This window comes from Pocillopora damicornis, chromosome 3, assembly GCF_964200805.1.
Source record: "Pocillopora damicornis chromosome 3, jaPocDami1.2, whole genome shotgun sequence".
Classification (NCBI taxonomy): Eukaryota; Metazoa; Cnidaria; class Anthozoa; order Scleractinia; family Pocilloporidae; genus Pocillopora; species Pocillopora damicornis.
The window spans coordinates 29,182,969-29,304,864 of NC_142672.1; the positions used below are offsets into that span (position 1 = coordinate 29,182,969).

At 37.4% G+C, this 121,896-nt stretch overlaps 11 protein-coding genes, 5 long non-coding RNA genes and 1 pseudogene across 38 annotated transcripts; 7 read left to right on the forward strand and 10 right to left on the reverse strand.

The window, feature by feature from the left end:
- Window positions 1-696, reverse strand: part of LOC149049240 (uncharacterized) — an 893-nt pseudogene extending 197 nt beyond the window's left edge.
- A 3,289-nt stretch (window positions 697-3,985) lies between these two features.
- LOC113669901 (beta-1,3-galactosyltransferase 5) lies at window positions 3,986-6,608 on the reverse strand. The gene has a single exon (XM_027185989.2). The coding sequence runs from the start codon at window positions 5,923-5,925 to the stop codon at window positions 4,843-4,845; it is 1,083 nt and encodes a 360-aa protein (XP_027041790.2). The 5' UTR covers window positions 5,926-6,608; the 3' UTR covers window positions 3,986-4,842.
- Window positions 6,609-13,864: 7,256 nt separating this feature from the next.
- Window positions 13,865-20,220, forward strand: LOC113669903 (uncharacterized). Its single transcript, XM_027185991.2, has 6 exons — window positions 13,865-14,603; window positions 14,958-15,052; window positions 15,761-15,917; window positions 17,830-17,899; window positions 18,080-18,559; window positions 19,256-20,220. The coding sequence occupies exons 1-6, from the start codon at window positions 13,974-13,976 to the stop codon at window positions 19,348-19,350; spliced, it is 1,527 nt and encodes a 508-aa protein (XP_027041792.2). The 5' UTR covers window positions 13,865-13,973; the 3' UTR covers window positions 19,351-20,220.
- Window positions 20,221-20,338: 118 nt separating this feature from the next.
- On the forward strand, window positions 20,339-25,837 carry LOC113669905 (radial spoke head 14 homolog). Its single transcript, XM_089199197.1, has 10 exons — window positions 20,339-20,658; window positions 21,137-21,242; window positions 21,556-21,642; window positions 21,967-22,028; window positions 22,368-22,517; window positions 23,343-23,491; window positions 23,755-23,871; window positions 24,910-25,021; window positions 25,334-25,396; window positions 25,586-25,837. The coding sequence occupies exons 1-10, from the start codon at window positions 20,566-20,568 to the stop codon at window positions 25,670-25,672; spliced, it is 1,026 nt and encodes a 341-aa protein (XP_089055323.1). The 5' UTR covers window positions 20,339-20,565; the 3' UTR covers window positions 25,673-25,837.
- On the reverse strand, window positions 25,548-29,253 carry LOC113669906 (sodium channel modifier 1). The gene is made up of 4 exons (XM_027185993.2): window positions 29,084-29,253; window positions 28,855-28,925; window positions 28,513-28,601; window positions 25,548-27,925 (listed from the first exon to the last, which is right to left on the reverse strand). Exons 1-4 carry the CDS (start codon window positions 29,132-29,134, stop codon window positions 27,342-27,344), a joined length of 795 nt encoding a protein of 264 aa, XP_027041794.2. The 5' UTR covers window positions 29,135-29,253; the 3' UTR covers window positions 25,548-27,341.
- Window positions 29,254-36,881: 7,628 nt separating this feature from the next.
- LOC113669913 (secreted frizzled-related protein 3) lies at window positions 36,882-42,199 on the forward strand. The gene is made up of 4 exons (XM_027186000.2): window positions 36,882-37,525; window positions 39,508-39,585; window positions 39,985-40,306; window positions 40,829-42,199. The coding sequence occupies exons 1-4, from the start codon at window positions 37,069-37,071 to the stop codon at window positions 40,860-40,862; spliced, it is 891 nt and encodes a 296-aa protein (XP_027041801.2). The 5' UTR covers window positions 36,882-37,068; the 3' UTR covers window positions 40,863-42,199.
- Window positions 42,200-44,742: 2,543 nt separating this feature from the next.
- On the reverse strand, window positions 44,743-45,754 carry LOC113669911 (uncharacterized). Its single transcript, XM_027185999.2, has one exon. It carries the CDS (start codon window positions 45,611-45,613, stop codon window positions 44,963-44,965), a length of 651 nt encoding a protein of 216 aa, XP_027041800.2. The 5' UTR covers window positions 45,614-45,754; the 3' UTR covers window positions 44,743-44,962.
- Window positions 45,755-47,062: 1,308 nt separating this feature from the next.
- On the reverse strand, window positions 47,063-47,683 carry LOC149049241 (uncharacterized). Its single transcript, XR_016184668.1, has 2 exons — window positions 47,559-47,683; window positions 47,063-47,416 (listed from the first exon to the last, which is right to left on the reverse strand). It is a non-coding gene; the product is annotated as an uncharacterized LOC149049241 (long non-coding RNA).
- A 1,798-nt stretch (window positions 47,684-49,481) lies between these two features.
- On the forward strand, window positions 49,482-50,649 carry LOC113669895 (uncharacterized). Its single transcript, XR_003446122.2, has 2 exons — window positions 49,482-49,668; window positions 50,428-50,649. It is a non-coding gene; the product is annotated as an uncharacterized LOC113669895 (long non-coding RNA).
- A 2,030-nt stretch (window positions 50,650-52,679) lies between these two features.
- LOC113669889 (uncharacterized) lies at window positions 52,680-55,239 on the forward strand. 2 transcript variants are annotated; one of them, XM_089199209.1, is made up of 3 exons: window positions 52,680-52,820; window positions 52,902-53,075; window positions 54,964-55,239. In XM_089199209.1, exons 1-3 carry the CDS (start codon window positions 52,764-52,766, stop codon window positions 54,973-54,975), a joined length of 243 nt encoding a protein of 80 aa, XP_089055335.1. In that variant the 5' UTR covers window positions 52,680-52,763; the 3' UTR covers window positions 54,976-55,239. The 2 variants fall into 2 exon arrangements, with proteins under 2 accessions (XP_089055335.1, XP_089055334.1); XM_089199208.1 differs by lacking the exon at window positions 54,964-55,239 and having other exon boundaries at window positions 52,902-54,038.
- On the reverse strand, window positions 54,447-62,340 carry LOC113669890 (uncharacterized). 8 transcript variants are annotated; one of them, XM_089199211.1, is made up of 4 exons: window positions 62,107-62,253; window positions 59,628-59,757; window positions 59,401-59,462; window positions 56,616-58,763 (listed from the first exon to the last, which is right to left on the reverse strand). In XM_089199211.1, exon 4 carries the CDS (start codon window positions 58,708-58,710, stop codon window positions 57,847-57,849), a length of 864 nt encoding a protein of 287 aa, XP_089055337.1. In that variant the 5' UTR covers window positions 58,711-58,763; window positions 59,401-59,462; window positions 59,628-59,757; window positions 62,107-62,253; the 3' UTR covers window positions 56,616-57,846. The 8 variants fall into 8 exon arrangements, 7 of the variants coding, with proteins under 7 accessions (XP_089055337.1, XP_089055338.1, XP_089055339.1 ...); XM_089199212.1 differs by having other exon boundaries at window positions 59,286-59,462; window positions 62,107-62,241; XR_016184665.1 differs by lacking the exons at window positions 56,616-58,763; window positions 59,401-59,462; window positions 59,628-59,757 and adding exons at window positions 54,447-55,080; window positions 55,665-56,184 and having other exon boundaries at window positions 62,107-62,249.
- Window positions 62,341-68,151: 5,811 nt separating this feature from the next.
- Window positions 68,152-69,349, reverse strand: LOC113669893 (uncharacterized). Its single transcript, XM_027185983.2, has one exon. It carries the CDS (start codon window positions 69,204-69,206, stop codon window positions 68,565-68,567), a length of 642 nt encoding a protein of 213 aa, XP_027041784.2. The 5' UTR covers window positions 69,207-69,349; the 3' UTR covers window positions 68,152-68,564.
- A 397-nt stretch (window positions 69,350-69,746) lies between these two features.
- LOC113669894 (uncharacterized) lies at window positions 69,747-83,326 on the forward strand. The gene is made up of 3 exons (XR_016184666.1): window positions 69,747-70,025; window positions 74,623-74,761; window positions 82,277-83,326. It is a non-coding gene; the product is annotated as an uncharacterized LOC113669894 (long non-coding RNA).
- LOC113669886 (uncharacterized) lies at window positions 75,245-87,939 on the reverse strand. Of its 15 annotated transcripts, none has more exons than XM_027185975.2 (4): window positions 87,770-87,939; window positions 78,527-78,557; window positions 77,117-77,324; window positions 75,245-76,789 (listed from the first exon to the last, which is right to left on the reverse strand). In XM_027185975.2, the coding sequence occupies exons 3-4, from the start codon at window positions 77,300-77,302 to the stop codon at window positions 76,001-76,003; spliced, it is 975 nt and encodes a 324-aa protein (XP_027041776.2). In that variant the 5' UTR covers window positions 77,303-77,324; window positions 78,527-78,557; window positions 87,770-87,939; the 3' UTR covers window positions 75,245-76,000. The 15 variants fall into 15 exon arrangements, with proteins under 15 accessions (XP_027041776.2, XP_089055326.1, XP_089055329.1 ...); XM_089199200.1 differs by having other exon boundaries at window positions 78,527-78,595; window positions 87,770-87,899; XM_089199203.1 differs by lacking the exon at window positions 87,770-87,939 and adding an exon at window positions 86,851-86,935.
- Window positions 75,853-76,975, forward strand: LOC149049242 (uncharacterized). Its single transcript, XR_016184667.1, has 2 exons — window positions 75,853-75,976; window positions 76,428-76,975. It is a non-coding gene; the product is annotated as an uncharacterized LOC149049242 (long non-coding RNA).
- Window positions 87,940-89,052: 1,113 nt separating the features above from the next.
- LOC149049243 (uncharacterized) lies at window positions 89,053-91,428 on the reverse strand. The gene is made up of 2 exons (XR_016184669.1): window positions 91,303-91,428; window positions 89,053-90,634 (listed from the first exon to the last, which is right to left on the reverse strand). It is a non-coding gene; the product is annotated as an uncharacterized LOC149049243 (long non-coding RNA).
- Window positions 91,429-92,767: 1,339 nt separating this feature from the next.
- On the reverse strand, window positions 92,768-108,847 carry LOC113669888 (uncharacterized). The gene is made up of 3 exons (XM_027185976.2): window positions 108,728-108,847; window positions 100,989-101,063; window positions 92,768-93,859 (listed from the first exon to the last, which is right to left on the reverse strand). The coding sequence occupies exon 3, from the start codon at window positions 93,769-93,771 to the stop codon at window positions 92,959-92,961; it is 813 nt and encodes a 270-aa protein (XP_027041777.2). The 5' UTR covers window positions 93,772-93,859; window positions 100,989-101,063; window positions 108,728-108,847; the 3' UTR covers window positions 92,768-92,958.
- Between the last annotated feature and the right edge of the window lie 13,049 nt (window positions 108,848-121,896).

Genomic DNA, 121,896 nt, shown 5'->3' on the forward strand with positions numbered 1-121,896 from the left:
CATTTTTCTCTTCTTTCTTTGTTTGCAAACTCACACCTTGCCGCGCGCTACTCTTCATCTCGGCATCAAGAGAACGACGGAAAATAGCTAATCTGCAATAAGATATAGGAAGATTAAAAAAACATCGATCTATACAGTAATTGTGGTCTTCGATGAAAATAGTATCTTGCATTGAACATAATAAATACCATATCCTCCCACCCTTTATCTGAAGCATCTAAAGGATTTAATGCTTCGCTTCCCACAGTCTCCTCCAAATGCCTTCGGATACCACAGATAATTCCATTAATGGTCCTTGCTGAATACATCTTCCCCTCACTATTCGCAACCTCCCTGAACAAATTTACTCAGCCAGTAGTTTAAAGTGTTGGCATCCATATTTGCCAAATCTGTACTCAACGACTAAACTTTGTGCAAATCTCTATAATGTTTAAAAGCGCCTCCAGCATCAAGTACAGGAACTTTAACTTTTCTATTTATCTGTCATTCGTGAAAAATGTCAATCGCCCATTTGGTTTTGTAGGCAGTTGACTAAGGAATACTCCCTTGCAGCAAGTTTGGTTCTTCATCCCCAGTTTTTGGAGAACGAAAACGGCTTACGGTATTCGTTGCAAAAGACTCCGCCATCTTCACTCCCACATGACTTACAACGAACAACAACAACTTTGCCACATATTGATTATTTCTTTAATACATAATCTCATGGGAAATTAGAGCACTGAAACAATACCCCCTAATAATTAAAGAAGTGTGAACAGTTTTAAAAGCCATATCAAAAACTCGTGCGTCGTGTTTGACCGGGGTCTCGAAACACCTCGAAACAATAAAAGCACGAGGCCTACGGCCTGGTGCTTTCATCTGGACACCCCGGTAAAACACTCGCACTCGTTTTTGATAGATTACTTCCTTCACCCTTTGCAACAGCTCAATTTCGCCACTTCAATTAGTATTCCATAGATATCTCGCATTTTAGCTATGTCATCTGAACATTCTTTAATAAGATCCTTTGCAGATTTCAGAGAAGAGGCAACCATCTAAAATGATAGATGCACTTACTCGCAGTCAAAGGACTTTGTTTACACCTAATAACTGATATTAGCAATTTTGCGCCGCTGTTATCAGACTCAGAATCAAAAGTATTTTACAGAATCAATGACATTTGTAAGAATTAATTCTATATGACACAGTCAAACAACGTGAGTAGTTCCTTGTGAAGCTGATCTGCACTGAACTAGAAAGTAGTAGCACTAAGTCAATTGTTCAGTTATGAGACATGTGAAGTAAGTCAAACTCACAAAAATTTCTACAAAGGAGATAATTATGACACAGATAAACACTCCCTTGTCTTTTCTATATCTCCCTGACTTTTCTGTTGTTGTAGTACTTAATCCTTTATCTCCAAGTTTCCAGATTTTCAGAAACTCTCGTAGCTTTGACACTCCTTGCGAACAAATATTTTTTCTACTCCTTTCCGGTTACTTGTCGTTTTTACATACCATACAAGACAAAACAGATTAATTGTTTGGGTGGTATTTATTTCAGACATTCTATCTTTAAGACATTTTCACGTCACTTCAGCCCTTTTATTTTAGAATAAAATTTTTAGGTTCCGTAAAATTTCTACATTTACCGTTGTCGGTTTACTATATATGCCGGGACCAATTTCAAAAGTTTTTGCCATATCAACTTTACCTTTCAACTGCTTTCTCAAGCCGGAAACAACAAAAGTTATCAGGAGATGATAAGGGTAATAACGCATTCTGAAGGACGACATCTTTCCTCTGCAAGGATGCAGTGTCTCCAGCTGGGGACTTCCAGATGTGCAATTTCTTCATTAGTCCAACCATTTCTTCCGCAATGAAAAAGGAGCTCAACTATGTGAGGAATTCGTGTCCACACCACATATTCATCTGCTGTAAGAATTCCTTCCATTACAAACTCTCAGTGGTGCGGGAAAAGGTAGCTTTTGGTACTCCTAAGCTGTTGAACAAAGACAGGTGTGACTGTTAAAACAATTCTGCAGCCTTAAATCTACTAGTTTGAGAAGCAAAGAGTGTAGTTTTGTGCTTAAAGCCAGTTTTAGAAAGTTGTATTCTTTTAAAATTTGAAATTGTTTGCTTAAATGATAAGCAATGTCGTTAAAATTAAACCTGCAGATTTTACACAGCTTTATCTGAGGTTAAATGTACAATTCATACTTTGATACACATAAGAAAATTTGCAATAAAGATTTACTATTTTGTCAATACTGTCCTTTGCATAAGGTTACATGTGCAATACTGACAACAAAATAATTAAAACTATCTATGGACTGGAGAGTGCCCGTTACTGGACAATGATTGCTGATCGATACATGCACTACACACACTGTTGTTTATGTTCCTACATGTTAAAGATTAACTGATGCCCCTCTTTAGTTTTAGTGGTTAACGAGCTTAAACACTAAACAGCATACACATATACATTTGGACCATGGCAACTGCTTTCCCCAAGCTCGTCTTCGTCAATAACACCATTTGAAAGCCAGTACGGACTGCACTCTTCTCTTTACAGTGTTAAAAGAAATTATAGGCGCATAGCATCAAATGCAAGATCCTGCAGTGTTAACTTAGAAACTCTTACTTATTACACACTTTATTATCGTTTTTCTCTGGTTTATTTTCATCAATCAGTCTTTCGTTAGTTAATGATTATTACGTAATAAGTTTTTTATCTCCAATCAGTTCCCGTTTAAGGACATGTATGAGAGATTCGATTTCGATCATCGCTACTAGATCATCGTTATTAGTTTGTTGTTATATGCTATCGCTGTCAGTAATTTGCTATCGTTAGAAGCTAGAAAAAAGTAAGTCTTTATCTCCTTCACATTTACGATGTTTACCTTTTTCTGTATTATTGGTGTAGTTCTCGTATTTAGTTTTCTGTACAATCGCTTCATTTTTAGTTAGGTTAATGATATATTTTGCAACGCATTTTTCTTAGTGTAGTTTCCGTTGTATTTTCTTTTAGTTCGAACCACGCAATCTCAATCGCTACTTCGATCAAGCATTCGCAAATACGTCTCAGCGCTATCTTCTACAATAATTAAAGATCATTTCACACTCAATGTGCGTTTGAATTGTCTATCCAGCCGCTCAGTTAACCTTCTGAAGTTACATGTAGAACATCAAAACCAAACAAAGCATGATATCTGTGAAGAGGAGAGACTCTAAGAAAGCCAATCTCCCTCGAAAGGGTTTTGGAACACTGGTCGCGTTTTTCCTGCTCCACCCCCGCCATTTGTGGGATTTCATCCTTCAAATCGCTTTTCTCCCAAGGGAGTCTATAAGGCATCCAAAATCCAATATTTAAACTGGCCGGATAAACTCCTGAAATTCAATGGGAAAAAAAATTATTCACAATAGCGAAGATGGGCTATCTTACCCGCTCGGATTGCCCGTATTGATCCCGTGCAAGAAAAAAAGTTCGTGCAGGGGACTTACAAAGTTCGTTACTTTTGGACAATGTCAACGACGAAGTCGCTAAAAGCGGCAGAGGACGGTCTATACAAAGAAGAAGTTAAACGACTTCCCGGGTTTATTGTGTTACAAACACAGTTGGCTTTCTTTCTCGGCTCTCGAAATAAAAAAGTCATTCTTGATTCTTATTATAGCGAAATCTTTTTGCCATATAATGAATCCGTTATTGACCAAGCCAAGAGAATATAAACTATCTTGACTAAGCTTATTCTGTCAAGATGGCTAGATGCTAACCTCGTTCTATTTCTGCGTTTTTATGGACCTCGACCTCGTCTCGGTCCATAAAAACGCAAAAAGAGAACGCAGCCAATATCCAGCCATCCTGACCTCAACTTGGTCAATAGCCCTTATGAATATATTTCATGTAGACCCATACAAATCTGGCAAGAGAAGACAATACAAAAAAATTCACTTCCGAGCCCGGATTTTGTCTAACGTATAGCTAGCTCAGTGGACATTAGGACTAATTTTTTTAAACTTTTAGGGCTTTATTACATTTAGGACAGTTATTACATTTAGGCCTTCAACAAAAGTAAAGTGAGGTATTTTTACTGAGAATTTGACTTTTTTTACTTCCCAAGAGCGGTGGTAGATATTCCCATGCAAACTCTTACACTTCGCCATGAAACTTATTTTCCAAGATCATCTCACAGCTGGACCTTGGGCTGCCTGTGATCAGTCCAGCTTATCAATCGATCTCAAAGGCGTCCGAATACGTTTTTGACTTATCTGGCTTTAAATAAAGTGATTTGGCGGATCAAAGTTGCGATTTTTGGCATGCTACCTATTATAAAAACCCTATGTCCTACATTATTTAGTTGACCTTGGGTCAGTTTTGAGTGGGCATTGCTTCCTATCGATGAACTCATCTAATTGATGCTCAACATCTAATCTATTCTAATCTAATCTTGGTTCGATGATATCGAACATGAATTTTGATGCTGATCATGTATGACGAGTTTTTATATTTTTGCATTTGTTGTGCAAAATAAATACCAAAATAAAGTCAAAGATCGGTATTATGGTGATATAAATATATGAAAACAAAAACCGTAGTTAAACGAACAAATCCCTCGTTCGAATGGAAGAGGTGAGTTTCTAAAGAAACTGTGCTGCTTCGAAGGTGATTTGTTTTTATCTCTTGAGTTCTTGATGTAAAATGACTTCCGTAGAGAGTTTCTGAAACGGGCATTTCTAGCGTTATCCCTTTGTCAGTCAAAACAAGAGGGCTGTGAGCAATTGCAGATCGACGAAGAACATATATTTAACTTAATAATTGTATTGAAATGAATACAAAACTGCTTGCATTTATTACGGTATTGAACTAGTCAGGGAACATGAGTGTCTTGAACATCTTCATCTGGCATTCTTCTCCTACATCATGCCTGACTAAAGTATAATTTGTTGGAACACAAATATGTCCTGGTGGATGCCGTAACTCAAATCCGTTATTGTTCGTGACACTTATTCCGTTCCTTTCTGCAAGCATGCCAACGTAGACATCGTCCAGTCGAAAGAATGGAAAAGAAGAGAACGTTTCGACAAATGTACTTACAACATCGTGAGATAAAATATAACCAAAACCGGGGCAGAAATCTGGATATCTTGTCTTGTCATATTCTTCGTAAGTTACCTTCCATTTTCCTCCCCTGAAAGGAACATTATTTGTGTAATGATTGCCAGCGTAAAGCTTTTTCTTCGGCGTGTTGGGCGCACTCAAAAAGGAAAGAACTCTTGGAATATGCACAAACACGTCGTCGTCCAGCTTCAAAAGAAATGAGAAATTACAATACGTTACTGCCCATTCGAAGCCCATTTGTATCTTTCGGGTTTGATTCCAGTAGTGTTCGTAATAGCTAGCTCGCACAAGGTCTTTATGAGCCTTATCTTCTTTTAATAATGTGACTGATACAGCTTCATCTCGTGTTTGGCCGACGAGGAAAACCGTTGTCCATCTTGGTCGAAATGCTCTTTCGAAAGCCCAAGTCTTGCGAATAAGATTCCTTCTTTGAAAATTACCTGAAGCGGATGAGACAATCATAAGAAGATCGTAATGTTGCATACAAGATCTCCTGGTTGTAAGAAATGTTCTGTGTTTAATTTGCGGCGAAATAGAAGTTGTTGTTAAGGACCCTGTTGAGGTTGTCGGGGCTGTTGTCAGTCGTCGCAAATCGATCTTCTCCATCTGTCGATCGACTTCCTCTCCTGAAGCTAAAGAGGTGAAGCGATACTTCCAAACATATACTAGCTGGAAAGTTACATATGTTGTCATCCCAAGGAATAAAGCTAACAAAATTTTCTCCGTCCGCTTCCTAACCATTGCTTTTGAAACCGAAAAAATATTTATGAGGGAATTAACGCGAACAAAGGATGTGCACAAATTCAGACATGCCAGACAGCACTGCATAGATATGCAAATCAAGATGACGATTTTCTACTAATGCAAATATATCTGCTTCAGTTATAACAACTGGGACAAATTAAATGCCATCATTTAAACAAGCGATCCTACCAAAACATCAGAACAGCTGTCATTCGAATGTCATGCTGCTGTGTACACTTGGATTGACACGAAGTGTATTTATTTATGCCATATTATTGGTATGATTCGCTTTGAATTCAATATCATTAGAATACAGTGTCGCTCGCATGGCGTTATATCAACAAGCGAGTCCTGGAGCTCTTAACTTTTTCCCTGATTACTTCTTCCATTGTTGATAGATGTGATTACTTGGCAGATTGTGGGAATGCGCTGGGATGCAGGATATCACATCTTTAATAGCATTTTTATGACTTCAGTTATGGAAAAGACGATTATTTTCACGATAGGGCAGGAAGCTTGCGATCGTTTATTAAACCGGGACCCTGTCATGAAAGAACAGCGAATCGATGCTATTTGTTGTATTCCGTGCAATGACTGTGATTCCAAGTATATTGGACAGACCAAACGTCAGTTTGTTATACGTTTGAAAGAGCACCAAAAAGCGGTCTTCTGTTGCAAAAAAGAAAGTTCAGCTCTGTTGTAATACACATGCCTAATCATACAATTGAATGGGATACTTCTAAAATTATCACCACTAAGCATGTTCATGTTATCACCAGCGCCTTTGTCTGGAAGCCGGCTACCTTTAAAATAAGGAAAGAGGAACGGGGAAAAGAAGGACGGGGAAAGGGGAATGGGGACTGGCGAATCTTTAAAATGAGGTATCTTTGAAAGTGGGAATCTTTAACACGGAGAATCTTTTAAAGCGTGGAATGAAATCGACCAAATGTATGAGCGGTCTGTGGAAAAGTTGCTCTTTCTCCAAATATGCCTTGTCCTACCACATCTTGACCGGATAAATCTTCCCAGTCAAGCTGCGGTAGGCCATCAAAACGATCTAGTTCTAGCCAAATGAAAGTTCCTTTGGCTTTTGCCGATAAACGTTTGACTTAAATTCAGTTATGTTGACCGTGCATTAACAAGACTGGGAAAGAGCAAAGTGTTGCCTTTCGCGTCAGGGAGAATTTGGCTTTTCATAGGTTGTTGTACTTTGCTCTGTATGTATGTATGTATGTAGTGGACATATTTATTTCTTATGATTTTTTGGGTAAATGGTAATGTATGAAAATTCCGGTTACACATTTGACAATAAAGTCAAACCAATTGAAATCAGGAACAAAAAGATCATAACACTAGCATTAGACACAAAGGATCTTTTAACAACATTTTCCCAGCTGTTGAATGTCATTGAACCTGTGCACGGGGTTCCTTTGTACTCACGTGAATTGTCTGTATGTTACTTCCCACAATGTTATAAATAGTATCATTTCCCTCTTAGCTCATCAGTAATTTGCTGCACTATCTGTCACCGTCTCTGAGTCGTAGGTCTAAAGTAATATTAACGATATCGACTTAACTTGCGACGAGGCGCTCTATTTTTGCCTTTGTTGTTTACCTGTCAACAACGATTTTATCTTGTGTCATGCTATAAATGTGTGTCAATCAGATTTTACCGGAAATTCATGCGGCTGTCGAAGGGGGAAAGTTAACAGAGCGCAATGTACATGTTTACTTTGAAGGGAAAAAAAGGTGAAATGTCTCTGCTTGATCCGTCGATCCGTCGACCAGTCAGGAAAAAAGGCCAGATTCTGGACTACGGGCAGACGACTCATGTAGTAATTGTATCAGGCGTTCTTTTTTTCTCTTCCACCGGTTGCCCGAGAAAGTAACACCGCAAGTTAATATGGACTAATATCGACTTCACAAAACGGAAAACGCTGTAGATCGGGCTATTCAATTATAATTTCTAATAGGGCCGATGACTGACTTATCATTCAGATCAATAAAAAAATAAATATCGAGTGCCTCTGCCATCTGCCAAAAACATAATTGTTACGTCGAGCAAATTTCAACCTTGAGGCGGGATTTCCACTGTCGCGTAGCTTTGCTTATGTCAACAGACCTGAATTTTAAAGGGTTTACTGGCGTAAAATAGAAAAAAAAAGCAACTTTTCCACAGACCGATCATTCATTTGGTCGATTTCATTCCACGTTTTACAAGATTCTCCGTTTTTAAGTTTCCCCCTTTTAAAGATTCCCGCTTTTAAAGCTTCCAGCTTCTAAAGATTCCTCATTTTAAAAGCTACCTATTCCCCATTCCTCATTCCCCATTCCTCATTCCCCATTCCTCATTCCCCATTACTCATTCCTCATTCCCCATTCCCCATTCTCCATTTCCCGTTTCCCATTTCCCATTCCCCATTCCCCGTTGCCCGTTGCCCGTTCTCCGTTGCCCGTTCTCCGTCGCCCGTTCTCCGTTCCTCGTTCTCCGTTGCCCGTTGCCCGTCGCCCGTTTCCCGTTCTATCGTTCTCCCATTCTCTGTTTAAAGGTAGCCTTTGGAAGCCTGAAATATCAACTCCGCCAACGCTCCTTTAAATCATTTCGATGGCGGCTGATTACCTGACGCCTATTTACGCTCACCTCAATGCAGAATCTCTGAAAACAGACACCATTCCAAGAGATTAAAGAAATGGTTATCCAAGAAAACTTCGGCATTCCTTTATCACTAATGTCAGTGTATACGTAGAGATCGAAAGACATCAATTATTCAGACTAGACTGCCTACGGAAGACCGGCGCCGGAGTATGTGCTTACAAATGATACGTCAAGCATGGTCTGACAGGCAGAGTCCCGAAGGATCTATCTGGAATCAGCGAATCTAGCCCCCACCGACTCTGGGTACAGGTGTAAAATAAAAAAATAAAAGCTTCACATAGACTGTGTAACATCATGGCGACCGGTCGAGCACTGCCGAGCTCGCTGAAATATTTTGCGTTCTCGCTCATAGCGGCTTTAATGATACGGGAGAAAGTCGAAAAACAACTCCTATACGGACCAGCTCATTTGGGAAAAAACGAGGAAGGACAAGAACGTCTGGCCGCTCTAATACCACTGAAGATGAGCTTGAGCTTGAGAAATCGAGCGGGTTGCGGCAAAATGTATTTATCGTTCAGAATTCCATATACAGCGAAGGATACGAGGACCCTACAACTTAGCTAAATTGTCTTAGGTGGCGATGTACAAACAAATCCAGGGCCTTCAAGTAAGAGAATGCCGAAAAACCCGTGTAAGGAGCGCGAGAAAACTGTTCGGTCAAACCAAGAGGCCTTGTTGTGTGTTCATTGTAACACTTGGTCGCATGTTAAATGTATAGGCTTAAGAAAGGCTGAATTCAAGTCGTACAAGGTTTGCCCTAAAATACAATGGACCTGCTCTCTATGCTTGCTTCCATTTAGCCAAGAAGAATGCTTGAAAAATTGTCTACAAGAAGAATTTATTTCGATAAATAACAGTGTGGAGGAAGATGATTATGCAAATAACAATGCTGGCGAAGCTGTTTGTGCATGTTTAAGAAGCGGGCCCTGCCAAAGACCTACAAGACCCTCGAGACAATTGCTGTCGAGGTGAAGATAGGAAGCAATGATTTGTTAGTTCTGTCAATCTACAGGCCCCCAAAACAGAAAAAGAAGGGAAACGAGTCCAGCCTCCAGGACCTTAAAAGTGTTGAGGAGGAGCTTAACCACATCTGTCAATGGGCGTGTTTCCAAAAGCAGTCTGTCATCATTTAGGTGACCTTAATCTGGACAGATTGAGATTGGATCGTGCTGAGGGGAAACTTCTGAAGGACCTGGAAGAAGTCAATAATCTACAGTGCATGATAACTTAACCCACTCGAGTTACAGCTCACTCGGAGTCACTTTTGGACGTTATTCTAACCAACAATCCTGAACTGTTCAAGAAATGTGGGGTTTATCATCCAGAAATGAGTGACCACCATATGGTGTTTGGAGAAATGATGGAGAAAGTCCACAAAGACAAGACTCGCACTACCACTTTCCGGCAGACAAAAAGTACTGATTTCGAACAGCTTAACCGGGACTTGGAGGCTGCCCCCTGGCATGTAGGAGAGATTTTTTTTTAATGTGGACGATCAATATGATTATTGGAAGGGACTGTTTGAGAGCGTTGTGGATCAACACGCACCCACCAAAAAGAAACGAGTCAGGGAGAAAGATATACCCTATATGACTCCAGAATGGAAGCAAGCCATTAGAGATAAGAGAAAATTTGCAGTTCAATTTGCAAAGGATCGCTCTCTTGAAAACTTTGAGCTCAAACGAAAATACAAGAGCATTATAACACGGGAACGTAGAAAGGCAATAAAGGCCTACTGGTATAGAAAATCGGAAGAGCTGAAATCTAAGCCCAGCGAGTTTTTTAACACATTCAGGCCATTCATCAGTACAAAGACAAAAGACACCAATGCTATATGTTTGAAATCTGAAGATGGCGAGGTCGAGAAAGACCAAACTGTGGTGGCTGAACTCCTAGCAGGCCATTTTAATACGGTGGCAGCGAATATAGGAGGCAACCATATCACCAGCCTAACCGAGAATGATCATAGGAACTACAGTAGTGTCAAGGCTATTGAAAGTGGTTACAAGGGGAATAAATTTGATTTCAAAGAATCTAACAAAGAGGAAGTGCAGTGTGCTCTTAAAAATCTCAATGTAAGAAAGTCGTATGGGTGGGATGTGACAGCACCACCAAAACTCTTTAAGGGAGTGGCTGAAGGAATTGCACCATACCTGACTAGACTTTACAATAACTGTATTGACTTAGGAGAGTGGCCATCTGAATGGAAGAAAGGCGAATGGACCCCTGTATTTAAAAAGGGAGACAGACAAGACAAATTGAACTATTGTCCAATCACTTCACTTATATGTGTGGACAAGATTTTTGAACACTTACTCAGCAAACAAGTGACCAGAGATTATGACCCTGCTCTGTCCCACAGGATGACAGCTTATAGAAAACAACACAGCTGTGAGACAACCCTGCTGATGTTGATTGAAGACTGGAGGTCTGCAGTGGACAGAAAAGAGCTGGTAACAATATTATCTGCTGACATGAGTAAAGCATTTGACTCGTTAAGCTATTCACTCACTCTAAAAAAGCAGGATGCTTACGGTTTTAACAGCAGTTCACTTGAACTGATTAGATCATTTTTTGATAGCAGGCTAAACAGAGTAAAAATAAATAGCCACACGAGTGAATGGAGAATTATGGAACGTGGTTGTCCTCAGGGATCGTCATTTGGCCCTCTCCTCTGGAACATGTTCCAAAATGATATGGCATTTCATATCCCTGACTCAAACCTTACGCTCTATGCTGATGACCACCAATTATATGTGACAGGAAAAACCTATGAAGAAGTTGAATCTACTCTAGTGACTCAGGGTCAACAAGCACTGTTATGGTATAGGGACAACTTCCTCTTGGCAAATCCAGATAAGTTCAGTCTCTTACGATTAACCCAAGAAACATTGATGCAGATAAGAAGGGCAGCGTTCTCACCATCGCCAATGACGAGATCATGAAAACTGAACAAATCAAGCGATTAGGAGTAAATATAGACAAGAACCTTAACTTTACACAACACATTAGCGAAATATGCATTAAAGCCAGCCAGAAAGTAGGAGTCCTCATGCGCTTGCGCAACCTAATACCATGCCATGCTAAGCTCATACTGTATAAAACAGCTATAATGTCACATTTAACATACTGTCATTTAGTCTGGAACTTTTGTAAATCTTCAGATGGGCGAAAAAACGAACGCATCCAAGAGCGAGCCCTGCGTGCGGTCTTCAAAACAACAACAGAGACATATGAGGAACTTCTTAAGCGTGCTAAGTTACCTACGCTTCATAATAGACGCTTACTGGACATAGCAATACTAATGTATAAAGTAAAGAAGGATCTAGTACCTAGCTACATATCTGAGATATTTACTCGAAAGGGTACTCGTTATAACCTTAGGAATAGTGACTTTGAAATACCACGATTTAATACTATACGCTATGGTAAACACACACTTAGGTATCAAGGACCACATATCTGGTCCAAATTAGAAAATGGTATGCGTGAACTACCAAGCCTTAGCATCTTTAAAACTAAAATCCGTAGAGTTGACCTGGCCAGCCTAGTGGAAGACAGTGGCAACTGCTGCAATCTTTGCAGCACGTGATTTTTTAATTATCTGCATTGTACAAGTATTTTTATGTTATCTGAACATTGTTAATATTTCTAAATATTTTTAAATTTTAATGCATAGTTTATCGGCTATATTGTTACTTATTATGATACTGTACATAGTTTTTTTTACTAGTTTTGTAATAGTAGGTGTCCCCAATTAGCTCTATGAGCTAAATACATTGACACGGTAATAAAGATTTTATTATTATTATTATTATAACTACGGTCGACTTTGGAAAGTTACGTCTACAGGTCCCTGGAAGTAGGTTTCTTTTGTCTGGAAAATGAACTTATGCTCACATACGTAAAACCTTTGTCTTCAAACAAAGACATAGTATTGACCGGTGTGACCTGCATAATACAATGTATTTTGTTACTGCATAATACTACAACAACATAATACTGTACCAACTGTGACCTGCTCACAAAGAACCCTAGAGGTAATGCTCTGAGATCCTTCTGTAACTCTGTAAACGATCAATCAATTGAAACCTAAGAATAATATTTCACAGTTGGTAGCCTCCTCACAAGTTGCATACTTTTTAAATCCGCAAATTATTTTAAACGTCGATGCTTCTTTGGTTATCTAAGCTAATGGGTTCGCTAAGTATGGGTTTCGTTAATTGTTCGTCTTGTTAATGTTTCAATTTTTTTCTGATCCATTGAACCACCGATGCACGAAAAGCTTTCATTACGGTTTTTATGAAATTCTTTTTCGCGAATTTTTAAGAAATTTTGCATGAGAAACTTTGGGTTGAATTATAACAATAAGCGAGAACCACCGAATACATCTTTGCCCTCGAAGATGTTATCGCGTTTAGTTCTGGAAAAGTACTGACTGAATTGCAGCTTGCTTCTTCTAAATTCGAAATTGGAGGAAATAAAAATTAGTTGATTAATTTTTTAAATTAAATAAGTTCTACTCCAGAAGTCTCCATACGGACATTAAATGATAAGAATTACTACTCAGGTTGACGCATCTCTCTCCATAGGCTTTTTATGTCTTTTATGAAATAAATTATAGCAATTTAGGGTTCCAAGGATACAATTTAAATTGTAAACCTATGAGCCACAGGGGTTTCTTTTTAAGTTCTCCCTATGAGTTTCATTATTGTTATTGTTATTTTCTTCTGGCACATGCCACCGACGCGTTTTGTCACGCGAAGTATGGATTCAACCGTAATGAAACGAGCGGGTTTCAAGTGATCTAAAAAATTTTCAGCATTAATTGGTATGAGCTGACGTGTCTGATATGAAATCCTATGTATGCAGCTTGTTTTTTTTAACTTTTCCCTCCAAAATGTGCTTTTTTCTGCTTCTCGCGAAAAGCGAACGAACGTCTTATAATGCACGCACTCATGTTTCACTTGGAATGCTCCATCGAAGACTTTAAGATTATACCATGTTAACTACGGTAGAATGTTACATAAGAACATCGAATTCAAAAATTTCTTGTCTTCTTCGTGTAGAACTTAGGGAAAAAAAAGGGAATAAACTTTTCGGCTCTAATTAAAATTACCTATATTGAAATTTTCTTGTGGTATGTTGTCACCTCACGAAAAGCAAAGCGATTGTAAAATATACTCGTTGAATGGTCACCATTGATTGCAAATAAAACAGAAAGATTGCAGCTTTAAGGAAAGAATCACAAACTCTTTTGGATTTTTTTTTTACGATATATAACCATGCATTTTGTTTGTACTATTCTAATTTTCCCCGGTAATCAATTATTTAGAGAAATATATGAATTACAAATACTGCTAGAATTAACTAATAAATTTCCTCTGACGCGGCGAGACCGACAGTCTGCTAATTCTAGCGAATTCTGCAAGACTGACCTTTTTGACAAGCCGGGTAAAATTTATGCAAAAGAATAATGGTTTGGAGGTATTTTTGCTTTTTATTTTTTTCTCTCCTCACTTCCACCAGGTGTTCACAGAACAGTTCTTATCCTAACAGTGGATCAACTAACGCTGAAAATGCAACCGAATCGATTGGATTGAATTTTTCCACCTCAAGGCCGACAGAAGCTACAACATCTGTTTCCAGCGAGAATGCTCCTAGTAATAACTCTGTCTTGAAGAAAGAAGGTGCTCAAAACTTTACAGTCGAGGAGGAGGAGTTGTGGTCATTTGAGCGAGATGAATCCGCATTCAAAAAAAATTTACCCTTCTTTCAGAAAGAGCTCATCGATCGGCTGAGAACTTGGAAAGAAGTTCTGATCAATGCAACTAATCGATGTGCGAAGCTAAATTACAGTAGCAGTGCTATTGCAGCCGAACTAGAGACTAAATTCGTGGTCTTTCGAGCCCACAAAGTTGCTGGCGAGGATGAATCTTATTATGGTAAATTTTTTGCTCTTGAAACTTTTCACCCAGTGCTCATGCGGCAGAAGAAAAACCATGACCTGGTTTCTGTTGCTTATATGTCCATCTTGGAACTGTGGCCTCTGTTGGTTTTGTGCTTTTCATGTGCGGCTTTATCAGGAATGATCATCTGGCTTTTGGTGAGTATTGTGATCAGTCACACTTTGAGCAATAGGGATATTTATTTATCAGGTAGAGTTCGAAAACGCGTGATGGGGCAGACATAAATATTTTGCATATATTGCAAAGACAAGTGTTTTCAAAAATATGTTATGAGTAGCTCTTAATGTCGAGTTTTTGACTAAACCAGCGATGAAGGATTCTATTCTAGTTAGATATCATCAGAGGCAAGCAGTCTTCGATAAGGACATATTCAAAAGCATAATTCGAGAAAGACGCTTTAGCGCAGACAAGATGCCGAAAAAATTATAATGCATGCTATTCAGTTTATTAATATCACTTACTAACTGCCCTCTTGACTTTGCATGTTCAAGGATCATCGCTCGAATCCGGAGACTTTCTCCAGCCGATTCTGGAAGGGCATTGCAGACGGAATGTGGTGGGCAATAGTTACCATGACAACAGTGGGGTAAGTTTGCTGACTGAGATAGAATGTTATGGAGAACGTTACTTTCCGAAATCGTTCGAACACTCGTGTTGGCCGCTAATCCTTGGTCCGATAGAGGAAGAGTTTTTTTTTTCTGGTAATAAATTTAGAAATTACATATTTTTATATACTTGTGACTGATTTTAATTTGATCATTTGTCATTCGGCTCCAAAATTATTCTTTGCCTAGAATGCCAATGAAGGGATGGGGAATTGTACAATTTAGTAATCGTTGCGTGCCTCGTTTTAGACGTACGAGGTACAGCAATCTGTCTGGCCATAGACTTTGCTGCAATAAATCTCAAAGAGACTCTAGCGAGGATTCTTGAGCCAAACTCTGTAAGGGAAGAAATGAAATAACAAATAAAACATTTTTACATTTTAAAATCAAGTGTAGACAAATTAACTTGTCGGTGATTTTAAGATAACTTGGTTTGAACGCCTGAGTTGATGATGGAAATCAGACACCGTAAATAGATTCTAGAGCTGACGTTTCGAGCGATATCCCTTCGTCGAAGGGAATTGAAAAGTTGTTGCTAAGTACAAATAATTGGACGATCTGTTTTCATTATAGTTAAGCCAAAACATTCCTTTCATTTAGAGATCCTACAGCATTCTTTCCTGTCCTGTACGTATCATTCACTCTTGTAAATTAGAAAGAGGAAGCTCTAAAACCAATTTCCAATACAGGTATGGTGACAAAGCTCCCAAGTCATGGTTTTCTCGTCTCTTTGCTGTTGTGTGGATGATAGCAGGAATAGTTTTATTGTCCATGTTCACGGCTCAGGTGTCGTCTCGTCTAACAACTCAGGAGCTAAAGGGCGAAGACCATTTGTTTGGCAAAAAGGTTAGAATATCGCGGGGTAAATATCCCACGACTAATATTAACACCCTTGTTGCTGTTACTGTTACTACTTTACTACTTTACTACTACAACTACCACTACTGCTGCTGCTACTACAACTACTACTACTACTACTACTACTACTACTACTACTACTACTACTACTACTACTACTACTACTACTACTACTACTATTACGACCACTTCTTATATGCTGCTGCTGCTGCTGCTGCTGCTGCTGCTGCTACTACTACATTTACTACTACTACACCTCTCACGCTCTCTCATTACCACGGCCAACGCCTCAAAAGCGTTTCAAAACCGTTACTGGGGTGTCCCAGTAAAACAATAGAACATAACCAGGAAATCTTTTGCCAGACTTCGCGTTTATTCATCCTATATCTTAGGAAAGGGGATATCTTAAGTGAGTGAATTTTCAAATTATTTTTGACATTTCGAATTGTGAGCGGCATTCAGTTCCTATATTAAAGGATCCGATGTGTAAGTGATACCTTTATCAGTCGGCTTTGTAATTTTAATTGTTACTCAAGCACAATATGACATGTCGGAAATATATCGAAGCGTAAAAGAGAAGGCGTTTTCACGAATTGCATAAAGTTTACACAACCGCTGTCAAGAACAAAAGAAAACGCATATATTCCGCCTAATGAAATTGAAGTAATTTCGAATTTTTTGTGGAGAGATGAATATTTTTAATACATTAGCTCTTAGAGCCTTGCGGCAAGGAGAGAACAGAAGATTTTATGCAGCTGAAAGACGTGAAATAATTTATCGCATGTTAGCGCTATTGCTCGGGCGTCTTGTTTGAGTAAACTGGCTATCCGTGGATTGATTGTTATTTCAGTTATTTTCAGTTATTTATTTGGTGACATTTGTATGCCACGGATCTCACGAGTCCAGCTGTTGCTGGAAAAAAAAAGTTTTAAAGACTTCAAGTCCCTGCGGTATATTGATTAATGCTTGCATTATTCAGTGGGGCTAAGATGATATACTAGAGTGATTAAAAAACCAAATAATGTGTTTATTCTTAAAAAAAGAAGTTAAAAAAAAGCTTTGAACATGTTGTTAGTATTGGGGTGAATACTATTTTGGCCGCCCAAATTTCCCGTTCGCTACGTGTTAATTTATCACTCACCTATTTATTTTATATTTTAGGAAATTTGTAGGTATTGATATTAATTCCGGGGACAAGCAGATGTTTTCTTTGCATAGTCTTTTTCTTGTACATGAATAAAATTACGCCCTTGGCTGAAAACGAGTGCATTTTTCATGTAACACGAGTGTAAAGTTGTAACATGAGTGTAAAGTTGTAACACGAGTGTAAAATTGTAACAATAGTGTAAAAATTGTAACACGAGTGTAAAGTTGTAACACGAGTGTAAAGTTGTAACACGAGTTGAAAGTTGTAACACGAGTGCAAATCATAATTAGCACGCGCGCTGTCAAAGTTTCCTTCGTTTTGCCTTTCTCTATGATGTTTTTTTCATGTAAATTTTTAATAAGTAATAACATAATTTTGATTGGTGTAAATAAGCACTTTTAAATATTTCAAAGACTACAATTTATTGTCTCGTGCTTACTCATGCTTATAAATACCAAAATGTACTTGAAATCATGTCGTTACCTATACTTAAATTTTCGTAGAACGCTCCGACATTATGACATATGTATGAGATAATATTTTTTTCTTATAAAAATATACATATATTCAAACAAATATTTAAAAATTCGATTTCAAACGTCGCGAAAAGCGTTTTTTATTAAGGTATTTCTGTTCAGATACCACAACCTACACTTAATAACACTCAGAAATTGCAATATATAATAGCCGTTATGTACAACTCATTCAGTATGGAGGTCTTTATCAATGACATTTCCTTCCTTATTTACGCAGATTGGGGTTCCTCCTGGTCTCCTTGATTCGAATTATGTTGAATACGAGATGTCATTTTCTCTCGTTGAAGGTAAGTTAGCTTTTGGAACTACTCAGTCAGTGTCAATGGCGTAGTTATAGGATGTCTTGGTTGGATCCAAGCCCTTTAAAAAGACAAAAAAAAAAAAAGAAAAAGAAAAGGAAAAATTTAAACTATTGTAACGCTAAAAAAAAAGGAAAGATTTGTAATATATCATTGTTTTGATGGTAGAAATTGACGACCCCATAAATTCTGCCTCGAGTCTAAAGGGCCTTGATTCCACTTTGGTGTTCCACTGCAATGACAAAGAAGACGATGGTTGGGAAGCTTTGAAGTTTCTTCCGCTCTGCGACATTGGTGCCGCTTTTCTCTTACATCCTGACAACGACGACGAGTTACCTATGGATATTGAGGTTGAGGAGCGTTTTTTTAGATGCCTGAAGTCCAAAGTACGATCAGCGAGAATAAATATTACTGAACTTAGGCGAAATAAAAACAGAGGAGCCATGAAATCACACTCTTGCAAAAAGTTTCTACAGGAGTCAGATACCCTCAAGTTTCAGTTTAAGTGGGTTTATTTCAGTAGCCTATCACAGTATCTTGTTCCTTTTGGTGCACTTATGGGGGCAATCGTACTGGCGTTTATTTTTGGCTCTATCTACGATTTCTGCTGCCGTGAAAATAAGAAGAGGAAGAGCCTGAGGAAAGGAGGTGCGTGTAACTTTTCTTGACTTATTCCTTTCTATTCAGGTGGGTCTGAGATTCTGTAAAAATCATGGGCGTACAGAGTCATTTCGGAAAATATAAAAGTGTTCCTTCAAAATTGTTTGTAGGATTTTTGTGCTGATAGGAAAGAGCCTAAGTTGCTGCGGTTTTGTTATTTTCAGTGCGACTTGCTTTACATCTCGCAGTCTCTGCGTATAAGCTCCCACTCTCCCCCACTCCACAAGCCCTCCTTCCACCTCCTCGCTGCTCCATCTCCTACTAAGCAGTGTGTCGAGTGCTATTTTCATCATTTTATGAAGCCGGCCATATTTGATCTTGAGGCCGAGAGCTTCTGTTCTTCAAATCGTAATCTCTTTAAAGTATAGACGACGTTCTGAACAAATGCGATTTAATCTGCTCTAAGGGATGGGTGACATGTTGAATTTAGCTCATGCATTTGCTCTCGCGCGTTGGGGAATCTGTCAGTTATACGCATATTCGCAATTCTCTCCACGTTACCAGTCAATTCCAAAAGATATGCTTGGTTTCAAGCCTCGCAACAGATAACAAGGACTCCGTAATAAAGATACGCATTAAAAACATAACAGATAGGATGAGCGTAGGTACCCTTGTGTCCTTTTTGGACGGAAAAGTTTTGATTACCTTCATTTCAATATTATATCTTGTTTCTTTATCCTTTAGCAAACTCTCTCCAAAGTCATTCGACTCAAGTAAGCCTCGCTCAAAAATCTGGTGATGACCACCAAGAGCTTGATATGGTGAAAAGCAAAGTCTAACATTAAGGAGCTGGTGCATTGAGAAGGAAATTGTAGAAATGTAAACGTAGTTATGACGCATTATTGCGTCCACATTGAGACTGCTAAAAGTTCTGTGTTCCTGCTATCTGTTCATTACTTTATGCCGACATTAAGGGACTTTGTGAAGTTTATAACTAATAAGTAAATGAAAATAAGTACGTAAATAGTTTCAACTAGTTTTGCTGTCTAGTGGAAATACGAATGCATAAATTTTGTAGATACCCGCCCGAAGTCAAAAGCGAAAAGAATTTCAAATTCAAGCGCTGTCATTATAGCTCATAGAAACTTGGACGAAAATGTAAAATAAACGTCTGAGTGAAATTTTCTTAAAAGATTTTGGTTTTAGCTTGATCTGGAGGCTAGAAAGTAAAAAATGGCAAGTTTAAACGGCAAATGTATTTAACCGAGAAGTGCTATTCCATCATGTTCGTGAAGTCTGATCTTCCGGGTGAGAGTTGACTTAACACCGAGGAAGAGATGCCGCTAATAGTAACTGACGTTTGGACAACCTTAACGGAAGTAATCTTTAGATCGAGTCTGATGATGACTTCTGGTGATCTCGCCCCTCCCCGCACCTTCCACTCTAAATAAAAAAAAAATACTGGTCGGATAAAAGATTGCGATCAAGTATCACCAACCTGTCATAATAAGACGCCTCTGCTGCCCAAACCGTACGAATAGGCTAATTGATGTTATTGATAACAATTTAGTAAGCAATTTTTATAGGTTTTTGGATTGTAAATTAAGCTAAGGATAGTATTAAAATGATTATAAGTAAATCCGCTTCGCTTATAATTGTATTGCAACGAATACTAGCTGTTTGCAAATAAAATGAGTGAATCCTCCAAAGAAGGGAATAATTAAACCTTTCGAACGTAATTGTAAGAGTGTAATAATGACAATAATGATAATTTCCTTTATTTAAACACGATAAGGATTTAAGCTTTGCAGCGTGTGGGGTCGTGTTAATGTACCAGCATGAATAAGGATCATTTCTACCCAATTTTTCACAATTTGCATGCAGTCGAAAACCCTCCTTTTTTGCTATGTCCGAGGAAAGGACCGGGAACGACAAAAAAACAGAAGACAAGACAAAGGACTGGGTCTCACAGTGGTTACTTAGCAACAGTTAGACCGCCATTTCTGTTTTGTGGAGACTGAACTATATCGTGAGCGAATTATCACTGATAAAATATGGCTCATACTGTCATATCCATGAAGTTACCCCCAAACATAGATCCTACGAAAGCACGTCTTGCCTATGGGGACCGTGCACTACCCAAACTAGTGAGTATACATCACATCGTTAATCATTTAATGCAGTGCATATAACAATTTTTAGACCTGTCGATCGTACTCGAATCGAACGTGCCCCTAGTTGGCTTAGAACCTCGCATCACTTCAGAATAACTTTCGTCTGTAGGCCTGCACGTTAAGTAGCTGGGTAAAATTTCCGCACAGCCCCATACTACATTATGCATTCAGTTCTTGGATAGAGAAAACAATGAATAAAACAATACATCGCCATTGGGAAAACAGATTTGTTTTACAATAGTATGGGGCTGTGCGGAAATTTTACCAGTAGCTGTTTTGTATATGTAATAATTTTAAAGGAAACGTTTTTGTGATTGACTGTTTTATTAATAATCCTCTTCGATCAAGTACTCTATCACTGTGCTCTATAATTAGGGTTAATTGGACTTGCTTATTTATTGATTCATTTCTCCAAAGGAGAAAGGCTTGATTAATATGTTGATTCTTTTAGAACCGTGAACTTAACAGTCCTGACCTGTTGACGAGACAAAGGGCATTGATGTCACTTTGTGATGTGATGCACAATCCTGAACATATATCTGAAGGGTTGAGAGTTGGTAAGTGGGACTGATAACTTGAACTGGATGTTTGAAGTATGCCTCTTCATGGAAAAAAGCTCTGTGTTCTTCACGGCTGTGTATTCTGGTACCACATTCTTGTCTACTACAGTGGTCTTGTGGCTCATATTGTTCGAATGGTATCTTGGTTTCCATAATGAAGTTGCTAGTCATGTACTTCTGTTCTTTCCACTTTCAGCTTTGTGTTATTCAAGAAACAGAGCAATGTTTCTGTGTTTAAGTAGATTTATCTAGAACTTCTGTGTGTGACCCATTATATAATGTCTCATCAGTGTTAATGTATCTACTGCAGGTGTTGGTGCAAGTTTAAAGGCTCTGCTCAAAGACTCTGATGGTACAGTGAGGCATAAAGCAACAGAAGTGCTAAGCATCATTGCAGGTACTGTCAGTGCAAAAGAGTTTAATATGTATGTTTATTCTTGGAAGTATCTGTGTGAGCTGAGGTTTACAATGATATGGGACATATTGGAACATTGTATGGTAGTCTATGGAATTTTAACACACAGTGGTACATGTTCTCTTCTTTCAGTAGTTACTTATCCATACTTACATGTATACTGTGACCTGTTAGGGTACGGGTACATGTAATTTACATACAGTGCCAGAAGCAGCTGTTTACCAAGTGAAGGGATGGAACAGGAAATTGAAAATTACCAGACTTACTGTAACTCTAAACTATTGTGATTCTTAATCAAATTGGAAGGTCATGCAGTTGGACGTGATGCATTTGTGGATCACAAAATGATTGTACCATTATCAGAACTGGTAAGTTATTATGTGAAAAAAATGAATTGAAATGCTATATTTTTAGATTTAAAATGAACCCTAAAGGCATAGCTTTCACTTATTTGTCCTTTTTCTCTCTTTTTATATGTACCTTCATTACAAAAAAAACTCTGAGTTGAGACTTACATGTTTAAATGAGTACAACCAGTAGATGGACTCATTGGTTCAGTGCAGATCTTGAGTCATTAACTTCATGTTATTATTTATAGGTCTAATTTTGTGTACTTCATGACTGTATACTGTACAAAGGTGCGTGCTTGTAAGGATGTATCATTATTTTACCAGTCTTTGAATGAATGAATCTATTGCAAATTATAGTTTGATGACAACGTCTATCAGGCCAGAAGGAATGCTCATAAGGCCATAGAGATGTGTGTACACATGAGTCCAGGTACTGAGGGAGTTGTTGATGCAAAGCTTGTTCCCGTTTTGGTGGGAAGACTTCTCAAAGAAGAGGATGAGATCAAGGTTAGGAAAAACATGAAATTATTTCAGCATGCCAATAAAGCCATATTAATACTAATAAAGAATTTAAAAAAATTTCCTTACTCATTCTGCTTCCAGACTGACATGAATGTACAATACTTTAGCTTCATTTCTATTCAGAAGTCAGTTGCATAGAACTAGATGTTGTAATTTGTTTCAGTCTAACTTAAGAAATTGCTCATGGTGACAATAATGACATTAATCGAGGCATAGGCTGTAATTTTAGCATGCTTAGACCCAGTCACATAGTGATTACCTACCTGTAAACTTGCATACAATGTACAGACAAGTGTATCTCCCTAGCATTCCTGTTGTTTAGAATATTAAGTTTGGTGCGAGGTGGGGAGGGGGGGTGATATCTTGTGAAGGAGACTATGGATTTGTAGGAAAGACAAGAAAATACTATCCATTTCCAATTAAATGAAGTTAAATGTCTCTGGAAGGAGGGGGTTTAGTTTGGGCCTGTGGTTTCAGGGAGGGTATTCGTTGGCATAGTTTACATTAAAATTACATTGTCACAACTATTTGATAAGTACATGACATTTTCACAAGTATGCCATACCTTGACAGCTATGCTACAGGCTGTACACATGTAGCTTACATGAACATGTAGTTACCTCACTGACCTCTACACTAAAGTCAGCTTCTTGCTGCTCAGAAGAGAACTCAGTCCTCCTCTGTGGCTACCTAGACTTGTGTATAGACTACAGACCTTGTACCGTCCAGTTCTGTTAACAATATATAAGTGTTTCAATGATGTCTACACATACCTGCATGTGTGTTACATCTGGCATGTTTCCCTTTTAGGAACTTATTTTAGACACCTTACACTACTGTATGACAATAGAAACCCAGTCTGCACTAGATAGTGGAGCAATGGAGAGTTTCACAAAATTACTGTCCCACAAGACAGCAGCAATCAGAGCAAAAGCTGCCAGGGATGTCATGGATTTAAGGTAAATTGACATGAGTGTATTTCTTTTTTTATCAACACATTTCTTGAGAGGTCTAGAACTGACCCTGGGCAGCGTATTACATGATATTTCAGTGCACCGACTCCAAATCAGCTGCATTCACAAGTCCTTGAATCTTGCTTGCTGTTTAAAAGCACAGTAACTGACTGTTTAGTCTGTATTACTAGGTGAAAACAAATCTTAAGTTTAACACAGTTATAAGCTGCAATGTCTTTGAAATGAGAAGTTTCCTTTAAATTTGACAGTTTTCCTCTTGATGGCAAGGACAAAGCAGTAGATGTTGGAGCAATTCCTGAACTGGTGTTGCTTCTTGAAGATGATAACACTGACGCAAGAGCACAAGCTGCTGGTGCTATCATGACGTAAGTTAAACTTTTTGTTTATTTATGAGGAGCTGAATGTATTGGAAAAGGTCTTATTCCTGACAGGTACAATCGACTGTTACACCTATCTACAATTAATGTGATGCAGTAGTGGTTGGACTGTCTACAACCTTCAACTCTAAGCAATTTACATGTATTTCTGTTAACTTAAAATCATTTGAAATTATTGTCAAAAAAGAAATAATTTTCCAACCATCCTGCTGACAGTGATGAGCATTCCATAGAAATTTTATGAATTCAGCTCATTATGCCAAAAGTAATTTGAAATAGAGTTTCTAGGGGTAACAGCATTTAAGTTACTGAACAATTATAATGTCATGTGGCCCTGATCTAGGTCATAAAGTTATTGTTTTTTTTGGAACCCATGAGTAAAAATATATGAGCTACATGTAGGTAAATCACTCAAAACTGAAGTCAACATCCTCCATGTCTAAATAATTGATTCGTAATTGCTCTTACAAATGGCTAACACTTGAAACATCAGCCTTTAAACTCTCTATAGTAGTCAATTTACGTTTCAACTCAGCTGTTAACCCTTTAACTCCCATGAGTGACCAAGACAGAATTTCTCCTTACAATATCAATACAATATCAACCAGATAAGTGATGAGAATAAAGAAAAATATCAATTTGGGGATGATTAGTCAATCCCATACTAAATTCTCTGAACTAACATTATAAGAATTTTATGGTTGACAGTAAGGAGAATTACAAATTCAATCTGGGAGTTAAAGGATTAACACTAAATTACCTGTGATACTCTCCCACCAATGCAGCACCACACAGTTTCTTTAGAAACTTACCCCCTTGATTCTTAAATTTAGTTTGGCATGGCATTCATTAATCCACTGATTAGCACAGGCTTAAGACTAGTGAAAAGTGAAAGAAAGGATAATACAGATTTACAGGTGGAAAATACATGATGCTGGTAATATTAGTGTATTGTAGATGGTTGTCTTTTTTTGAGTTACAGGCTGAAACTGTTGTTTTCTTCACAATCATCTTGATCCTTCTCAGAATTACAATAACAACTAAAGGGAAGTATGCAGCAATAGAGGAGAATGCGATTCCTAACCTTGTGAAATTGCTAGACGACCCTGAAAGGGAAGTTAGACTCAATGCTCTTAAGGTATCAGTATGTAAACTACTATGTAAAGTTGTAATGTGCAGTATCTCATCTTTGTTCAATGTCTACATAAGTATTCCAATGTCTCCAAAAATGTTATCTGATTTCCTATGTAACCATGAATTTCTTTACTAGTGTATCACAAATGGTGTCAATGTGTGTAACCAGAAAAAAATTTGTTCACAAATTGGTTGATCTTCTAGAAGTATAAGTAACTAATTGAGAACAGTGGTAGCAACTTTTTAAAACTTGTTTGATCTTCTTGTAACTTCTTTTTCATACTGTTACTCTGCTTCTTTTATGATGTACAAACAGGCTATCACAACTCTTGCAGAAGCCCCTATTGGCAGAACAACACTGCTGGCTTCAGTTAATGAGGTAAGAGTCTCCAAGCATATTTTTAAATAAACAAGTACTGTCTACTTGTACACTTCTGTTATAGTTATGAACCTTAACTTTGATAGCAGAGTCTACATCTTTCATTTTGAATCTTTAGGTTATCAATCTAGTCAATTTTGACTCAGTATTATTCAAGAAGTGACTTTAATAATTATTATTTCTTTACAGGTATCCAAGCTTATTCAGGATCATGACAGTCCAGCAGTCAGAAAGGCTGCACAGATAGCTGTTCAAGTCATCACTTGGAAGCCTTGATTGATTAATATCAATTAATTTTAATATTGATACAAAAAGAAACACTTGTACTTTATATAAATATTTTGTATATAGTCTCTTTGTAAAGTTACTTTCATGTTGTTTATACAATATGTCTGCAGTCTTTTAAAACAGAAAAATGCAAATAAAACTAGTTTGCAATCATTGTAATCTAAAATTGTTAATATAAACAATAATTGATTGAAATTTGGTGTCAATGATGTTTAAAAAATGGCATAGTTCATGAAAACTGAAAAGCTGCATGCATTATAAATTTAAAGAATTTCATGAAAAAAAAAGTGAAAAGTCATTTTGGAATAAAGCATGCAAGAATGTTACAACTGGAAGAACACAGTACTTAACTGATTAAGGCCTGCATATGGTGCCCAATTAAAACACTGCAGCAAATACCCTGGTAGACAGATATGGAAAACTCTGAGAAAGGCCTAATGCCTTAAATATTAAATTTTCTTTCTTCTTTCATGGTAAACTGATGCTGGTAGCTGGCAAACTCTGAGAAAGGGGGTAATGCACAAAATATAAGTACAAAGCTTCATTTCTCTTTATCGACTCCTGTATGAACCAGTAAACTATGTTGTAATACTACTTAAGTGTACAAAATGTATATGTGTAAAATTACAATGGTGCATCTGGTCTTTTAATAACAGCCTCAAACCTTTCAATTAGAGTTCTCACTAGCTTTATATGTTCTCTAGCATATTGTATCTACCAAGATCTTAATATTTCCCATTTTTTCAGGGGGAGGGGTATATCCAAGCTCAGGGTTCTCAGTTGAACCCGTAACCCGTAACACCTGTCACGGGTGTCACAGGTAAGTGTTACGGCTGTCAAAGTGCTTCAACCAGTAGATCAATTCGTCTATCAAATGCAAATAAAAGAACGGCTTTTTGAGTAAATTGTTGGGTAAACTATTGACTGTTAGTTGCTTTCGCAATGTACCTTTCTTCGGTTTTAGTTGTCAAAGTGAATAGCCTTTTTGCAGACCATAGAATAACCGAACAATCGCTTCACGTCTCAGCAACGTTGAATATGGCCGCCATATTGAATTTGTAAATTTGAACCCAGGCCTCTCGCAGATGTCGTCTTTCCACGTGCAAAAACATGGCCGATTCATTCATAAACAAATATTTGCGCTATCTTATACTCTTTCTCATTTAGATATATAGCAGTTACTGGGTCAGTGTGGCCTTGAGAATTAGTTTTTGTAAGTGGGTGCCCCCATTTGGAGAGGACTGGTTACCTAATAATTATTTTTGTGTAAAATGAATTCCATTAACTCAGAAAGCAAAGCATTGTTATTGCAGGTTAATATTTCATTGAATATTGCAGTGTAGTTTTCAGTTTGATAAGAGATAATTTCAACTTTCCGTAGTTCAAAGCCACTGAACAGATTACAAAATGTACTTAAACTTGTTTGGAGAAAATGAGAAAATATGCCCCCAAAATGAAGGAAAAAGCATTTCTGAGCATCTTAAATAAAAAATTTCCCGGGGGAGCATGCCCCCCGAACCCCCTAGCAGCTTGGGCCCTATGGGCCCAAGTTACACGCCCAAAGGGCATGTATGTTAGGGTTACGCCTGTAACTACCAAAGCAACGGCTGTACAAAATTCTACTGAGAACCCTGCAAGCTTGACAATTTCTTTACTACTATGTTGATGTTAAATCATATGATGATGGTGGGGGTGGGGGTGGCTCATCTTCATCAGAATCAAACTCTGCATTTTCATCTTTCTGCCACTTTCCATCCAAGCCCATGATCCACCCAGCCTGTCGGAGGCGAGAAAAGTGTTTCCTCTTAGCCAGCTCACCAGGACTTAACGGTGTCTTTTTCTGACTTTTTGGGCCAGGTGTATCAATTGATGGCTTCATGGATTGTTCAGTTTTCTCAAAATGATTGCTTTCCGAGTCCTTCACTGAATTTGACAAGTTTTTGCTTGATTCGGTCCTCTGCACATGTTTATAACCTGGTTTGTCATTACAGATGTCCAGGTCAATGGGCTTTCTGCGCTGAAAGAAAGGCAGCTGTTTTGATGTCCTTTCTTTGCTTTCTTCATGTTTTATTGAGCTTTTTGAGCCTTGAAGGGCCAACTCTTTTTTTTGTTGTGTAATCTTCAGCAATGGTGATTCATCTTCATTGGCATCATCCATAACCTTCTCCATGTATTTCATGTGTTCTCTCTTTTGCCGTATTTCAGCATCTTCCATCAGTTTCTCAAGTCTTATTTTGGCATCTGGAAGTTAAAGGGAAGTGAAGCAAAAGTAATTGTTGTGGAGTTGAATAAATCTTTTAGAAATACAAAATAGGATAATACAAGAAAGTAGCTCCATTTTCTGCATATAAACACACACACACAACCCACAATTCAACCATCTGCTCTGAAGATAGGCTAACACTCAAAACATCAGCTTTGAAGCTCTTTACAGTAGCCAATTTACATTACCAACTCAGTTGATAACACCAAACGTTCTAATTTATACTCGCCCACTGATGTAGCACTTAAGTTTCTTTAGAAATTTACAGGTTACTAATCTGTGATTGGTAGATAAAGTACAAAATGACAGCTTTAGGAAAGAGAAAAAAGACGTTTGCCTGAAAAACATGTAAAATTCATGATGATTATAAATAAACTCCCCTTATCAACAGACTTTTTGTGATTGTGGAACATACACCACAGTTATACACAAAGCAAACAAACAAATGAAGGGAAAAAACAAACAAAAATTATAAACAGAACTAAACCAAACAAATTCTGGTTAACATGAAATTCTCTATCATCTCATGCTATTTAATTTGATTTGATTTGATTTTTACACTTACATGAGAAATGTTTCTTCCCTTGCCTGTGAATTCTCAGTACAGCAACAGTGTCAAAAACTGGGCAGTGTTTACAAACGAGACAGGCAAACCTAGAAAGAGCAAAACGAGTCTAAAATAGATTTCCAACAGACTAATAATACTTGTATCAATGCATACAAGTGTTCTGCATGCCCTGCTCGCTAGGATCAGGAATTTCGAAAGCTCGACGTCGTGGGTCGAGAAAGATCGAGGAAGATGTATAGCTATACGTAGATGGTAAATTCTGAGTTTAGCCGTTGGACTGAGGAAGATGTTTTCTCAAGAGCTAAGCTTATCAAGTGGAAGTTAAAAGATAATTGTTACCTGCCATTTTTCGTGAGTGTGGCTTCGTCTTCGGGAATTTCTTCCAACAAAAGTTCGGATACTCGCTGTCTCTAAGACAGAGTAAGAACATGCAATTCACAATCAATGGAAATTTTCGTATTATCGCCTATGTTTCGGCCTGGCAAACTGTTCACTAGGCCCAAATTAAAGATTAGTGTCGAGAAGGAATTTGATTACTAAAGAAAAACGTTTTCACGAGTCTACGCACCTTTTGTACTCTTAATGCAGTGGGGTCATCGCCAACTCTTTTAAATGACATTTTAAAACTTAGAAGTTTTCGTCTCAAGTAGTACGAATTTGTGATTATATCCACTTGTCGGAGCGCTATTCGTCGTATTCACTACCGTCCACCATGTTAACGCCCGCGTATATTTGTGTTAGCGCTTTTGCGTATTATAATAAATATTGTGGTGTATCCAGTGTGAAATAAATCCTATAGCAGAATGTTCATTAATCAAGTACGTTCTGTTAAAAACGCACTGATCTGGTTCAATCCCTAAATATTCGTCTCCAGTCATTCCATAATCATTTCCCTTGACGATCGACGGCTGTAAAACCAACACTCCCAGTTTTAATTGTTAAGAACTCGAAGACAAGCCGGCCAGATGAGCTGAAACCACGAGAGGACCGATTCTACATTGCCTGGAGTTAAATGAGGACGCATTGATATCTAATGAGTTGCAGAATTTTATAACAATGATATTCGATAAAAAAAACCAAACATTTACAACACATTTTACGTTAAGATCATCATGAAAACAAATTATGACCCAAACTTAAGGAAAGTGAGAGACCGAAACACAAAAAAACAAAAGCAAAAACGAAAAAACGTTGAGCATTGCTGGAACGAATTACGATTCAAATCATATTAATCAAGTAATCGAGTACTTTTAACATCTCTAAAAGAAATCAGAAAAGTCAACTTACATTCGAGTGAACTCTTTTACCCCCGTCATTAAACATCACCCCTATTATCATGTAATGAAATCATATGTTTGATGGCAGAACGTAGCAGAATATATGAACTTCCGGCATAGAGCACATTTCGCACATTTTAGTTTCCTATCGTGCCAGTCTGAGTGAGTTTATCTCAAGAATTTTCTGGCGTTTTGGCTTAGTTATCAATAATTACCCACGCAATTGTTCACGTTCGCAATCTCTGTTCCGAGAGAGCTTAATCTCCCGTGACTATTTCTTGAAATTCCCTCAAGGGGCGTACTCATCATAAAAATGTTGTTGCTGTCGTTGTTCTTTTTTTTTTCTTTTGTTGTTTTTTATATTTGTTGTAGTTGTTGTTGTGTTGTAGGTTTTTTTCTATGCAAGGTCGCCACTTAACTTATTCATTCGTTTGATACATCGTTAGAGGCGTGACGCTCCTTAGGAAAAAAAGGTGGAGGGAAATGATAACATTTGAATTCCTATGGCTCTTCAACTGACAATGCAGAATTTGCTTTTCCAGAAATTCTTTACGTTCTTCAGCTCCAGAGCCTCTTTTTCATGAGTGAACAATTCATTTTTCATTTTTATCTAACTGATATGTAAATATGTGAAAAATTCCAAGCTGGAATTTACCCAAACTTTACAGTTACTTGAACTAGGTTGGTATTTAACGTAAAACGATGTATCACCATGATAACCTTAACACTAGTTTCATGGATATGAAGAGTTTGGAATTGATGTTATTGTTGCAAGTTAGGTTAGCATATGGTGTTTTTCTGTCAAGCTCGGGTCGTTTTGCTACTAACGTGCGAGTAAGGTCTCGTCAGCACTAATGGGGGATTATCCTCTGGCCTTTTAGAAAAAAGTTAAATATGATTATTCAGTTTTTATACTTGTGACTGTTTGCTAGTAAAGTTACCGAGCTTAAGCTTCATCTTGAGCTAGCTTACCGAGACTGTTATTTCGCAGTGGTAATGCTCAGTCATCCTTCGATCTGAAATGATACGTCGAATAGGTTATCACAGTTATTTGACAACCCCTTCTTATGAAGTTTTGCATGCACATAGATAATTAAATCCTGATCAGATAACTATAATGAAGATAAAAGTGTTTTGCCTTGTCTCACTGATGTTGAGGCGCATGACAATCAACAACGAATTTCATTGATGCGTACCAACCATGTACGTGCTTTAGATTTTATCACTCTTAGTCATAGACTATTTTTCCAAATAAGAAATTCTCAGTATTTTGACCGATAAATCAGTTCAGGCTCGCGAACTTTTCAGTCTAAAACATCAGCCAAAGTCCTTATTGTTTAGCTAAGAAAGGTTTTTTTTTTAAAATCTGGATTGACGCAACCGATTACCATTAGCAGCTAATTTAGTGTTAACAACTGAGTTGAAAACGTAAATTAGCCACCGTAAAGGGTAAAAAAGCTGACGTTTCGAGCGTTAGCCCTTCGTCAGAGCGATTGGATTCCTCCAATCGCTCTGAAGAAGGGCTAACGATTCCTCCAATCGCTCTGAAGAAGGGCTAACGCTCGAAACGTCAGCTTTTTTACCCTTTACGGTGGCTAATTTACGTTTTTAACTCAGTTGTTAACACTAAATTACCTGCTATACTCTCCCACCGACGCAGCACCACAGTTTCTTTAGAAACTTACCCCTTTATTCGATTGGCATTAGACAGCTTATAAAGTTGTGCATGTTTGCGACAAAATCAAAGTCAGTCTCTATCATGATAGCTGACAAGAAGCTAGAAAAATACCAGGCTAAAGGTTATTTCAGTTTTAAACTGACGATGGATAAGTTGGTTCAACTTGGAAAAAGAACTATTCCAATTCATCAAAAAGAATCGCAAGATTAATTCTAATTAAAGGTGTTAACTGATGGTTTGAACACTGGTTTTAAGAATAGGTGGGTATGGAATCTTTTCAAATTTGTTGTTTTCCAATGCGCGCCCATTTTACGTAGGTAATCGCGACCTATTTAGGTTCAAACATGATTTCGAAACTTAAAAACATATTTTTCATGAATTAGAATACTCATTGACTGAGTTTCAGTCGAGTTGGACGGGAAATTACTTGGCTCTTTGTCATGACGCACGGTCTTTGGAGCGCTTAATCCGTATGCGGCCCTCCCATTCAGTCATTAAGTACATAATCTATTTTAATGCAATTATGGTCAATTATTGCAAAAAATAATAGTGGCCCTATAGTCTAGACAGGCCTGTGCAATAGAAGCACGTTATCTTAACTGATGCAGGCGTAGATGTTTGAAATTATAATCTTATTATTTCATTGCACGTAGCTAATCACCCACGTAGAGAAAGTATTCATTATGTTTTATATAATATATAAAAGCAAACTCGAGAACAATGCAAAGTCTTATTGTGCTTCGGCCGAATTTGTTGAGAGATAAATATGAGTATCGATATGTTTGAAAAGCTAAAGATCCAAAGATTCTGATAGGTCATTTCGTCATTTGTTTGCCTTTCTACCAAAAAAATAACAAGAAAATTCCGAACGAGATGGTGGAATTTCACCCTAAAAACAACATATATATTACCTAAGCTAACCACCTGATAAGCTGCAGTTTGGCAGAATTTCAAATCATTACTCGAATTTGAAGAGCTCAAATTTACTGTTTAATTGCGGGCTGACGACAAACTGCGTTTTTCGTTATTAAAGTGAAATCGCGGATTTGATTGTTACCACGTGTAGTCATATTAGCAGGCCTTACCTCGATCAAGCCTAGTCAAGGATGCTCTATAAACTAATTGATTTGAGTAACCACGGGTATCTATTTCTCGGTTTGCGTGGGCTTGGAGGCACGAATATTTGGTCGTGATATTGCAAATAAACCACGACGGCACTAGTGCTTTGAGTTTGTTTCGTTTTGTACTTGGCAAGGAGAGTGTTTTTGTTGAATATTTGTTCTTGCGATACCACGTGCTCTAAATTTCATTGCATCTATCTTGCAAAGCCTTCAAAAAACATGATACTCGACAGCTTTTAAGAAAGAGTCTTTTTAATTTTTTGAATCCTTAGTCTGTATATGCATCTGGGTTAGCTTAAAAAAAATTGCAGACTGATCATTTTAGCCACGCTAACTAAGTCTTCTTCTTCAACACCTGTAAATCGTGGCCAAGGTTACTGAGTGTTTTCAGACTGGAATGACGCTACCGACTCAGGCATTTGACCATTCTATAGCTAATATAAATGATTAAGACCAGTAATATAAGACTTTGGAGCATGCACATCAGCTAAAGTTGACGACGGACGAAATACTATTCATACATGGCAACTAAAAGGATTAGAAGTCTGAGTATATGATTGAAATGCACCGCCACAATCACCACATCTACAACTTTTGTCTTTTTAAAATACATTTGTGATGACCGATTGTGTCGGTTCACATCCCTAGTTTCTACGAAGTTGTAAACCTTTTCGTCAAGAAACGTCATGTTACCAATCAGTGTTGCCTCTTAGTTCAAGCCTCGAGAGGTTGATACCTATCAGAGACATGGCTCGAACTTTTCCGCGCTTTATGTTTAAATCTGATACAAACTACATTAAGAGTTAATGTCAATTTGTTCAATTTTGGAGTTTTGCGCATGGTTCATTGAAAAAGCGAGTCCCTCGTATAGTACTGATCCATCGTAACTGTAACTAAACAGTTTGAATAAACTTCTAAACCTATTGACGTTGTTTTTGCTTTAAACAAAGGCAAGAAAACAGAGAAAAAGGAATAAAGGGCGACATAAGGAGAAAATGCCGATGGGAAAGCTTCGCTAAAGAGATCAAAGAGAAGTTACCGAAAATGACAAAGAAATAAAAGACTTAAAGTTTGATAATTATTTTTGCATTAGTTATAAACATATCTTATTGATCTTCGCGAGCCATCATTTAATCCAATTGAAAGAACTTGGAATTTATAAGTTCATTTTCCTCATGATAGATTTTTCCTTTGTTAGAAGATGTGTCTATACTGCCGCTGGATCCACCGTGCGGCAAGTGAAATATGGCTAAAAGTTGGAAGAGCACAAAAGTTGAAAGAACAAGTTGACTCGAGTGTTTGGCCGGATCTGTCAACAGGGAGAAGTCCGGGAGAGAAGATGGTATATAATCCAGTTATGAGTCCTCGTGCAATTTAGCACTCACTACACTGCCGGCAAAAGATAGCCACACATTGCGCGATGTAAAAGGGGATTTAATCTTGTCTGATGAAATTATTGCAGCCGGCATCACCGTCAGGCTTGTGTTGCACTGGAAGATTGAATGACAATAACTATCTCTTCGTCTAGTGTTGTCGGGCGGAAAAGACAACAAGTTTATCTTGGTCCGATTGAGAGAATCTTGCTATTAACTCAACTTTTTAGAGGAGTAAGAGAAAATAACAGAGTGTTGGGGACAGAAATTACGATAATATCAGAAGAAATTACAGTAAAAGTTTGAGCAGAGACTTAGGAAAACAGTAGTGACGTTAAAGACCTGAAACACTCTTGTGTTTTCACAAAATCACAAAAACTGATCAGAAGTCATTTTGAGCAACAGCTTTGGATGCGAACTGACCTCAGCGGATAAACTGGAGAACTCATGTCTTAATCAACGATTTAAAATCAAATTTTATCGAAATATTTATGATAATATAAAAGACTGGTATTAGAAGAAAAAAATTAAGGTGTCATCTGTGCTACCAGATCGACAATCTTGTATTGAGGAGAAGTTTTGAAATCCGGTAACTTAATTCTGTTTTCGTAAAACCTTTTTAACCTGATTCTGCTTTCTCGTGATGCGAAAGACGTCGTCGAAACGCCTGCATGATGTTAAAAATTTTATTGTCTTTCCCGTATCCACGAAATGACGATCGATATTAGCGAGTTAAGAGAAGCCTTTAAAGAGCCACATTTGGAATTTATGTAAACAATGAATAAAGAAGTCACCTTGAGTTTTAAAGGAGATCGATTGAAATCGAATTTGCGATGAAAATGGTGAAACTACAGAGTTCAAGTGCACGCGTACAGTTGACTACAACACTGCGAAACACGTCAGGATTATCCGAACAATCGTTCAATCAATAATCTGTTTAATTTCAGTTGATTTTAAACCAATTACCCTAATGAAACGAATAAAGTTTCAATCCTTGTGGACAGCTGGAAAAATGTGTGAACCGATATAAAACGATTAATTTAGGAAGACCTACGCGTGAATGGAAGAAATTGAGCGGATTGGCAATAGCTACTGATAATCGATTGTTAACTTAGCCCTTTTTTGTCTTTTTAAAATGTCTCTTGCAATTTCAAAGTGAAAAATTAGACAATAAGATTGCAAAATATTCCGTTACGTCAAACATGAGACTATCATTTTCGACATTGCCATCTTTATGCTTAGGAAGCGGCCGTCTTTCAGTCAAATTCCCGTTAAAACAGAACCTGCCCGGCGATGATACAACTTTATGCCTGTTGTCAATTCCTTATGTCTAACCTCTCACGTCGTCTTGGCCCAGATATCGTCCTTTCAGTTAACCAACAACAGCTTCGCCGTAACTTTTTGATTAGTGTTTGATTGAGTTCGTTAACGAGCGGCGATCTAGAAATTTTCAATTCAAGTTAATTGAAACGTTATAGGTTCCACATCGTCTAAAAACTCTGAAACGGGAGCTTTTTATTTTTAAACGTTGGTCCAAATTCTCCATGGAGGCAATCTCGAAATACCAAATATTTACCGCAGGCTATAGCTTATGATTTTGTTTACGTAACTGATGTCCCGCCCTGAGCTAAAATGAAACAAAACCGTCTGTGTTCAGGGTGCCGAAATAAAGCAAATTCCTAGTTTTACGTGAGGTTGAAAAATTGCTCGAATTTTCAGTAGAGGATAGAGTGAGTTTTCCTGAACAAATACTTCACAACTTCTGCAACAACCAGCTCCGTTATGAAGTGGTGTGCTTTGCAATCTCCTTAAATTCGCGGACCTCAATAACGCAAAACATAATTAACCAATTTAACTCGCAAGTTATGCAGAACGAGACACGTCTTCATAAATCAAGCAATGACTTGACGTACTTCAAGAAGCCAATTAACGCATGTTTAAAATACCAAGAATCTAGGAAAAAAATTCAATGCATGGTCGAAACTTAACGGAGAATGTGGAAAATAATTCCTTTTTCATCTGCGTCACTTATCTCGGGGACAATCACGGTGAACATCGTCTTTCTGGAACGAAAAGAATATAATATGTATAACTCATGCTTCCATGTTAGGCCCAAATTAGGTTATATTGTTTGGGGACTTTGGCACGTACTTGCCGAGTACTGTGTTTCTTATAACAACATGTTTTGATCTTTTGATAGCTTTATTCTTAATTTTATCGGATTCTAGGTGGGTTTTTTTCGAAGCTTGGCTTGGTTTTTCTGTCTATCTTTGAGATACACAGTCAAATAGCTTTGATTTTTCTCCTCCCGGATTAGGTTCGGGAGATACTCGCACGAAGACATAATCTTCGAGAACGCGGCCAGGAAACTATACTAAAGTCCATGGCATTTTGTTTCTGATAATCCCTTTTCAGGCAAAGTGACCGTTATAAGGCGATCAAATGCTTTAAGAATCGGTCACCTTTATACCATCAGGGGAACACTTTGCCTTTGGGCGAAAGTTCGGTAAGAACTCGGTTAGAGGCAAGAATTTTGAAAAAGTGTCATGCAGCAGCTGGTAAGCGAATGTGGAAGGAATCTCAGTCATGTTCACGATTATGTTTTACAAGTCATCTGTCAAGACTAAACAGTTGTTTACAAGCCTGATCTACCAGGTACTTCGATACTGATCGTAATAAATCTTAGATCCCTGTTGAATGATCATCACGTACAATGTTAGAAGATCGTGTATGTTGTACAGACTGCGTGTTAATCCTTCCCCGCCATCGTGAACACGACATAAAGAAAACCATTGTCTGATTTCTTTCTTTTGAGTGTTTGGGAAAGTTTGGACCAATCTTTTGATCGAGCTCAGATAACGCACAGAAACCGACATTTTTCATTACATAATCCTCATCTCCGTGTGGTGCAAAGGTTAAGAGTAAGGCTGTCTAGCTAGTTGAAAAACACACCGTTGATTATCCGGCTTAATGTTAGAACTAAGGCGTACTTCACATACTTCACGAAGGCGAGCGCATATAAAAGCAATCAAACAATTTGGGGAAGTGCATAGTTTTTTTAAGTCGTGAATTTTCATCTCTCGTCCACGAAAAAAATTTTTTTCATGTATTCTGTACGGCTTTTGGGTCTACTCGCAGTGGGCCTCTTCGCAGCCGACGGATTTCGGTTCAGTTTTCAGCCGAAGTGCGGCAAAATTACTAATCCATTATGCAGCCGTGTACTCCCGTACAACTTAACGCGTTTTCCAAACATATTTGGTCATCAAAGCGAATTTATAGCCAACAGAGCCATTCAGCTATTTAGCCCTCTGGTGAAGCAAGCGAACTGCTCCAAACACGCCGAGTTTTTCCTTTGCTCCTTCTATCTGCCGATATGCTTGCCAGGAATCGAAGAAGAGAACGTAATAAGGCCCTGCCGTTCCTTGTGCGAGCGAATCAAGGCGGACTGTTCAGCCGTAATACAGTACTGGCCGAGCTTTGTGAAATGCGAAGAACTACCTCAGTTCAAAGATAGTGTGTGTATTCAGCCGGAATCTTTCATTGCTGAGCCAAAACCAACAAGTAAGTGATTATGAGATTCGTTTTGTATTTCAAGCGCGGTTTATAGCCTTTCAGTAAGGGCCAATTTGTGGCTTTGATATCAGAGATAACAAATTACGTTGAAGAGCATTAGCGCGCAAGTTACCCGCTAGGTAGACTTAAATGATGCTCTCTCCATTTCTCCGCAAGAAAACAGGTCGAAGAGTTGTGATAAAGCACTTTAAGATCTTAAAAGCTGTCTTACAGAGGCTGCTTGCGATGGCTGCTGATCGTAAGACAGATATTTTCAACAAGACAGCTTCCTGAAATAATGAAGAAATGCGAAGTTACTGGTGTGTACTAGCGACGTGGCCGAGAGTGAATTTTTGCCGAAGAATCGACCATCATCATTTTCAAGACCTATTTGGCGTAATTTTTAGGGAAATTAACACTAAGGTAACAATGATAAGACAATTTTCATGGCACTTAGCAGGAAAATTTGAACTAAAAGTTATTTTCGTTGGTTTTCATGATCGTGAAGACATTTTGTGTGAAGTCGGTTAACGGGTGAAGAGTGGGTGTAAACAGCACAGCGGTGAGCGATACCACTATTTCATAGAGTCAAAGTGTGCTACCATTCTTTTTCCTGAAGCTCGAGTGTTTATTTGGAATCAGTGAACAAAAGCAATAGCTCTCGTACATCTTACACTGGGATTGAAATGATTCATCGTTTCTAATTTTTGGAAAATTAAACTCTTCTTCATTTATTATTCGTAAAGAAAACAAAGTTTCTATTGATCATTCTCTCGCGAGAACAACTTCAAAAGATCACGTCGAAAATCTGACTCAAAACTCCATTGAAAATCTCAGGGACAAATGTTTTAATTTCCATTACTGAGATAAGCGCTATCAGATACGATAAGATGAGATCCTTCAGCAAGTATCTTTGAAATTTAAAACAGGAGATTTCAATGTGTGCGTCTGCTCATTAAGAGGCCTGAGACACCCACTTCATTACAAGATTTATCCCACGGATGTTGGCAAATTGATTGGTGGTACTTAATGAATGAATACGCTGAAATAATTTCCTGAATGTACAGCCCACCTTGCGAATTTCTTATCCGGCTCATCCGGAATGTTTGTTTTGGATTTACGTTCATTTGTTGTCGGAACTCTTCTGAAAGTGTCAATTTTTCAGCATTCTCCCGATAAAATTTTTCATTTGTCAGTGATTGATAGTGTTGTGTAAGATAGATACAATAACCACAGATGATTATTAAGATATCATTGATAGAGACGGCGGCCATTATGACCTCATTGTCGCTTACTTCTTTTCACGCAATGATCATGTGGGGATCAAATAGGGTCAATTATAACAAAGTGAATAAAACAAACAAAGCATGACAAAAAACACAAACTCGAACAGACCAAAAAACAGTGTTTTAGGGTTAAGGTAAAGTTAAAGCATTTTCGATTTGGTCAAACGTTTTATATAAACGTCAATTTTGTAGACAGTGTCAAGAAGGCTTATACCTAACACCTGAAAACAAGAAGGAAAAAATTACCCTTGAACTTATCCCCCATAAAACTGAAAACCCGAGGTCCGTGGATTTTCTAAAACGGCACGTTACTTCAGACGTCTTTTAAATCATTATCCCAAAACCTGAATGCATTTATTCGATTATTAGGCTGTTTCTTTTAAGATATGATTCGTGCAATTGCCGATATGTCACATCACAGACCCTCGGAAAGACGATATCCGTGACAGGACATACACGAGTCAAAGCTGTTGGAAAAAGTCAAAGGAACACTGTCATCCGTCCATGATACCCTTGAAGCTCGCTTAAAAATAAAAATCAAGCTTCACACACGGAGAAAACCGCAAGAATTATGAACGGATGATCGGCAGGGCGGATGTCGTTTGTTGTGGGTGGATCAAAGCAACAGTGTACATACTAACTAACAACTTTTTTTGTTTTTACATCAATTTTTAAGACATCCGTTTTTTTTTTATCCAATTTCAGAGATCGTTAATGTCGCTCCGTGCGAGAGTAGACCTCCAGCTGATTACAGGTTTTATGCCAGCGGCCAGTATGATTATGGTAAGAATGTACATATGCTTGAAACTGAAAAAAAGTGGTTTTTTTTATCAAGCAAAGCGAAACCTTCAGGTTAGGTGACTAAAACAGCTAAATACCACGATTAGTTTTCCCTGTTAAATATAGAAAAACAAGATCTAATTCAGCTTTTTCGACTGAAAATGACAATTCACCCTTCCAGCGGATTTCAATGATGAAGAAAAAGCCGCCATTGTAACATATGTGTACTTATCACGGTTAACTTCATCGGCAATAGCGATCCCAATGCAATTGTAGGGAATAGCCGTGAAGTAGATTTTTAAAGCTGTTGGACTCTCTTGAAAACTCTGATCTTAAAATTATCTTACATAAATTAAAGGTTCACAGGCTTCCACATCAATGATCTCTGTTGTAATCTTTCAGCCATGAAATTCAAGGTAACTTTGATTGAAAAACGTGAAAACCAAGAGACGATATTCCATGGGAAAGCCGCCAAAGTTTATAAACAAGGTTATGTTCCAATCCACAAAGGGCGTGTGGAGATCTGGAGTTATACCAATTCGACGTGCCCCTCTCTTAGGGCAGGGCGGGCATTCCTGATCAGTGGACACGAGGATGCTCTCAGAAAAAAACTACTCCTGTCGTCCACTAGCTTGATAGAAGCCTGGAGCGGAGAGACAATGCGCAAAGTGAGAAAGTGGCTCAGAATTGAGAGCAAACTTGCCATGCAAAAAAATAGAGACAGGTAAGCTTAGCACTTGATTGTTTTGACTTAACACCAATAGTAGATAGACCAGTGGATAGACAGGTAGATAGACCAGTTCCCTGTCCGACTGCACCAGCAACAATAATAACAAACAAGAACCAACTTACGAAAAGACAATAACACAAGATAATTAAATGGTAACAACATGAAACATGGCAAGAGATTATGAACAATTTATAATGTCTTTAACATGCCTAAATTGAATTGTACATTATAAAGTTTAGATACATTTGTCAACTTTCCCGTTTGCAGCTTCAGGCGATAATTTTGTAGCGCAAATATCTCAATTTCTAAATAAGTCTATTTCTCTTGAGCACCGACAGCCAATACCTTTAGGTTGAAATTGATTGACGCATATAAATCAAACATACAAACTGTAACTAACAAGAAACAGGCCCACAGAAAGCTTGTCTGTTATTTAAAATTCAGGGGACATGACATGAAATCATTATCATGAGCATCACATTCCTAAGACATGCGTTTCCTTTTTTTCTCTTACAGTGTGCCAAACAAAGAGATTCGAGAAAAACTGTGAATTTGCAGAACTCGTCAAGAAGAGGAATCAAAGATGTATTCAGTCTTAGATGTAAACATAAGAACGTACTATTTAAACTAACTTAAACCAAGAGAGGATCCTTTCTAGCTTAACCAAATAGTTGAAAGGTAAACTCCACTAGTAGCATATTTTTAGAGGTAAATTGAAAAAAAAAAAAAAAGTTTAGCTAAGAGGCAAAATCCTTCATTGCCTTTCCTTTTTCGCCATTTATTCAGTTGTAAGTCATGGCTAAAGCTCAAACATCTTCGGTCTCTGAAGTCTTATTTCTTGGGAGCTGATAATTAAAATTACAGCTTTATAACAGTGACAGTCAATGGTGCATTTTCAAAGAGAGGAAGGGAGGAGGGAGGGGGGGGGGGTCCACGTGTTACGAATTTCTGCACCCTTTATGTGAAGTACTTTCGACGGGCGCTTATTCCCGCTTTTTTTGCAAACCTCCATAGTTAATAAGTGGCTGCAAATATATGAAAATCATATATATATATATATATATATATATATATATGTGAACTGCGGTTGAAGAGAGGAATGTGGATAGTTAGTTGACTAAACGAAACAATTTTCTCGCAAGATTCATCCGTTATTTCCTGTTCTTAAGCCGACTTTTCTATGCTGCGAATTCATTCTGCATTTTTCTTCGATCAGAGTTCTGCATTTTCATTCATAAGGCGAGCACCGTTATTCATGATGCGAATTCCTCGGTGTTACCGCTCAGCCATCTCAAGTTCGTCCTAAGGTACAACTTAAAGAGTTACTCTAAGAAAGCGAGACGAGGAAGCACGAGGTTCCGTTTGTTTGTCAGTTTGATTAACTAACATTAGATTTATGAGGCGAGAATTCGGCTGGCCTTTACTAGGCTCTCAGTGAGTTGAAAGGGGCGAAAAAGTGGGCGCGGGAGACATGACGCTTGCGATTGAAGCGAGCCTCCTTCATAGCTCTTGGCATGTCCCAGAGGTCTGTTCGGGCGAGCGTTGCAAAACGTCCCAAAGAACAGCCGCGATGGAGGCTAAAAATAAGGAAAGTGTGGCTAAAAACGGCAGGAAAACGAGACGACTCTGTCTTTTCCCAGACAAAAGAAATCACCGGGTCCTCTTGATTGCTTGCTTGAGAGCTTAGCACAGCTTCGAATTCGACTAGGTATGATACAGAATTTTCTGTTCAAGCCTTTTTAATTTTTGCTGTACTCCTGAAGTAGAACCTAATCAAATTCATAAGCTGACGAAGCAGCTGACTGGGTGATTCCCTGTCTGTGGCCAAATGTTTATGCGCGCGCGTCAGTAAAAGAGGTTGGAGACATTATATTATTTTGCTGTTTATATAAACTTGGTTACTGTTGCCTTCAACCCAAATTGACTGCTAAAAAAAACTAAAGTTCAAAAACCTGTCTGGGAATGGGTTCCTTTTTCATTTAGAAGAAAAAAAATCCAATCGGTTATCTGAGATCATCACTCAGTTAATCACAACAGATCCAGGCATTACTTGATTAAATGCTTAACCATTACTGGGAAAATAAAATTTACAAAAAGTGATCATGAAAGATAAGTACATAGGTCTTCCTGTTTATAAAGCTTTCAAAGACTTCCTCACTTTGCTCCGAAATAACAATGATACTAATTATATAAAATTATTTCGCTTTTACTGCGCTCTCTACGCATCTGGGATAGGTTTAAACAAGGAAGTTCTTGTAACTCGGAAGTTGAAGTTTTATCTAAGAACACCGTCATGGAATTGCATACTATGAAGTCATCTTTTAGTTGCAGAAATCTAGGCTCGTGTCTTAAAGGGTGAAGTATCAGAGCTCCAAATAGGACAATCTCTAAAATTGTGAGAATAAATATTGCTTCTATACCTTGAAGCTGCAAAGGAAATTCAAACCAACAACTAGATTAGCGTACTGTATTTGGTAATCTTGCCAAGTTCGTTATAGTCCGGGTATTGTGTATTTATATAACAATTTAAGACCGCCATAATTGTCGTGATTTAAAGACTTGCATTGAGCGTGACAAATAGTTTATACGTGACGCGTGAACTTCACAGAAAGGTTAATCTATGAACCAGCGTGGGGCGTAATAAGTTATCCCCTATACGTGACCCGTGAATTTTTCTTTCGTTCCTTAAGAAGGAGAAATATTTCGCAACGTTTTCCTTTTACATACATGACGCGTGAATTGTCTAAAAAATTTGTACATGAAACGGGATCAGGCTCCCCCATTCCTCTCCTTTACTACCCTCTGCAGTGGCTTGAAGTTCTCAACCCTTTGTCTTTGAAGACAGCGTTACCTCCTGTGATATAACTGCGGTCGCCGTATTGGATTAACTTGCGCAGTTGGTGGATTTATTGATTACTTTAAAGCGTAATTGCCAGCCACGCAAGCAGAATTGGATAACTTGGGTCCTGGCTGTTAGTATCTTTGCTTGAAACGACTTCTTCAAATCCCACATCTGAGCGTTTAGGACCTGAACCAGTGGCTAGGGGCAATATCGTGAGGCAGCATCGTTAAGCTCAATTGGACAAGTGCAATTCTTGATTACGACATCCCAGTTTTTATTTCTATGAAATATATGGTTGCTTTCATCAAATTAAATAATTCTGTGATTCAATTTGCGATATATACCAAGGATTAAGCTCCTGATAGAATCGGAAACTATTCTTATGCCTCAGTTAATTGGATACTTATCAATAGATGTTACCGACAAATGGATAAATTAAGAACGTACAACCCAGATTAACGATCATCTATGGCATATTTTACCCGGTCCAATATTCACCACAAAACCTTTCTAGGCCAATATCCATCCGTGATGTTGACCTCACGGTTAATCAGTTAAGGATGAAATATTTGGCTGAAAAAAAAGATATATTAGAAAGAACTTTGTTTCGTTGCAAGTTTACGGGTTTCATATTCCTATCCTAATTTTCTACGACATATGGCGTTTGAATGATAATTATTACAACGCTTAAGTTGCTTCATAAATCGCGGTTGTATACAAGGAAAAGCTCTTCCACTGCTTATCGAGATTTGCATGAAACAGTAGGATTCATGAACAGCTGAAAAACATTGTAATGTTGCCATTTGAAGAGCCTCACAGGAGAGATGTTTTGAATTATAACTTTTTTTAGTTAAAAAAGTAACTTCCCACGTAGGTAAGCAATAAACAAATGGACTTCCCAGCAGCTTTCACAATGAATTTTTTGTTCATTGTTTTGATTCAATTTGTGAGTGGAAAGGAAGTTGTAACATTCTGTGTGAGCGAAAGACTCTTTTCATACCTCTTTAAGTAAGCTTTGATGAAAGTGATGGACGATTTCAATTGTTCATCGCATTCAACTCGACAAGTAATAAAGCAACTGATGTAGTAAATACACCACAGCTGAATTGCGTAGACTCAGTGAAAATTCATCTTATCTGATCATCTCTAAATTCATGTCTTCCTCAGCCACAAACGTCAATTTTGCTCTGCAAGTTAATTTGTGAAAGACGCAATTCGATGAGTTTGTTTGACCAGGCCTTTTTCCTTTCTGCACAGGAAAGCTGGCGTGAAATCGCATGCAAATTTCAGGGCAAACATGATTTCGAATCATCAACAAAAGATCACAGAACGCTTAAACCAAATCATACAGGAACTTGTTTCGTGATTATAGTTACTTGTAAATCAATGGCAATCAGTTTAAAGGTATGATATGACATTTAATGAACGTGTGGGGAAAAAATGCAAAAACTTTTTCCGGAAAAGAGAAACATATTCGTACATTTAGGTACACATGTTCTAACGGCAAAAATCACAATACTAACGTAATTGTGTGTCAGATAAACATTACACGCTTCGGTCGGAAAAGCAAAATTTCATTCACGCAAAGTATGCCTCAAAACGGGTCATTTAATCATCTAAGGTAGTTCTTAATGTACTTTAACAGGACAATAAAGTGTCGCCACAAAAGCGGATTTTATATCGCGAGCAGAGAAAATTTCCATATAAGAGAAAAAAAAAAGAAACAGCTGTTGGCACTTACACCAACATACCCAAAGCTTTCATCGTAGTTCTTTGGTTTACCACATACTCTTTAAAACTATTATCTGTCAATTCGTACCACTGTTACATCTTTTAAGCCATTTTTCAATTCTATGAATATTCCTCTGGTCCTTGTTGAGTTCTTCAGTCGAACACGTTCGCGATGAAGCGAGGGCATAATTCAAATTCATCTGAGTCAGATGCCACTGCCTGTCCCCTTCGCGGTCACAATATTGTATATTTTCATCTGATGCACTTCGTGGGACAATTCCAGATCCATTTTCCGAAAAATCCGCAGAACAGTTCAATAAATCCCTACTTACTGATATACCGACTGCAGTTGATAGATCACAGCAACCGTCCAATTCGGAATAAAGATCTGCGCTTGTATCAGCGAGAACCATGTGAATATAATCCATTGTTTTGTACCGGCGAGCCATATTAGTGATTCGATATCTCGACCAGGCTTTTAAAAACTCTGGGCAATCATCGTACCAGATTTCTTTTTCGAGGTCGCATGGAAGACTCCGCCATCTTGGTATCCATACAGTATGATCACTTCTTTGGCTCGTTGTTAGAAACGAAATGCAAGAAAATCTATCAGTTGCCAATGAAGTCCTTGATTGTATCTTCTTTTCGCGAAATTTCGTCGGATAGCTCGACATATCTGGAGTGATAATTACCGGAGGAGACAAAGGCAACTCGTTTTCTGTCTCCATTGTCGTTCATTTCTCGAAAATATTTCGGCACTTCAATTGTAAATATTAACTTAACAGGTTTAGTGAAGAGAGCATCTGATTAAGGCTGAGCGAATGGCATTGACACGGGTGAATATTACAATATTAAGATGGCTTGCGCTTCACTTCGCTGGCGGTGTGTAATATATTCAGAAACAACAGTATTTTTGTAGTGTTACGTATGTGCGCATGCTGGCCAAACTCGTAAATTGTATTCCAGCTATAAACTGTCATGCTCTGTCCTCCGATTGGCTAGATTTAAAAAATGGAATCAAAGCCGAAACGGATCCATTGAGCAGAACAACTTAAATATGTTTTCCGATCTCTTTTGCAGGGTGATTATCAACGGAAATACAGATTTCTGTCCGCGATTCCCTATTTGTCCAAGCATTTGCTATATGGTTAAATGTCCGATGCTTTTACCGTAATTTTGCCCATTTTGTAAACAATACGTCAAAAGATTGAACCTTTGACGCATTTTGTATTTAAATCAATAGGTGTACGGGAAGTCATAGATAGACTTTCGGTTAAATTTCCATACGTTTCTGACAGCGATTATCAATTATTAACAACATTTCAATTTCAATATGTCTACAATCAAAATGAAACGGAAGCGATTACTAAAATTAACATTTTCCTTCAAAAAAAAGAAGGAAAAAAAAATGTTGATAAGGATTACTCAGCCTCTTCTATGATTGTGTTGGGCCAACAGCTGAAAACAAAAAATTTGCTATGCGATATATTTGATGTTAATTGGCATTCACGTGTATTCACTTTATCAATATTAGCCGCTTTCGTCGGTCTTCCAATTTCTTTTTCATTCATTTTTAAATTTCAGAAACGCAAACGATAATCAATACTCAGGATAACCTAACATTTTTATGAGATAAAAAAAAAAAAAAAAAAAAAAAAAGAAATTATCCTAAGAGAGATGTTATAGGTTTTTCTTTTATGGTTATGAGTTAGTTGGAGTCGCTCAGACGAGAGACAATTTAATGCGGATTTCACTTGAAGGGAAAGATACTGGTCTCGCTTAAAATTGTATTGGCCTGTGATATCATGCTACTGTTAGTTACTATATCGCTGACTCATGTCGTAATGCAACGCTGATCGGCGGCGTGCGTGTTCCGAACAGTGTAACGGAAAATCGGCCCGTTTTAAAGAGAACGGATAAAAACAGCCATAGCAGAATATTCCTGCCAAAAAATGAAACTCACTTTTATTCGCCCATTTCTTTCGCCGGGGCTCATGAAATAAATGAATATACAAAATCTCAATGTAATCGAGTCATCCGTCTTCTGTCAAGTATATTTCTTCACAAAACTTCTTTGGCAATTTTGTTTTGTTTCGTTTTTTTTTTCAATCTAAAAGCAACCCTATGAAGTGAAGCAATCATGTTCCTTCCTGCGGTTAAACAAAACAAAATACATTTAAGAGCTAAATAGAAAACAATCAGTTTTTTTTTTTTTTTTTTTTTTACTGAAAAACTATTTACAGTGTTATCAATATCAACTTGAAAGTATTTCAGTAGCGGCGAAAGCTGGAAGATCACAAGTGCGTGCCCGGTTAAATGCCGGCTCGCATTACTGCTCTTCCACCGCAGAACTAATTTCAAAAAGTGATTGAAACTGTTTGGTTCTTTCGTATGATGATTCAATGGATTTTCAAGGGGCGTTACTCTTCTGACTGAAGCGATGGACGATGAAGTCATGAAGTCTTTTTAATTCTATCAGCCTGTTCACCTCTCCTTTCCAACTTTCCAAGTCTCCTTTCAGCTTTCCACGTCTCACATAAAAAAAAAAAAACAAAACAAAAAAAAAACATGACAATAAATTCAAATTCTACTTTACTTTTTAATAGAGTATTTCCTTGCGGTGAAACAATCTAAATATTTTACTGAAATAGCTGTTGTTATCAATGATGTTACCGTTTCTGCTTCTTTTGGAACTCCTTCTTTACTGACTGAAGTGACAGATCGTGTTTTTACCTCGTCGATCAATGGCAGGGTCTGCCAGTGTACGTAAAAGTGATAGAGCCAGAATTTGTCTTGACTTTATTGACCTATTATCGTTTACGTTGGTACCTGTCTCAAGACGCTTTAACAGACTAAGCAGTTTTAGAACATATCAATGTCTCGTCATTTACACTTACAAAACAAAAGAGTGTCTATCAGGAACCATGATTCTGTTCAAAATTTTACACTCAGGGTTAAATCACCCATCAAATGCTCTTGAAGTCAGTTAAAAACTGTCAACGACATCAAAGGAAGTGGGAACGCAATTTTTGTTTTAAGTTGTCTACTCTGTTTGAATTTGGCCCAAATGTTATCATTTTACGTTTGACTTTTTTATTGTAATGGCGCCATTCTACGTAATGCACGCTAATTTTGAAGTATTATTGATTGTTAACTTGCCATAGCGCTGTTGTAATTAAACTTGCAGAAACAACGCTTTTGAAACACCTTATCGCAGTACTTTATCATTATTACTTTTCACTTACATGTTAGGCTAGCTCAAATGATGGTTTATTTTATTTCCTAAAAAAATGAAAACTTTATAATGACGAAAGTCCAAGAGGGTTTTTGCATCCACAGATATCTTTCGCCATCCAAGAAATCGACTCATTCTAACCAGTGGAATAAAACTTCACAAAGCCCTTTCCCACTAGCTTCTAGAGGCAAATGTCCCTTTTCTGAAAAAAAATTGTAGCAGGTGAGCTGCAATTTTAGACAGTACAGGAAAGAAGCCTGAATAAAAATATTTAAGGCTTAATTCGACGGGTTTCAAACCTGTGCCTCCCAGACACTAGTTAAGCGCTACTACCGACCGAGCTACGAAGCCGCAGGTTGGGAGCGAGGCAAATTTTAGAGAGGATCCTTGTGTTTTCTATTGTCCTTCATAACTGAAAGCGAAGAAAAGGAAGGAAGTCTCTTTGCGTTCAAACTGTCCTTTCACCTGTTAGGAACTCATACGATGATGTAATATGCCATTGCTTTTTTTTAAATTTTAACCAAGCCACGGTAATCATTTATAGATGAGTAGACTTACCGAAAAAAAAAAAAACCTTGATTCCTAAAATAACTAATTGAATTTTACTAAACTGCGAATTATCTAGCCAATAAAAAATTAAAACGAAGAAAGAAAAGAAAATTAACAACATTTCGAGCCTCGTCGAAGGGTGTAGATTCAACACTATTTACTTGACTGAAAATAATCACCGACGCTTAGGATCCAAGAGGAACTCTACACCTGGAGGATATTGTCACCAGAGAACCGGCGCTGATTGTAATATCATCAAATTAAGAAAACTGCACGAAATATTTTTTAAAATATTCTTGCGGCTATCTCTTCCATAACGGAACTTCTCCTCATACAGCAGATATTTAAAAAGTATTTTATTTGGCATGTTGAATTCTATCCTCGGTATTTTTAGCCCTCGAGTTTTCGTGTGCTCTATATTGACACAGTTGATTTGTAAATATACGATGTGTATATGTTTTGTTTACAGCAATGTTTAACAAGGATAGACACGATCATTTTTCTAATCTTTTTTCGACTTTTTGTCCTTTGGAAAATCTCCCTGTTACTCTTCCGCACCACATACGTATAGCTATTATTGTTAATCATTACGATCATTTTCAAAGTTTAGAGTTGAAAAAAGACATTTAGTCATTAATTATTTAGCAAAACGCATTAGCCTGCGGAACACGCTGCCTAAACAACCATCAAAAAATTGAAGATTGTTTTTCATTAGAAAGACATACCTGTCACATTACTTAATTAGAGCAGACCATCAGGCGGTTATAACAATTAGTCAGTTATAAATTATGTCGTGTTTTATGTTATATTTCATTCATTGAGGCACGCTTTCAGGGTTCATCCGATTTCGTCAGTCCGTTCGTCCGTTCATTTTTCGCAGTAATGTATAGACTATCACTCGTTTTGGTTTGCGTTTACATCGCTGTTTCAGTAATGCTGTTGACTTGCCCTCGAGATACTGAAGCTGCTGCTCCATTGCCCCCCGGAAAGAGATCACAGGTAAAAGTAATAAATTTACTTCAGTAAAAATGAAAAGAAATTAAGGAGTCAAGTTTCTTAGCCATACCTATAGTAGGAATTAAGATCCGCATGTTTGACTGTGAAAATCTTCAGTTGAAAGTTATCACGGGCTGAGGTCTTTAAAAACTGAACTTGGTATTGTTTTGATAACTTTTTGGTGTTTAATTTCTGTATTATGATGGAGAAACAATCTTTTGCAACGAGAATAAATTGGAAACTTAGGACATTATCATTATAAAAAGATTCGTAAAACGTGCCAAAGTGCAGGATGGAGAACATCTCGGTGTCTGTCCAGGTCAAAAAGAAAAAATAAATGAAGGAGATAAATGCTTAGCGATTTAAACAACCTTCGAAATTATAAATTACAAGAAATTGGTAAAAGAAACCTTATTAGTAACTTGCCTTTAAAATGTGTTTAAATGTTGGAAGTCTTTTTGAATGATTAGGAGGTTTATTTCTCTGAAACGAATTTTTAGTCATCTACTTTCACTTACGTGTAATGCTGTTGTTGGAGTAAAATGCATAAAAAAAAAAAAGAATGAAAAAAATGGCGAAATAGTTCAAGTATTAATTAGCATTTAGATTTTCTCGTCATCTCAGCCGATCTAAAAGTTTCAGTAGTTTAGGCTGATTTGAAACAATTTAGGGGCGGCATTTGACTTTAAATTATTTCTTTGACTTTATGACTCCATTAGTGCAATTAGTTGTGTTTAATAGCGTGTTTATGTCTGTGTTCAGGTGTTTCGTTACAGGAGAAGCATCTGTCAGGCAGCCAGAGAGCTGAGGTGTGACAGTGAAGAAAATCCGATGAGACGAGACCTAGGAGCAGATGACATTTGATGGTGCCACTGATAAATTGCGAGGCCCTTTACACTAATTATTATGTCATGAAATAGACTAAGTCTTTGAGTCAAATATTTAAATTAGTTTTACGCCAATAAAACAAGAACTCATTGGGTACCAGACGTGTGGTTCATTAAAAGTTCGTTGTCAATTTTTTTTCTAAAATATTTGTTCTTTCATCACGACGACAATAAGCCTCTTTGCATTTTGGTTTGTTTTTGTGTCCCTTTTTCTACCCATAACGAAAGCCAAGCTCTCTTAAATCCTTCTCTCTTCTGAAAAAACGGGCCAAAGCCATTACCTTAAAGTTTAGCTTAAAACTTTGATCATTAAAGCAGTCTTTATCAGACTGTTTATGTAAAGCTTGAGCTGCCACGATTAAAACCATCTTGAACCTTAAAAAAAAAGGTTTGCTCTAAAAATAGGTTTCCAAACATGAGCAAAGTGAAAAGTGAATACATACGCAATACTCATTTTCTTGTCTGATCCTCATTTCAAAGGAGCTCTTCACAATCAATCTTAACAATCAATCAGTAAATTGGAAGGTATTATTTTCATGGAAGAGATTATTTTCTTGATTCATGTAAACTCCAAAGTTGGTAATTTTTGAACTGTGCGAAATTACCTTTTGATTAAGAATAACAATAATGATAGAGATAAAATTATGCCAAAAAAAAAAAAAAAGAAAAATAGAAAATTGTCGACAAGTGTTCAAAAAAGTTCGTTAGGTTGATGAGCGTCATAATACAGAAGCATGAGACTGTTTACATATTCGTATAGCATCTGCATTTGTTTTCATTAGGTCGCTAAGTAATCTTTACCGAGGCGAGCTCAGAAGCGATAATTGTGGCGCTTTCTTCAGGCATCTCCGTTTGTAAAAACCGTTGTGACGCAAACTAATCATTTGGGGTACACCGATGACCTAGTTACACAATGATTATCTTGTTTACATCGTTTATTTGCTATTTGCCGTCATGATTGAACCACACAGAAATTAAAATTTGTTCCAAATTTACACATAGAGAAGGCAATTGTTTACTTTACATGCGCTGGGACGACATCATACTCCTAAATTGGAAGTCCATGTTTATTGCATATTGGGGTATGGTGTAATAATTATATCAAGAAAAAAAAAAAACAATAACAACAAAAGAAACCAGTTATCGAATTTATGAGCAACATTAAGCCTGGTTTTCCTCTCCTAAATAAGCATAATAGCATTCGACTCCTCTGCTCCCATCCAGACTTCTTGCAACGGCCGGACGCTCTCTCGTCTTCGCAGAACGCCTGCACTGCAGGCTAATTTGGTAGTAGCACCCAGCTGGTATTTGGGAGGAACCTGTTCGAATTCGATCGAATTTTGAATTTATTCGGGCTCCTTAACAGAAGTTCAAAATGTTACTAGAGTTTCAACATTTTTACTTAAAAAGCCACCAAAGAAATTGGCAGATTATCAAAGAGTTTGCGATCAGATCTTATGGCCTGCTCCTTTATCCTAAATAACCAATCCGATATGGGCGGGTCAAATGGATAGCTCCTCCTGATAGTGAAAGGTTTTTGGCTTTCCGATATTCCTGTTGTTAAGTGCCTAATAAAGAATAGCACTTTGGAAACCGATTTAAACTGCTGCTATTCTGGAACTTACTGTAACACCATGCATAAATAATGACAGTCTGTTTGTTGTCATGGAAATGTGCCTTTACATCCAGTTATTTCATTCGCTGAAACGCTCTACAATGAAAGTAGGTGCGGTATTGAAACGCGAAACTGGCGTGCAAGTTAATAAAATGCTAATTATACCCAACTGTCGGTTGACTTGTTTGCATTATGTCAATTTTTTACCTCAAAACGTAATGAATTGTACGCTTCAACGTATAATTTTGTCAAACCTTAAACAGTCAAATCTCAAGCATTAGTGATCTGTACCGTCATCAACTTACGGCTAATATTAAAATGAAGCAGTTTCTCTCGATCTCACTATCACCGATTACAGCAATGTTCCAGTTGGGTTGACCTATTAACAGAAAGGCTTGAGATGAACAGTGATGCGTTTTTCATGACTGACACTTCTGGTGCGACTGTCTGAAACGATCTTGAACTCGGTGCAAAGCGCTGACTCGCGTCACAGGTCAACTTGAAACAACCTTTTATCTTAATTACTCCGAAATTAGTTGGAATCCTTAAGCCACCATAAGACTCCAGTTGTTTTATTTAAGCTCAGTGGTAAAACAATGGCAAGCTGTGTACGTCGTCGAAGAAAGGAACCCAACGTGGACACCAATTTTCAGGTAACCTCAAACTTGTAGATAAAACGACCTCGTTAGTCGTTATAACCCCGTTGAATATAAATTTTTTTACTTACATTGAAGAGAACACCAGCTGGATCAAATGGATTTTCTGACAAATGGATTTGCGAGAAGCAAGAAATTTCCGAAATACATTATGCCTTAAAGGGAAAAGAAACCAACATGAAAGAAAATCGTTGCTTTGAAGGTCATTTTCCTCAAGTGGTAGAAGATCTGGAATCGCAGACCAGTCAAGCGGTAAGCTCAAAACAAATGGAACATTCTGATCAAAGACAGGTGCAAAATCAAAGTAAGATTAAGGAATTTCAGTATAAACAAAAGCAACTAATTCCAAGGATAAAGCTGCCATTTCCACCATCTACTCTTAAGAACAAGGACCACGATGCTATGCCTACATTTCGACAACGAAAGTTCAGAGTTGATTGCCCTGGTTCCCCGCTCAGTGAGGCGCGTGAAATAAGAGTTAAAAACCGTTTCCCTGTGACCATCTCCGTTGATACTTTCCCTGTTGCGGGTAATCCGGCTCCGTATAGTTGGTCGACAGACTCTAATGACGAAGAATGCAACAAAAATGACGTAGAAGGGGAAAAGGAAGTAAGAAACAATGTTGAGGGTCTCTTGGGTCTCAATTCTCCAATGTCACGCCTTTGGGATTCTGTCACGACATCTGTCACGTCGATTAGTAACCCTCATATTTATAAGAGCCGCGGTCCCCATCCCATCGACTCTTTTGCGCAAAGACCTCTGGAATGGAACGCAAAACTTTGTCGTCAAAATCTAGCGGACAGCTTTGATTCTCAGCGCGGTAAAGATTCCGCCCTGGCGAGACAGATGATCAAAAACTGGCTTACTGACGTTAATATTAGATCTAAATAAGTCCAGGGCACGAAGATTTCAGTTATTTTTGGTTTTGGTTTCGTTATTTTAAACTACCAACTAAAAGCTGAATTGTAACATAGTTATTAGATCCGTTCTTCAAATTCAGAGGCGTGAGCGTCCTTCACATTCCCTTGTGTAGGCTGATGACAAGTACGGTTGTATCAGAAGCTTAATTATATCAGAGGAACTTTTCCACCGACCGTGCTTTCTGCCTAGGTAGTGCTTCTTTGAAGTCACCCTTCGTTTGGGTCTATAGAAAAAAAGTTGTTGTTACTCGACGTATTTTTTGCAGAATCGACACTAAATTTACTCCTAAATAAACCATTTTTAGCGGAAAACTCTATTTTGGAAAACACAAAATTGTTTGGAAAGCGTTGTAAATGTTTACTCTACCGCATTGAAAATGATCTTAATAATCGCATAATGTGTTGGCTGTGCGTTCATCGAGACATGAAGCACATGAAAAGTTCAAGCTGAGAACCTCTGTGTTTCCGCGAGCTTAATGCCTCGACGAACGCTTACGAATGAGCCAGTCGTTTGCATCTTATACACAAAAATACACGGTATTATGTATCTTTTTTTAAAACGGGGGACAAAGGGTTGGCTGGCACTATGGACCCTTTTGGATGATTGATATGAGACAGAATAATCCGGTTCAGCGCCAGACACACTTGGCGGAGTAGAAACTCTTCTTCACTAAATTCAGAAGGCAAAATAGGAGCTGAAATCTTATTTTGCACATTTATTTATTATCATTATTTTCAAGTACAATCCTGCAGCAAGATTGGGTACTCTGACTGTAATGGTATTCTTTTCTTTTTCTTTGCAACTAAGACGGATTAAGTATCCTCTCTTGGCAACATATTTTCTCTTAATCTCACAGATGCTTTTGTCCTTGAATTTTTTTTAGCTCATACGCACGCAATCTGCAGTCCCCTGATCTGCTTAATTAGCTTAGGGTTTGATGTTAAAAAGTCATTTATCATCTCCTACTTTTGATGTCAACGTTATTTCTTTTGACCTGAAAGAAATTGTGGCGCGGTTATTTTGCATTTCTTTTCAACTTATATTATTTTGCTGCGATATACAATTTTTACAAAAAAATTTTATTCGTTGAGCATTGACATATCAGTGTTAATGGTTGTCGCTGTAGTAGATAAGGTAAGGGCAGCCTGTCGTTGCAGATTTGTTGTTACAGCCCGTGGTAAACTGTACCTCTCACTTAGGCAGTTTATTTTTATTTCAGCTTCACCTCTAGATCTGAGCCGTGTTACCCACCTCGAAGCCACTTAACCGTGGATTCACACACTTCAGTAGCCTGGAATGTTGCTGCACAGCCCCCAATCAAACACAAGCGTGTTTACTAAGGAAAAAAAAATTATATGTTAATCAGCTACGTAGTATCTATATGATGAATAATACCTTTGTCATCTTAGTCTAACGTTATTGTTCTTTCTGAAAAATCTGTCATCATGCTATGTTTGAAACGAAATAAAGAAGCTCACAATACCTCGGATAATCTAAACACAGGAACTGTATTTGTCCAGCTATCAAAGCAGAGAATAAGTCTCTGGAAAAAGTGATTTGTATTACTTTCTAAAATCCTCCTTTCAAATACTCAAACGTTTCCGGTAGCATTGTATTTCAATCTACAGATTTAATTTTAAAAAAGTACATGCGGATCTTCATGACCACGCAGTTTTTATCCATTCTATGTTCCAGTGCTGATTCAAGCTTAAATTTGTTACACAAGACACTAGAAACAAATACATTCGTTGAATCCAATCACCTAACACGCTTTAAAGAAATGTAACCGTAGTACATTCTGCACTATACTGCTTGGCAGTTTTCTGCTCTTGTTGAGCAACACAACGAAGCAAAGGCATCGACGGAGACTGCACTTGTAGTGCAATACTTTCTTCTTCCAAATGAGATCATTCTACTTACGTGGTCTAGAACTGAACACATTCAAAATTGATATACGTTGTTAACTTTTTCTTCCAATACATGGATAGGCCGAGAACTTGAGGTGACGTCAAGATCAGGTAGATCGTGTAGGGGCTGGTAACTATACAACACCTTATCGACTTTCATAGTCAATGAAGCATTCTGTCTTTCGTAAATAAATGATGGACCCTCACAGGCTGTTTAAATGGCCTTTTTGTGAAATTGCTGTTCTGTTACCGCTTTTTCGTTCACAAACCACGCTTCTCTCAAATCTGTCCTCCGAGAATGTTTCTGTGATTGAAAGGGAGGGTAAACAGATTTACTGCATCACAGGACTAACCAAAGTTGTGACATTCTCTTAATGAAGGATTAAATCGCCTCCGTTCATTCTATCTCTTCCCTCAAGCTGTTGATAGCACGGTGTTCAAACTCAAAAACTATCCTTTTATAAAAAGATAGTTCAAAGTCATTTTGAAGTTAAGCGTGCCATGCTTCACCGTCGAACCAGCGCTCACGACATCTAATAAATCAAGATCAAGAAAGATGACAAATTTTGATCTCAATTGTCCAATCAAGAATAATTTTTAAGAAGGAAGATGGATGAGGATTATTGTTTCAATTAACGTTTTTATCCATACAACTCTTTCCATTAAGCCATGGAGATTACTTGCTTTCTCGCTCTGGTTTTTTCGAGTTCTTAAGATTGGAATGCCTGCAGCTCTGAGTCGATGTCTAATTCTAAACTTGCTTTTCAGCGTTCCAGTGCAATGCAGCAATGTTATACAGAGATCAATATACTAACAGATTACACATTTTGTTTATAAGGGTTGTTAGTCGAGTAACGAACTCCCTCCCTGCCATGCCTTTGACAGACCGCCAGTGCACAAAGTGTTCATGCCTTCAATATGGGATGGAAAGTGAGCATGTATTAATAGCGCTAAACAACGCTCATTGACTTTTAAGAATTTTATTCTTTCAAGTTTTGCCTCAAACATTTTCATATTATTATGAAATGAAATATATAAATCACACATCGTTTTTTGAAACAAATTCCCAAACCGATAACCCACTTGACTCTTCATATGTCATAACAAGGATTTTGAGTATCATCTTCACAAAATACAAAGTAAATACCACCCAGATACTCAGACCAAATAAATTAAATTTCAAGGAAGCTAAGCCCTTACACAAACACAAGCCGCTTTCCTGAGCGCGAATAAAACTTTCAAGGAGGCCTAACTCAGAGTCTAATTATGGTACAATCAGGCACTGTATAAATTAGAATGACACCATAGACAATGAAAAACACATGGTGTTTTGATAAAGAACTTTTGAGGGATTTTAGAATTTGGCAGTTAATTGTATCAATTTAGCTCTTCATTAGTTCGCTATATACACTCTCATTTCGCAGCTATGGACAATTATTTATAGGACCCCGCGCCAGTCGGGGAAGACGTCTTGATTTCTCAGATCCGCTCCGGATTTGGAGGAATGCAGAGGACATTACGGGTCAGTAAAGAATCACGCGTGAAGCGGATGATTTCCAAAAGACCGTGAATAAATAATTATGGGCTGCAACTGTTTTCGTTTTTCTTTGTTGCCTTACATAGGCGATGATTAAAGTGATACTATTTAATCCTGAAGAATGCTCAGTCATCATATCGATTGATCGATCGTTATGGCATAGAAACTTCATGATACTGAAACGATAAGAAATAAATCGATAGCGGGGAATATAGATCATTTTCCTTCTTAAAAATAGTTCAAAGAAAGCTAGCGACCGGCAATGCTTGTTCCTGTATCGCTGAAACGCCCATGTGTACTTCGTTTTTCGTCTTGTTTGTTAATCAACCAAAAAATTCAGATAATTTCTTAAGTTTTCGATTTAAACGAACAATCCAAATAGTGTTGTAGCCAGTTTTAAAGTTCAACTAAACCAAACAATTCGCAGCTTATAAGGTTGGCTTTCCTCTAGCAGACTTTTTATCATCTGTATGTATCAAAAGAACCAAGTACCGGTTAAAAGCTTTTCGTCCCAGGAACAACAGCTGGTTTGATAAATGATCAATAAAGTCAAACAGAGAGCTGATAACTTACGCGCAACATGCATGCAAGGTCTGCAAAGACTACCAAAGCGAATATTTACAGAGACATTTCCTGGATGTCTGTTTGAATCCAGCTGCTAAGTGATTTTAGCTTTTTCGCAGTCTTTCAGCCAATGGCAAATCATTGAGAATTTTTCGAATGTCTCATCATCATCGTTCTGATCGATCATTCCGTCTTCGTCGCACAATTCTTCGTCTAAATACTCATCGATCTTTACATTTTGAATGTGGTCGACGCATTCGTCTATTTTGTTTTCCTGGCTTGTGAACGCGGACTTTGTGCGCTTGTGGAAGGCGGAATCGTTTATACAGTCTGTTCCCGTTGTAAGTGCAAAGCCAGTTTTGATTAAAGGCAAAGAATTCGTTTTGCGAAGATATTTTTTCTCAACGCCAATTGGTGTTGACATCCTTCTCCTAACTCCAGGTCCAAGAAGCAATGTGTTGTTATCAGGTGCAACTGGGCGTGAAAAGGTTCCATCGTAATTATTATTCATTACACCATTAGTTCCCTTCAGATCTTTAAGATTCTTCTTGATAGCGTCTTCTCCTTGAGACGCGTTTCGCAATGGAGGAAGACACGAGGCTGACAATACCTTAGGCAGCGTTTCCCTCGATTTATGTTCTCCTAGCACTTCAAGAAAATGTTCCGAAGGTCGTCTTACAAGGAACCCTTGATCCCCATTTGTATTGTTCGTCGGTGGTGTAAATGGAGGAGTCATGGATCTCACTTCAGACAAACTAGAGTCATGTTTGGAACTACAGGCACTCCTCGAAGATACAGAAAACATCCTTTCTCTTTTGGAAATATCATTAGCGGTTTCCTTATCGAGGTATGGTTGTTCATAGGCATGGTTGTCGCAGTTTAAAATCGTTGGAGGAGATATTTTGCCTCTTAATGGTAGGAGGCTTTTGTCTGACTTCTTCATCGATATTTCCTTCATTGTGAGCAGAGCTGGAAATGTTTCCGTAATCCTTTCCTGGCTAAGCGCATCACCTATAGTCAAACGAAGTGAAATACAGTTTGTTATGTAATTCTTTAAACCTAAACATAGTCAACGGCCGGCAATGAGAACATTCAGGAATGTAACTCATATCGATTACTGCTCTGTAAAATAGCTTCCACTCAGTAAATAAATGACATTGTCATTTAAGTAGTATAATTCTAAGTTCCGGTTCACAGAAAGTAGGTTCACCCCAAGTTTTAATCCTAAGATGACTCCAAGATGACTCGATTCTGTGCCCTTAAATTTATGTTTTTCTCTATTATAACAATGCTAAACTGGCAATTTTCGTGTTATGAATTTGAGTCATTTTATTAAAGAAAAAATGTTTCCGTGCTATCGTGCTCATTGCTGACAGCTCATCGAGTTAAGTGGTTCAAATAATTTCTGCATAGCAAACAAATTCCTCTATTGGCCTTTTGTTCTTTGTGGTCTGCCTGATTCTACCCGACCGGCCGGCGAGTTTACTTATACGTTAATTTACACAATTCAATTAAGGAAAGAACACAAAATACCTCCCAATAAACAGCCTTGTAATTAATGAACATGTTATGAGTCCTTTTTATGAAGTTTTGTTAGCAGAGAGAAGTGAATCCTTTTCTTCGTTGAACAATGATGTGCTTTATTTACCTGCCCAGAGCGTGTCTTATACTGATCAATAACTTCACACATGACGACCTTTGGTGGTAAAACTAAGAGGAATTGAATGATATTTTTAGATAGAAAATGAACTACTGGAAAACGGCCTACATCCCTGCCACTGGCACTGCTTAAGATAATAGCCGGGTGAAGTCAAATTTATTCTAGATGAATCGAACAATTAGTTAAGTGCCTTTTTTCTAGAACGTTTCTCTTACCTTAGTAAATCCAGGGAGATAATTGAACAATTGATGATAATTTAAACGTTAACAGCAAGGGTAACGCAGAGATCTGGGTTTCTTGTCCCATGAACCGTTTTAGTTGGCTTGATGGCGTCATTTCATTTCGCTGATGAGTTTTGTAAGTAAATATCATTAACACTCAGGAAGCAACAGAGAGATGCTGAAAGTTTGTCAATCAAAGTTGAACTGCTATGGTAATTAATCTTGAGCTATCAAGTGTCTCGCCTTATGGATCGACTCAGTGGCTCACGTGCACCTGGAGTGTTTCACGCGTATGCCAATGAACTACGCATGGCTTAACTCTAAAGATAGCTTTAGGTGTTTTGTATTTACCATTTTCTATTTTCTTGCTACGGCAGGCCTCGAATTTGCTTTCGCTTCAATTTTAATTTTTGTAGACAGTCTTCAAGTGAGCACAATTACACAAGTGGGAGCGTTTTTTATTTCAAACCTGACCTTGTTTCCTATTGTCTTGTTAGTACAAGAGTTCCAAAGTCCATTCATTCACTGGTAATTGCAGGCAGGGTTACAGAACAAAACATATCATCCCAATTATTCAGTCCCAAAAGGAGCCGGGATTTTTAAAATAAAGTTTTACACCTATCGTCGTCACTTTCTGCTTTACGCGCATGATAACTGAAATGTGTAAATATTTTTTTTCTTTACGTATGTTTTCCTCTCGCTAGCCAATGGTTGGTAACAGCATAAACGAGCTAGTTAATTCGCAGGTCAGACATCTTTGATGCCTAGTGTTTTAAAAAGGAAACCTTAAAAATGGTTTCTGTGCTTGATTCAATAGCTGAGTAAATGAATGAAATGAACTTCTTCTTTCACTTGGTGAAATGCATGGAATATTTTCCTCAAAACACGTTTCGCATCAAAATAGTATGCTTCGATTAAACAAAGGTACGTGGTCTGAAACACTGACGCTCCTATGCGAAATTGCTAGTGGGACCAAAACAAGCAGTAATTTAACAAAGATTGATTGAACCATTTTACTAGTTGCATCTTCTCTGATTCTTTTTACAGGGCAAAAGTTTAATTTATCCTAAGGAGCCAAGTCTCAAGAGATGAGAGCACCCCGCGGTGCCTCAGCACAAGTTCCAAATTTACAGACAGTTACTCGAGTGTTAATAATGAATGTATGTCATCAGTTGTGCTACTTTATCTAAAAAGAGGTACCGACGAAAACATAATATTTTTTTAATATTAAGAACGCTTCCTATTTTCCCTCCTCATTCAGCTATCACGTAAAGGAAATAAGTTAATGAATACCGATTTCCAGCTGCAAATGCATTGTACGAAGTCTTTCAGACTGAACTTAAACCCAAGCTACTTGTAGTGTTACGTTTTCTTTAAAAAATTCCAGAATATTTTGAGTGAATAGGCTTCTACGTGCATAAAAATCCTTGTGATATTTTTTTCCGTTGTTATTTTTAGACGAGAAGTTCCTGAGAAGCGACCCTCGCTTTCTAATAAAGTCTTTCAATGACTTCTCGTTCAAAACAGCTTTCGAACCACTTTTTCATAAGTTGTTCAAGCATGAATGTAAAATTTCCTGACTTTAGGATTATGCTTTCATCGCAGTTTAGTTCTCTTAAAATAACCTGAAAATTAGTAGTGGTTGGAAACATGGAGAAAGGATTGCGAATTGAACGGCGTAAAATTTTGAGCTCGTTCTTTGACGGTACTTAATGTACTCCTCCGGTTAGGACAAACACTTACTGTGATGGCTAATACACCTGTTTCTAAGTGCCTGATAAAGGACGTAGCTGCTCAAAACGCCGGAAATTTTTGTGAAAACTATTTCGATTACTCTCTTTCCTTTCGCCTGGGATTATCATTTCTTTCATACTCTTTCCTTTCGTCTGGGATTGTTAGTCACGATATCGAGAGAACCGTTTTGCTCGATTTTTCAAGATCCTTAAACCAATATCATCTGCTGTTTTGATAGAAGACTCTTTCCGCATTCCGCCATAAACGACAGTAACAAGTATGTGAGCATCAAACGATGCAATAAAGTTAGTTATAACACAAAAACGTCCGTAAATGTTACACTTGATGGCGAAATGCTTAGTCTGAGCCACGATTTCACATAAGAATCGTAGATTAAAGGCGACCACTGTGCGATGAGCGGGCTCAAAGTCTACTATCTTGCTGTCACTAGCAACGCTTCCGACGTTGCTGATTCAAGCAGTATACAGAGATCCTTGTTACATGTAGACCAAATCTCTCTCTTAACTCACAAACAAGTTCTTTGTTATTCGCTTAACGTTGCTTAGTCGCAAAATCGGAAGGTTTGAAATTTAAATAATTACGGGAGACTAAGATTCTTTTGTTGCCCTCCTCCGACGATCATTCATGCGTGTTTATAAACCATTGCTGTGTTACGCTGGTGTTTTGAACGCCAAATATCTTACATGCTACGCAATATAGGCACCAATCCCAAACTTACCCAAGGTTCTGGCAGATGATCAATCTTTAAAGGCTGCCGAAAACGCGGCGTAAAAATCTTGTGAGTTGTCTGCTCGATATATTCAATTTGTTGATATGATGTATGTTCCGTTCCCTCTGGCGAAACGTAATCCAGCGCCGGATATCAATTGCTTCCTGGTGCACGTGATCAGGTCATGCACTAATCATGTACTCCGCGATCAAATATGCAAATGTATGAGAACACAGGACATCGCTGTCAAAGATATTAGGATTCTTAGCCTTATTTCATCTTGCTAAATGCATGGGAGGAAATTTATTAATAGGTTAAAATGGGTTAATAATGACATGCTGGCGAAAGGAACGTACAAAAGAAAAACTGTTTCGTAAGTAAGAGTTGATCGGAAAAGTGGACGTGATGCTATCATATAAATTAATCTTTCGTTTCGCTCTCCTAACCTGAGGTCATAAAAAAAATTCCTCCAGTTGGATTTCAGTTCAGTCTCCTGGGGCAGCCACAAAATTGGTTTAGAAAAATTATAAAAAAAGGAAAGCCGAAACCTCAAATCGAACGAAATAAAGATTTTTTTATGCTTTTGAATACAGCCATGAAAGTGTCGTGAATGAGATGCCGACAATGTTCTTTTTGGCTGTTGTTCAAAACGCTGCTTTGGGAAAAGTCGTGGGTGGCGCTTGAAGGTGCACTTCTGTCATTTTGAAGGAGCCACAAAAGACCTCTTTCCTTATGTCTCTCCCCGCGAACATTGAGCTCTCAGAGTCATTTTAATCTAGTTCTCTACATTCATGTTCACTTTTACTCGTGAAAAGTATATCTGAATCCACATAATGTGAATATTTTTTTTCATTCGCCTATACTAAGACACTGAATAAATAAATAAATAATCGAAAAAATAAATTATCAAGGAATGCCATCAAAATGAAATGCAAGTTACAAGGCATTTGCCCGACTATCAAGCGATAGCCTTGGAATTTCCTCTCGAGTTTTCATACGTAATCTCTTTATATATATTTCGTTTGTTCCGGTAGATTAAGAAAAGTTGGGAAAATGAAACAGCAAACAAACCATCCTAGATGCTCGAAAGCAGCAATAATGATAATGATGATAATAATAATGATGATGATAATGTGCTAATAATGATAATAAAAATATTAATAATGATGATACTCATGATCATAACAATAATGATAAGAACAACAACGGAATAAAGATTAACGGTTACTTATAGTAATAGACTGACAAACAAACCGAGGAATGATTTTTTTCTTTTATATATTCATTTGTCGGAATTTTTCTTCCTGATTTGACCTGGCATTGTATGCATCGTATGCGTTAATCATCCATCTCCTCTCTGATACTAAAAATAAAACAAAACAAAACGAAGGTAAAATTCAGTTTAAAGGTCATAGGCTGGCAGAAGTTTGCATCGTTAAATCCGGCCATTTTGTTGCTCCTTTTTCGTTACTTGTTTTTCACCTATTACAGTCACTACTGTCTCATATTTTGCGTTTCCTCTTGTTCTGATCAATAAATAAAACATATGTCATGATCATTGTACATCACTTTAAGCCACTGGAAAGACGTGATCGTGTCTTTTTGTAGACAAGTAGACAAGCATTGACGCGACGATGTAATTGAAAACTATCAAACCAATTAAAATTAAGTAGAACAATGAAAATTAGTGGATCACCTTGGATTCAAAAGATGTTTGATATGACCGACTGTATGTAACTACCTTCACGTACACGATTCATAATTTCTCAAAACTAAAGTTCTTTCTTTAAAACGAGTGAATTCATAAAGCAAACTTGATGGCTTTACAGAGCTTTCATTTTTTCCTCATAGGAGGATGTAGATACGTCGCAATTTTTAGCACAAAGCTACTTACTCAAAGGTGTTCCTGAATGAAAGGTATTTGAATGTGTTGGTTTGCTTACACACGTCATTCACCAACGCCTGTTGCTAGGATACCCCGTTATTATATCTTGGCAATCGATAAAGTTTAATATCTCAAACATTTTAGCCTTGAACTTGCCTTTCAAAAAAAACAAACCAAAACAAAAAAAAATTGTCTTGTCAAGGTCGTTTATATATTGTCTTTCATTTCAGATTGTTTCGCAGTTTTTATGATATAAATGCTTCCCTTTTGTAATCGTCTTTGATGCCATTAGAAATAATAGTACTGCGGTTTTAGGAGAGTTTTAATTGCATATCACCCGCAAATAACTCGAGGGCGAATACGATTTGTATCCAAAGACACTCCTCCAAGTATCCTTAAAGCTTGTGGTAGATAATAATGTTTGTAAGCGCTCTAAAGATAGTTTTCCATTGTGAAAGGCAAAAGCAGTTTAGCAGTCTTACAAACTAAATGCCAAGTAGGAAGTAAGCCGGTTAAAATTTTAACATATGAAATTCAAAGATAAGTAGACACGATGACGGCGTTAGAGAATGAGAAAGAGTGAATGATTTATGAGACTGTGTTTTTTTATCTGTTTTTTTTTTGTTTTATTTTTTTCGATAGTAAATAGAGAGCGACTTTATGAACACAACTTAGAAAAAGTTGGAAAATCTTACCAATAAAAGGAGCTAACTGCTGCCAAAAGAGCGCCATAGACAGCTCAAGTACGTCAAGTGCTAGCTAGCTGCGGCCATTAAAAAAGATGTGTCGATTTTATCGGTTCTTTCGAAAAACATGTAATCTGGAGAAATTATGTGCGGAACTTTGAGTGCTTCGAATGATTCATTGAGGAATCCCAGATCATTTTGACAACAGCGCACTCTCTAGACATGAACATCTTGTAGAGCATGACAACCTGGGCCGTAAATGTTGAATGTTAATGTTGCTTCTTTTGTGGACATGTCACTAAAGTAAATTAAGATATAAATAGATTAAGACGCGTTGTTTTCTTTTTATCGAATTTGGAGAATATTTTTGATAGACTGTAACTGCTGGAGAAGCAGGTGTCTGCTAATGGAAAGAGAGGAAAGATAAAATGTTCTGCTGGCGGATCAAGAAAGCATGTTATTCATCGAAGAAATTGTTGTCAGCTAATATTTACATTGAAAGTATGATAGAGTACTAATAAACTATAGCTTCAATAGCGTGAATGAGATGATAGGTGGAGCCAGGTGTATGGTATTCATGCTTTTCAAAGCGATATGCATGCAACCGGCCTTCATCTACAATAACGAAGACCTCTTAGTTTGTTTTCCACATACCCTACAACATGTTTCTGTTCTTTACTTGCATTATTTAGTATACATATGTTTTCCCTAGATAGTATTCATTTTTTTTTTCTCGAACATGCAGTATTCATGATTTGCCTTTTCAGCCATAGATGAACGATGAACGAAAGTTCAGCTGGTTTTAGCCGATTTTGTTTCCTTGATAATCTTACTTACTTTTTGTTTGGTTCAAAAACTGGGGATTTGAGCACACGGATAGCTCTCCTCTGTTTTCCAGTTCATACGATTCAAACCAAGACGCCGAAAATGCCGGCCTTGGAAGCTTCAAGCGTACATAGTGTCGGAAAATAGCTTATGGATATATTAAGTTTTGCTTTATGTGGAAAATAGAGTGTATACGGAACTGCTCATGACAAGGGATAAATGTAACATTTAGTATTATTCTGACTCGGAAAGAATCATTAGGTTGTACCTCCCTTTCCGGAGAAAGGAAATAACGCAAGTCAGTGAACAATCTCGTACACGCAAATGATCATAATTCTTTTCTTTAAGTGAATATTTTAGAAAAGATCGTCATTCAGTGAGAAGACGACAATAAAAACAAAGGAAGCACTTTAGATGTATTTTACTATTATCATTAAAACTATCATTATTATCATCACTGATACTATTTCAAAAGAGGTAGATACTTCTAAATCGATCAATTTGGCCATTTCTAGCAAAGCAACCGAAGCTATAGTCCATTTAACGCTTGTTGGCAATATCATTGACCGATCGTGACCGTATAAAAGTGGTCTCTTTGTTGCGTAGGACGACAGTTAAATGAAACAATTGCGAAATGCTCACATGCTGACACGACAAGGTAATTTTAAAATAACAATGAACTGAATCTTTCTTTTAATAAGATCAAACATGATTCCACTTCTGCTACCGGGAAAAACGCTTAATTCTGTTTACTTTTTCCATAAGATCTCGACCACTCTGATAAACTATTTCCTCGTAAAAATGATAACCATGATATAACTTAATACACTCAAAATTAAGGAAACTTGTGGTAAACACTGTCATGGTATCTTGATTTTTGAAGGACAGAAATTTGATTTGTATGCATATATTTCGAAATGGCTCATGATCATGAAGCGAGCATATTAGACAGAGAGAGAAAGAGATACGGTTTTTAAAGAAAAGGGGAAAAATATGCCGGTGCTAAAAGGCATGATTAGAATGTTGTTTTTGTTATGTCTTATAATTAAACAGTGGAGTAGAAAATGAAGTATTAATTTAACGCTCAGCAGGTGCCTCGACCATCGCAAAGTGTTATGAATTTGACCTGAGTAAATTAAAAACTCCTTTTGAAGTACTTCATAAATAATTTTATCGTATTTATATCCACAAACACTCTAACCTTACTCTGATAAAAGAAATTCATTTAAAATTCTTCGACCATTTTTAAATATCGACATTTGAGCAACCACAAGTGGGTCGGGGATTCACGATTATGTTACTGACTGACGTCAACCACGCGTTCAAAATGATGAGTCAGGACAACTGCCGTGCTAAAGAATAACCTCAAAATGTTCATGTTAGTTCCGACTTTTGGGTCCAATTTCCTAATTTCTTAATCATTTACACATAAAGATAAAAAAATAGCGTCGTGCACCGGCTACTGATTCGATCTGCACAAAACTAAAAAAAGCAGAAGATTGATTCAGTGCCTTGGATCGGAAGGAAATTGATTTTATTCCTTCTTGTTTCGTTTCTTATATTGTTTGATTGGATTTAAGGAACGGATAATGACTAGAAATCGCGAAAACCTTTAAGCTAATAAAAATGAAAATAATGTGAATTAAAAAATACTGATAATTGTTTGAAATTCCTTCAAACGTTTAAGAGACACCAAACATGGACGAAAGAAAGAAAAAAAAACTCAAAAGCGATATGGTCTTAATTTAAAGCTAGATAAGATAAGACACTAAGTTAAACAACGGGTCCAATTAAAAATTTTCTTATCACACTTAACTTTATGGAATGCGGGCAACCCTTTGTGGTGAACGAAACCAGACATTTGTTTGTTTAACAAATAATTGTTTTGGAGAGAAATTCACAGATATACAATTCGCTATGCCGGCATTGTTATGAGATGACCTTTGCCTTGCTAGAACGAAAACTGGAGCACGTACTCAACCGAAAAACGTGCAAAGTTGCAGGTAATCTACTACTATCTACGAATTATCGAGACCTAAAGGTCGGTAGATAACACCTAACTGTTGAAAGAAAAACAAGCCCGTCAGTTAAAGACTTTGTCTAGCGCTGATTTATTTCAACTCCAAAATATGCAAAATGATAGATGACACAAATGTCCGACATTCTGTCACTCCAGATAACGAATTCCTTTAAAATACCCGTAGATACTCGTTACGATTGATATATTCTTTTGATGAGTATTGATGAAATGAAAGAGACACACTATAAGAATTTTAATTTAAACCCCCCCCCCCCCCCCCCCCGAGTTAAAAATAATTTTCCATCTTTCATGAACGTGACTGCAAGGTCACGAAATGGATCACTCGTTTTCCAAATTAGACAGTGGTTCAATAAATATCAATTAAAAGCGAACTTTAGACAGCGTCGAGATCCATTTGAACTTTAAAGTGTTGTTTCCTTTTCTGTTTTTTTGTTTGTTTGTTTGATCCATCTGAACGGTATCTTTCTAAACTTGTCTTATTCCGAGAACCAACCGGTTTCCATCTAAACCGAAGCTAACCCTATAAAAAACTTTGATTTGACTCGAATATATGGACAAACGCGAACCGACAAAATAGGAAAACCCAATAGGTTTCAAGTTAACAACAAAACAAAATATTTTCATAGTTCTGAACATTTATTAGAATATCCATCCCAATATTTAAGAATAGCTTTCTCACTTCAATTTCAAATCATACAAATACTTTCACACTTTAATATTTTACATCATGTCAAATCATTTTCGATAAGAGAATTGAGTTATTTAATTTATAACTATAAACCACCCTTTTTTAATAGATCAAGTATTATCTTATTGATAGCAAAATATTAAATACCTTAACGCGTGTAAAGCCTTCCTTGCAGTCTTTCTTTTTCTTTAGTTTATAATTCTTTAACTTTCAGTCGCGATCTTGTCTTCTAACCCCGGAATTATTTGTTGTCACTTGAAATAAATGACAACCAGGCTAATTTCGTGTCCTTAATAATTTATACTTTACTGATCATACACATACATACATATGTGTATATACCTAACTCTGACTGTTTAAAAAGCGCTCCAAAATTACAGCTTTAGTCGTGAATAAATCATAGTCCAACTCCTCTTTTTCGATATGTCTTCTGAGGTCAGCTGAATGTTTTTCTTCGGTTCCTTTGCGTGGAGTCTCTCCGTTGTTGAGTTGAGGCAAACTGTTAGAGCACGTATCGTTTTGTATTTTTGTGACGAGAGAAAATTTTCCATCGTTAAAAATGACTGGATGTGAAATTGTTCTAGTAAGTTCGTAGTGTTGTGGGTGATGTACTCTCTCTACCCATTCAGATGAAGGTGCCGGCAGTAGTTGGACATTCTCTTTCAAGTCTCTTTTAATAAGATTTGGTAGCCAAGAGTTTTCGTGGGAGCTTCTTTTCTCTAAGGCCGATTTGAACAACTTCCCTCGTCTTGGATGTGAAGGCAATCCCACCAGTGCTATTATTTCGGTTTTTCCCTGTTCAGTGTCTGAAAAGGCACGAGGTGTTGTAATTCTTGACGGCACGTTACAATCCGAAGATCTCTCACGCAATGAAGGTAGATGCGATGAAGATGACGATCGTCTCGGTAGCATAATATTAGGATTTGGTAGTTCTTCGAGTTGGGAAGACTGATGAATTGGAGTGGCCTTCCTTACAGTCCTCATTGTTCCTTTAAAACTACAACGTCTAAGCTTCCACGGAACTTGTGCCGGTATCAAATTCACGGATGTGTTTGCTGTGAAATCAGTTGCAATGTGATGGAACTTCACATGGATGTCAGTCTTAATGCAGAGGTCACGACATGGTGTTTGATCAAAGGAAATAATTACGATTAAAATAGAAAGACTTTGTCACTCAGTCAAACATTTATTGTTAAATGCGCGAATCACAGAATCGTTGATTTGTGCGCATTGTTCGATTATCATGGCGCAATTGAAAAGAAATCATGCCATGAAATCTGATGCTTTAACGACTGAGTGATTCTTTTCTTTTATTCCACGGTTTAATGCTCTAAGCTGCGCCAGATTAAAGCAAAAAAACGTGCATGTTAGGGGATGATCTTAAGGAACACGTTTCTTCAACTGCCCACTGTTGTAGAAGACATCGGCGTCTTTCAATTTTACTGAAAAGCCGATTACGCTGTGATAGGAATTCATGTTTTTGTTAGATAAGGTGTTTAAATCTTTATGGGAAAGACCGAGCGTGTGTATTTGCACGCGCGACAGGGTGATGTAAAGTCTGTACGTGAAAACTCCTTTTACACTTGGATGACCGACTGATCCGAATGTTTCAGGAAGTAATATGTCGATGGGTTGCCATGTGAACATGCTAACACACACGTACATACTTTATGACTATGCGCGAAAACCATTGGTTTAAATATCAAACCCGGCTAACGTTTGGTGACTATGGTTTGTGGGCCGATCGACCTCTAGGGGAGGAGGACTTAGGCACAGGTTTGAAGCGAATGGTGTTCATTTGTGGTAAGAACTTAAGGGGCCTTAAATTTAGAAATTTACAGTATTACGTATTACATGGCCTTGCATTTAATCAAAAGAAGGCCAAGTTAATTTACTCTCAATTCATGAGGGAAGCTATATGGAAACATCTGGAATCTTCGATTTTAAATTTTATGGCTGTATTTTTAATACGTTTATCTAAAAGTGTCATGCATCCTACAGGAACTTTTCTTTTCGTATTCGGCAAGAGAATATAAACTATAATCTCGTCTTCGATGATCTCCTTAATAAATGGACAAAGTGAACTACTGTTTCATTCTGGCATTAGATAAAACAAAATGATTGATAGCTTTTTTTTGTTTCTGAATTCTCCTGAACATAAAACAAAAAAAAATTGTGTCGGTGTCAATCAGCCATATTTAGCTCTCGAAAATATACCATGTTTCCAACATGATTTCAAATGCGGTTTCAAAACTCGTTCAAGCGGCGGGCATCTTCACTCGAAGAAACCAGGAAATACAAGCAATGCGGATATGTTAGAAGACCAGTTCTGTGCTTTTCCTTTTCAGTTTTCGAGGAACTAGCCCGCCGATATTTAATAGGGGTTGCTTTCTTCTGCTATGTAGGTCACGTTCAACGCAGATTATTTTTATTTTGTCAACGTAACGTATATCTACTACTTCATATTTAGGTAATTATAATCACAGAGAGACTATACGTGTATTAATTATCACGCTTTAGATATAAATCCTAGCGAATCGTTTAATTGATTTAGTATCAAAACCTCACAGGACAGGTAGTCTGAGTAATTCACAGCTTTGTGTACGCCTTCAACAATCCTCACTCTAAACCTGTCTCGATCTCACGCTTGACACCTAAAAGTGCACAAAACCGCAAGACACAAGACAGGCATGGGGGTGCTTTCTTACTACTTTTATCATTAAAATTTTTATGCGCTAAATAGAACGCAGAGAGGCTTTTAATACCAATACCATTATTATTAATATTATTATTATTATTATTATTATTATTATTATGCATCTATTTAAATATCCTCTATTTATTTGTTGTAGAAAGATATAAATTGGGTCAAGCCGTACGCGGATAATTGCGTGAATGATAAGAGTTTAACTGCTGATGAATTTGGGATACCTCCGACGGGAGAAGATAAAGTGACAGGATTATCATTGCTTTGAAAGGATGTACATACGCATAAGGTTCATGACTCAACCAAGCACCATTTTGCAGTAGTTGCGATTTTCGACCTCTGTGGAATCGCTTCGAACTAATTAATTTGCGCTTATTTCCTTTACAGACAAATTGAACATGCAAATAAGTGACTTCCATTTGATTGAAACAAAACTCTGGAAGTCTTCTCGTGTTAATTAAATGGGAGGATTAAAAGCTTGAACAAAATATTATAAAAGTTTGAAAACCTTCCTACCAAACGTTTCATCATACGATTTCACGATCATAAGATTTAAGGAAACCGACTATTAGATGTAGTATTTTAACCAAGAAGAAGTAAGTTTGACAAAAGGCTAGTGGAAATCAGCCTGGAATGGGAATAAACGTGGAAAATTTAGGCTGAAAGTTTGAACAAACTCCGCAGTTCAGTTGCCCTCTCACGCAATCAAACCAGTGAGAGGATGACGAAGAAGACGAAGAAGAACAGAAGGCAGAACAAAATTGACAAAAGAAAACCTTGGGACAAAAAACAAAACAAAACAAATAAAGCAAGGAAAAAAAGCGCCTCGAGAGATGAACAAATAAATTATCATGATAAGCGGAACTTACGAAATAATGTTTAGTTTAACTGTTGCAATCACCAGAATTAGCTTAGTAAACGTGGATGGAGTTGTATCTCCATGGTCCGTAAGACTGGAGTATATTACTTAACAAGTAAAATGATCAGGCCCAAGTAGCCTTAACTCTTATAATTCAAGCTCATTGAAGATCTAAAACTTTCGTTTTAGTCGACATTTATAATCAACTGTTTTGTCTCTTTCATTCATTAATCAATTTTTAATAGGATTAAAGTTGCAGTGTAAGTCCTACATTGATCAGAAGTTCGCTTTTTCCAGCTCTTAAATATGTTTCTCCTCTTCTTCTGGGATGTAGTTATTTCTCTTAATGATGATAATTATGTTACTTCATTGTTTCATTAATATTTTTTACAGGGTCCAATATCTCAGCCTGCATTCCGCTCTTAAAAGGATATCTGTGTTTTTCCGTTTCATTCATGACTGCTCTGATAGTAATCTTTACCATAAAACATTCGAGCTGATATAGGTTCATCTACCAGACGGATTCCTGGAGCGTTTAATCTCCTTGATATAAAAACATGGACCGAATTTAATCGTATAAAGAAGTGATGTCATACCTCCGATGAATTTGTGTCGATGGTCTTGTCCAGCTTGTTTTTCTTTGCATAAAGGGTTCACTACTTGATAAGCTGGTATTTTGCAAAAAAGCGGAATGCGTAGTGCGTCGAACTTTCGTTGCAGAAACTGAGGGTAAGCTGATTTCTTCTTGAGCTGACTGTTTTCTGACGGAATGTTCTGTTTTTGCTGACAACATCTGCTCAGTGTGTGATCTCGGTCGAGCTGGCTCCTTAGATCGTGATGAAAAATCAGTACTCCCCTGGGCACTTGAAGATGTTGATCGAGGTCTTTGTTGTGCGCCTAACGATGGAAGACTTACATGGGTTGAAGGTGGAATAAGCTGGTTGCTTTTTTGAGGAAAATGTTCATGTGAACCATTCAAGAGTTCATGCAGTTTCTTATTTCTCCTCAACATAAGCAATTGTTCCTGATTCCATGATTTCACCGCGATGTTCTCGTCCTTTCCCAGCTTGTTGCGTTTTAGGTTTAATCGGCGGTCCTCAAAAGAGTTCTGCTTCGACAAATTATTCCAAATTTCTTGTTCAAAGTACCTCGCTCTCGCTTTCCTCTGTACTTCATTCATATCATCTGGTTAGCTGCTGTCGTTTCTTTCACGTCAAACTACATTTGCCTCATTATTCTATTCCCTATTGAGTATATCATTTGTAGGTTCTTTTAGTGTTCTGTACTTGATACAATAAAAACTGACCGGATCTACACCTATCTGGTGACGACGTCAGACCTATGATTACGTCAGTGGTTATATAAGCGGGTCGAAACCATGCAATGCTTCAGCTCTGTTCGTAAGAGAAACGGATACGTCCCACGAATCCTAAGGAACACGTAATTTTTGAGGCTAATAAGATCCTCTTCCTTTAGGCTGATCCTTAATCATACTCCTGATGAACTATTATATCTTATGCATAATGAAGAATTCGTACAAGAGAACCGTGACCGAACATTGTTATCATAAGACCTCTAACTGTAAACCGTTTTAAAAATTAGAAAGCACAGCGTATTTGCAAGCGTTAAACTACTTTTAACAAAGAGAGCTTTTTTTCTAAAGATTTTTTTCCCCCGCAAATACATCATTATAACCTCGAGTCCAATCTGAAAACCTGAAAAATGTATCAGCAATTTTCCATGTTTCAGTTAATTTGTTTTGCCCAAACTGAATTATATTAAGGGCAATTAATACGTCGGTCGAGTTCATTCTTTTCCAAGTTTTAGAGAGCTGACAGTCACATTATATTAGAGTATAACATTATCACAAACAAGCTCGATGGTTTACATTTTTTAAGCCTGTTGCCTATGATTCCTTTTAGCCTAGCTATTCCTTCATGTACTCAATGTTCTTTTGTCTCCCCTATTTGCACTCTGTTCTTTTTGTCCAAACTAACGATTTTTTGTGCCGCGCAGATGAAGACTGAGGAATACCATAACTTGGAATCTTTACAGGCTAAACAAATATCGTGGATATTTTTCAGACAAAGGGCGACGTCTATTAAATATTAAATAAATAGTCAGATAGAGAAATTAACATAATAGGATAAGTTGCCGGTGATATTCTCCAACACACGTCTTTATCATTATTTATTTTATTTCATTTTTAGTTTCCTTACGTTCTGAAACGTTCGCTTAGTTTATTGACGTCACGCAGATGACGTGAAGGAAATGCCATTATTTATCTTACCGCGTGAATACACGAACGTGACTATTATTTTGAATCGAATCACTAAAAATAATGTTTTTTGTATCGCCGCCGCTGCTGCTGTTTGGACATGTTATGAACTTTCTTTAAATAAAAAGAATAATTTCAAAACACTAAACCTGGACGTATTCGAAGGTTAATACAGATAGACTCGATGAAACATTCATAATAATAATAATAATAATAATAATAATAATAATAATAATAATAATAATAATAACAATAATAATAATGACGTTGTTAACGATTAAAGTGTTACATACAAACGTAACAAATCATTGCGTGATCTAGCTCTACGAGATGTGCAAAAAAAAAAATGAAAATAATTTTGAATCTTGCGTAAATCACTCATTGCAAAGATTTCTTCGAAGTAAAGTTTTGTATTTACTCAGGCTGAGGCGAACGCTTGTCCGATAAATCATGAGGGCTATAAATAAGATGAAGAACGAAAAAATGATTGATGTAGTAGTTTGTGACATTCACTTGCTAACTGACATCGTCACATAAATTGCGTCACCCATTATAGTAATCAGTTCCTGCGGTCAAGAGGTTGATTTGATCAGGCTTGCAGCCGTCACATCTCTCTATGTGAAAAGTGAACACGACCTCACGAAGATCGACGTATTCTGGATGGAACAACGTGTTGAAGCATCATAAGGCTAAAGGTAAGGACCGTCTTTGTTTTATTTTCATGAAAGAGAATAATCGTAGTTCAGGCCTCTTTTCTGACGCGTAGCTGATGTATCTCAAAAAATGTCTTGAAGCATCAGCGTACGAAACCATACTACAGAATGCTAGGGATACACAGTAGTAAAAATGTTCGTTCAATTTGATTATGTTGCCGTTGATTTGGTTCATGTCTACAACGGTTTATGGATAGATGCATCTTTGATTTAGTTGATTGTCATGCATCGTTGATAATTTAAGGCAAATTGGCCACTGAAGCGAATATGGAAAAGATGTTCTTTCGAGTGTTGCCTTCTGTCGCAATAAATTGGCCGGCTAAGACGTCAGCTACATTGGCTAATTCGCCTTCACTAACTGCACGTTGAAAATGTGAAGCGAAAGAAAAAAGGAAACCTTTGTTTCTCAATGTACGCCAACATGACATATCCTCTAACACAAGACTAACATGACATAAAAGCTTGTTGCAAAGACAAAACAGTAGAAATTTTATTCTAAAATAAACGGATGGATTTGACTGAGTTATTTCCGATGTTTCAATCGAACTAACAGGCGATTTCAATTAAATCTGAATTTACCTATTCAATTACTGTGAATGAAATCTAGTCCTCGGTACATTACAAAAGTGTGAATGTTTCTATGATATCTACAGCATAACTAAAGTGTTTATAATAACATCCGTAATTTCATTTAGTTGATACGCCTGCGTATAAACTTATCGGTACAATTACTCTTGTCAATGATCGTTTAAAGTTCTTACATGTACTGATACAATACATCGTCACGAAGGTACTTTCTCGATAGCTTGAGCTGGTTCAAGTGACGTATTTATACCTTAATTAACTTATCCTAAATGAGGCTGCTTTAAAACAGCGTTTACTTGGTTTTGGTTGATTTAATTTTATTTAGCAATTTACATGGCTATATCGCACTGATGTACATTGAGGCAGTTTCTTTCTACAGTTATTGGCGTAACATATCTCAGTGTATGCCCAGATAAGGAAAAAAGTTATTGCTTCATGCATATAGGAGCAGGTGTAAAAATTACTTTAGGTGCGTCAGATTTGACAATCAGAAAATAATTTATGAAAATAACTATTATAATTAAAAAACCTGTTGCGATGATTATCTGTTCACAGGCTGACTATATACTGAGTCCATGATAACTTGTAGAAAACGCAAATTTCCTTCATAAGGTATGTTAATTCAAGTAAAACGTGTCAGAAATAAGTTGTGATGGGATACATTTTGCAAGTGGAAAAGGTGTTGCTTCCATCCACAGAGTTGGAGTTGAAAGGTATCTGGGAGTAGTTACTCACAGGTTCAAAACTGACCTGCCCACCAGGTATCCTGCCCTGATCCACATACCACACTGGCATGGGGTAGACATAGCGGGGGTTTGGGATCAGCTTCGTCGTTGATAGTGGTTGTGGAACATGGTTGTACTGTGGCAGACATTGCACATTAAGACTCTGGGAGTTTTGTTGAGCAGATGTCACAGGCACTTGAGGGACATAGGTTACTAAACTAACGGTGGAGGGATCAATGAACTTGGGGTCAAAGCCTGCATTGGTTGGTGAGGAGTAGGGTGGAATACTTCCTGCGTAATACGCCACGTTGTTCATCATCGGCATATTGGAATTGTAGGTCTGCATGCTGCTGACGTTTGGTGGCTTGAATTCTGCTGGATGGATCATTATCGGTATAGGAGGAGATGGATGTCCTGTGTCATACTTAAAGCCAACATTGTAACCTTGAGGGTTCTTGAACTTAGGACTGAACTCTTCGGGAGCCCATTCTGCTCCACTGTCTGTAGCAGCTTCAGAGTTTGTAGGCGAGGCAGGAACACCGTTAGTTTCTGGGCTGGCAGCATCATCTGTTTGAGGCATTTTAGTAGGTTTGGGTTTTGCACCAAGATACGCCAGGTCGACATTGGCTCGCCTACCGTCGATCATTGGCCTTTTGTTGACGCATGCTCTTTTGGCTCCCTCTTTAGTGGCCATAGTAACCTTTGAACGAGAAAAAGATTTAAAAATGTATATTGCGAACACATCTTTCACGCAGATATAATTTTATCATGTATTTTCCCATCATGGAAATAATACTGATGCTTTACAGAAGCAGGTTAAATATCAGTGCATTAACGTCGCTGATGTAGTAAATAAGTCTATCACATACAGTTGGCAGTGGCAGAGAATCGGTATCTGGCTAAAGAATTTTCCTCGTGACCTAGTGACCCACATACCCTCACGGACAAACTCTCCGATAAAATTATTACATTCCACAGCCTAATTTTGTCACTCAACTTAAAATATGGTTTCTATAAGATCACTTACAAATCCGTATCCTTTGGATCTCTGACTGTTTCTTTCACGGATGATTACAGCTTCCACAATGTCATCAAACTGTTCGAAGTACTCCCTTAAAGTTCCGTCCGCTGTATTATAAGGAATTCCTCCAACGAAGAGTTTTGTGAACTTCGTATCTTCCTCCTCTTTCACGTTCGATCCGTTCAGAGACATGATATATCACTTTAATTATGAACTATGGAATGAAGAACGAATGACTTTCAGTGAAGCACTTCGCACAATTGCAAGACGTTCCTCTAAATAGGTTCTAGTGCGGACTTGGTAGTGAAACAACGGTCATGTATCTTTGAACAATAAAATAGAGGACACATTATCAAGGGGTAGTTAATGCCGTTTGAACTTCAACTAAACCGGACATATCGATTTTTCACTTGATTAATCGTGCATGACTTTAAGACCTTCAAAAAGGATTACTGACCACTTAGGGGAAATGCTTACAATCTGACACCTCTCTAATACTGATATATGAAATTCACATCGAAGTGACTTGCATTCTGACATCCAGGGACACAACAAGGTTGTTTATTGTATTGTTAGGTGGAAGATTGTGGATTTATCCACAATCAGGATACAAGAATACCTCAACGCACCCTTGCTGGGATTCTAATTTGTCGAAGTGATTCCAAAGGAAAAGATAGAATTAAAACTTGAGGATTATACCTTCCATTTTAGACTATTTTTAAACATCTGCTGCTGGAGATCAGAACTTTATGAATAAATAATCTGCTTTGTGCAAAAAATATAAAAAATAGGAGTAAAGCACGAAAGAACCTGACTTTTGCCAGAAATTGATCGAAGATAGCATTTGCCCTATGATAGGTATTTTTAACATAGTGATCTAGTTGTAAGGTTGCTACGTATCAAGAACCAAATCATCATTAGCAATGAAAAATAAGACTTTAAAATGTCCTCTATGCTAATCTTCTTTTTGACTCGTAATCTTTGTAAATATGCATATAAAATCGAAGATTCTGACTTTTAAAACGCGACCCTTTTGATAGATTACATGGGATTACATGTATAATTTGATATTCAACGATTTACCGCGAAGAATGTCTGACCAAAACATTTATAAGAATTACCAGAACAATCTGTGCGACTGTGATATGTTACAATGTCGGGCACTCGGAAAGACTTCAATCCTATAATGGACATTTTGATTTCCCAGATATCCTAAAGTATTGTACTGTTGTGCTTGGCACTTATAAAACAGAAATCGAGTGGCGACGAAAAAGAGAAGAAAAGAAAGAGAAAAACAAAAGAGAAAAAAATAAAAAAAATAAAATAAAAATTTGGAAAACTCTCAATTTTGCATTCGTGGCGAAGGCGAGACTTAATATTTCTATATTGTAACTATTCTAATACTTTAAATCTTACCTTTAGAGCTGTAATCCGTCGTCAAAGTAGTCTATAAGAAGAAAAACATCGACAGGATATGTTTTCGTTCTAAGAATTAAACAATGCGTCAGTGAATCAGTGAAGAAAGTATTACAAAAACATAGGGCAAAATTTGTTATTGTTACTTCCATTTGAATATATTCTTCACCCTGGTGTTAATGACTCCGTTCATTGTAAACAGTGTGTTTAATTTAGATGAGGCAGATGCGTCAGTTTATTATTGAGCTGTTGCTTAAAATGACTCAAGCGTTGGAGCGTAAACACTCCTGATAACCAGTTATTTGACTGGTAATGCTTTCATCTTGAACAAACGAAAATTCTTAAAAAGATATGAAAGATAAAATCATAGATTTTTGCACACCCTCAATTCCTTCTTGTTATCATGAATTCTGGAATCGAAATTCAAAAATCATGCAAAATAGTACATAAATAATGTTTCAAAATATGTACAAAACGATAATCTTGGATTCTGTGTGATGTTTCATTATTTTGTTCTTGTCTTTGGCAACTATTTCAAAACTCCCTGCGGTCAATTGAAAATGGTAGACGTTTTGCTCCTAATTTTAGGCAGGAATCACACTGTTTGCAACAGCCATGTGTTCGATTATTGCGAACTAGAAGTATAAAACATTATTTATAAGGGTTATACATGTAGAATCGAAGTCTGTCACATGATGATAAGATGATACAAGAAAGCTAAAGATTCGAAAGTTTAAAGAGGAATAAATGCGGTAAAAAATCTTAAACTAGTTATCTTTAAACACAAGTTCACAGATTTACAAATCTTGATCCAGAATATAACATACAAATACGACGATACCTTGATAAAAGTCCTGCGAAGCAAGAAGCAACTTGCCCAAATTTGTTTCACGTGAATATAAACCCACTTATTGTGGGATAGCACATACTAGTTTGAGTCTCGTGAAACTCAAATGATCGCCGATCATTAAAGCTTGCACGCGTGAGGCTAGTTCCAGTGACGCGCTCCTCACGGGAGGTACATGTAAACTTGATTTGTTTCACGTGAAAAACCTGTTCATTTAAAGCCTTCTCGTGAAACTCAACTGATTGGGTATATTCAAGGACGATTTTGTTTAGCTGAGTGACCGAATGCTTGGCACAAACAATTTTTTTTTGTATCATTTCTGTACCAGCTACGAGGAATCGTAAAAATGAAAATTCATTTTCGCAGATGAAAGTAAAGGCAGAAAATGCTGAAGAGTGAATGGAAGAGCCTTTTCCACATCAAAGAATTCTTGATATCCTTGAAAATGTCAAGGTCACTGTCAATTCAGAGACACGATGACTGTAATGCTAGACGTTACAACGCTCGCATTTCGTCTAATTAATGCAGTAGTGTCTGATAATCATGGAGTTATTTTTATTGGGTTTCCGGCGAAAGGAAAAGATTCAGACCCGGCTATTAAAATTCCTCAATTAGTTAAAGCACCTAATGTACCAGACCATGTATTCACGCGAAAATTTGTTTTCTTTTTATCAGTAGTGTGGGTAAATGCAATCACCGGACAGTTTACCAGGATGAGCGAATAGACTTTCACAGGATGGATATACCTTGTTTTGTTTCTTTTAAGCCGGAAAAATGATCAGCTCAACAGGAAGGATAAGAAAATTATTTTCCTCTCAAAAGCGAGATGCATAAAAAGCGGCCAGAGCTTTTCAGTCGTATTTCTTTTAGAATGCTCATTTGGCTCAGTTCGACGAAGAAAATGTCTGGTCGCACACCTGACCTTTGATTCTTTAAAAATATATATATATGTATGTTTCAAAGTCCAGTAGATTTTTTTTTCTGTGGTCCAGTAGATTTTTTTTTCTTTTTCTCACCGTAACTACATTATGTAACCTTGTATCATAGGAACCTTACATTGAAGTGCAGTGTCAGCCAAAAAATTTGGACAGAAAGACAATATGTCTATTAAAAATATGACCACATTTTAGCAGTAAATGGGCCTATAAATATAAGCCCTTTCTCTAATTATAGGTGGCTAATCGTAGCTTGTATCTCTCTATACCCATTCAACTTACTTTTTTCTTCTAATGTTTGTAAAAGCTTGATCAATCGAACAAAATTGAGAAAAAACAAAGAAATAAACAAAAAAAGAATGTTTGGAACTCTTGCACCATATTACGGCAGGTATGAAAACGCCGCGTCATACTAAGAAAAGAAAAGAGCATGAAATTGAACGAAAGTATTTTATAGTTCTTTAAAGAAACGATTAAGAGAAAATGGCTCTTTTACGATACAGTGACTTATTTGAAAGGGGTCAATATAGTTTTACATTAGTTACGCCACGTCAGCTAAAATTCATATCTAACTGTTAAACTCTAACTAACTACTGGCGATCTTTCCAGAACTTCCACGGTAAGAATTCAGAATACCGGATTTCCAACTTTGAAGACATTTCCAGGTTTGATTAACCTATTTTGCGTTTACTTCGTTTACTTCGTGTGGTGATATACAATCGTAGCTATTTCGATTTATATTTGTCTGTCTTTCCTATTCAATACTTCGGGCCATTTAGGCAGGTGTCACTCATTGCCCGGCGAATGTATTATTTTTTTTAACGTGGGTGGTAAAGTAGGCATCTTAGTTCAATTCCTGAGCATTATCTTTCCAACAGTACAAAAACTGAGATAGGAAATTATAGTGATCACTGAAAGCCATATTTCTGTTCTTGGGCGTAATCTAGCTACGACTTTTCTTACCTTGCAGAGAAAGATCAATAACGAATTGATTTTGTGATAGCGATCCATCCCAGCAATATTCTGGAAAATTTATCTTAGTTCATTGTTGTGTTAAAAGAAATTTTGTATAAATTTGCGGGAAAACACGGTTTTTGCCTTAACCGTTGCATAAAAAGCGAAAAGTTGAATGAATGGCTAATAACGACAGCTTTGTTCGGTGTTTTAAAGCAAATATCACAAATTAATCAGTAGCCAGAGGGCAACTAAAACTGCCATGTCATGTCTTTTAATATTATTACGTGCAGCTATCACCTGTTTTTCTCAGAGTGTCTAATACGCACTTCCCTGTTTTTGCATTAAACTTGCCAAGATTACAAAGTGCCCTCTCTAGTGTTATTTACAAGGGAAACTTCTGCTTTACTTGAAAATCTCAACAAACATCGATGAGTCATTGAAGATCGATCATTGAATCAATCGAGCATTGCTTCGGAAAAAGAAATCGTTTTCTATTAATCAATAAGCGTGAAAGAGGCTGGTATTTGAAGTAAACTGGTAAGGGAATCACTGATATAACAGGAAAATGCTATGCCGTTGACTAACTTTAGAGGGTCTCAGTGAAGTTAACCAATAGCCGTGAAAGCTATCACCCCACTGAGACCCTCATTCAATGAAAACGATTTATTCATATATTCATTTCTTTATTTTTTGCCTAGAGGAGATAGATACTGTGCGTTCAGATTTTTGGTGTTACTTTTACGGAGCATCTTCTTCTTTAAAGAACATCTGTATTGGCTTTGTTTGTTTGCCTTCATAAACATCGTGTAGTTATTTTTTTTTTTTTAGGATAAAATGCAAACGTTTCTTGACAAGGCAAATATTCTACTCTAAGAAGACAGAACAATTATGGTTTGAAAGACAGAATATTAATTTGATCTCATAAAATACATCTGACATATATCAACAGTAGAACGCATCAAATGTTTTTGCTAATGCAACATTTCATTCGTTGTTTCTCTGTGAGAACAGAGCAAACTGTTCAAAGGAATCAAGAGCCATGCAAGGAAAAGACGTAAAGGCAAAATCAAGAAGAAAACAAGATGGACAAAGAGACGGCCAACGTGGTAAAAACGCGCAAATTCACGTGCACATGCCACATGCGCATCTAAGCGAAGGAAGCAAAAGCAGTCCCGTGATCCATCGGTATCGCACACGCTTGGAGCTAAGCAGCCGCTCACGATCAGAAGGAAACCTTGTTTCAGCACAAATGTTTGATTTGAAAAGTCAACGCGAAGTCGGTTTGGGACACGCAGAAAAAAACCTGCATCTTCCAAGACTACAACAAAGTAAAACGACAAAAACCAGCCCAGTGATAGACAATGGTGAACTTAGGGTAAAGGCTGTTTACCAGCCAGATACAGACATTTCAAGAGCATTGTTGAGAATGTCTGGCTTAAGTGACAACTATCACGGAAGAATGCTAAATGAGTACATAAAAAAAGAGAATAGAGAGTATTTATCAAGCGACTTCAAAAGGGAAAGCTTATTACAGTGGCTTAATGAACAAAAAATTTCAAATACTTAACTACTATTGGCCTCAAAGAAATCAGACCGAGAGGTAAAGCTAGTTCAAGGGTATCGTGCGCTAAAATTTTTACTTTCATCAAGATTATTGAATTCATTGAGGTTTGGAAACAAGACCTGAGATTAGCAGCTTCCGGGCAAATATTTTTCCCGCTTTTTTGTCTCTCAATACCCGGATCGGATTTGAGGATTAAAGGATTTATAATATCGTGAATGCCATTATATTTGCTTCAATTAGTTGTCACTGAATTTTACGACTCGGAATCTTTCATTGGTTATGAAACATAACAGTTCCATGGAAGCGAATGTTTGAAATATTGCCTCGAGTTTCTTATCTTAGCCAGTTAACAAAAGGATATTGAAACATTTTCAATTAACTAAAAACTCGACGTCAGAAAAAACCTGTCAGAAAAGAGCTTTGTACACAACCAGCTTTAAACGGACAAGAAATGTATTTAAAGGAAAGAAGTAATTAAAACCAGCAGTGTGGAAGAACCTCATCTCTGTATTCATCCAAAAGTTAATGTAAGAGCGTGTCTGATATAACATCTAACACCTTGATTGACTTTTTCTGCCTACACATAACAAACTCTGAAACGTTAAAGCAAAATACACACGAGCCCTATGGACAAATCGGCGTGACAGAAAGTTACATTCTTTGATCCGTGTAAGAAGTGCGCCATAAACCACCCAACGAAATAACTGAAAGGCTTCCGACACTCGGAAGCAGCCTCAAGGAAATTTATATTTAAGAGCCCTTTTTCTTCTCACATAACAAACCTGACTCTTTTTAAATCTGGGATGTGACAATTGAATATAAACGGATATAGTCTGCGTGTATCGAGCCTATGGCATTCGAGAATCTTCACCTGAATTTTCAGAGACATCACGTTCGCTCCGTCGAGTGCTTATGTTTGCCCATGAACCAAATAAGGAAAAACTGTTAAAAGAACGCCCCCAAATAAAACTTAAGTATATTGTTTATGCATCTTCATCGACCTTCATCTACCGTTTTCACACAAATCAAACTTCCTCTGTCCAAAATAAACATTTCCCTTATGTCTTGCACCACTTGCAAGTGGGGCAAATGTCCATGCTTTTGGAGGCTAAATAACACAGGTTTAAATTATTAAGACAGATTGAAATGGAAGGGTTATGGTCAAACACAATGCAAAGCTAAATACAGAAGCACACCTGAACAGAAATGTAGATCACCCTCTGAATGGATTATTTCTGCTAAAATACCTTTCAAATTCGTTTTATGAATGAAAATTACGCAAAAGATTGGATCAATTACCTATCAAAATTGCCTTTAACCGTCTTGATGCGAAAATTGCACACTATGAGTTCCTCAGCACGAAGAAGTGATTATAATGCTGAAAGCAAACTCAATTGATGTCTTTTTATCAGTTTTCAAATTGACAACTTGAATACTTCATTAGATACCTAGTCAATCAGACATGACTTTGCCTTCAAAAAAATGTCTAAGGTTAACAATGTACAAGTTCACAAGGAGTAGTCCAATGTACATGAACAATCGAAATTGTACAAAGAGATAAAACATGCTTGAAAATGTCTAAGCCATCTTTTAATGAAGAGTGTGATTCTAAGCTCCTAAGAACTTACCTAGTCCAGGCAGCACGCAATGGGTTTTTTTGCTCAGACTGCACATGCATGCATCTTTGAGGTATGAAATAATCTATTATTTAGCCTAAACTATACTTGCTGATTTAATTTTTCTGATTTCAAGCTTCAAGCTTAAAGAATTTTTTACTCATATCTGTTTGGATAAGTTGATTCATTTATTCCTCAAGATAGAAGCTCAAAGAATTGTAAGTTTGTTCATTTGTACAGATACTTATCCGAGTGCACAGGCCAGAGGTGTTTGTTGTTGTTTCGTTTTTTAAATCTTTGCACTGGATCACATTGATAAGAAGGTGAACTGACGACGTTTTGATATTGTAATGTTGATCAATGAAGTTCTAGAAGTAAATTATTCGCAAGCTATAACAGAATAAAAAAGGAGTTATTTAATTCATCGGAAAGCCCTTTCAGGTACATAGCCTAATGCTATTTAACAAGAGTAACTCATCCAGCCTATAGAAAATGCAGGAGATAATCTCGGCCATGATTCGTAAATGCAAACTTTGCGAAACACTAGCATGTAACAGAAATCAGCATGATGGAAGATGAACGCTCGTAAGAATATTTCTCACCTGACACAGTCACTTTACATCTTGTAGCTCCACTCATAGGTAGAGTTTCCCTTTACACCTAACATGTCAAATTTTAATTTCCAATCTAGAGCATATATGCCAGTTTATATATTTCCATATCTGCTGTATTGTTATTCTTTTTTTGTTTTTATTTCCATCCCAGTGTAATTAATTTTAACTTTTCTTGCCTTTCGTTGCAACTCTTCCATTATTTGTAGCAATCAAATCTGTTTATTTACGATCACACCTTTAAGAAGACTAAAAGATTGTTACATCGAATTTCACAAGGAAAAGGCTCTATCATGATTATGTCACCTTAGACACACCTACAAAACAATATTTGACGAAATTAAAGCTTTCGTTCCAAACTGAATCCCTAAATGACTTTCTTTTAGCGAACTTGTTATTTTTGGACGTGTAGACAAATAATTCCAAAGAGCACATGCAGTCTTGTCAGCTACCAAAGAGTAAGAGTTATCTTTCTAAAATTCTTACCTTAAGAAATCAGTTTAAAATACTATAAGCTTGGCTTCATGTCCGAAGATCACTATCTAACTCAGGCTTTGAAACTTAACTGGAAACCTTACGTCCCAGCTCTCAGATTACGTCCGTTTGTCTTGCCACTTTACCACACCGCGAGTTGTCAGTTTCAAAAAGTTTTGTTTTAGATTTATGAACTCATTCATCGCAGGCTACTTCTGTAAGCTTGAATGGAGGGCTGATAATTCTGCTCAAATCATCGATTGAGGAATTTGTTTCTGGAAATTATGCAGAGGGACGAAGCAAACTGGATCTCCAGCGCTTCAGGCAAATTCACAAGCTTTCCTTGGAAGGGTAAAATATTTCTTTAATGATAACCAGGTAAACCTGTTACCGAAGATGAAGAAAAATTTCGAAGAAAAAGAATAAAATCATGACTACTTTGCTTAAAGCTTTAAGCTAGCGGCACTAGCTTAGAGCTTTCAGCGAAGTTTAAGCAGCGTATATGAATAAAAGCATTTCTGGAGATATAACCTCGAAAACTTTGATTCAAGGGCCAGAGCAGCCAGAGCCTTTATTGTTTGTGTCGCAGTAAAAAATTCATGTAGCACTTGCATCCTACAAATACATAGCAGAACTTTCTACATAGTGTTACCCTTTTCAGAGCTATTGTTTAACCCCGCATCACTGAAGGGAAAACTAATACAGCGTCTTCTAATAATAATCAACCTACACCTGAATGTCTATTGCTCTCGAGAGATAATGCCAGATAAATTTGGCGTAGGGCCTAGAGGCTTTCCGTAGTCTTATTTATCTGCATGTCTATCGCCTCCTTCCCAGCTTTACTTTGTTTAAGGTCATGCTTCAATTCATTTGCATAACGTAATTTTATTTTAGGATGCTCTACTTTCGTGCAAAACAAACTTTCCTGTTATATACCTAATCATGGTTAAACTATTCAGCTAACTGTTTATCCAAAGATGCTGCCGCCTTTGAGTCGCTCTACGGTTGAGTGACGTCAAAAATATTCAAGGTGGCACAATGTTTTAAGTGATGTTCTTCCAAAGTATGAGAAAATTTATAAATGACATTTCCAATTACTGAATACTAGCTAATAACAGTTTGGCTCGCCTTATATAAAGAAATAAAAGTTCTTTCCCACCGCTTTAATTGTCGTTAGACATCAAAGACATTAAATCGCGAAGCAGACATATTTTGTCGATTTTTCAATTGTTTAGTGAGCCTTTTGCAGACATTCAAAAATTATTCATTTAATGAAGGGAATTGGGCTTTTTGAGATGCGAATTGTAGCCAGCTACTCACCGACAATACCTCTCTAGCCTTGATGTAAACAATACGCACTCCTGCAGCTTACGTTTGTCACTTAAAACTGATTCTTTCTAGTCCTGCATATTTTACACCAATTAATGTCATTTACCCCATTTGACAAGTTGCATATTTATTAGGTTCATGGTATGTAGCATGAACGTTAGTCAAAAACAAAACGTTTTGCATTTAGTTCATAAGTTTTTATCCTTTACCTTAATGCTTATGACAAGGGTATACTTTAGGTGTCAGCTATTGTAAACATTTAGTTTTTTTCTCTCCTCATCAGTTTGCAGCTTCTCTGTTAACTTATGATTTTGTGCACGTGAAATTTGCAATGCCACGTTTATCCTTGGTAATTTTAAAGATTTGCAGCCCTGACTGAATCTGCGTAAAGGTATACTTGTGAGCTTAATTTTAAGAAGCATTGGAGAATGATCGAAGTTTATAACAGAATTGTTTTGATTTTGAAGACACGAAAACGTCTTAAGATGCATTGCAGGGCAACATCATTAAAAACACCTGTAGGATATTACACTTGACGTTCACAGTTCTCTTGAGTTCTGCCTTCGTCTCTCTGCGAGAATAGCCGACGGGATTGCAAATACGTAAATGTTTGTATAACTGTCTGATTTCTGGCTTTGCTCATTTTTGACCGTATATTTTATTTTTTCTTCCTTCCTTTTTTCCTTCCTATTCTCCTTCCGGCTAGTTATGAAAATATCTCATTTTCAACACACTATGTCGAAATGTAGAAATCGAATGTTAAACTTTTGTAAAGCGAGAAACATTTGCACTTCATGCTTCCGCTTTTTTCATATTCTTAGAAAACTATACACCAAAATATTTTTTGAAATCAAGTTTCCCTTCCAGTTCCTGATTGTCAAAATAAGAGCAAACGATGCACCATACTAACCTGTATATGTAAGAAGTTCTTTGCCCTTCCACGATGAACAAGAGCAGATTAAATCTATAGTTTTTCCAATCTTCTGTTAAAAAGGATTCTTTTACATCGTACATGGTTGGTTAATAAGCACACAGAAAGCGGAACAAAACCCTTGCCGTGGCGCGGAAAATAAGGCTCCAAAATGGACAAAGCCTCGTGAACCTCCGGAAATGCTAAGGAAATGACGCTCCGGAAGGAACAACATACCACTCAATCGAGCGAAATACGGCGCATTTTTACAAAAACAGGAAGAAGTTTTAACGGCTCTGTTTTACCTGCAAATATGCAAATTGCTAGATTTGCCCCATGTTGATTACTCTTTGAAGATCGAGCATTGTCATTCAGTCACGCAATTAACTATTTTATGCTGATTTCCTTTCCTCGAAATATGAAGATCTCTTTACCAAAGAATCAATTCACGCGCCTTGTCAATTTTTGGTTGATATCTAAAGAAAAAAAGGGTTAGGCATTAAGATTCTTATCTTCGAAATCTAAGCAAGAGACAGCAACGTAGGAAGCTTCATGTTTTGATATGGTTGGATTCTTTCCCGTCATCCTAGTAGGATCGATAACTTGCTGACGGCCAATAGCGTGGTTTGAACATGCTGTTTGATAAAATGTTACAAGATGTTACTCGAAGCATACTCAATTCATCTGGAGCTTGATGTGCCCAGATGAGGAAAAAGGTTACATATCGGTGGTAAGAAGCATGGTTGTAGTGAAATTCTACGACCTTCATATGTTCTGTGCCGGCGTTCTGTATCACCAATGGTCTGGAGAACTCGAGACATATGAAGGAAATTTCTTTGGATGAAAATCGATGCAACGAAAAGAAGACCATTTACCCAAAACGAAAAAAAAATACTTATGCCCTCAAATTAGGTAGAGCAAATTGAATTCTGCACTTGTTTCTTTGCGGCTTCCTTTCGTGACACAACAAAAATTATTCCGCTTTGGTAGGACGGCTAAGTGTAGGGTTGGTACCTGAAGTACGAAGATCACTGCATATTGGAGTGAAAATAAGAATAAGTGCGTCATGCATGCATCTTTTTCCCCTTTTTGATTTTAACCTCACCACCTCACACCCTGCCCAAGGAACTTTATCATTATCCTTCATGCATCTTAAACTAGCAGCTTCAAAGAACGCTGAGAGAAACACGAAATCCATGTATTAGCACCACCGACCAGTGCTTACATTAGTTTATATTCAACTCAGCTAGCACAGATGAAAATAATATGATCCATAATATCGATTTAAAAGTCCAACTCATTTATTTAAATATTCAATCCTGTTCGATCTGGATCGCGTGTGTTTCCTACAGAGTGACCTTGTCTATAAATTTCCCTTTCCCCGCCAAGGATTTCAAAAGTGTGATGTCAATTTGTAAATAAAATATTCAAATGATTTCTTCTTCTCTTCGTTTGAAAACTGGGAAAGCGAATATCCTTAGATGAACAAGAAAGGAGAACACTACTGGCTGGCGTCATACTAGCGTCAAGCCGATGTCACACTTTGTTCATTTACTATTGTTCATTTTTGTATGATGAACCGTAGAAAAGCAAAGTTGTAATACCTTGAAATAGCTACAGTATGATTAACTAAGATCTCATGATGCGGCCTCTTCTCCCTGGGGTTTTTTCCCTTCTAACAAAAGAGGGATCCAAAACACTAGCACAATCCCAAAGTTTGTTTAATCACTTAAGTTAACTATTAGTATCCATTCAATGGACAACTGTATAATACGTGTTAAATGAATAAGCTTTAAGAAGATTTGATCGGAGCTGATCCTTGTCAAACTTGAGTTTCTGTTCTATTATCAGACAAAATCATCCCTTAGCTTAATGTTTGACTGAAATAAAAATGTATCATACTTATTGTGTTTGTTGTGAGCGGCAAAGACATCAAAATTTTTCAATGTACGACTGCATGGATCTATCATATTTACAAGGTTAAACCCTTATGCACTGATGTTCATTTGAGTTTAAAAATAAAACAATCATAAAAGAGAGAAGAAACAAAGAAAACAAACCAATCTGGTGAAGGTTTCAGCCGAACTTGAACCTTCACCATTCCCTTAATGAGTTCGGTGATTATCATGGGAATAAATATTAGTTCCTCAGGACTGCGGGATATACTTTTCTTTTCTTAAAGAATTAATAGTTTTTAAACTCGACATAAATACAATTCAATGAGCCTTGAGAGAAACGGGTAAATTCCAACTTGCTGGGAATACTAAAATATTGTTACTTTCATTCCTTTGTAGTTACTGTTGGTCTCTAAGCCATTTGGCCAAATCATGCGATTTGTCATGAGATGCGGCAACCTTATCGTTTAAGTCCTCAACTTGCTGTTTTGTCAGAGGTGTACCAGGTCTGAATTTTACTACCTTCTCCATACTTCCTGATAGGTCTGGCAGAACACTCGTGCTCTTTGCACGGGACCTTTTTATGCTATCTGTCGCTATTGCCTTCCAATCACCTACTAAATGTTTATTCGTCGCTGCATCTCCTTGGGTTATCTTCGGCAATTTGCTTTCGTGAAAATTTCTACCATTACTGGGGCAAAATTCTTGACACCTTTGATTGTCCCTGATTAGGGAGCCATCTCTTTCTTGAAGGGAATATACGATTTCTAACTGCGACCTGAAATGGCTTCCGCCGGCTTCTCGAGCACAAAATATTTGTGTATCGTCGCATCTCGATCGCAGAAGATCGGTCGAGGGTGACTGAAGTTCGTGGCTAAGAACTCGATACGCGTTTTGTTTGTTTATACGACTATTGCTACTTTGTTTCCTGGGCATTGAATCCTTTCCGCTCATCGTCCTTGAAATTGAACTGATGAAGACAAAGACGATTTTAATTACAAGGAATTTTTTCCCAAAGAACGTTTTGCACTTCAAAGGATTAACCTCAGCAATCTGACGCCAGCTTGACACTAAAACGTCAAAAGTTTTGGAATCTTATTTTCTTAAACTTAATCTTCTGCTAAATTTGATGGAACTGATCTTATACTATCTACTTTTATACCTCAAAAAACGATTGCTGCAAGAGTATATTTCCATTTGTGTAATTTATGATTTCAGTGTTAGGATAATATGGAGGGATCTTCAAATCATAATTTGTTTCATGAGGGGTGGAAAACATAAGCTGTTGTCTTAATTTGTGACAACTTTTTTTACCCTAAAAGATCTTCTTAGCATGAATTTCGTAATCCCGAAGATATTTGAAGGGATCAACTTTCAAGTACTGCAAACATGTTATCCTCTACATTCTTTTGTGTCGATTAAAGGAATTGTTGAGAAAGCTCATACAAATCAATTTAATTACCTTATTCATATTCAAGTTCAATTTGGGGCAGAGAATTTTTCGATTGAAGTTCGCGTCTCAGATTTTTGTGTCAATTTTGCAGCATAATACAGCTTTGGCTTTATCCCATATGTCAGTTCGGCCTCTATAGTTATTAATCTGAAGAACGATAATGCCAGTATTCTGAGCATACTTACTTTAACTTTGGAAGCACACGTCCAAATTGGAAAGAATTGGAATCGCGCTGAAACAACTTTTAATCTGCTGTTCAAAGGTACCGACTTAAAGCTTGCAGTGTGGGTGCACCCGGCCTATTAAGGCAGTACCTTACTAGTTGATCCTCGAATGTCACTTTGGCATCAATTGAGTGCCTCGATTTGACAGAAAATCAGCTTTACTTAAGCGATTATGAATATTTAAAATCTTAAACTCTTCAAGGGCCGTTAATTACGATAGAGTTGCTATATAATTTTTATTTTCCTTTTATAATTTTGCATAACCTACAACCTGCCCTCGCGGAAAACCATCGCCCTGAGGCTTGCAATTGATTTTGTCTAAGATTATAAGTAAACCTATGCTTTTTGGTGAATACTGATTCGATAAAGAAGGCGGTCATTCATATTTTATCAAACACATTCCGAAACACTCCAAGATTAGTCTCACAAAAATTTTCTTTTTCAGTTAATTTTAATTTGTTGTTGCAAGCGCTTTTTGCGCCTTAATTTATTGAATTCTTGATGAATTTGCTGGCCCATTGTCGATGTAATTTCTTTTTCATCAAATTTATTTTTACATCAAAGAAAGTGCTTTGAATTAAACAGCCTTTAATTCAGAGAGAATAAAATAAAACTGACACACTCAGCCGGTAACATAGCTTTACTGTAAAATAAGATCTGTAAATAGTTTCTATAACTAATGACAAAAAGTCAAATCTTCCGACATGTATGTCAGTGTGTCGCCAGTTAAACATTGCTAATGAAAAAGAAATCAATTTTTGAACGTCTTCGGGTTTATTCCCGCCAAGAAAACCGCAAACTCAAGGATGGCTTTCCCAGCAAGTTCCACGCTTGATGTAATCGCTCGCCATTACCGGTGGGAAGCTATCATCATATCTATAAAACACCATTCAACAGGCTCACCATACAATGATCAGGACGTGACGCATCGGAAGGAACAACATACCTCTCAATTGCACTTTCGATCAATCAAACTCATTATCAAGTGATCAATTTTGTCTTTACTTTCCCATATCGCCAGCATCTGTGGTACGGTTTCAGAATATATAGTTCTCGCTTTGAAATATCAATAGGGCAATTTCCACTGACCTCTATGGTCGATTATGAAAACACTTTCACCTGAAGTATCACTAAGAATTGCTAGAGAGTTTCTTGATAAGTGTTTGTTTGCCCTTCTAAGACGATTTCAACCAGGAAGTAACATAGCTCAGTTAAATAAAAGTTTTTGAATTCTTTCATGACGACAAAAATGAGCATTTTCATCGGTCAGAAAAGCAGTGAATCACTACTAGATCTTACATGGGATTAAAAACATGCCTCCTTAAAGTTCTGATACTATTAGTGTTCGGTGAGAAATCTACAGAATGAAACATCAACGGTTTATTTACTCTTTAAGCGTTTCAAAAAAAAAAACTCGAGAGAGATGTGTTGATATGCGTTCATGTACTCTTTATTAATTTAAAACTGATTGAAAAAGATCAGCAGCTAAATACATAACTTAGAAACTAGATTTGTAAACACGCTGAAATAAATACGATGGCAAATATACTTTTAAGTAATCTATAAAAATGTTTTAAATCAGTTCTTGTCCTACTGTCTCAGGCATTGTAATTAGTATCAGGTACAAGAATCGCCACTTTGTTGATACAGTTTTAGTCGCTCCCTTTTTCGCATTTCAAGTTTGTATACAATGGTATCACTCAGGCAGCTGTGTTGAATTTTTGGTTGACATGAAAGGTGATGGTTGGATTGCCTTTTCCGTAGTGTTGGCTTTGACCGGGTTCTTTCCAATTGCTCTTTGATATCGTCAGCAAAATCAACTCTTCGGGTGTTTTGAATGCTTTTTATATCCTCAAATTTGCGCCCTTCTTGAGCTACGTGACTGAAATTGGTGACTGCGCCAGCAAACACTGTTGGGCAGGATACGTCAGAGAGCGAGCCAGAAAGCTGTCTTTTCACAAAAGCTGAGTAAGGGCCAGGTTTCAACTCCGTTTCTTCCACAGTTCGATTTCCAGAAAGAGGAATGAGTCCTGAGTCAACCGACAAACTTCTCGTCAACCATCTTTGTTTCTGCTTATCAAGATAGCTATGGATCATTCTCGAGCCTCTGAGCCTTTCTGCTAAGATCTCATTCCTGTTTCCACGTTTTCCTTCACCTGAGCCACCTGCTGGCTTTTGGTTAATCGGAGGAAGAAAGCTGGATTTAAGAATCTTCCTTGTGAGGCTGTTGAATGCGTTGACATCTTCAAGGGAAAGGTTTTCAAGAGCGTATTCGAGTTGTTCGTTGCTACGTTTCTTTTGTTGTTTCAAAGCGCTTCGCTCGATGTCTTGAAGTCTTTTTTGCAGTCTCCGTTCCTCAAAACCGTTTTTCTTTGTAGTTTCATCGGCGATTTCGCTCGTTAATGATCGTTTCTTTTCCAAAAAGCTCATTTCTACCCTTACAGATCGATATTTCACAGGACGTGAAGAATGCTGTCCATGGTCACGAAGATTCGTGATACTCAAACGCTCTGCTGATCTGCAAAATTGATACACGCCAGTGACCCGAATCATAAATATGTCCTACGCATAGAGAGATGATGCAGTGTAGAACTGATGAACTTTTACACTGCGTAACTTGCGAAATTTAATTTTTCTTGTTTCAGAATTTTTCCTTTATTTCGGTTTGGAAACCCTGGGTGCAGACTGGTAGTGCAACCATTTGTCAAATGTCATGGACTATGGACTGAACACTAGGATATTTCAATATCAACAAAGAACGTCAACAAAGAGCGTGAGATTACTCAAGTTCCAAGCTTGTGTCGACACTCTCTTTCTTGTACTGAAACTCATTATTGAATAAATAAAATATCTTCATTTTTTTCTTTCGAAGGAATCACAATACAGTTGTTCGATAGCATTCTTGTTTTTCGACACGTATAGGGTGGTCACTCTACCGGAACCATAGCCAAATTGCGCCTAAAGCGACCATGCGCAAGGAGGAATAAACACAAAAGCAAATGAACCTTATCACGAGCAAACTTTGGAATCAATCTGTTGTTACACCTTTTCTGAATACGTTGTTGCAAGGGCATAATTCAGTAATACTCACTTTATTTCTTATAATTCTTCAGTTAAAACCATGTAAGAGAATAAGAATATTTCTACTAAATCAACACAAACAAATATATTGGTCATACGTTTCCGCCTTCAGTAGACTGAACAAGGACAATCTCTCGTAATTAAATTGGCTTTTGCACAGAGATCAAGGTTCGATTGACCAATCTTTTTGCTCAGAAAAGGGAAATTTCAACACTCCCTAATATATGGGAATGATTGTTATTCGGATATTTTAGAGAACGGGAACTGACGTCCTGTACCACCATTACTCTCGGACTTTATTGAGGCAAGTGATTTGATAGTGAAAAGTATTGAATTGAGTGAAGTTCAATATCGACGTTGAAGTAAAGTCACGAGTAAATATTATTGAATGCTTTTTTTAAATATTATTGTCCTGAACAATAGCCTAGTTGTCTCTGTGGTCGATAAGCGTGGGAAATATATGCAGCTATGCAGCTAAAGAATTGCGATTGGTAATTATAACTAAAGTTCAAGAACTTTTTGGCATCTTTAAATTCCATTTAAGGTTGCTAATGAATACGCACAACACAATCGCGTCGAAATGTCATATTGTCTAATTTTGATCATAATGTCCCATTAATTTAAGCGGCCAACGACCTTTCCTTTCATGCGGTTTTAATTCTAATATTCCACTGTCACTTGCGTCCAAAAACAACCATATTTGTTCCAATATGTGAAAATTGACCAAGGGTAAAGAAGCACTCCTGGAAATGGAACTCGTTTCCATTGTTTGATGCAATCTTGTGATCGGCTTTCAAGAATCTGTTTTCTTTAGCCATTATTTTTGGCCAGGGGAAACATTTGTCAATAGTAGACCTTGGACTATGGGAACTAACAAAGCAACAAAAAGAGTTTATCAACGGCGATTACAGAGCCACCTTATTTCCGGGAGACGACAGGTGTAGAAGTATTGAACATTCAGAAAAGTTAACGCAGTGTCTAGCCAAACAAAGGACTCTTAGACCTTTGTCAAAAACATTCTCCTATAAGAGTCAGGTGGTCAATCTTTATCTGCTGCATATTATCACAAGGATCTACTCTGTCAGAATCCTACAAGGAACTTTAATTAAGAAAGCCGGATAGAAGAAACATGGATGAGACAAAACTGTTTCAGCCTAGAACTAGACGGCGTATTTCTTCGCTTCCAGAGACGTCTTTAACGGAAATTATTACTTCCGTTGAAAGGATAAGGCACACTTCTTCTGTTGCAGAACTGCCAAGAAACTTTCGAACTGGTAAAAGACATTCTCTTGATTCGCCTTACAGCTCCTCCAGGCATTACTTAATAGAAGAGTCTGAATTTCCCTTTAACGACGGCTTTAAATTTCACCCTAAGCCTCGAGAGGAAGAAAAGGCCACAGCTGAAGAAACAAACAGTGATTTGAGAACAAGGCTGGCTCGTTTTCCTGCGCTACCAACATCCCCTGTAACATGTAATATTTCTCCATTTGAGAAAGCTGCAAGTCTCAACAGGATACACTCAGGGAAAGATTACGAGAGAAGGGAAACTGGACTAACTTCAAGCATGGAAAAGCCGTGGGTTAAAGAAGAAGTTACTGACGCATCATCTTCTCTTACGGGTACGAAATCCTCACTTCCACGAATCAAACGAGCAGTGAACGATTCCAGAAGGCTCTCCCTTCCGATCTCAAAAGAAAATACAACAGAACTTCACACGACCGCCTTTCTATCAAGAGTAAACTTGGTGGAAGGTCGTGAATCGCAAACAGAAGTGGCTCATCCTTTGCCTTCGTTGGTGTGTGCAGGCTTCATTAACCCACCAAGTAAGCAGTCGGACAAACTCACTTTTGATGAAACAGACAATCCAGCAAAGTTATCTCCCAGAGACAAGGGGTCTTTTGATTGCAGTCGCGCGAATCGTATAAGCCTTCCTGCAGATGGCAAATCAGATGAAAGCGTTGAAGAAACCGATAAAGCACAAGCGCTGAGAACACATGTGGAGGATGCAGCAGTTGATTTCAACGAAGTCGAGACCAAGGCTGTTATGTTAGTTGAATGGCTCTGGGATCAATCGAACGTCAACTCGTGAAAGGCTAAGAACCTTCCTATGCCATTTTCTGCCTCTTTATTTGATATTTTAGACTGTGAGTGTTAACAGGTGACATTTAGTTTTCACTGAATACCAGATACGTAGAAAGGAGAATAAATTGCATGCGACAAGAACGGAACGCATTACCGAGACGAAATGAGTATCTAATTTTATGAAAGTAAAAGAAATGGTTTGAAAGTTTTGGGTAAGCCCATTCCTCGTTGTATATGGTCATTAAAGCAGAAGATCGCTTTAAAATAAGCGTTGGTTTTCCTTCGTCTCTTAAAAAACACTACCGGCTTTTTAAAATTGTATCCTTTTGGTATATAGTGGTATCAGGCAAACTGAAGAGGCAAGGAGGCTTTCTGTCTCAAAGAGATGCGATTTTAACTTTCAAAGTCCAACGGATGTTCTTTAAATTTCAATATTTCAGTTTTAAATCTCAGCGAGACAGTGATCAGGCACTTTGAAGGAGGTCATTTTCTGTCCTTAAAAACTCCACAGGTGTGAAGTTATAGAATTGCTTCGCGTTTGTTATTGTTATTAGGTAGATCCATGTAACCTCAAGGTTTATTTCGTGTAAAGGAATAACAGCCGCAGTGAAAATAAATCAAACAGTTTAAGGTGAAGAATAAACTTGAATAATGGCAACAAGAAGAAACTGCGATGAACTCAATTAACTAACTCATTCAGTAGATTCAGACTACCAACCACGCATAATTATGACTATTATGACTAACATAACTTAGTTCAAAACAGCCATCGAAGAAATAAATGATGCGTTTTGTTTTGTTTTGTTTTGTTTCTACATATCGATCTGTGTATGGCATGCACCATAACACCCGAAAAATCGGAAACTCCATAGTAGTTATAAATTTCAAACGACGAGAACGCCGGTAAATTTTAAGCGAGACATCCTAACATAATTTGACAACAACATGATTATTAATATTGACGGTCAGGAAGAAACAATTACTTGACCGCAAACTTAGGACATTTCCATTACTCTTGCTCCTAGGTATGTAGGTATATCACAAACCGGCTCGTGAATTGTCGATGACTCAACAAAGAGTTTTACCCATTTTGATTTTGATTTTTGCACCGTAATGACTGCGTTAAATTTATCAGGGTATTAGATAACTCAGCAAGTGCACATGTGTGTAGCTAACATCATTAGCATTATAAAACCCGAGTAATCGGAAACTCCACAGTAATTATACAATTTCAAACAACGAGAACGCCGGTAAACTTTAAGCGAGGCATCCTAAAATAATGATTAGTGACCTTGACGGTCATGAAGAAACAATTAGTTAACCGCAAACTTAGGACTTTTTCACTATTCTTACCCCTAGGTATATAGGTATCTCACAATCCGTCGGTGACTTAACAAATGGCTTGACACACTATAATTGTTTTTCCCTCTTTTGGACCTTAATGACTGCGTTAAATTTAGCACGGTATCAAATAACTTAGCGACTGCACATGTCTTTAGCTAACATCATTTTGACGGATAAAAAGTGAACGAATAATTTTGTTATTCTTACGTCAATACTGAAATCTAACTTCATAACCTCAATTACCAAACCGCAAGAAGTTTCTTTCAATGAGATAATCATTTTTGTGCTTTATTCACTCTCTCCTGCAGATCATGGATTATAGCTATTGAATCATCACATTAGTATAACTATATCACAAAAACCAAAAAATATTTACCTTGGTTCTTACCAAGATTCAGCCAATATCAAGTGACTGCTTTATCGATAGTACAGCCGGCTTCCTTCTCTCTCAATCACTCTCTGACAAGTTTTGTCGTCAAAAAAGGTTTAAGGCTAGGTCAGTGAGATGACAATTCAATTGCAGCTTCTAGCTTTTCCTGTTACTCCAAAACATCGTTTATAAATTATGATAACCGATTTCAGCTTTAAAAAATTGATAAGTATAATGATAATCCTAACCATCAGTGAATTCACATATAGCTGTTACAGATAAGAAATAAGTTTATTAAAATTGAGTTGTCCAAAAAAATTGCTGTTTCATCACAATTATTTTTCTTTCATTCTAATCCAAAAGTTGACAGGAAAAAATAAGACGTGCAATTTTCATTATGTTTTATTGAATTACTTGCGATTGGTTTACTATATAAGCACAAAACCTGTTGTTTTCAAAGGTTCAGTGATTCGTTTTGATTTATGAATAACTGCATTGTTCCTTTTCTTCGCTGTCTTTGTTTAACCCACGCCTAAGCCAAGAAGCTAAGTTACATAGTTTGTCAAAGCATGCAACTATGTGGGCTAAAGGCTGTTTCATCGAAAAAAACGAATATTTAACCACCTTTTGAAATACAAAAATCAGTTTCCAGCACAATAAAGAAATAAATAGCAGCGGAAACAAAAACAGAGGCTGTAAGGCGGTTAAGATTATGCGCGACGATCTTACGTAACGTGATAACGACAAGTATACCATAAAAAATTCACCACAGGGAATCATTTTAAATTCCCCTTGTTATTGCTTTGTAATATTACAACAGAGATCTGAAGATTAAGTGTGCTGAATTAGTGTTTCATAATTAAGTTTCGAACTTCCCTTTGTTATAAACTTCGAACTGCAGTCAGCTCAAAGTTCCTAGATACTATTGGAAGGTGCATGAAAACGCATGGAAATGCGCTCTCTAGATGTAACATAATTATAATGCTAGCTTTTCACCCTAACAGAGGTCCCAAATGAGAAAAATTTCCTTCCATGACCTTTACTAAATACTCGCCTAAGCCTCATAATGGACGGGTGTGGCCAAAGATAACGATATGAACTTAAAAGGTTAACTCCGGCATAAAGAATTTCTTGATTATTACATTGCTAGGGCAAATCAACTGAAAGAGAGAATAACTGGTTTCATTTGCCTTACATAGACTCCAGTTTGAAACATTGATGAGTTCAAATCGTTTATCTACCGGAATTGTCTAAACAGGCTCTTACCACTAAAACATAATAGTTGTCAAGTAAAAACTGCAACCTAAGTATTTAGCTAGAGATGCACAAGCCTTTTATTCTCATGAGCAGAATAAGTCATATGCTTTTGGAAAAGGTAAGGTGGCGGTGGGAAAAATCAGAAAGCACCCCGAAACAGGGTTTGCAAACAACGTACCGGGAGTTTTACAGCAAGAGCGACAAACAAAACAGGAATGCAGACAAATTAGGAGCGAAAAAAATCTCATAAGAAATCATCTCATGCTCTGGTAGAGGAGACAAATACATAATTTTTCTGAATCCCAAGTATTAATAGCCCCTCCTGGGTGGTACTTTCGTGCAACAAGAAAAGGACAAAAATCAAACGATTCCATCAAATGCCAGTGGAAGGATAACGGAGGTATCTGTAATTCGTGGAACCCATATATAAGCTAGAAGGCGAATTTGAAAACCTTCCAGTTTAGCAATCTTGAGAGGACCGCGCCTTAATTTCCGATGCATCATTGAAATCAGCAAGACTAAGAACAATAAATGTCCAAGTTTCAATCATCTTAACTTAAGTTCAACCGCGAAGATCACAATTGTAAAAAGTTACTTAATCAAAGCAAGCATGTGATGCAGATAGTTTATTTATCAAATGGAGTTAGCTAAGCGCAAGGAAGACACACAAAACAGAAGCAAACAAAATGAAAACCTGAAATGATCGTATTCTCTTGCGTGTTTTGATAGAAGAGACAATAACCTAATTTTCGCTCAAGAACCTCTCCTGATGTTGTGTCCAGTAGCGTCCGGAAAACATTTATTGAAAATGGGGAGAAAAGATTTAATTATTACAAAGGAAAGAGCCACACTGTTGTAAAAAAGTTTTTGCGCTAAGCTTCTCTGAATGATTATCCAACAAAATTAATTGTGAATCAATGGACAAAGTAAGTTTTTCTCGTTCCCTGGAATATATGCAGCTGACCCGATCATTTGTGTAACACTAAACTAATTGCCGTCGAATCCTATATTTTCCTCACTATTGAGAAAAAAGTTTGACTATTTCGACGATTTAGGCATCTAAAGGTACAGTAATGCAACCAAGTGTAGTTGTATTCCTATGATTACAAATTTGTTTTACCTGAAGGCGTTTCTGGATAGAAGATAGAAGACCATTTTTATGTCAGTTATACCGGGATCCCACTACAATTCCCCCCCCCCCTCCCTGGCCAGGCCTGCTTATCAAAAGATTTTAAGACTGAAATTAATTTCTGTTAATTAAAATTAATAGGCAACGATAGACTCTAATATGATTCACTGTGATATTTCAAACCGCGTCTCATTCATAGGTCATTCGTTATATACCTATCCGGTTTAGTGACGCAACGCAACGCAGCGAAACGACAAAAACCTGGTGCCATGGTTGAAATTAAGTGATTACGAGTGCGCTCACAGATAAGCACCCCAGTTTTCCAGTACTAATATGAACAAAAAAAAATCAGTATGTTATGCATAAGCAGAAAAAGAGGCTTACCTTGAGGAAAATCGCTCAAAGCACCCACAGCTCTCTTCAACGAATTCTGCAAATCGAACTTTATGGTCTTTTGTGCTATTTTAGAAAAGGACAAAAAAAAAAAAAAAAATGAAATGACTGGCAGGGAAGGTTCTTGTCTCTTAAGTTAATTAGATGATTCAACTGTCGATTGACAAGTCAATCAAAGGTCCTTTATGCTTAAGTTGTAGAATTAGGTCTCTTCAATGTCACGAAAAAATTCGCAAACGATGTCTGACCATATTCATGAGCATATGTCGTTGATGAATATTTAGAAAATTAGTGGTACCTCGGGGTATGAACTATTCCCAGGGTAAACGTCCTAAGCGACTATGCGTAAACTCAAATCAAGTCATGTATAGTCTCAGATGCGTGCAGTCGTATGAAATTAACAATTTCCTCCCCAGTCATTAGTCATTCCGTACGTGACAGCATGAATGCCACCTTTTTGACGAGAGAGGAATGGTTTGCATATGATGAAGAGAAATTACTGCAGCGTCTAGCCAAGCGATGAGCTTTGGACCTATTCTATAATATTGTTCCTCAAGTACTTGCCAGTAGTTAACTGCAGCAAATTGTTATTATAATTCATAGTCATTCTATCGTCTAGCCACAAAGAATTTCACTTAAAACTGAACGTCAATGATACATGATCCATGGGCAGCTTAAGGCAAAGCTCGTTTGGTGCAGAACTGCACAGAAACTTTTCAACTGGCCAAAGACAATCTATACATTCATCTTACAGCTCTTCCAGACAGGAAATAACAGACGACTTCAAATTTCTACTTAAATACAGCTCTGACTTTCACGCTAAGCTGCGAGGAGAAGATGTTTCTCGAAAAGAGACAAACAGCGAGGTGGCAACGAGGATAATTCATTTTCCTGTCATAACAAAATCTTTAGAAACAAGTGATCCACCACCTGTCAAGGAAACTAAATGTCTCAAAAGGATGCATTCGTGGAATGACCACTAGGGATGGGAAATTAGAGGAACCTCGAACATAGAAAGGCCTTGGGTAAGAGGGGAAAGAAATATTGCATCAGTTTCTGCACAGGAAACAAAACCCTCATTTACACAAATCAGACGACCAATGAAGGCGGATTGCGGAGGGTTCTCCCTTCCATCCCCACCAGAAAGTGCAATAAAACTTTACTCGACCTCCTTCCTATCAAGTGAAAAATTTACAAAACGTCATGATTTGTATACAGGAGCGGGGCATTCATTCCCTTCGCTTGTCTATTCAAGCTCCATGGGTGAGTCAGATGAGCTCATCTATCACGAAGCAGGTTATCCAGCGGTAAAGCTACCTGTAAGAGGTAAGGGAACTTTCGACTGCGCGCATGCGAAACAGACAAGCTTTCCTGTAAAAGCCAAGTCAGAGAGAAATGTTGAAGAAAGTGACAATACTTCAGCTTTGAAGACGCATGTCGAGACTGCAGAAACTGATTTTAATGAAGTGGAGACAAAGGCTGTTAGGTTACTTGAATGGCTCTTGGATCAATCGGAGATCAAATCATGAAATTTGAAGAACATTCCATTTTCATTTCCAACCTCTCTACGACCATAGGGCATATCGTATTGGGAATTTTTATATCATTATTACTTGAAAGAAGTGATAAACATTCATCCAGTTTTCAGTTAAAGTATAATAATATACTTTCACTATTGACGCTGTTTGAATTATTAAACTGATTAGCATTGGTCATGATATCATAAAATGCTTAAAGAAGAACAAATTAAGGGCTTGGGCAACCCATTCCTTTTAATGTAAATAGTTTCTGTTGAGGAAGATTGATTCAACTTAAAACTGCCATTTAAAAAGTGCCTCGTTCCTCTTTGCACTAGATAAAACAGATTAAGTGAAGGAGGACAAAGGGAGTCTGTTTGAGAAGGAAGCCTGAACGTTTAGTCCAAAGCGGAGAGGTTTAATTCTGTCCGTGGGATTCAGTCTCTAAGTACAAGCAAGAGAATATAATCTCTTGGCACAAGTAGATAATGTCTCAAGTGCTTGCTGTAGGTAATTCATTATGTGTACTTATTTTTTCCCTAGTGTAAAAATGAAGTCTACAGATGAGGAGTTGTATATAACTTTAACGACCACCATTGACATTAAGCCGAGCTTTTGAATAAATACGTGCGTGTGTTCTAGATGCTTATTCTATCTGAAGGAGTGACATTATCTCGAAATAATAGTCCTTACAGAAAAAAAATTAAAATTTTGATTCATTTTTTGCTGATAGTCATCAGTCCAAAGACTCTATAGATGGTCAAAGCTTCTAGAAATTTCACGGACGATGGTTCAAGTAAATTCCGAAACGTGCTTTATGACCCTTCGATAATTTAATCTAATTGATATGAGTTTATCACTAATGTAAACAAAAGCTCTTATCGCGCGCTCGAATGACAGGGATGGGAGGAGATGACAAACGAGTGAGTGAGATTAATCATTGAAAAGAGATCTGATTGTAATGAACATAACCATTGTAGTTATTTGTTTAGAGGCATACATTGTCGCTCATTCGTGGAATCGTGGTATGGTTTTTTTTTTCTTTTTGCATTGCGACTTGTATTAAGCCACCTAATACGAACCCAGAAACTCTTACAAATTTAGTAACCCTTACTAATAACGGCGAACTCATTTCTTTCTATTTTTTGTCTGTTTTTTGGTTGTTGTTGTTTTTTTTTTAGCATGTTTTCTTGCTCCTTAGGCATGTACCACAAAAACCGGTGACTTGTTAGCAAAAGCTATAGATCGGTTCTAATGTTTTTTTTCGCCACTTGACGAGAGGAGAATTTGGTGGAGGCCTAAGTACAACAGTGATTAAGAAGGAACGTATCATGGAATTCCTTTAACCCAGCTAATGGCCAATGGATAAAAGTTAGCCACGCTAACTTCAACTTATTGATTTCCTATCGATAGTTGACCGGTTTACTTGCTTTACGTCGAAACGTAACAGTTTCTTGGATAAAAGAATAAACAGGTTGAGTTTCCAAAGAAACTGTGGTGCTGCGTCGGTGGAAGAGTATAGCAGGTAATTTAGTGTGAACAACTGAGTTGATAACGTAAATTGGTCACCGTAAGGAGTAAAAAAAAACTGACGTTTCGAGCATTAGCCCTTCGTCAGAGCGATTGACTTGTTTTTTTCGCCTCCTGATGAGAGGAGAATTTGGTGAAGGCCTAAGTACGGCAGTGATTAAGAAGAAACGTATCATGGGATTCCTTTAACCCAGCTAATGGCCAACCAATAAAAGTCAGAATCGCTCTGACGAAGGGCTAACGCTCGAAACGTCAGCTTTTTTACTCTTTACGGTGGCCAATTTACGTTTTAAACTCAGTTTTGAACACTAAATTACCTGCTAGTTTCTTGGATATTCATAAAACATCCGTTGCCTATTTTCTATATCCTTTGAACTTATTTGCTCTATGTACTAGAATGAAAATCAGTGCTGTTTTTAAGCCTTCGGATGGGAAAGATAATGGAAAACTGTCTAAGAACATTTTGGCGCACGGCGGATCTTGCTATACGTGCAACCTCATTCCTTATTGTTAATGAGTAGCTTGAGGCACCACTTTGCCCTCGGAAGGAGAAGAAGGTATTTGAACAGTTTGTATAAAATTTCGATTGAAACCCATCCAATGGCAATTTGTTTTACTTTATATATATATTTTTGTTTTCTTTAATTATATATAACTTGTTAATTACCACCGATAGATTGATTATGTGGGCATAGAAAGATAGATGTGGTCAGTCATTCGACTTGATTTTTCTTTGTTTATGCTAAATTGGAAAACGTGCTGTAGTAATAAGCCAAGTAAGCTAGAAGCTATTCTATTTCATTTACGAATGGTAAATTTAATACGTCAATCAATTTCAAAGTTGACAACATCAAAAGCAACAACAAAAACAAAGGCTTTTAAAAACCTCGAGGGTTAACATCAAGCGTAAAGATCTAATGAAAAGTCATTCAAACACTACTGTGATGTCACCTCATTAGGGAATCATCCAAATTTGTGTGGTTAATTTGTTCCAATGCACCTTAGATTTAAAGATAAAGAGTTTTAAATAAGAGTCAAAAATTGCTTGAGTTTGTACCCCCCCCCCCCCTTTGTAAACTGCTGCATGAGTCCCTGCACAGTTTTAGGGGGTGGATGAAAACTTTGGGAATGCACAAATCAATCATCACGTCAGCTTTGCTTAGTGATTGACACCGCAAGCTGGGGAAAAAAACCTTTTGCATGAAATTTCCTACGTAGATGGCTAGCACTCACAACAGACTGAGATAGCTAATAATAGCTGATACCAAAAAGGACCACTTGATTTGCATCAGAAAGCACAAATTTCCTGAGAAAGAGTCATGACCAGCTAGCGTTGTAGTGTGCATTTTAGACTGAGTGTTTACGCAGAGAAGATAGGGGTGTGGTGGGACCACTGATGTTTCATTTTTATATATGACTTAAACTTTTCTTTGATAAACGCCCAATGTTAATAGAAGAGGGGCATACGCAACTATCATTCGTTTAATTCACGCATAAGCCTCGAAACGAAATTGAAACATTTATTTTAGCGGTCAAACATGTCAGTTAGACACGCGAGACAAACGAGTGGTAACAGGATGATGTGCTAGCTAATCAGTTTCCAGTGTGGAATAAAAAAAAACACTTAAAACAACTGCTACAAAAACAACAACAATACCCGCATTCAAATTTGTTTAAATATCCAGTTCAGTTCAACCGTGAAGATTGCAAGTAATATCATGAAAAACACGCACGCAATGATAAACTCGCCGGGGGAATCGTCAATAATTTTACTCTTTCTTAACTTGCTGCATTCTGACTTAGATCCGAAGATAAACAGTGGTAAAATTTCCGCACAGCCCCATACTTCATTATGCATTCAGTTCTTGAATAGAGAAAACAATGACTAAAACAATACATTGCCATTGGGAAAACAGATTTGTTTTACAATAGTATGGGGCTGTGCGGAAATTTTTACCTAAACAGTTCCAAAATAGCGTTTCAGAATTCTATAAGGCCTTACCCTTCAGTTCTAATCTGCTTCAAATAGTCTGTTCAAATGCCCGCCTTGAAATGTGTAATTTAAATGCCATATAATTATAAAGCCAACTGTTTGGAAATGAAGGTTAGAATAAGCCTCCATTGCCCCTTGTTAATCTTGCAAAATCACAGAGAAGAAGTGGAACATTGTTAAGGTTTAAAGATGTGAAGGTGAGGGTATTGAGAATAAAATTTCTGTTCGATTTTAGAAAATAAAAATCTCAGTCGTGTTAAAGAGATTTTTTCATCGCGGTCAATTTCTAAGCGTTGTATGATGCTATGATTAAACGAATAAAAAAGGACAAGGTGACTGTTACTTCTGGCATGATCTTCCCAGCCAATGCAACTTACGAGTTCATCTTATTCCATCGTCCAAAAGTAAGACACTGCCCACTTGACTAAGGCGCCATTTTATGGTTTCGGGTATCGAGAACGTTTACATGAAATCTGACATCTTCTAACCCTGGCTCGGCCAGGTTACATATTCGACAAAATAGCGGGCGGCAAGAAAAGAGTAGCTTTAAAAATCCTGGACATAGCATGCGCACGCATTTTCCGTTCGAGTTTTCTCGTCTCAGGTGAGCGAGACAAGTTGTTTACATGAGAGAAAGTTGTCCCACCTGCCAGGGTTACTGTACCTACCGAGGTGAGACAACTCGCCCCCTGCCCCTCCTTCCGTTCCCCCCTTCCCTCATTCTGAGACGAGTGCACAACTTCATGTAAACGGTCGGCTGAATTTTGTAAATATAGAAGTGAAAAGTTAGCTCGCCCGGGTAACTGGGGGGGAGGGTTGTCACGGATAGCCGAGACCATATAAATCGGGCCTCAACTTCCCATCTAACCAAACTTCCCTAACCAGCCATAGCCGGCTAATTGAACAAACGCTGCTCACTGTTGATTAAAGCTAACTGAGCAAGGTGATCTATAGATGTTTACAAACTTGAAACAAGACTTTGACCAATATCTTAACTCGTTGTCTCTGAGTGGTAAAACAAGGCTTATCCATATTTGTTGAAATTGTGACAGCCGACACGCATAATAACGAGTCATTAATTCTACCTGAATTTTCGCAAGAAGGCATGGAAATGATTCCAAATACATTGTGAAAACTTCATATATGTAACACCGCTTAGGCGCCAAATTTCTTTGCGAATTCTAAGCTGGATGTTGTAGAGAGTCGAAGCTCGATAACATATTTAGTTGACACAACATGTTGTAGAGAGTCGAAGCTCGATAACACATTTAGTTGACACAACATCGATATTTGGAAATGCGTATGTCATTGCATACAATAGATAAGTTCGCTTTAAATGAAGCTCAAGGCTAGCACAGAATTGTGAGCTCATCTACTGAAAAAATTAAGCAAACCTTAAAATGAGCCAATATTTCTGCTCATGTTTAACTATATGAAAATGGTGGAAAGCGTAGACTGCAGGTTTTTGGCAATTTCTATAAAATTTCACCGAAGCCATTCATCGTTCGCTTCATGAATTAGACCAAATTTAGCACTGCAGAGTCTACCAGCATGGTTAGTGGATTAGTATGGCCAATTACATAAATGTTTAACGGAGTTCACTACCAAAAGGAAGGTGGATTGATGGGGAAATCTCATTGAAGTAGTATTTACGTCTATCTGTTACATTTTAATGAAATGGCTGTCATGCTTACCATAAAATATGTCTTTTAATTCTTTTATGGAGTGTTACCGAAATTTAGACCAGTCTGGTAGTTGTACTATCACGTGCCAGATGCAAAAAATCAACACTTTTTGTTATCATAAGTACGATGCCGTTGATAAACTAATCACGAAACATCTCAAGTGCTCAGGTCATGTAATAATGCTTCTCGAGTTATACCGTAGCTTGCGATTCATGGTCTCATTTTCCAGATGTAAAGTCAGGATCCTCTGTACCTGTGCTAATCAATCGACAGTTGCGTAAATCAACAGAAGGCGAAACTATCCGCGCGCGAGAGAGCATTGCTGCAAACAGGACTTAGCGATCGTAGAGGGGAGCTAATAAGACCAAGGAATCAAAATTCACAGTCAGACTTGACCAACTTCTTATTTTTCTCAATATTATCATGAGACAAAATAATCCAATTCGAACAAAAGCTCATAGTAACATATGAGGGTAACCCCAATCCTTGATAAAGTTATGTTACATAACATAAGACGTAGCAAATCGTGATTATTATCATCATTGCACCTATCAACCCCTTCAATTACCAATCCAATTGCACCACTGATTTTGACCATCTGTTGTAATCTAGTGAAGTCCTATCTTCGCTGAAAGATCTGCCCTGTCTTGACCGTTGAGTAAAAGGAATGAGGAACTTAACATTCAAAGCCTTAGCGTCCATAGCAATAAAATCCTTATCTATGATTGCATGTGTCGATAATTATTCAGTAATCCATTAAAAGTACTTGCTAACTACGAAGTACATATTGTCAAGTGCTACCAATAAAAATTATTTTTGTTCTTTCCGATAGCTTTTAAATTGTCTTAATGTCTTTTACTTTTATCGTGAACGCGCTATTAAAACCAAAGCTATGTGTGAAATAAAGTGATACCTTTACACTTACGGATCAATGCTACAGTTTCCAGATGCATACAAACAATAAATTCCGTTAACGTAAACAGAAACAATCTGGAAGAGGCTTACCTTAGAAAAATTTCTGAAATTACTGGGAGCTTCGTTTTGCAACGCAAACGCGAAAGTCCTGGTTGTTCGTTTGGGTAACGATTTTAGAAAAAAATGACAATTATGAGCCTGCAGCATATTTACGCTTCCCAAATCAATTAAAGTAATCCAGCTGTGTATGGATAGCTTGATTAAATTCCTTTCCTAAACAAATTTAAAAGTGTCGCTAGCTTTGTCACGGAAGGATTCGAATGTTTGTATTGGACCATACTTGTTAAATCCTATCATCAAAGAGTATATAGAGAAAAAAAATGGTACTTCTAGGTAAGAGTTATCTGTGAAAGAAACGTCCCAAAGGTCTTTGTTTACACTCATATCCAGCACTGCAAGGCCTCATACGCGTGCAGCTCTCTAAAATTAGCAATTTGAACCCTACGGTTGTTTAGTCTTCGCATCAATGACATTGTAGACATAAACCTAATGGTGATAAATTGGTCTAACACTCGTATGTTTATGGTTTAGCACGTGCCCGTCACGTTTAGTTACATAACATCACCTTTCGTCGACATCGATCTGTCTTTCGCCATCCACCCACTCGATAATGTCTGAAATCAATGAAGCTCATAGGATTTATTCATCAAAGAATCAAACAAAATTACATTCTACCTTAAATCACGAGAAAACTTGGAAAGTTTTTTTTTTTTTGGTCAGTGAATACTACAGAGAGTTAATTTATAGTAAGTCAGCTCTTCATTAACTGATGTTAGCCGCTGTCCTAAATTAACTGAAAGAGTTGAATGAGTCGCTTCTCTCTTTGAATAAATGAAATAATCCTTGTGTGTAAATGGTAGGGTAAGGGGCGCAGTAAGAGGCAGAAGAGTGCTAGTACGTGTGTAATAAGTAGTCATTTAGTCTCTAAAGGAAGGGCCTCTGGTAAAAAGAAGGCTCGATAAATAAATTACTTAATATGAATATATAAAATACAATACACTTTCAAGTAAGCAATTGTCCTCGTAGGTAAGCTTGCAGCTTGAAGAACCCAAAACATTTTAAGGCTACGACGGGATTTGAACCTGTGCATCAAAGATGCTAGTTGTACGCTAATACCAATTGAATTACGAATTCATATCAAAATATATACCTCCTCGCTCTCCGTGCGGCTTTATAGATCAGTTGATAGTGGCGATCAACTAATATCTTAGAGGCATCGGTTCTGTTGGAACATTCTCCTCGGAGTGTAATCAGTCAGGCTCGAATAATTCTTTGTTTTTTTTTTCCGTATTTCATTCTTAATCTTTTCCTCTTTTTTTCCATTGCTACATTTGCTTTTACAACAAGAAGGACAACTTGAAAAAGCAGTGTCATAACTACTGTCACGTGCAACCACAAACGATTACGGAGGCACAGGTTCTGTTTGAATATTCTCCTCTGACCTTTACTAATCAGGTTCGAATAATTCCTTGCTCTTTTTCCGTAATTAACTCTTACACTTTTCCTTTTTTTCTTCCATCGCTATATTTGCTTTTACAACAAAAAGGAGAAGTTGAAAAAGCAGTGTCATAGCTACTATCACGTGCAAACCCAAACGATTACGTCAATTAAGCCAACCGATAAGAAAGGGTGACCTTCAGGTTTGGAGACATTAGATGATATAACTCTTCAAGGACACACACGTCAGTACTGAAGTCAAGTAAATGAACTGAGGAGACCGAACTGGAGTAAAAAACGACCATAAGCGAGAGAGGGACCAAGGAGAACAAATTAAAGAATTGGAAGCTTTAGTTCTGCAAATTACTTGTGTAAGATCTGTCGTCTTTGTGGACTCAAATCACAGGAAATGAGCACTCGCCTGTCCTGCCGTAGGTCATCTACGCCAGCACTAAGTAACCGTGTGCTAAGAAGGCCAACGCTGGAGAGGAAACTAACTGCCCCTGCGTTGCTAGAAATAACTGAATCAATCGCCGATGAATCGTGGAATTACAACCACCAATTTGAACAATTTGCCGGTCAGCAGAAACTGCCAAAAATTGTCACAACACAGCAACGAATGGCGAAGGCGGCCTGGTTGGGAGACATAACGAAGTGGAGCTCTGTGCGTGATGAGCAATGCTTTAAGCTTGACACAATTGCCCCCAAAAAACTGTCTTATGGGGGAGAATGTCTTCCGAGAAATATTTGTCCAAGAACCAAACTTTATATTAATTCCCAACATGAGGCACATGGTGGAATTTACAGTTCTCTTCCTATGGTGTCTTCATACTGCCATGCAAAATCGATGGCACTCAAACAGTTTATTGAAAATGCAGAGGAAAAGTATGATAGCCACAGGGAAAAAGCTGATCTTCTGCATAAATGGATCATTCGCCAAAGAACTGAATGACTCATTGAAAACTAAGTAGAAAGACTATCGTTTGCTTTCATACTGTTTGTTTTTGTTCTATATTTCGCTTCTATCTAATGTAAATAGATATTAATTTATTCGAGCATTTTCGTGATAGAAAGCACTTATATATAGTCGGACTGCAAGCAAGTTTTAAAGTCAATTTAACGAACTGAGGAGACCTCGTTAAGAAATAACGCTTTCTTTAAATCCTCTGTTTGTTACCGGTTTAGTTCAGAATGCGATAGCAAGGCCTTTCTACTTGATTGGCTGCTCGTTAGATGTGGTTGCATTCTTTTTCCGGTCACCGGTTGTGTTATAGAAAACGTCTGTGGACCGATTTTCTAATACGAAAACCTCTTGCACTTCCATGTAAGGCCAGGAGATATTTTTTAGGTAGCGCTAAAAGAAGAAAGGATCACCTTCCTAAATGTAATCCATCATACAAATAAATCTTTGCACGTTTGTATACATGCGCGTGTGATTATGTTATATAAGTTTATTATTTACCCTGCCTCTCAGTATCTTGTTCTTGTCTAAAGACGTAACAAAGCAATGTTAATGCTTAATTGTAAGATATATTGTGTTATGCCATCTCATGCTCACACGAAATTACCTAACGTATGGTTTTCGCTTTGCAAAACGTTCAACAAACTAATTCGTGTTCCATCGTCCGTGGAAACCCCGGTTTCGTCTTTCTGTCTGTCGCATTTAGCAGCTCTCTCCGTTATATACTTCCTTAATATTTCTAACTCGTTCGGTCTCACCACCGTTTTAAAAACTGGTTCTTAATCTCGACTTAATGTTACACGTTCCTTGTTATTGTTCGTTATCACTTTATACTAATTCAATTATTTCTCTTTTGAATACTATAATCACAAGAACTGTGACATATGAGCAAAGATCAGGCGGCCAAAGCATTTGCTTAGTTAAACGTTAACATGAAATACTTAAAATGATGAAGTGGCAAAGTTCTTGTCGATGAGAAACGATTGAAAACTAACCCGACTATGATATATCTGTACGTGAATAAAATAATGCATGACTAACTTGAATTAAAATGTTTTGATAAGCCATTCTAATGAAAATTTTAATGCTTGGCAGTTAAGAAAAGGTACTTGTGAGACTTATAAGACTTTCAGAGAAATCGAAAGGTTACTCCGTTTATTATATTGTTACCTCTTATATTAAAGATAGGATTGAGCCTGTCTTCCCTTAAGTTATCAACTACATCTGGACGATTGGGGCGCTATTAGACCATATCATTTTATCATCAATTTAACAAAGGTCCCCTTATATGCTTGAATAGTGTTGTAGTCATTGTCCACACTTGATACCTGCATGTCATGATCACATGCACAGTCTCTTATATAACTTCGACTGAATGACCCATAACAACAAAAGGTCCCCAAACGTGAAGGTTTAGCGCACTTTCGGAGACTATAAGAAATTACTTCTATGACTGTTTAGAAAAAAATTGTAGCAAATTGCAGTTGAACCGATACGAATAATTTTAAAGCAGAAGATTCATTAAAACAACACAGGAACAGGTATGATGGTCATGGTTTACGAAGCAAGTTTAGCGCGTTTGCAACACTTTCGTGTTTCATATGGTTCAGTTCTATTAAAAAAATCTTCTGAGATTCTCAGACAAATCAGATTTCAAATTAAGTGAAATCTGCGGAAGTTCGATTTTAGCCGTTTTATCAGGTTTGGTCTTTTCATACCGAGGGAAAGCAGGACCTAGGAAGAAAGTTCTGGGTAACGAGACCAAAACGGTTGCCAACGAGACAAACTGTCAATTTGGAAATAAAAAAATGGCATTGCTAAAAAATTTTAATTAATGCCGGGAGAAGTACTATGCTTAAAAGTGCGAGCATTCCTTAGAACATGAACTCTTACGAACAACAACAACAACTTGCAAGCGATTCTGAACGGGGTAACCTGCAAATTTGAAACTAATTCAGTTGTAAAGTTATTTTATATTAAAACATTAGTTTTTCATGTTGTAAATCAGTTTAGCTTTTGACAAGTACTTTCAAGTGTGCAAATCTTAATAAGAAATTGAAATTTAATCCGTCACGTGCAACAATCCGCTATTACCACGAGCTGATATGTAACTGGGTGGCGTGCGGTCATTTTGATGCTATAACATTAATAACTGAAAACAACTGATGCATATAATTTGATAGCATAAGAACAACGCTGAACCATAGTGCTTTCTGCACTGACAGGAAGACTTAGCAAGAGACAGATAACTCACCCAACGAAACGAAGTTTCTCTGTCCGTCTAAAGATTTTCGGTAATCTAAAGTTTTGCTGGATCGAGACAGATTACAGAAAATGGACACATTAAGCCGTCCTTTCCGCAGGTCATCTGCACCCGAGCTGAATATCCGTCTGCCTAAAAAGCCGACATTTGAGAGAAAGCTTTCTCCTCCAGCAAGATATGAAACATCAAGCACAAGCTGGTGCACGCGCAACCACCAATTTGAAAAAAGCGTCGGTGGGCATCTTCCAGATATTATTATGACAAAACAACCAAGAATGGCAAAGACTGCATGGATAGGAAACAAAACACAGAGTTGCAAAGACGATGGACTTGTGAAGTTAGACATCGTTGTCTCCCAAAAGCAGTTTTGCGAAGGAGGAAATCTTTCTAAAGGCTGTATTCGTAAAACAAAATTATCTGTGAATTTTCAAAGTCGACACAAGGAGACTGCTAAAGTGTGCACAGTTCGTCCGTTGGTATCTTCCAGCTATCAGCAGAAATCGAAGGCAATTCAACAGTTTATTGGCAATTCAGAGAAAAACTATGACAGTCATAAGGAAAAAGCCATTTTGTTACAAAACTGGATTATTAGCCAACGAAATGAATGAGTGAAGAACTGAAGAAAAAACCCAAGAACCCATGATTAAGAATAGAAAAGGAAGTACTTTAGAAGAACTTTCCTTGTGCTCCGATGCCCAGATTTCTTCTCTTGTCTAGAACAGTATTAATCTCATCATGTATAAATTTATGTTCATTTGATGTGAAAGCAGGTAAACAGACCTTTCTTTACTATTTCACTGACATTCATTTTTTTCCTAAAAAAATCAAAATCATTGCCAGCACAAAAACGACTTCAAGTTAGACAAGTGATTATACTGTTACTAGTATTTAAGGTTCATTTATAGAGGATCATTTACAAAAGCCATGAGTTTTCATCGAGAAATTTAGCGAACAAGTACTCAGTCTTTAATGCCAGACTTCTATTTAATGTGTATCATTGATCATCAAGAGTCTTGAGAAAAAAGTGTCTCACGCTCGTGTGCACGTGCAGTTATGTAATCTGTAATTAGCTCTATACCATGCCCAGAGGCATTGTTTGCAAACGGAAACTTAATAGTAATTGTCGCATCCTGAATTCTAAGGCACGCTCGATGCTCGTGAAATTCAAGAATCAGAGATCCTTTGTAGACAAGTAACCTTCACTCTTTTCAACGAGCCCATTTCATTTTGAATATTACGGTTGCGAAATCTTGCAGTTTCTAACTCGCGAGAATTGATTAAAAGTAACGAAGGAATACATCTCTCATTGCTATGCAAAGTAACTTTAATCTTTTAAGGGATTTGGACGTAGAAGTTCAATTGCAATTTGTGTTACGCATGGAAATTTCCTAAATAACGATCACTTTATATTAAAATGACTTGTTATTATTACAATATGATACACAATTTTGGACAGTCATGAAAAACAGGTTTAGCCGTTGTTTGGCCAAAATCCCTTTCTCGACTCTGCCTTTGAAACAATGGGTTTGAATCCGAGAGTAAGTCCCAAGATCCTGCGGGTGACATTTCTCTACCATCAAGCCCATCTGTCCGTGGCCGTGCTCGATCAAATGCACTTAACTGCTCTTGGTATCTCAGAAGTTCTTAATGCCTGTACTGCCCTGCATGCAAGCTCAATTGTTTGCGGCCTCTCAACTTACTCAAATGTCTGTTCTGCCCCAGCATATCTTCTAAACTAGTGGAACTGCATGTGCTATTCTATTAGAGACTGCCGGAATATGGGTTTAGTGTCACAGTCGGCTTTTGCTGTCTGTGGTCTCTCAACAGGCCGGCTAAACTGTCTGTGCTATTCCGATGAAAAACAAAAATGGCTCAACTGTTTGTAGTTAAATTAGGATATTGTAAGGGTTCTTGTTGATACATTATACAATACAGTGTTTTCCATCTAGTTTCACTGTTTTAAGCGCTTTATTTGCATGAAGCTTTGGACCTTTTTATCAGCGTAAGGTTCTCATCACTGAACATTTTCTTAACCCTGGAGGTTATGATTGTTTTTTTTTTAATCAGATGAGTGCCTCTATCTTGCATATAGAGCACATTTGTGATGGTAGCTCTAAAGGATAGAAAAGACACAACCAAACAGTTTGTAAGCGATTTCAATTGATTATCGCTGGCAACAAAACTAACTGCCAGTCTAGATATAAAGTAATTGCTACACCGATGTGAACGCAAGCATCTTGTTACCATTAGCTATACAATAAAATTTCTACTATTTAGTCATATAAGCTTGTATAACTCAAGCATTCAAAAATTCTTAATTGACGTTTCGATAAACATTAAATGAATGAATTCAGACGAGACTACGTATGGTGCAAAAAGCTCCGATCTCTTTTCTTCCGCTTGACTCACAAGTTATGTTAAAAAATCTTGGCTTGCAAATCATGAATAGAAAGATATTTTGTTTAGGAAACTTTGAATGACACATCGAATTACGAGATGACAATTGTTGAACTTCGAGTCAGTCAGCCATTTGACGTTATTCCTATTTAGCCATCGGATGTGATTCAAAACCTGGCCTCAACGCTGTTTCACTCCTCCAGCCTCTCGTTTAAATGTTACTTTATTTGGAACAAATTTTTCATACCATTGAATCAATCGGAAAATAAAGGAATGTCCTTAGATCAAAATCATTTTACTTCAGCTTTGACCCAATTGACATACACTGAATAGCCCCTATAATAGGAAAGCATCGCTCATGATTATATGATAATTATGCATAACTTAGCGATTTCTACAATCGTAAATGATTTTGATTGAAACAAAAGGAACACTCGATTGAACAGCATTTTCAACACAAAAATAGTGTGTGGACAATTACTGCGGTGATCTTTAGAAAAGCTACTATAAATTGGTTTTTCTTGACCACAAAAAAGGACAGAACTAAGATTGATAATCCTTTGAGTCAGAAAATCATGTCCCTCTACTGTGATACTTTTGCACGTGCCTCGTGACCCTTCTAAAAATAGGATTGATCACTGGTCTCCTGTTTCATCTACGTTTTATGAGCCATCTAGAACAATTCAAAACTTCCCGGTAACTCAGAATCATTCTGTTTTTATCATTCACCCCTGCTGACTATCAAAATATCTGAAAACCATTAAGTCTCTCAGTCGGGCTGTTGTTCCCACATACAAATTTGATGCCTACCCACAGAATATTGAGGAGAGACTAGAGCTGAACCAGGTCAAGAAGTCAAGATTTTCGTAAAAGGAAGGCGCTTAATAGCTAATACCCATTGTAAGGAATTCGCAAACTTTGGTTTACTTAAAAATACTTCAATCATCGACAGTCATACAAAACCAGGGAACGGGTTTTTAACTTATTTCTTGGTTACCCTATAAAAATTTTATCTTTTGACAAGTACTTTCAAGCGTGCAAATCTTGATTTAAAAAATTGGAATTTAATCTTTCACGTGCAACAATCCGCTTTTAGCACGAGCTACTACGTAATCGGCAACTGAGTTGCGTGCAGTTATTTTGAGACTATGACATTTCATAACAGAAGAGGCAATTATGACTGATGCATATAATTTGTTAGCATAAGGACAATACTAAACTATAGTGCCGCGTGCATTGACGAGAGGACTTAGCGAGAGAAATATAACTTACAAAACGAACCGAACTTTCTCTGTCCATCTGAAGATTTGCAGCAACCAAAAGTTCTGCTGGATCAAGAAAAATTGAAAATGGACCTTTTGAGCCTATCCTTCCGCGGGTCATCTGCAACCGAGCTGAATAACCGTTTGCCTTGGAGGCCGACACTAGAGCGGAAAGCTTACTTCTTCAGCAGTATTAAAAACATCAGGAACACGCTCTTGTAGTCACAACCACCAATTTGAAAAAAGCGTCGGTGTGCAACTTCCAGATATTGTTATGACAAAACGACCGAGAATGACAAAGACTGCATGGATAGGAAACATGACACAGAGTTACAAAGACGATGGACTTGTGAAGTTAGACATCATTACCTCCGAAAAACAATTTTGCGAAGGAGGAAATTCTCCTAAAGGCTGTATTCGTAAAACAAAACTACCTGTGAATTTTCAAAGTCGATACAAAGAGACTGATAGAGTGTGTACAACACGCCCTTTGGTATCTTCCAGCTATCAGCAAAAATCGAAGGAAATTCAACAGTTTATTGGCAATTCAGAGAAAAACTATGACAGTCATAAGGAAAAAGCCATTTTGTTACAAAACTGGATTATTAGCCAACGAACTTAATGAATTAAGAACTGAAGAAGAACAGAAGAGCTACTGATTAATATCAGAAAAGGAATTAAGTACTTGAGAAGGCTCTACTTGAGCTCCAATGCCCGGATTTCTTCTCTAGTGTAAATGTATAAAGTTATGTTCTCTTTTTGTGTGTAGGCAGTTAAACAGAATGAAAATGTCATCTTATTTCTTCCTGTTTCACCTGAATAATTTTTCCTCCGATATATCAAACACATTGCAAGCGTAAAAACGGTCTAGAGAAGTGATTATATAGTTTAGCGTTTGAGGTACGTTTATAACTGAGGAAGATTTGCAAGAGCCATAATGTTTCATCGAGAAATTTAGCAAACAGCTGCTCGGCCGTTAATGTCAGACTTTCAGCAGATGTGTATCATTGCTTACTCTTTTTAAAGAGTATTGAGAAAAAAGTGTTTCACGCTCGTGTACATGCACGTGCAGTTATGTAATCTGTAATTAACTGTATACCATGCCCTGAGGTATTGTTTTCCTTTACGGACAGTTGCGATGAACTGAATAGTAATTGTCTCATCCTGAATTCTGAGGCGTTGCACGTTCAATGCTCGTGAAATTCTATAATTAGTGATCCTTTGTAGCCAAGTAATCCTCACTTTTTTCAACGTGCCCATTGTAATTTGAATATTACGGTTGCGCAAATTTTGTGGTTTCCAAACTTAAGAATTGATAAAAAATCACAAAGGAAATGTCTCTTACTGCTATACAAAATAACTCTAAACCTATCAGGGATTTGGTCGTACAAGTTCTTTTACAATTCATGGTGTGCATGGAAATTTTTTAAATAACTATCACTTTATATTAGTTTAACAATATTGTACACAGTTTGGGATAGCTATCAAAAGAGGTTTAGCTGTTGTCTGGTACAAAAACGCTTTCTCTACTATGTTCATCAAGTAATTGGTTTGAGCCCAGAAGTAACATACATGCTATCAGATACATGTTCAGATTGTCGACTAGAGAGTATTCTGAACTGCATTGTTGTCATTAACATCGAGTGACGATTTAAAACCGGAGGCAAAGTCATCAACAGAGAAAAGGACCCACTCAGCCTTCCGCTCACGTTATCTAAAAGTCAGTCACCCTTAACAACGACAATTATATTCTAAAGAATAATTCAGTGTTAAAAAAACTTCAATGGGGTGAAAGCATGTTCACTACGAGCAACCGTTTAATCTGATCATAAATTTTTGTGGCGTTTTTCGATTCGTTTCTATCTATTCATCCAGTCCCACAACTGTGTGGCCTGTGGAGTGGAAGTTCCATTCGTAAAAGATAATTTACCGTCCAGATAGTCTATTCACAAACGCAAACTTTGATCGCAAAAAATTGAAGAAGAGGTAAATCTATTATTCATAGTTTCGTTACCATATCGCAGAAATGGCACGCTTAGCTTCTTATCAATTAAATTAATGAGACTACGCGTTACTGAACTGTGCGCAGTCCCTGCTGTTCTCAGAGTTTCGCGCAGCGCGCTAACATCGATTTTTTTCATTGTTTTTATTCTTTTACGCGTGCGAAGGACGTCTCCGAAAAGGAGGAAATGCGCGTAATCTAAAGCACAGTATAAAAAAACTCTTGCATTAAATAATGGTTACTTTCGAGAGAATAACAGAAGAAATACAGGTTGCATTGGTTTTTCTCAATTTTGCTCAACTTTTCAACCAGCCGAATGCAAAGTTGAAACGAATTACGGCGTGGCCTTTTGTCTTTTCCCGCTCTTCAGACAGTTTGCTTCTTTTTCACCCTAATACTGTTTTATAACTGGTGTGATATTATTAGGCTCCAAGTATTGACATCCTTGTTTCATTTGTTCTATGTCACTTGTCCTTCAAAATCTCAATAATGATTGCAAAAGACAAAACTAACCCTTCTAGTGGAGGAGTAAGGGAAAGTTGCTTCAAGCATCAGTTTTGTTACCGCAAGACATAATGTGTGGAACAGATTTTTATAAATCTTTATATCTTTTTGTAGATTTTAAATTGCATCATTATTCGTGATTTGGAATGTTAAGACTTAACTCTGTTGAGTCTGATTTTTTTCATTAAAGATTTCATCATCATTAATAACAGAGATTTTGCTGAGCTGGACTAGAAAGCCTTTCCAAGTCTCATTTTGAAATTCGCGCTCAGTTACACAGACTGATGTGAAAATGTAAACAATGTGACAAGGCTTAGAGTGTGCGATTTGCGCATGACGAGTTCTTGTTCACTTACTTTGAGCGAATTGGAGATATGGAAGTTTTTAATCAATACTTCTGCCGAAACACATCATACTTACGTGCGTAAACCAAAACAGCCCTTTCAGATAAAACAAAAGATCCTAGATGTCCAATCAAAACTTTAAAGCGCATTGAATTGACTTCATTTGAAAGTCTCTCTAGCAATAAGCTCAACTTGTTATCCGTCAAGTTATTTCTTCGCTGCAATTGTGGTATAAACTACTGCTTAGCTTACACTGAAGACAAACTTTTTCAAAAATTGTGTTCATCGAGGTGTTGTCGCCTGACTTGACAACTGCATGCTGGGTGTATATAGAGATAATCGACTTGAAAGTCCCTGAAGACCGCCAAAGATAGCGCCATTGACTCGGACTGACTTCAAACCACGGAGTTTCTCATCGATCTATTCCTCAGTTGGGCTAAATAATTAGCATGCAAGCGACCAAGGCAAAAAAAGCTTAAATTAAAAGATCCACATTTTAATGAGGAAACGTTTTAAGTTTGTCGTAAGATTATCTGATGATATACCCTTGTGGTATGAAATTCAGTATTGCGCCTGCTATTTACTATATTGGATCTCGATACATTAGAAGGAAGTGAGCAGCGGAAAGTGGAAGCCGGAAACTACGATTCTAATTGCGAGAGTTGTTTATGTAGCGCTTCATGGAAGAGCAATCAAAACTCAATGCAGTCGGGTGAATGAAGAACACTATACAAAGGCTTTTTAATCAGCAGCCATTCTAGGGCAGTACCAATGAACAAAACTTAACACCGATATCACGGCCCCTCATAGATGGTTTTTTTTCTGCGTATATCGTATGTCAAAGTACAATTGCTGATCTGAATAACGGCACAAAACAGAAACTTAAAATGGACAGAAATATGTCTCATCACCAATCATCTTTCTCCGGACCGAGAAACCGTCCACAGAGAAGGGTCAGTGTTTCAACATTGTCTGAAGGTAAATCAAAAACAGATTCTTTTTGGGGGGTATCTGGCCAATGCAAACTCCAGTTTGAGAAGCGGGCTGATAGCTGCAAACTACCAAGCGTCGCCGTACCTCGACAAGGAATAGTCGCTCTTCCTCTTAATCACGCGAGTGATGAAACAACGCGAAACTGCGAGGATACCAAACACCCGATGTTAGATGGTACTGACCCACCAAAATTATTACGTAGACAAGAAAGTCTTCTCAATGCTAACCCTGGCCATGAAGCTAAACTGCCTTTAAACTCTGATCCGTTTGCTTGGAATGTTATGGGTGAGGAGATATCGCGGAACTGTGCGAATAACAAACACTTGAATTTAGATAACACTGGTCCAACAGAAGTACTTCGTACACGACAAAGTCTCCCTAACATCCCCAGACTCAACGCAAAAATTTTTGGAAGGTTCGAAAATCACCAGCACCAGGAATATGGAGAACACGCATCTATGGCAAAGTGGCGCACGAACTCGAAAGCGCTTCAAAAGTTTGTAGAAAATGCAGAGAGAAGTTATGACAGAAACAAAGAAAAGGCTATTCTTCTGCACAACTGGATGCTCCAACAGGGGTCATCAAAAAAATGAAAGCTTGACATAGAAAACTATTTTTCTTCTTCCAACTTTCTCTCTACAAAATTCCTAATTATACTGTTACTTCATACCCTATTTCATCAGCAAATTAATTTGAAGGAATGTTCTAGTAAAAGATAGTTAGCATTCTGGTGAGTTGTTTCAGTCCTTGTTGAGCAAACTTGGTTATATTGCACCTGTCTGAGTCATATTCTACCCAAGCACACAGAATAAGGGAAGGGAAAAAGAGTTTTATTTCCCTGTATTCAGAACGATATCAAAATCTTTGAAATTGCACTTATATACTAAGCCTACAATCAACTGTAACATATGCCTCTTTTGCATTCTACGACAAACAAAGTCCTTACTATGTTAAATACCGTACATTTGTTTAACCACAAACACTTGCCATATTTCTTTAACGTAATCAATGAGTTGAGACAAAAAAGCAGTTGACT

Bases quoted from the DNA above. Each gene is read 5' to 3' on its own strand.
- LOC113669901 (XM_027185989.2), bottom strand. From the start codon at position 5,925: ATGCAGTGCTGTCTGGCATGTCTGAATTTGTGCACATCCTTTGTTCGC.
- LOC113669903 (XM_027185991.2), top strand. From the start codon at position 13,974: ATGGTTTGGAGGTATTTTTGCTTTTTATTTTTTTCTCTCCTCACTTCC. The intron at 15,053-15,760 runs GTAAGTTTGCTG...TTTCCAATACAG, and splicing joins GTTACCATGACAACAGTGGG to GTATGGTGACAAAGCTCCCA. The intron at 17,900-18,079 runs GTAAGTTAGCTT...TTTTGATGGTAG, and splicing joins GTCATTTTCTCTCGTTGAAG to AAATTGACGACCCCATAAAT.
- LOC113669905 (XM_089199197.1), top strand. From the start codon at position 20,566: ATGGCTCATACTGTCATATCCATGAAGTTACCCCCAAACATAGATCCT. The intron at 23,872-24,909 runs GTAAGTTAAACT...GATCCTTCTCAG, and splicing joins GCTGCTGGTGCTATCATGAC to AATTACAATAACAACTAAAG. The intron at 25,397-25,585 runs GTAAGAGTCTCC...ATTTCTTTACAG, and splicing joins TGCTGGCTTCAGTTAATGAG to GTATCCAAGCTTATTCAGGA.
- LOC113669906 (XM_027185993.2), bottom strand. From the start codon at position 29,134: ATGTCATTTAAAAGAGTTGGCGATGACCCCACTGCATTAAGAGTACAA. The intron at 28,926-29,083 runs GTGCGTAGACTC...ACTCTGTCTTAG, and splicing joins CTGCATTAAGAGTACAAAAG to AGACAGCGAGTATCCGAACT. The intron at 28,602-28,854 runs GTAACAATTATC...TGCTCTTTCTAG, and splicing joins ACACTCACGAAAAATGGCAG to GTTTGCCTGTCTCGTTTGTA.
- LOC113669913 (XM_027186000.2), top strand. From the start codon at position 37,069: ATGTATTCTGTACGGCTTTTGGGTCTACTCGCAGTGGGCCTCTTCGCA. The intron at 39,586-39,984 runs GTAAGAATGTAC...GTAATCTTTCAG, and splicing joins CAGCGGCCAGTATGATTATG to CCATGAAATTCAAGGTAACT. The intron at 40,307-40,828 runs GTAAGCTTAGCA...TTTCTCTTACAG, and splicing joins ATGCAAAAAAATAGAGACAG to TGTGCCAAACAAAGAGATTC.
- LOC113669911 (XM_027185999.2), bottom strand. From the start codon at position 45,613: ATGGAGACAGAAAACGAGTTGCCTTTGTCTCCTCCGGTAATTATCACT.
- LOC113669889 (XM_089199208.1), top strand. From the start codon at position 52,764: ATGGCAAGCTGTGTACGTCGTCGAAGAAAGGAACCCAACGTGGACACC. The intron at 52,821-52,901 runs GTAACCTCAAAC...CTTACATTGAAG, and splicing joins ACGTGGACACCAATTTTCAG to AGAACACCAGCTGGATCAAA.
- LOC113669890 (XM_089199213.1), bottom strand. From the start codon at position 58,710: ATGAAGGAAATATCGATGAAGAAGTCAGACAAAAGCCTCCTACCATTA.
- LOC113669893 (XM_027185983.2), bottom strand. From the start codon at position 69,206: ATGAGGACTGTAAGGAAGGCCACTCCAATTCATCAGTCTTCCCAACTC.
- LOC113669886 (XM_027185975.2), bottom strand. From the start codon at position 77,302: ATGTCTCTGAACGGATCGAACGTGAAAGAGGAGGAAGATACGAAGTTC. The intron at 76,790-77,116 runs GTAAGTGATCTT...TCTCGTTCAAAG, and splicing joins GATCCAAAGGATACGGATTT to GTTACTATGGCCACTAAAGA.
- LOC113669888 (XM_027185976.2), bottom strand. From the start codon at position 93,771: ATGAGCTTTTTGGAAAAGAAACGATCATTAACGAGCGAAATCGCCGAT.